The 116,178-nt window shown below is 40.0% G+C and overlaps 1 protein-coding gene and 1 long non-coding RNA gene across 3 annotated transcripts; one reads left to right on the top strand and one right to left on the bottom strand.

Annotated features, from left to right (window-relative positions):
* The first annotated feature begins 15,864 nt into the window (after window positions 1-15,864).
* Window positions 15,865-82,682, top strand: LOC137200364 (protein jagged-2-like). 2 transcript variants are annotated; one of them, XM_067615111.1, is made up of 26 exons: window positions 15,865-16,394; window positions 17,327-17,650; window positions 39,016-39,073; window positions 48,503-48,757; window positions 49,633-49,693; window positions 56,796-56,926; window positions 57,859-57,978; window positions 58,182-58,295; window positions 59,570-59,683; window positions 61,125-61,238; window positions 62,379-62,425; window positions 63,053-63,226; window positions 63,320-63,470; window positions 63,614-63,778; window positions 64,361-64,474; window positions 65,072-65,185; window positions 65,523-65,636; window positions 65,825-65,941; window positions 66,471-66,498; window positions 69,329-69,414; window positions 70,219-70,332; window positions 70,657-70,772; window positions 70,899-71,159; window positions 72,725-72,856; window positions 77,360-77,519; window positions 78,267-82,682. In XM_067615111.1, exons 1-26 carry the CDS (start codon window positions 16,326-16,328, stop codon window positions 78,776-78,778), a joined length of 3,765 nt encoding a protein of 1,254 aa, XP_067471212.1. In that variant the 5' UTR covers window positions 15,865-16,325; the 3' UTR covers window positions 78,779-82,682. The 2 variants fall into 2 exon arrangements, with proteins under 2 accessions (XP_067471212.1, XP_067471213.1); XM_067615112.1 differs by lacking the exon at window positions 61,125-61,238.
* On the bottom strand, window positions 66,509-112,778 carry LOC137200365 (uncharacterized). The gene is made up of 4 exons (XR_010931950.1): window positions 112,636-112,778; window positions 109,743-109,834; window positions 88,258-88,400; window positions 66,509-68,097 (listed from the first exon to the last, which is right to left on the bottom strand). It is a non-coding gene; the product is annotated as an uncharacterized lncRNA (long non-coding RNA).
* Window positions 112,779-116,178: the final 3,400 nt, after the last annotated feature.

Below are 116,178 nucleotides of genomic sequence, written 5' to 3'. Positions count from 1 at the left end.
AAAACAAAAATGAATGCAAAGAATGTTGGCAACAAAATTAACCTGGACTCCTTCTTCTCAGACTTAGAGGTGCTGATTCTCATCCTCGCAGCTTCACACGACTGCAAACTGACCCCCATTTACTTAGATGCCTTTAAGAACACTTAGGGAAAGAGTTTTCTTTTATGACATTTTCAAACCTGCTTTGTTTAGTCCGATTGAATTGGTCTTTGGTTGGTTTTCGTCATTGGTGCAATCAGCAATAATACTCCATATAAAGTGAGAACCAAAACAACCGCCAAACTCTGGAGCGGTTCGTTTGTGGTGGGAACGTGATCTGACCTCCATCTGACCCGACTACGAGGCTGCAACTTTAAGCTAAACAGCTCCTGTAGCCAGGTGTGCTTTGCATGCTGGGATGTGTGAAATCAGCAGTTGCTACCAGTTAGCCAGAGAATGAAAGGAGGTCCGACCTGGACTAACAACAAAGTACATTGCATTTAGCCTGAGGACCTTATTCAGGACCTCCTTCCTGTGTTTATGTTCTTGCTCCCACCCCCAGACACATATGACCAATGAGAGAAGAGAGTGTTCTCACCTGCATGAAAAGAAACCAAACTGAGTTCACCAACTGATCCACTGATTCAGACCAGAGCAAACAGTATAGATTTGACTGTAGACTGTATTACTGAGTTACCAGAACAACTTGTCATCAGTTGTGGAAGAAGTAATCAAATCCTTTACTTTGGTAAAAGTCCTGCATGAAAAATCCTACTAAAAGTACCAATACAACAGTGTTATATGGTATTTTTACACTATTGTATTGGTACTTTTACTTTACAAGTAAAAGTCCTGCATGAAAAATCCTACATATGTAAAGTACATAAGTATTATGAGCTTGATGTAGTTAAAGTATTGCAGTAAAAGTACATAAGTATTATGAGCTTGATGTAGTTAAAGTATTGCAGTAAAAGTACATAAGTATTATGAGCTTGATGTAGTTAAAGTATTGCAGTAAAAGTAGTGGTTTGGTCCCTCTGACTGATATATTATTATAAATGACATCATTAGATTATTAATAGTGAAGCATCAGTGTTAGAGCAGCATGTTACTGTTGTAGCTGCTGGAGGTGGAGCTAGTTTACACTACTTTATATACAGTTAGCTAGTTTAGTCCAGTGGTTCCCAACCTAGGGGTCGGGCCCCTCCAAAGGGTCAGCAGATAAATCTGAGGGGTGGTGAGATGATTAATGGGAGAAGAAAGAAGAAAAAACAAAGTTCTGATACACAAATCTGTTTTCAGTTTTTGGATTTTTTCTCTAATCTTTGATTTTTGCTGAAATATTGGATCATTTGAACATTTATTGAAATGAAAGCATGTGATAAGTTTAGAGGGAAAAATCACTATTTGGTGGAGCTGTTAACAACTCATAGACATGTGAAATGTGACCCCGACTACACACTGCTTTTTATAAGACGTCAAAAGCCAAAAAGGTTGGAAACCACTGGTTTCATCTTTAACAATGTGTTGTATTTTAAAAGCTTGTTATATTATCCATTGTGTCAAATGTTCATCTGAAAAGTAACTAAAGCTGTCAAATAAATGTAGTGGAGTAGAAAGTACAATATTTCCCTTGGAAATGTAGTCAAATATAGCCAGCCTGCATATCATTACATTCAGAAAAAGAGAGAAGGACAGAAAGACAGACAGGTGTGTCAGTCCTCCTCCTTGCTGCTGGTGATAAAGGCAGTAAACCATCATGGCTCCAGTGTTATCAGACACACAGTTAGAGCGGTTGCACCTGCTGCTGCTGCTGCTCGCACACTAACCTCAGCTCAGAGCCAACCACCAAACACCTGCTCACCTGCTCTGTGCACAGCCATCTGTGTTTGTGTGTGTGGGCGTGTGAGTGAAGTTAAGTTTCTTAGGATCCCCATTAGCCATTATACTAGGCAACAGCTACACTTCCCGGAGTCCATATTGAACACAAACTACATACAATACAAATCAAGATAAAATGAAAAGAAAATAACAATGGGCAAGTTTTAAAAGCATAAAGAAAAAAATACAAAATGTGGATAAAATGGTGAAGAAAAGAAAAGAAAAAAAAGCCTTCTCTGATTGGACAATAGAGAGTTTGTGGATGACATCACAGGTGATAGAGGCTAGATAGTCTCTAGTACATTATACAATAATCTTATTATAATAATATTACAATACATAGCACAATACTAATCAATATAATATAGTTTATCCACAGTGAACTGTATTAACAATTATTAAAATGGAACTTCAGCTGTTTTGTAAAATGCATTCTGCACTTAATTTCTGTGTAGATGGGTGTGTGCTGGTGTCAGATTTGTGTATTTGTGTGAAGTTATGTTGGAGGGTGTGTGAACGTGTATTTTTTATGTGTGCTGGACGAGGTACGTGTCTGTGTGCATGTGTGTGTGTGTGTGTGATTGAGTTTGATTTGAGGTTAAATAGTTGTGGTTTTCAGGAGAACTGTTCACTGGAAAAACCACAGATGCATGTTTCACGCCAAACAGAAAAATGCAATCAGTCACACACACCTCTAATCATCTGCCAATTTATACCAGGTCAACCCATCCTACCCTGTTTGTCTAAGATTTCTCGACCCACGCTCCCTTTCCCTTCCCTTCATCCTTCCATCCTCCTACCTCATCCCTTCCTTCCTATTCAATTCGATGCATACCTCTCCCGGAGACGGAAACCCCCACACTGAGTCTCCCTCCGCCCGGTCTTCAATACGTTCTCCCAGACCAGCCTAACAGATGACATCTCCCTCTACCTCGCCCACATCCGTTCATCTATTCTCAACATTCAATAACTTCTGTATTCCATTAAACCTTTAAACGACATGTTGCTGTGATGTGGCTCTTGCTAGTGAATCTTATTTTCATAACAGTTCTGTAGTTTATTTAATTAGTTTTTATATTTCAAAATGTCCTGTTTTTATTGTGTAATGGAATTTTTTCGTCATTCACCTTTGATTTCGTTACATCACATTTTATTTCAGTGTCACATTCTGGACCATGAAACCAAACTAGCAAGCTCAACAACAGCTGTTTAGCCTGACATTGACAGACCGATTCGCAAATGCAAATCAGTCTGGAACCTCTCGGTTCATTTTTGATAGACCTTCAACCAATCAGAGCAATGAAATGTATGATGTATGTAATCAGACTACAGCGTGCAGAGATGAGCTGTGATGGTGTAGCATCGATATCAAGTAAGTGAAGTTATTTGTTCTTCTATTAGAGAAAATATAACGTCCAGTTCGTTTAATACTGCCACAAAATGAGTAATTAAAATAGCAAAAAGCAAGTAAATAAAAAAAATAAAATGAGGAGTATAAAACAACGATTCAATGTTACATCCACTTTGTGTTACCATATTATATTCAAACACTTAAAAATTTAAATACTGGCCAGCAGGTTTCCATTAAAATTGTAGGTCAAGACACTTAAACCATCGATCAGGTCAAAAGTTTAACTTTACTGCTTCAATGTGAGTCCCAGTTAAGTTATTCTGGTCCTGATTCCGATCTGAGTCCTTTAATTATGGGTATCTGCTGATCCTGATCCAGATACTTATATTTACATTGCAGCAGAAGATATGCAATGTTCATTTAATATGTATCTGACACATAGAAGTAACAGGTGTAGCCTTCTAGACTTTGGAACACATTTTACTACTTAATCCAAATACTGAAGGTCTTGATTTAAAAGTATTAAACTTATCAGCTTTATAAAGTTTAACTGGAGAACGTTACTCCTGAAATTGATGTGACGCAAAAATCCTTCAGAGAGAAGATGTCTCACTCCGATGGAGTTGTTTGAACTAACAGAAACACCTCACCTCACAAATTATCTTTGGTTGTGTACAGTCATGCACACTCAAGAGCAGCAAATTAAGTTTGGCCTGCTTCAGTGTTACTCACAGAATGAATGTTAATTAGTGACAGCTGCTTTGATCTTCCACCTGCAGCATTTATCATTTTAATTGGGAAAAGGGAGAGTCAGTGCCGGCTGAAGTGCCAATTGCCAATGAGAAAGACAGTTAGAGTTTTGCCAACCAGGGCATCAGAATTCATACACGCAGAGTTTCATTTGCATATATGCACAAAATGCCGCCACTGTAGGCTGTTGTAAAGGTGAGCAGCGCTGCAACACAGCAGACTGAGGTGGACAAAACTCTTAAACCAGATTCAGTATATATGTCCCTTTTTTTTTACTTGTAATATTGAAATGAGGCAACACTACAAATCCTTATGGCTTCTGATCCTCAGAATCCCTGTTCTGATCCATCTGTACTCCTTGTTTCCTGACAAATGTTATGTTGACTCCAGACAGAAACTACCATGACTTGAAGCCGATGCAGAAATACCTTAAAGTGCCACCAAAGGCCGCTAGATGCTAGTCAATCATTTTTTTCAGCGAGTCATTATGGTCTCAATCTCTAAACTATTGTTGCAATATGTCAGTAAGTTTAATGTTACTTAATAACAATACCTGCCGTGTTAGCATAATTTAGCTAAAGTAGCTAATGTTAGCCCAAGTGTGCAGCGCTCGGTGTTCCCAGTAAGCTAGTGTTAGCTTCGGTCCAAGCTAGCATGAGAGGGTGAAAGGCAACATCCTGCACTCCTTATTTAGAAGGTTCTGGGTCCAAATGGAAAAGATGGTGCCGACTGTAAACTGCAACTTCAGATGTCACACTTTGCTACGTCCATCTTTATATACAATCTATGGTTGAAACTAACGTCACATCACAGCAAATCAGATATAAACCAGATTTAGCACCACAGATGAAAGAGGCCCAAGTCAAGTTTCAAAACGGCAGATTCATTTTGTTTCTGTTCAAACTGTCATTAAGAACAGATTTCTGTCAGAGGTTAACAGAAAGAATTCAGTCTTAATTGACTTTTTCCTGCAGTCTGAACGCAGCCTGATATGAAAGTGGAATCTGTGAATCAGCCCGCAATCAGTGAAAAGAATGACACGTCATTCCACTTTCATGCATGATTAAGAATGTTTCTACACACAGCATTAATACTTAGTAAACTGATACCGTAAACAGAAAATATGTGTGTATTCTGAGGTGAATAATGCTCCCTTAGGAATGCCTGCTCCAACAATTCACTCTTAAAGTAGAGATAAATGTGTGTGTGTGTGTGTGTGTGTGTGTGTACGCAGGCTTGACTTCTCGGCCGGTATGTGTGGAGGCGTAGGGTGCGTTTCCAACCTGTCAGCAGGCTGTCATGTGATTAAATGGTGTTTCCTCTGAAGGTGTGAGCCATTAAAGCTCAGAGGTGAGAAGAAGAGCAGGCAGAGGTCAAACAGGGTTTCTACTTTCTTGACCCCCGTCTACCTAGAGGAGGTCAAATGGTGCCGTGCCGTTGGTCTGATGGCCCGTTATTCTGAGACTCCAATAGTTTGAAAAACTTCCCACTGGACTGAGAGCACATAGTCTGAAGGCCGCACCATTGTCGCACCATAAAACATCATTATTTTTTAACAAGCACATCCAAAAACACTGGCAAGAGATGTAGCCTAATAGGAACATCTCACCATGAATAATGGCAGTGCGTCATTAATGGATGTCAGACACTGATAATGTTTATTATCGTACAAAACAGACTTTTATATATAATTAAGGTCTTCCGCTAAATACGAAAAGGGAGTAATTTTATCGTTCCCAGGAATCAGCACACTCATTCCCAATAAGTGACTCATTCTCCAGTCTTTATGGCCTGTCAGTATGTGATGCCTTTTGAGGTGAGGATGTTGTTCAAATAAGGCTACGGACGGGAGATTTACACGAAATTCTGTTGAAGTTCTGTTGAATATTTGTGTGTTCAAACATGTTTGGCGGATGAAGAAATTAATGTCACAGCCGCACAGATGCTGAAAATTTCATTTTTGAACTTGACATTTTAGTATGTTCTCTACTACACATTGCTATTTTTTTTTATATATTCTTATTTTTAATGCTATTCAACTCTTCAAAATCTGTCTTTTTATGTTGTTGAATACTTAACAAATAGACGTACCTATATATTGTGGTGTCATTTATTAAGATCACATTATTTCACATGTAAGATTGATTTTGTTGTTTTGTAAAAAATCACAAAATGTTCCACACGTCATTTAATCTGAAGGCAGTTGTGTGATAACAGAGTTGACCCAGTGAGGGTTAAAATTACTGTGCATTGACAACATTACACATTATTAAAGTTAAGTTTAATCTTCATGAACGACTGACTTTGGCTGACGTGATGAGTCCACATTTGCTACATTTCAAGTACTTATTATGAAGTCGGATAAATCGGCGCTTTCAGAAAAGTCAGTTGTAATTATGACTTGGAATTTGGTGTGAAGAATCTTGTAATTATATTAACTCCAATATAACGTGAATGCACCATCACTAATGATTATATAGATTATCAATTCGTCTGCTAGTTAATTAGTCAAATATATTGTCTTTAGATACCTTGTTTTGTTTGACCAACAGTCTAAAACCCACACAATTATTCGCTTATTAAAATAATTGCAGATACATTTTTGACTATTCTATTAATTGACAAATGGTTTCATCTCTGTGGTGAATTCACTATTTTCTCTTCACTCATTATGCATCTTTTAAAAGAATGTTCAAGTACAATATTTTCAATATTTTCTGACAACTTTTGTGAGTACTGGTGGAGCTTTGCTTCCAGACGCTGATCCACATCTGAGTATGCTCAGACTCACAATGACTTACCTGACACAACCTGAGGACTCCTGAATTCCTGAACTCCACCTGTCTGACTCTCCAAACAGTTGTCAGCTGCAGTTTAATCCAGACGTTCACCACACCCTGTGATGAGCAATGGTAATTTGTCACAGGGAGCTGCTTTGGGAACCGAGCATCACACGCTCTGAATCCCTGCTGGGAACTTGAGGGAGAATGAGTAACTCTCTCCACTCCCTTAACATCATCAGCTTCACATGCTCTCGATCAAGACACTGAGTGTGTGAATGTGTTAACCTCTATCCCCTCTCCAAGCTGTTCCTGTAAACAAGAATGCATTTTTAATCAAGTTGTTGGTTATATAAGGTTTGTAAAACTGAGACAATCATCCATTCTGAGAGAATGATCCTCCAATGTGCTGTATTATAGTTGAAAGACCACACAGGCAAGCCGCAACAAGACGAAAGACTCTGTCTAAAGTTTACTCTTTTGTCAGATAAGAGCTCTACTCAGTTCTGTTTGCATTCTTCAGGACGGGACTTGTAAACGTTTCTATGGCAGCTCTCTCAGCTCTCGGGCCTGTTTGTGTGCCATTGCGCTCGACATTGTGTGCAGAAGCTGAGGCTGAAGGTGAAGGCGATTATGTGTTTTTTGTGTCATTTCCGTAGCTGAGAACAGGTCAGTCTTTGATTTTCAACAAGATCCTTTTGAGAACAGTAGCTCATGAATCATACAGAGAGAAGAAAGAAGTCAGAAAGAGAAATCAGAGGCTTCCTAAAGACAGGAAGACAAACAAACCGTGAAGACTCTAAAGGCAGATTAGAAAAGAAAGCTGATGCCAGAAGGTGATATAATTTTACTGGTATGAGTGACTCATCAGCAGAACTCTTATTTCAGAGTTTGTTCTGTATGTTTTGGAGGCACGTGCCAGCTGAGGGTTTTGTAATATTTTAGGAAGTGAAACAGATTTATAGCGTGACAAAAAGTCAAGTGCATTCTTCCTTTGTGTTCTAAAGTTCACAAGATCTTAATTTTTCCATCGACACTCAACTGTCAGGGGTGCCCGTTTCTGCCAGTTATGTTTTCATATAATTATGTTAGCTCAACTTCACCTACATATGAGGTCATCTGCAGGCACAGAGAAATAATGTAGGTTAGACATACGAGCACAAGTTATAAACATGGACTCAAGTCTAATGCCTCATTCAACCCATGTGGCTCCAAAGAGTTTTCATGCTTCCCTGTTGAAAAGGGAAGCATATTGGAAAAATACTCTGAACACTTTGGAGCCACATCATAATTTGTGCTTATATGTCTAACCTACATTATTTTCCTGTTCCTACAACAATCATGGCCTGTTGTTTGTCCTGTTTTTGAATTTGTATTGGAGAACGAGATGCTGTGTGTGAACTGGTTGGATCCTCTGTTGACCGGCACCTGGCTATTTAAAGACACATCCGATAGCAATCAAGCACAGAGTGACTCTGACGAAGCAACGTCCGAAACACGTATTTAACACTTTTTGTTTTTTACTGTAATTCCTCAATAAATAGTGTCGATCCCAGTATTCTGGTGTGCAAGGGGTACTTTTTGATACAGTATGTTGTTAACACGGAGGTTTCTTCTTAAAACTGAATGATTTTGTCTGTAATTATAATGAGAAAAATATGAAAGTATAACACGAAAAATATCTTGTCATAATGTGATGGTGGCAAGATGGTTTGACTGAAATTTGTTAAACAGAAAAAAAATGGACTAGATTTTGTTGGTAGTCTAGGATTTCCATAATTACTTAACTGTATCTTAAATTTACTTTTAAAGCACTTTTTCATTGACTTGAATAAACAATGTCTGATATTTGTAGATTTGAAAGTAAATAGTAAGGCTGGTAAATACTGATGCATTTATTTGTATCTAACATGCTCTCAATAGGTGGGTTTCCTTCCACCTTTTGTTATGCGCTTTTTCAGTTTGCTTATAAAGAAACAAGAGTGGAAACACTGGAAATTTAAAAAGAAGTCAAAATATTGCAAAAATATGACAAAGTGCGATGGAAACAGATTTAGCGAACCAGCTGGAGAGACGTTTTTCACTGTGAGCTCTCTTTTTTATCTCCTGTTGTTCAACACGTGTCCATGATGTCTGTATAACTGACACTGAGCTGTTATCACAACGCTTCCAAAAGCAAGAAGCTGTGACGTTAGCTCTTCAAATCTCCATTTCCTCTGTCCATCATGCTCTCCATCAACAGGGTTTGTATCACGTTTTCCATCGCTTCAACTTTGACTGTCGCTCTGTTAATTGCATCATCGCGTTTCGCCATCTTCTTCTTTTTATGTTTTTCTGCTCTCGATAGGAGAATCAGCGCCACCAACTGTTTACTTTGATATGTTCAACTATTCTCGTGTAACAGTAGCGGATGGAAACGCACATTAATTCACATTTTCTTTTATCGATTTTCTGAAATTTTGGGTTAAATTGACGCTACGTTTGGATGGAAACCTGACTACAGATAATGATACTGTAACATGCTGATATCTGGCAGTTATAATGTTTACAATCATAGTTTAGCCTGCTAACATCTGCTAATCAGTAATAAACACAAACTACAGCTGAGGCTGATGGGAATTTGGTCATACATGTATTGGACAAAGTGAAATGTATATTTTTTAACTTGGAGGATTTGACACTGAATGAACTTCAACAACTTTTCTTTATGCTTGTTTTTACTCAGCACATTTGTGAAACCTTTGCAGATACGACCAAAACATATTTTTCCGATTACATCGATAAAAAAACGTAATCCCTGAGGCATTCTGATTCTTTCAAAATCTACCTCCTGTTGCAAATGAGTAAACATAACCTTTTAAGAAGTCATCAGCTCAAATGAATGTGGCAATAAAAAAGTAAAAGGGAGCCAGATATCATGACGACTCCTACGCAGGTAGACACGCGCTGGCCTGCACTCACCTGCAGAGCTGACTCAGGACTTCCTAATCACCAGGTGTGATATATGTTCAGGAATTTCTAAGCTTGTAAAGTGATACAGGACACATGCAAAGTAGGACATGACATGGCATGATACAGTTATATACAGTAGAATATAAAAATCAATACACTAAATACAGTAAACAGTGCATATAACTTTATATAGACAGCCTGCTACGGGTTAATGACAATTTCAAAAGAGAAACCAAAACAAATATAAATGAGAACTCTGTACTGACATGTTTACTGACGTGTTTTTCTTCATAATATATTTACAGTTATAATATTTTAATGGAGAGCGTTTAATTTCCTCTGAGAAACAGTCATATGTGCAGCAGCTGGAGTATTATATGTGGTGGTGCGGTGATCGTAAACAGCGGCATCATATCTGCACTGCAGGACATATCAGATCAGTGTGTGTAGACTTCAGCAGGGCTCTTGTTTAGTCTTTGTTCCGCATTAGAGGCCCCAGCAATGTGAGACGGGAGGTTATCTCCTGCTGAATTTCTTAATCCTTTCTCTCCGACATGAAAACAGTTTTTTTTTAAGTTGTACTCTTCCATCTGCAAACCAGGAATCAACATGTGCAGAAGGTCTATATACTGTACAGTACATGATGTTATTATTCTTCTCTCAAGACAATTTGTACCAGAAGTTAGGAAAGTATCGATCGATTTAATGCTAAAATTCAACTCCCAAGATTTTTTTTTTCGCACTTAAGTGATTTTATTAAAAATTTGGCACTGTGCCATCCGAAAACACAACCCTGTCCCCTAGAAATTGCGTTCATATATGATTGAATTGCGACAACTTACATGTTGAAACGTAATACTGGCTGAATTATTAGGTAACGTATTTAGCAAAATGCAGAAGTGTTGATACTGAACATGCAAGTAAAATATTCTGTGACTACGTATTTCATTTGTTTTCCACCAAAATGTCTCTAGGAAAACGTTTTCACAGTTACGTTTAGATACTGGCAGCACTTGGTTGAGTTTAGGAAAAAATAATGGTCTTGGTTTAATACAGAAAAAACATTTGCACTGACTTGAAGTACAATATGTACTACAATCTGTCATTAACCTTAACAAAACTGCTCCACCTTCCTCTGACTTCAGTGCGATATTTAAATGTAGCGCTTCATTCATTCGAAAAAATGTTGCCGGTGAACATAAACCAGGCATCAATTATATTTGAGAAAACAATTTAGTAGTAGACAGAGTTGTACAGCAGCACTGGTCTAAAAAATTTAATAGTCTAATCAGTTTAAATCTCAAAGACGGGCTGCAAAATTCTGACTTAAAATAGCCACGAACTGTAAAGACCCACTGAACGTGTTATAAGGCAACACAAACAATTCACCTTGCAAGGCATTGTGGGATTCCAGGTGATGCAGGACTGACCAGTGACTCGACAAACTTCGTATTAACTTTATGCAAATTAGGGCTAAATTCACTTGGCAACTCTGTGTTGAGTTTCCCGCAAAATCAACAAAGAAAAAGTGACGTAAGCGTGTGACAGGAAGTTTAGTCTTTACTTGCAGTTGACCAATGTCTGGGCGGGAGAAGAGTGCCGCTCGGCTCAAAGTCCCATAAACAAGCAGGCTAATCGTTAGCTTGCGGGCGTTGACAGGCTCACAGCAACAATTGGCGGAGGTGACGCCATTTGTTTGCTTCTAGTGGGTCTTAATTATGAGCGATTGAACTATCCAGTCCAGTCCAACGGGGAAGTATTTCTTTATTGGACATTTCTGCAGGATATGACTTACATTCATTGACAATGTTTTACAAAAATATACAGCCTTGAGACAGTTAGCCTAATTTAGCATTGAGATGAAAAGCAGAGGGAAACAGATAACGTAGCTCACAATTAAATCAGTTTGTTTCTGGATTAAACAAACACGATGAAACGTGCTAATTTGTGAGCTTTAGTTAGTAGGTGGATTTCTACGGACAAAGCCAGGCTAACTTAGCTGTCTCCCTCTGCTTCCGGTCTTTATGCTAAGCTAAGCTAACTGTTCCCTGGCTGTAGCTTCACATTTAATGTACATATATAAGTGTAGTATCGATCTTCTCATCTAATTCTTGGCATGTTAGAAAATAAACATGATTTACAAAATGTCAGACTATTCCCTTAACTACTAACGTAGCTACCATGCACAGATGTTTCAGGGTTTTGCAAAACCATCTAATATGAATGTTCTGTCTGGAGAATGGTTTGTGTGTTATCATGCTAACTGTAATATGTTTACCTATTGTACTTTGATGTAGCAGAAATAAGGAAAACAGTGTTCTTCCATGTGTAACCTCCTCTGTAAAGACAATTTTGTATTTTAAAATAGCTTATTATGCAATTCAGCTATTTTAACAGACATATTTTTATCTTTACAGTGAAGGGAAGATGGAACAAAAGAGGAAAAGGAGACATAAGAAAGGAAGGATGATATTTTTGATATTTTATGAGCTTGTTTCATTTGTTTCGATACATTCGTCTTAAAAGGAAATATTTGTTCTGCAAAGTAATTATATTAATGTAAAGCCATAGTATTTCCCCCTGAGAAGAAGGAAATTTTAACAAAATGTAAATACTAAGTAAAGCCCTCATACTGTTATAAAGTGTATAGAGGCTGCTCTAACTGCTCTGTGACGGTGTGAAGTAGTCATCAGTCCTATGCTTCAATAAGTCCAGTAAGTTTTAAGCAGCTAATTAACCTCATTACTTCCCCAGTTTATCTGTTGGAGCAGAGTTTCACATACTTCCTTATCACCGCTGATAAGAGCAGTCGTAAAGAGATGAACACAAGACGTTTGTGTCTGTGCGCAGGCATGTGAATGAGTCATATGCACACAACTATGTGCAAATGACTAAATGTGTGTGTGTGTGTGTCTGCACCTGCTTCCCTGGGAGGAAACATCTGCTGCAGGGTGTCAGAGGCCACCTGTCGGACTCGACACAGCAGCCGCGGACTGACCGGCCTGCAGAACTGATCTACTGTCTGCGCGAGCCGAAGCTGCCTGCAGGAAGAGCTGTATGAGGAGAAACAGCTGTTATTAGACCGTCCCATGGCCCGCCATCTGAGACACTTTTGGATTCAACCCCGTTCTCCCAAATGAAAGGCTGTTGTGTCAAATACGGAAGCGAGCATGAAATCTTGGAAGTAACAGATTGGCAGGGTTTTATATGCTGGAAGGTTTGAAATTCTTAAATGCAACTTTTGAAGTCTGAAACTTGGCAAAAGCACAAAACATCCTGAAAAATACAACTTAGTATAAAGAAGAAGGTCGACACTGGACTATTCTGCACAACATTTCTAATTAATAGTATTTTTTAAAACATTCAATTCCATTTTTAGTCATGCTAGCATCATGACTAAAAATGGAAAAGGCTATACTGATGGCAAAGTCGATGAGTCACTCCACTCCTTTGTTTCAAACTGAAATAACTCAACATCTACTGGATGGATTGGCACCAGATTTGATTCAGACATTCATGGTTCCCAGAGGTTGAATCCTACTGACTTTAGTGATCCTCTGACTTTCTCTTACGCCATCATGAGGTTGACATTTGTGGTTTTGAGTGAAATGTCTCAACAACTACAGTTACACAAATTTCCATGACGTTTGCTACATTAATTCATGTCCTCCTTCAAGATGAATTGTAGCAACTTTGGTGATCTTCTGACTTTTTATCTGGTGCCACCATCAGACTAAATACATGCAAAATTGACAAAATTCCCATCAGCCTCAGCTGTACTTAATGTTTATTGATTGTGGACATGGTAAACATTATAAACAAAATGTCATTGTGTTGCATGTTAGCATGGAGACGTTAGCGTTTAGCTCAAAATACCACTGTGCACCTGACCTGCAAGCACGACTGTAGATTCAGAGTCTTGTTAAAATATGATTATTCTCACAAAACGCAGACGCGGCATCCACAAATGAAAACAATTAAAACACCTGTGTGTCATTGTAAGTTTGTAGTTTGTTCTTTCATGGAGGACAGAAGCTGCAATCCTCCTGGATTCATGTTTTGCTATACGAAAAGGTGCCATTTCCCATTCTTAATGTTTGACTTTACTGTTTTAAAAGTCTTTAAACCCTCTTTGGATGAAGTAGATCCTTACTGTACCGCTCAGAAATATGTGCCGTCTCAGGCTATCTTTTTTTTTCTTCCACATAATCAACATGCATATGTTTCGTCAACCTTGTTACCGACATATCAATTACTGTTTGTAAAGGTTTTAAATCCATATTTAGAACAAATCTGATATACTATGAAAGATAAAATCCCCCCTTGTTACACTAAGAGTGTTTGTAAAGTCAGAATATTGAGGAGTTTCCTTGTTTCCATGGATGAATACGCTCATTTACAGTTGTTACTTTCACAGCATCTTCTGTTTTAAGAAAAAGTTATGGAAACCAAATAATAATACCCCAATCCCCGGTCTCTTTTACTTAATATATAAAATGAGTTGATTTTACATTTGTCTTGTCATCTTTATGCCTTTGCGCCAGCGACAGTCGTGGCCACGAAGGAACAAGACATATATTATCAGAAGCACCTTCCACGCCTACAGGTGGTGAGTGATTGATAATGTATGTGGGATTTTGGCTCGAAGTGGTTGAAAAAGTAAACATCAGTTGTTTGTTTTCACCATCCTGACCGACCTGCATTACTACATGACTGAGCATTATATTCCAATTACGTATTGCAGAAGCGTGCAGCTTGAATGTGACTCCATGGAGGACTGCGCCGTAAAACAAAGAAAGATTGTCCTCAGACAATGGCTTGTTCAGTATTGTATGAAGTTTTTTGAGTGTGTTACCACATTAGCCATAAATAAACAAAGGCTCCAGGCCCTGAGGGCAGCTGTGGGTGTGCTGAGCAATTCGCAGGTGTTTTTTAGCATCTTTTTCCGTGTTTCAGTGAATTTCGGGGAATCTGGCAGGAATTGGAATTTCCCGAACAACAAAGAGTTCAGATTACTAGTGTCTTATGTTGACAGAGGTGAACATTTTTGAGAACCTACGAAACATCCTTGTTCTGGACTGTTTGACTGTCAGGCAGGTAAAACTGTTGATGATGCAACCTCGTATCATTAAATCCATGCAGACTTTCATTAGCAGACGTTTCCTTTGTTTTAACATGGAGCTTTTAATTAAAAGATTGTTTCCTAATTTATTTTTATGACTGTTTTGTTGCCTTGATATAAAAAGCACATTACATTTTCCTCTTATCGTTTTTTTTTGGGTTGTTTCTTTGAATGTGTTTTCTGATTTTAAGAGCAAGTGAAAAGTTCTATCAAAATCCTTAACTATGGTGTGCATAATGATTTAAAACATGGACCGGTTTTGGGTCTCATCAGGGCAGAAATGATATGATATACTGTGTGTATTTCTAAGCTAAATGTTGAACAATTTCCATATTCTGCTGTATGTGGTTAAAACATTTTATCCACCAAATGACATAACATTCAGTAAGTAAAAAACTGCAGAAACACAAGTCCTGCATACAGATTAAACTTCAGTAAAAGTATTTGCAGAAAAAAAACGTACTCATGTATCACAAAATCAAAAAGTTACAGTAGTTCAGTTGAGAAAAAAAAGACAAAAAGTAGAATAATTCTCTCTGATTTGAAGTGGAATAAAATGGAAAATGTACCTCAAAAACTACAATATTTGATTAAATGTAGTGTAGTGGGTCTCCACTAATCATTGTCACTTCACTGTGTGTGTGTGTGTGTGTGTGTGTGTGTGTGTGTGTGTGTGTGTGTGTGTGTGTGGTCGGTAGAGGGCGCTAACAGCCGTGTTTCCTCCTCCTCTGCAGCTCAGTGAAGAAGCATCTCAGGTGTCCTTCACTGAACACAATCACAACTCTCTGCATGTTATTGTTGATTGTTTACAGCTCTGATTTGTAGCCTGAACTGTTGTTTTTTTTCTTCATTCTTACTGTTTTAACATTAAGCTTCTGAATTCAACTTCTGCATAAAAGTTGCAACAAAATCATATTTTGACTTTATTGGGGAGAAACTTCTATTTCAATCAAAGAAGCATATTTTTCATTATAACACAGTTTGACGGTGTAAACATCATAAAAAAACACAAATACAAGCTTCTGTGTGAGAAAACTTCAATCATAAATCCATCAGGCGTCCTCCCCATTACACCTCCTCCCGCCCCTCTTCCTGATTGGCTCCCGTCTAACAAACGTTCCACCCATGCTACCTGTGATTGGTCCACTGAGCCGTCCGTCACCTTGGGAGCGCCCGGCTCTGGCTTTGGGCAGAGACGCACCGCTGCTCCCCTTCTATGCTGTTTAGTGCGTCGAGCGGCGGAGGAAAGTGGAGTTTGCGCGTCTTGTTGTGCGTCCGTGGACCAACAGCAGCAGCAGCAGCAGCAGCAGCAGCGGTGCGCTTTTTCCTCCTCCAGACCTGCAGGCATCCCGGGGAGCAGCCACGCCGCGCATGCCTCGGACACCAGGCGGAGGAGGATACTTTGCTTTTTTTTTCTTCTTCTTCTTCTTCTTCTTCATTATTTTTGACTGATTGAGACATACATATCTTTCATTTCCCTAATGGTAACCAACACCGAGCAGCCGGAGACATGTGGAATAATCTGGGGAAACTGCACCGCTTCTCACTAGTGTGCCTTCTCCTGACGCTGTGCGCTGAGGTGAGAACTTTTATTTTTATTCATCTGGAAGGTGGGCGATGATGCTTTTTGATGGTGTTTTTAATCGACTGGAAGTTTAATTTTTTTTTTTTTTTTTTTTTTGTAGAGGGGGTTAAATTCCAGCCTTAATTGAATTGCGTGCTCGACTGTTGAATCATGTGATCTCGGGAATTTCTAAATTTGCTCTTCCTTCAGGGAGATAAATTAGGTTTGCAGTTTACAGGAACATTTTACAACGTTTCCTGTGTCATGAGCTGTGTATTTGTCTTGTAACAGAAATCAGCTGCTTTTTTTACTCATAAAAACATAAAAGTTATGCTCAAAGTTTTGGTAATATTCCCCTAAAGTTCAGTCAGTAACTGAACCTTCATTCTGCTTGGTTATAACAGAGCTGTCTAGTGAAATAGCTTCACATGTCTCCAGTGCTGCTTCACTTGCGTAGAAATATTTCCAGAGACGAGCAACCAAATCTTTAATATTTCATCTCTCGGATCGGAGTTGGTTTTGTTTTTTCTCGTTTTGAAAGAAAGAAAAATCTGATTGTGAAGCAGCAGGTCGTGTTGTCAAGCACTGAAGTTCAACTGAGCCAAAACGTACAGTGTAGTAGTGTTGGCTGCAGAGTGACTGTACTGCAAAAATATGATATGTTGAAGTCGCGCTTTCACCTTAAAACTGCGCACGATGTGAGATGATTCCTCACGTTTCCAAATGAGAAACATCATTTTTACATGAATCAAAGGTTGTTTTTTTCTGGAAAATGCTGTTATTGCTATTTGGCACTTGATCTTGAAACACTTGTAGAGATAAATACACCATCATTGGGCGTAAAATGTCACTTTTTTAAGGAAAAAACAAGGTCAGAATGGACACATTCTGTACGGTTTAACCGCATCACGCAGCTCCCTTCACTCTGTGTCGTCTTCTCTCCTCAGGTGTCTCAGTCCACGGGTTATTTCGAGCTGCAGTTGATTTCGGTGGAAAACCCCAAAGGTCAGCTCCTGAACGGCGACTGCTGCGACGCGGAGAAGAGCGCGGCTGAGGGCCACTGCGGCGCGGACGAGTGCGACACCTACTTCAAAGTGTGTTTAAAGGAATATCAAGCGGAGGTCACGACCGGTGGACAGTGCACGTACGGCTCGGAAACTACTAAGGTTATCGGTGGGAATACTTTTCAGCTCAAAGGCGGCCAGAAAACCGGACAGAACCGAAACAACGATGCGGGGAAGATCATCATTCCCTTCCAGTTCGCGTGGCCGGTAAGTGGATCGTGGATTGTGTCGCTTTGAGGAGGTGTGAAATATGACAGATTTGATCTTTTACGGGGGTTTTTGATGTTTGATGTTTGAGGAAAGATTGTGTAAAAGTTGCTGATTAACCATCTGGATGCATCATCAGACCATCTGACTGATCACTGACTCTCTCAGGCAGTGAAGGTGACCAAAGTTTAGTATTTTATGATACTAAAACGCGGATTCACCTCAGTGCTGATCCATGTTGCGTCCATAAAGTGCAGAATTACAAAAGTTAAGGGTGGTGTGAAGTGGAGTTTTTTTCCTGACGCAGCCTAGAATCAGTCATCAGAGCTCCTACAGAGTGTAATATGGCACATTTTGGCACAGTTGTCTCTCATCGCTGTCTTGAGTCTCTACATGCCTCTCATTCTTCCATCCGCGTGTCCGTTTGGAGACTTTCAGTGTCTCTACATCATCAAACAGCTCCTGAGAGCCACGTATTAATCTCACGGAGACTTTTCGGTGCGGTTTCTGATAAAGTCAAAGCCATCAGCGCGCATGACGCATGACTTTTACGCACAAGCGCGGCGGTGCGGTTGTGTGTCGGTTTGATGAGTTACCAAGCAAGCTGCTGTTTGTGTGGCTTCGGTTACAGTGTGTGGAGGGCAGTGGAGAAGGAGGAAGGGGGGGTGAGGGGTGGGGTGGGGGGGTGTGGTGGCGTGTTTGAAGGGGTTAGAAATAAGGATTTCCAAGCGAGTGTTGATTAAGAAATGGCAGGTAATTTATTATCTAATCTAAACAGAGCAGCAGGAGCCAATCAAAACCTGCTCCGGCTCCTTATTTGGAGAGCCAGCGTGGGAAACAGGAACAGTGTTGGCAATCAGACCTTTATGAAAACTACTGTGAGAATGACCATTTCACAAGTTATTTTTGTCTGTTATTGCATCTTAAAGGGGTTGTTTTCTTGAAACAAGCGACAAAAAAAATCCAAATTTGACAGAGCGGTGACATCATATCAAACTGTTTTCATGAGATTTCTGTTCTAAGGACACTTATATCAACACGTCTTGACACAAAAAATGACATTTCACTGGTTTATTCTCTCACTTATTTTAAGAAAATAAGACTTCTAGGAATCACTAATACACAAAAATGACTTCACACATGGACTCTCAGTTTATCAAGCAAAAATACACTAAAAAAACCTGTTTGGAGCTTCTCCAATGTAAGGATTTGTGCTTTATATCAGTCTAGATAGAGTATCTTTTTTTGCTTTTTAATACTCGCTCAGAAAAAATCAGCAGCTTGAAGACATCAGTCTGGACTCAACCTGTCCCGTCTTATCTTAAAGTTTAGACATTTTACAGACTAACTGATTAATGAATGAAAATGAAACTGAACCAGTCTTGTAAATATTCACACGTTGCAGCTCCTGAAGCAAAACGTGCTCCTGCTTTTAGAAAACAAGGAGGATCAGACGGATTTAAGACGTTTCCACTCTGCTAAAATCATTTAAAATCATCCAACTATCAGGACTCATTACAGCCGTAATCGCTGTGAAAAAAAAGGCAGAAATCTTTTTGCCCCGTACGTTCACGGCAGAACGTACATATCGGCTGCTTTGTGTGTGCTACGTGACCTCTCCATTCATCACTCCCCATGGTCAGCTGTCAGCAGAAGGGAAGATGGAAGTAGTAAGTTGGGGCCCTGCGGGCGGATACGGTTACCACTAAGTTGTGTGTGACACAGGCGGTGGATATCAGTGTCACCAACTACTCAAACAAGTGAAGATCCCCCCGGTCAATCTGGGCCGGGGGATGCCTTTACCTCGCCGCCTCTCAGGTTCACGCTCTGTCCGTTATTGGGTCATTGTCTCACTCGGCGTGTGTGTGGGGTCAGTATTTTCCACTATCCTCCCGGGAGGCGGTGTGGAGGAGTGTGTGTGTGTGAGAGAGGGGAGGGGACAAAGGGAAGGAGGGTATCAGTGTACAGTCTTCTGATGAGGCTGTCAAGGGCGAAGCAGCTTTTTTTAAAAATATCTTTACACATTTTTTTTTTTTGGAGGAGTTTAGTCATCTGGAGCTGTTTGTTTCATGTCGTGTTTGTGCTTTAAACATCACTACGGTGACGAATCCTCACATATGATCCTGACAAAACGCTGTAATCAATGAACTACAGCTGGAGAGATGCAGAAGCTTCTATAGATATCAATATACAAGAGTTTAAAATATCTGATCAGCATGAACATATAGCATAAGATGACATATGTGATAAGGATCAATTCAATTTGTTTTTTTTAAAGGATTGTGACCAAGATGTGACATTTTGTGGTGGGAAAAAAAAACATGTCTTGTTAAGCTTATCTGTTCTGCAATTTCTTGTTATTTATCAGCCGACACATAAACCACTCTGATATATTAACCAGTATCTCAGTTTAGCTCCACAGCCAGCCATTATCTTCCATAATCTTTTCAAACATATTAAAAGTTGTTTAACATATGAAATGTCATAAAATTGTGAAATATGGTTCCTAGAGTGCGGTGGGACGTCTTCACGTTGCTCGAGCTGCAAATCTTCAGATTTGAGAAGCTTGAATGAATGACTGTTTGGCTTTTTATTGCTTGATGAATGACTTCAATTAGTCAGTAGATTAACTGAGCTGAAACAAGTCGTTTTCATGAAGGAGACAGACAGCAGAGTTGTAAATATTCTGACCTGATGGCAGATGAGCTCCAGCTTCTCCGATGTTCAACCGAGGTGTGATTTTGCTTCCGGAGCAGAAGTTAAGTGCAGGTCAGGACTCATCTTCTTACGCTTTGAATCTTTTAATTGAATGTTTTTGTACGTTTATTGTGCCCCATGGTAATAGTGACATGCTAGGAGTTTTTATCTACACGCTCGATCTGTCTGGAACTAGAAGGCTGTTTGCTTAAAAAAAGACAAGACAGTTTTTTAGAAGTTGAAAAACATCCCTAAATGAAAGAGTTCATCTTACAAAAGAAATCAGAGGCTTTGTTAAGTGGTCTGTTATCTCTGTACACAATATGATTCAGATTTTTGACTGCGGACTGATAATTCCACTTGTAGGATGATTAAAAGTGACTAGATTAAAGCAAAAGGAGCTCAAAGCCATTGTGCTTTGATTCATTGTTAGACTTTAGCTTTATTCTCTTGTTTGCGTGATGATGAAAGTATTTAGCCAATGATGATAAAAAATAAAAAACCTTTAATGTACATATTTTCTTTTGAGATGAACAGATCTGTCTCCCTCATCGTCCTTAAGAAGCTCAGATCTTCTCCTCATCGAGCGCCGTCGGTCGCTAAAAGTCTCTTTTTTTTTTTTACGCGGCTGCATCCTTTAGCCTCTGGTGCTGCTATAGTAGCGGACTCCTTCGGTCGGCCGCCGGTATCTGGGCCACTGGTTCCTGACATGAATTAGCGATGGAGGAGGGAAAAAAAAAAAAAAAGACATTGTTCTGGCTCTCTCTCTCCTTTGCTGACCATTTCTCCTTCATGTTAACCCCTCTGGCTGTTTGGGTCTTTAGTGACATCTTTTTTCATGAAAGAAGGGATGAGGGAGAGGAGGAGGGGAGGGGGGGAGGAAGGATTGACCGATGGAGCGAGGGAAGGAGGGATGCAGCCCCTCTTTCAAATTCAAAAAAAAAAAAAAAACCCTCAACTCGCCTTCCTTGTGAGGTTTCTGTCACGAGGGAGGTGTATTTTTAGGATGCAGACACTTAAGATGCTGTTTTTTTTTACAGTAGTGAGAGGAGCAAAAACAAGCATTTACTTCTTCTCTTCCTCATCTGCTCCTCCTTCCTCACCCAAACCTCCCCCCCTCCCCCCTCCGTCTCTCCATCTCCCTCTCTCCCTCTCTCCCTCTCTCCCTCTCTCCCTCTCTCCCTCTCTCCTTATGGGGTATTTTTAGAGCCGCTCTGTCCTCCCCTCACCCCTCTGTGAGTAAATCAAGGATCAAGGGTGCGTACTCCTTCAGTTTCATGGCCTTGTTTTTTCTTGCCTCTGCCCCCCCCCCTCCTTCTCCTCTCCTGCCAGAATCCCCCCCCCCCCCCCCCCCCCCCCTCAGCCTGGCAGAGCTGAGAGGACAGAGGTGGAACAGCTGTTGTTTGGAGACCTCCTCCTCCTCTTCCTCCTCCTCTACCTCTTCCTAGAATAAATGTTTTAGTGAAATAGCATTAGGAAAACAGGCTATGATTACAGTGCCGGGTGTTAGATCACCTCAGAGTAGTATCGGTGAGCAATCACAAAGTGCGATGTTGGACGACAGCGAGTCGTCGTCGTCGTCTTCTTCGGTTGTTTTTGCAGACGGTCGGCTCGGTTTTGGCTCATTTTGCCGAGTGCGTCCTTGGCGAGCTCACCTGCTCTTCCGTCAGGAGCTCTTCTTCTTCTCGGTTTTGGTGATGCTTTTATGGTTGATTAGTTTTGGGGAAAAGGAGGAGGCGGGAGGAGGGTGTGATGCCCACGTGGATGCGAGGTGTACGGTTGGAGTGTGAGTGATGATGCAGCACGTTTCCTGCCGGTGCCGTGTAGAAACTAGAGAGTCTCTGATGATGCTGGAAATACTTCCAGTGATGTTAAACACAAGGAATCCATGTGTCAGAACAACAGATGCATAAATTACCTACAATTAGTGAGGCACTAAATGAGATGTATCTGTTGTTCTGCTCTGTCAAACCAGAACGCACAGACATCACACACACACTGTAAATAACAGCAGAATCTAACCTTTACAAAGACGTCAGCATCAGTAAATCCACTTTAAAATCAGAGAAGATCTTGCCTGGTTCATAAATCATCACATTTCTGACTTTTTCTCCAGTAACATCCATTCCTGTGTCTTCATTTTGAGTGTTGAGAAGCTCTATCGGTACATTTTTTGACATAACTAAAGCTCAGAATGTCCCATCAACATGGATTTTATCTCCCTGAAACCCCGGCAGTCTCCTCTATTCATTCATATATGGATATTTGTGCTGTGTGGTCATGAAAACAAAAAGTTACAGCATTTTTAGAGCATTTATGGTACCATTCACATACAAAATGATGGCATTTCTGAGTAGCAAGGGCTCAAAGGTATAAGGCTGATGTTCATAACTTTCTGCAGGTTGTTGGTGAGAGGTGCTTTGTTGGAACTAGCTAGCTACAGTAGCTAGCTATCGTCAAATGACAACATGTCAACATCCTCGATATTTTGTATGTCCAGAGCAAAGAGGCCGAACAGCAGCACATAGACAGCAGCTCCAGTTGCACTTTTTCTTTTTCTTGCATCCATTTCCACCGTTTTTTATCAACCATGCAACACTCAGGCAGGCCGGATAAACTGAGACATGTTCTTCACTGGAAAAGAACAAATTCAGACCTAAAAAAAATGCTCCTTTGCACCCTCTCTCTCTCTCTCTCTCTCTCTCTCTCTCTCTCTCTCTCTCTCTCTCTCTCTGTCTGTTCTGTGTGTCTTTAATAAGTCTAAAAGCCTGCAGGATGACCACAGCAGGGCTCTGTTACGCGGTGACGAGTCTGCTCATCTTTCCCACGCTGCTGCTGCTGCTGCTGCCACTGCTGCTGCTGGTTCCATGTCAGATGACCTGGTTCTGCTCACAGGCGTGTAAATGTGTGATTAGCTGCTCCGTCTGTCCGGCTGATCGATTGATGACGCTGCTGCCGGACTTGGTTTGATGTGTGTCTGATGCGTCTATAGGAGCTGCTTTGTACACTCGTAGTAATCACGCCGCTGCTCGCGCAGCCGCATTACGAGGTCTCGTGTCTCATGTTTATGAGGACAAAAGGAAGCAAATGTTAAGTTCATACTCGGTTCAGGTAAAGACAGGAGAACATGTAATGCGATGTCCTCGTAAGTCATACTAAACGAGTTTGTGCATGAGCGGATTGATTTGCCAATTAATAGAGAGAATAATGCAACTATTATGATAATTGATTCGTAATTTTCTGTCATTTTTCAAGCAAAAATGCCAAATATTCTCTGCTTCCAGCTTATCCAATGTGAAGATTTGCTGCTTTTCTTTATCTCGTGATATCAAAACTGCATATTGTCGTTTGGTTTTTTGCCTCTTTTATGCCGACTGTTCGGATAAAACGGGAAATTTGAATGTTACAGCTTAAATTTTCACTATTTGCAGATTCCAGCTTCTCCAGGTTGAGGATTTGGTGCTTTTCTCTGTTTTTTATATCAGTTGAAGCAATTTTTTTTTTTTTTTTTGCACTTTTTGTCGGACAAAACAAGACATTTGGGCTCTGAGGAACTCGTTTTTATCATTTTATAGACCAAATATCTAATCATTAGTTGCAGCCCTCGTAACTTTAACTTATTGTTCATCACATTATCGTTGTCAAGCATAATGTGAATTTTGTCAAATGGAGAAACTGTTAACGTTACATATAATCGACAGTTCACAATGAGGTGACCTCATACAAAAAAAAAATAAATAATGGATGCCGAAGCCTTAATGTTTCCTTCATGGAATCCATTATTTTTAATAACAGGATGCCTCAGAGTCCATTATCACGGTAATAATACGGCCTCTTAACCGGTAACGTAGTGTGAAGCGACATTATTGTTGCTATGGTTACCGGGAGTTTAACATACACTGAGCACAGATTTGGATCTGTGGGGTAACTGTTGTTCAATGGATATCTGCCAGCCAATCAGAAACAAGTATTTCTTCTTGTTCTTGTTAACGTATTATCGCTCCGTGTGTACAGTGTTTGTTTTGTGTACTTGAGATACAGTTATTAATGTGTCTGTCACTGTGTTTCTTTGAGTGTTTTTTTATTATCTAGAGCTGCAGCGATCGCTCAATTAATCAAATGACGGGACATAAAATTGATAAGGTTGAGTGATTATTTGTTTGAAGTCAGTTTTTTCTCAGGTGTGAATATTTGCTGGAGTCTTGTTTGGGTTTTGAACTGTTGATCAGACAATTTGAATATGACAACTTGACTTTTGGTGAAATTGTAACAAAGATTTTAAAAATAAGATTTTTGCCTTTGTTTGATAGTTGACAGTCCAGAGTGAGGCAGGAAACATGGGCGGATAGAGGGACAGTCAACAAAGGTCTTCAGTCGGCTACCAGAACGTCCCGCCATGGGAATAAAAAAAAAAAAAAAGTCTGACATTTCACAGACTTACAAAGTAAACAAACAAAAGTTATGTTTACTCTGCGAGTTACTCACCAAAATGCATTTTGTGTATCCTTGCGGTCTAACAAAAGCGTTGAATGCTTTTCCTTCCACATAAAACATCTGCAAAACTCTTTTTTTGTGTGTGTGTGTGTATTTTAAACCCTTCATCATTTTCATACATGTTTACTAGCTTGTAGTCTTCTTCTTCTCTTGCCTTCGCTGGCACGTTGCTGCTGCGGCCGCTTTACAGCCACATGTACATCACTGGAATAGTGTGAAACCATTGGCTCATAAAACTCATAAAAACCGCTCCATAGTGCTTCTAGAGGACAAAAACTCCACAGGGTACCTTTAATTGTGAAAATAATCATTAGATGCTGTCTATCTTTTTTTTATCTTATTATGCATTGTAAGCTTGCTAAGTGGGGGGAAGGTAGAGCAAGTTAATGATCCTATCTGCATATATAAGTGCAGTCCATTTACCATTTAATGTGCATACAGGTTCCTGCACGTCTATGAGTTTATGGTTGTTTCTCTACGGTATGCTTTTTGTGTGTGTGTGTGTGTGTGTGTGTGTGTTTATGTGAGGCAGAGGTAATGAAATGCATGCGGTGTGAGCACTGAGGTGATTAAAGCATGTTATCACACACGAGACACACACACACACACACACACACAGTGCGGCTTAATTTCCCACTTGACTCCCAGTAGTTGTTCACAGGGCTAATGGAGCTCAGCTGGACCTCACCGAGAGACAGAGAGAGAGAGAGAGAGAGAGAGAGAGGTTATGAAATAATGAAAGGCTAGATGGGAAAGAGAGAAAAAGAGAGGTGGAGGTTATAGATGACCAAACCCTCCATTGTTCTTCTATTTGTTTACCTCCTTATATCTCACATCTATCTCGTATTTATCTTGTCCATCTTTCCCTTTTCTCTCTCTCTCTCTCTCTCTCTCTCTCAACATATTTTGTGATGGCTTGGCTCCTGTATTCTAGTTTTGTTAGCTTGTTTTACGAGCTTTCAGGGTGTGATCACACCTACTGTTTGCTTTCCTTGGTCCGAAACAGAGTGGGAAAAGATCTTCTTTTTTTTTTTTTTTTTGTATTTTTGTATTGGGCTCATTCGGGCTCGCACTGTGAGTTTATGAAGTGGAATTTTGGATTCCCATCATGCTCGAGGCTAGAGGATCTGTAAGCAGTGGCCTGATTTTAATGCTAGTTTTAATGCTTACCCTATTGGCAAGTTTCTTTGTCTGAGAGAGGATTTTTTAAGTGTACTTTCAGTTAAGCATGACAGATTTCTTGGTCATTTTTATGCCTCTGCGCCGGCGACAGCCGTGGCCGGAGGCATCGTGTTTTTTCGGGTTGTTCGTTGCGTCCCATTCTTGTGAACGCAATATCTCAGGAACGCCTGGAGGGAATTTCATTACATGTGGTACAAACATCCACTTGGACTCAAGGATGAACTGATTACAGTTTGGTGGCCAAAGGTCACTGTGACATCACAAAACACATTTTTTTGGCCGTAACTGAAGAATTCATAACGATAATTATGACAAAGTTTCACACAAATGTCTAGTAGAATAAAATGATGAAGTGGTGATATTTTACATCCAAAAGGTGAAATGTCAACACTTATTCAACACCATAACTCAGGAACAGAACAGGACAGGTCTTCTGTGCTGCCTGGTTGAAGATGTGTGTGAAGGATGTTTCAGAATTTGTAGTTTCTTTGCAGCAACATCCGTATCTGAAGCATTGTCTGCTGTCATGGCTACGACTTTCTCCTCTATCAGAATCAGCTTTGTTGGCTGAGCATGTGAACACATACAAAGAATAATACCTTTTATAACTCCTTCAAAGTCGTCACTACAAATATTATATGAGTCTGGACAGACTTGGATCTAAACTGTAACTTAGTGTTTATCCCCGTTAAGAGCACATGAAGTAGTAGATGTAAATCAATGACTCCCTAACATGACTGTCATTCTTTTCATGCACAAATAATAAACCGAGCTAAAGGACTCCAGACTTCAAGTAAACCACTGCAAACACGCTCGGTATGAACGCAGCCTGACTTATTGTTCGGCCTTCCAAGTATGCTGAAGATATTAAACAGAGCTAATCTGATGGAAATTTTCTCTGATGAGTATTACTACCACCTTCTTCTTCTTCTTCTTCTTCTTCTTCTGTAAACTGATGCAACAAGGACATCGTGCAGCCAATCCATCTCCAGAGGGATTGAGAGGGATTGGGTGAAGGGTCAGCAGGGTTTCTCAACACATCTGGGGCTACAGTCTCTGTCAGTAACCTCAGTTACCCAACCTCCCCTCCATGGAGAAACTCTCCAAAACACTCACACGCTTCTCAATCAACTACAGATCCATGGCACACTCGTGATTAAGGACAATTCTGGTTTATTACAACCATTTTTCGTATTTTTCATGTGTTGTGAATTCAAATAAATATCGAACAGATTTCTTATAAGCCTTTTGAAAAATCCCTCCTAGTTTACCGACACATGTGCGCCTGAAATTTCTCTCCTGTGTCCCTGTTTGTGCTTTCAGATATCAGCCTTATTTTACTGTTTCCTGATCACTTTCAGCTGTATCTGCACCGTGTTAAGTTACCGCCGATGAAAACATTTCCTGCCGTCGTTGCTTCATATTAAAAGCTTTCAGCTGACAAACCAACGGGAGGCTTTTATTGTGGAGGACGTACAGGAAATGAAACGCGTTTATCGCCGAGTCGGCGGATCTTCGTTAGTGGCGCTATTCTTCAATAAAAACAAGTCGACACAACAAGATCTGGATATAATTGGAGCTCTTTGTTCGGCGGATCAGATAGAAATACTGCAGAGAGGAAGAGTACAAGCAGAAACAGCCACAGTGATGATGATGTTCGATGAAGAGCTGCAGACGACCAGCACACCTCCAACAGGAAGCCTAAACAACTGATATTACCTTGTTTATTATTAATTTTACCTTACACAATAAAATGTTCTAAATAGCAATGAAACTGAGAACTTTGGATTTATTTTTTACAACTGAAATCACATTTTTTTGTCATCACAGACAGAGTAAAGTAGTGAAAGAAGGTATTGTGTACCGGCTGTATCGGTTCAAATGTGAACACTAGTGATAAATTACTTGCTGAGATCAGGGAAACACGGCGGCGTCACAACAACAGTATTTCCTGATAAAATATGAGCAGATGATCAGACAGGAAATGAGAGAGAAAATGAGCTTTAACTTTGACCTACTGTACCTGCAGCACTGTAGTTACGTGCACACAGTTTTCCTGTGCATGAGGTTCATTCAACCATTTATTCTGACTGAAATATTCTGACTTGTAAAAATCTAATTAATTACTTTGTTAACATTGTGAATAAATTTGAAGTTGAAACAGACTTGTCAACTCACTTGTTCCGGAGCTTTCGGCATGATCACATGGGTCTCCTTCAGCAGATGTGGTTTCCTCAGCTGTCATGACCTCGGGCTCTGAGACATTTTTAAGGTTATTTTTCACATTTTTTTCTAATTTTCACACACAAAACGATCAACAGTTGCTTGTTGCAGCCTTATTCTCATCCACGTTGGTTAAAAAGTTGAGGCTTCTTACCGCAGAAGGCCAAGCAATCTGGTCAAAAGGTCTAGAACAAGCAAGGAAGTGGACCTTGAACTTTTTCCTAAAATTCTGACACTTACAAACAAAGCAAACAAACAAAACTTTCCAATAAAGCTTTGTCTCTGTCTCTCTGTCAGACGCGGTGTGTCTGTATCTCTTTATCTTCTGTGTTTACACACTTAAACGAAGCCTACGTGTGCTCGACCGCATGACAACAACCGCACAGCTCGGCGTCCGAACCGCTCTCACGCCACTTGGAAGCGTCTCCTCCCACGGAGGTTAAAACAACAATCGAAGCTCGTGTTGCCGCGCAGTGAAACTCGTCTCTGCTTCCACCTCGTCGTCGCATTAAAGAGTTTTATTCTATTGCAGGTGGGCCGTTTATTCGTCACATCTGTGTGTCTGGTAGGGGGGTGGGTGGGGGGGGGGGATGGAAACACAGAGAGAAACGGAGATAGAGGAGGGCAGCTGCGTTGGGCAAAATGTCAGGAGTGGATTTGAGAGCGTTTACATAAGGCCTCTCTTGTGCTGCTCTCTGGAGTGGGTCTGCTACATGCTGAATCTGGTATTCACGCCTGCCTCAGGTGTTGGCTTCTCGCTTGACACACAACTCTAAAATTTATGGCTGCATCCAGTTGTTAGCGGATGAGGATGAATGACAGAAAATAGTCTTATTTAGGGTCCGTATTTGCTGGTATCTTAGCAGCTGTTTGTCTTCTTGGATCTCTTTATGGACTTTGATTTGTGATGTTTGGCAAGTTTTTCTTGAAACCAGAGCACTCTGATGGGAACCAAGCAAACACGTAACCAGATTCCCAGCAAACTGAAGTGACAGTACCAATGGCGCAATTCAGACTGAAGCAGCAAGAAAGAATTTGTTTAGATATCAATTCATTTAGTGATTATCAGGGCTTGAACCAGCATACCTTCTGAATACTAACCACGATGTGTCTGTAGCGTCAAGTATAGAAAGTGGGTCAGGTTCGTTGTTTGGTTTACTTTAATCCAACATTCCCAGAACTAAATTTAGATTACACTACAAACACTTCCAGTCAAAGGGTTCCCATTCACTTGAAGGAGAAAGTGTGTCCAAAACTTTTTTTGACTGGTCCTGTAGTTGACTGAGCAGTTTAGTATCATTTGTTACCCGAATAAAAAGGGTTAAACTAGCAATAACTTTTCAGCTTTTCAGTTGTGAGGATTTTCTGCAAACATCTTGTCTGAACAAACAATTGAAAAACTAAAAGAGATTCAGTTTACAATGATATTTGGTAGCAAACAGCAAATCTTCATGTAGGAGAAGCGAGAACCTACAAATAAAACAATAAATCACTCAATGTATCGATCAATTTCAAACATACGGATGCATGCTTGTCGGCCTTCAGCTCATGATTTAAATATGATGATCCTGCACGTCGTAAGTTAAACTTTGCTTTGCAGCTTTACACCTGCACCTGCTGCAGCGCCTCCTTGTAGACCTGGTTTCCATCCTGCTGCTCTTTGCGTGTCCTCTTAGCTGTACGTACCTCTACACGGTGCCACCCACTTCCACATTTCTGTATCAGTTCCACTTGTGAAATGTCACAGTTGTTCAGTCTTGAAATCGTTCTCGACCAGGTGGTAAAATCCTGCTGGATTTCCTCCGTGAGTCACTGTGGACTTTTACGGTCATGGTTATTCTGAATTTGGCTCTGAACCTCGATTGCAGTTTATGCACAGTCTTGCTCTCTTTTCCTCGTCTTTTCTTCCCCCCCTTTTCTCTCTGTTTACAGCCTGTTGTTGAATCAGCAAGCTTCAGCCAAGCATTTGAACTGGTTGCAGACACATTCCCAGTATTAAACTATTTAGGCTAGTTTGTAGAAAATCTGTCAGATAAATCACAGTTTGACAAGTGTTGTATAAAACGCCTTGAAGACATTTTTCACAGAGCTTATAGTGATTTCAGAAATGCTAACAGGACTTTCTAGTATCATAATTGCACTGTAGAAGAATTTGTTGTTGTTTTTTTTAGAACTAATGAAGCAGAGATTCTGCTAAATATTTAATTTTTCATGCTTTTATTGTTGAGATTTTGTTAATGCTCTTGAGATCACGTCATCATGTTTTTCTGTTTTCTGTCTATTGTAAAAATTTCCATTTTTGAGCAACAAGGACTTCAAAATTGAGTCTGCAGTCACATGACAACAAGGCCCGAAAGCTCCACAACATTTACTAAATGGACCTTAAGTTGAGAATGTTTTGTCAAGAAGGAACTTTGAACTAGAGCAGCAACAATTAGTCAGTTAATTAGTTGATAATCGATTGACATTTTGCCAACAGTTTGTCTTTTTTAGAATGAATTTCTGCTAAATATGAAGTTTTTCATGCTTTTCATGGTTTTACCTTCATCTATTTCTTTCAATTGTGTGATCCGACAACCTTGCAGCCTTTATGTGCTAACTTTCTGTGTCTGATCACCTTCTCTTAAAACAGAAATAACAGAATCAAATGCATGAAGGCACGTTAACCATTGTACAGTTCATTACCTCCGAGGAGACAATGCGGTACGTAAAACAAAGAGCCTCTTTCTCATCGCCTCTGACTCTCACAAATTGAGAGATGAGTTATGAGCAATTGTGGTTACGCTACAAAGTAAACTAGTAAAAGAGGAGACAACCTCAGCTCTTGTCTTGTGGTTGTGATACACAGTATGGTCTATATGCAGAGTGGCTGTGTGAGTGTAGCAGTGGGAGTGTGAGTTGAGTGCAGCAGCAGCAGCAGCAGCAGCGGCAGCATCTGATTACAGACAATTTGACGAGGAGGAGGTAATGAAAAGCTGAGCACAATGTTTTACTCAGATTTTATCGCTGTGACTTACTGAGATCATTGTGTTTGTTTGAAGTTGAAGTTTGGCCACTTCTCCCTGCATTTCATCCAAAAAAAGAGGAAAACATTAACACAATATCAAGAGAAAGCATGTAACTCTATATTTAGGACTAGAAAGTTATATTTATTTCGAAGGATACAATTAAATTAGAGGCCTAACTAACGGATTTAAAGCTGTATTTTCTCCATATGCTCCCTTTACAGATCATACACGACATCAATTTACTATAAAATTCATAAAATTCCTCTCCGGAGGAGGCGGAGTAACCTGGAGTGACAGAAATAGCTTTTCACGCGTTTGGTGTGGGAAAAGTGAATTGGGTCATTTCAACATTCTCCCGCTCAGTATAAAGACCTGATTAGATTAGCTTTGATTAGCTTTGCTGTCTGAACGAGGCCTCCTCAGGGAGGGTTGGAGCGGTGACGTCTCCTTAGAGAGAGGAGGTGGTGGTGATGGTTGGGGGGCGGGGGGGGGGGCGGTGGGCTTGTTCTGTTAATAACGTGCTAAATTAACCATCCCAGCCTCTCTCTGCCGGGAGCTACATGTTTTATTCATCTCAATAGCCTAACAGGTGTGACATGACAGGTGTTGCTGTTGCTTTTTTTTTTTTCTTCTTCTTCGTCTGATCACAACTCTTGAAAAGTTGTTAATTGGGTCTCAGGTTTTTTTTTTGTTTTGTTTTGTTTTTACCGTCGACAATCCCCCTGCTGCTGTGAGCTCTCAATTAAAGGAACATTTGTCTTGATTTTAGTCGATCCTTCAAATGTAAAACCGAAGTTTAAAGTGACACATAGGAGAAGAATACATTTGTTTTTTACATTCTGTGTAAATGATATTAGGACTTTTTCTCTTATTAACTGTACTGAGTTAGATAATAAGCAGCTGATTGCAGGTGATGCTAATTGTTAGCTTCCCAATTTTTCTTGCGTCTGTTCAGAACAAACAAAAACATGAAAAGAATTCATCGCTCCTTGTGTACCAGAGGATTTTTCCAAGCAAAGAGCAACCGAACAGCCGTGACCGAATCACTGAATTTTAACAATGATAGAGATTTACAAAACTAGCTTCCTATAGTTGACCAAATGATCAATTTCAAGCTCAATTTAGCAGCTGTTCCGGAGCTTTTGATCATATCACAGCGGGTGGAGTTTGTCCGGTCGTCATGGAGCTGGAGATCGGTGTGGATGGAGATGTTAAATTTCCATATTTGAGCACTACGGACTGAGCAACAAGTCTGGAAAGATCCAGAACATCTACTGAATGCACCTTCAGATGAGATTGTTTTGTGAACTTTGACTTAGAGCTGCAACGATTCGTCAATTAATCAATCAGTTGAACACCAGGAAATTAAGCGTTTTGATGATCGTTTATCATCGTAAACTGAATATCTTTGGTTTTTGGACTAATGGTCGGACAAAACAAGACGTTTGATGACATCACTTCTGACATAAGGAAAATGTGATTTGACATTTTTCAATATTTTTGACATTTTATAGACAAAAAGAAAACAATAGTAGGAGTTAAACAGTGTCTGGTAGTGATTAGTGGATTTACAGTCACCTTATTTTAATTTCAAGTAATTTATGATATTTCCTTGTCACTGTATTGTATTTATATCTGGTAGCTTAAACTTTATTTTGTCATTATATCACATACTTTCTGTCATAGCGACTCAGCAGTTTAATATTTTAAGGATAGTTTGATTTATAAATGAGCGTATTTTCATGGTTTTTAGGAAGATTCTACTAAAAAACCAGGGCTGAGATTTGTTTGTCTGGTCGGCTGTCGCAGGTGGAGACAGACAATCGCATCACTAACACACCCACACCCAACGTGGCGGGAAACAACGGCACTAAGCACCTGAGTGACAAGTGGTGTAACGAACCGATTTATTCAGTTTAACTCCAAAAAAGTCAAAAGTCTCATGCGTAGTCTTGACTTTTGATAAGTGACCTGAGAAGAAGAAGAGTGTTGTCGCAGCAGCAGCAACTACTACAGGAAAAAGCTTATTTGCATACATAGCAAATAAATTCATAGCGTGTGTGTGTGTGTGTGTGTGTGTGTGTGGAGCAGCTCCAAACCGTACAGTATATTCTCAGTAGACGTGTGTGTGTGTGTGTGTGTGTGTGTGTGTTGCTTGCGGCTGTTCCTGTCGTGGCGAAGCAGTAATTTATTCATTGAACAGGTGAAGGCGGAGAGGAGTGGGCTGGTTTCTCCTCCGCCTAATGAAAACTCAAATCCCTCTGACTGCTGTAAATTGGTTAGGAGGTGTCAAGTGTCTCCCAACACTCCCCCTCCCCTCCCCACCACCACCACCACCACCCACCACCCTCCCTCCTAACCCCCCTCCCCATCACACACACACACACACACTTAAAGAGCACACACACATACACACTTGACTCATAAGGTCGTCTCACCGCAGACAGCAGGGACGTGACACTCTGATCCTCGAGCTCCTCTCTCCTTCAAGGACACATAAAGCACACAAACACACACTTGAGTCCTGCCACACACACACTCAGATATGTACACACACACACACACACACACACATACACTCAAGTGTGGCTGCTCTGAGGCCGCGGGACAGCCCCATCTGTCTGTGAGCCAGTGGCTGTGACATTTAAAATTGATTACAAAGGGGATGATTGATTATGATAATGTCCACTTATTTTCAGTCATTACAGCGTTATGGCTGCTCACTGGGCCCATAAATCACCGCCGTGTCCTCTTGGAGGCTGATGCTGTCGTTTCTGCTGAGACTTCAACTAAATTTTCCTCAGGCTGAGGTCATGGTTTTTTTGGATTATGAGTGAATGGAGTGAAGATTAGCGGAGTTTGGAGATTATGTTCATGTGCAAATTGATATATATACCTGACACGGACTTGGACCTGTCTGCTAGCGAGGACTGAAGATAGTTGTAACATTTCCCTCCAGGTTCTGAATCGATTGATCCGAAGGCTCCAATGGAAATACTAATAACGACCCCTGTTTGACTTGATGCGTCCAAGAAGCATTCAAGACTCATTCAAATCTAATTCTTCAAACCATCTCTGGAGGATGGCTGAGATGGATTCCAGACAGATGTTTGGATTTTATTTGTTTTAAACATATGCAAAAGATACAAGTTGATGTGCACAGAAATAATAAAAAAAACATGTGATGGAGAGATGCAGAAACCCTCGAAGGGGCTTTATAAGGGCTCTCTCCAATGCAAAAACAACAGACAACAGACAAGACACAAAGTAATTAAAGTAAAATCAAAATGATTGGTTACTAGTGGGCACTTACCAAATATAATCTATAAGGACAACAGCAGAGCAGAGAGAGAAACAAACCATATGTTTCCGTCTCTCCAACAGTCATACAGAATCTTTACTCCTCCCAAGTGTAACTACGTCAGTTTGTGGAAGTTGCTGCTACGACGTCTGTCCACTGTGAAAACGGCAGCTGAAGTCACACAGAAATCATTTGTTGTTCTCCTCGTTGCTTCAGACTCATCGGTCCCGCTGCTGGATGGTGTGAGTGGATAAGAGAGCACTGATGGGTGCAGGAGCGGTTAGAGTGAGAGCTCGTGAAGACGATGACACTTTCATCTTGCTCTTTGTCCGATTCATCTGTGTGTCGGTGTTAGTTTATGGAAAATGTTTTGCTAGTTATGTTTATTCTGCCAGGTGCATGACCACCAGCCTCTGGACTGGAGTAGGACCTGGGAAATATGGGAAAGACGATCTGGCTGATGGAGCTGCATATATGTGTCTGAATGTAAATGAAAGTGTCTGGATATGAGACAAGACCGAGTATGTTGATCATGTGATTAAGAACAGAGAACCTGTTCACACCTGGTTTGAAAGCCACCTAAGAAGATTTACAGTAGTCTCATCTGGAAAATGAGTTTTAATCACTGCCTGATTATACATTATCCTGCTGCTGCTGCTTCATTCTCACAGTCTGCAGAACGAAGCGTCTCCACCAGACGGTTGAATTAAATAGTTTAGCATTTACAGTCTGAAGAGGGAAAAGTTTGAAAACCGCTTTCTCCCCATCTCATCTTATTTTGGTGATGTAACTGCACAGCTTTGGCTTTCTGCTCGCTCTGACAGCCAGGCTGGCTCTGACTCCGTGATGGTGTAACTCGTTCTTACACTCTCCAAGAGAGCAGAGGGTAAAACTGAGATTGTGAAAATCTCATCTGGCTCTCTCGTCTGAATGCAGCTGCGTGACGTAGACTGCTCCAGGCTCACAAAACCTGCATAAAAAACATTGACTGGATGGATTTTCTGCGCCTTTGATGACGATAGTAATTCAGTGTGTGTGTGTACCTGAGATTAGTCCAACTCTGTATTTCACTCCTGCATCAGTAGGTAACTTCTACATAATCCAGGTCTGTCTTATTATTCTGAACAAATCAGTGGATGTCAGAGGTTTCATTTCTAGTCTCTCTGCCTTTAGAAATAATCTCTGCTGCTTTATCGTCTCTTTTAGACGCCCAAATTGAACATTAAAGTCTCTTATATATCTATCATTTTTCTGTATTAATAAATTTCTGTTAATTTAACGTATTAGTAGCATCTCTGCTTACTTTTTTTTTAATCAAATTTCTTTGTTCCCAGCTGAAAAAGTCTCATGGTTTTGGGGATTTAATTGATGTCAATATCACAATGATAATAATAATATTCTCCTTATCAGTATCACAATATGCAAATATTTATTCTTTATCAGTTTGCTTTGAAATAAACTAGATATAAACATATTTTTAATGAAAAATTCCACTGAGAGTCAATATAAGAAAATATAAAACTAGCTGGTTTACACTCTTAAATGAGATGTAACTAGAAGATTAACAGTTAATTGGTTTAAACCACAGTGGAAACATACTTTGTTGCATTTAGGTACACTATACGGCCGCAACTAAAGACTATTTTCATTACAGTTTAATCTTATTTTTTACAATTACTCAGAAAAATGATGAAAGATGTCTGTCACGGTTTCCCAGAGACTTCTTCAAATGTCTTTTTTTTTTGTTTGGTCACCAGTTCAAACCCAAAGACATCCTGTTTACAATGATACAAAACAAAGAAAAGCTTTTATAGACGCTGGAACAAGATCATCTTTAGTTTTTTTTTTATCACAGCTGAATATGAGCAGCTTCTCAAACCCATGAGTGTTAAAGTGATCAGTTGATTAATAGATTAGTCAATCAGAAAGACAGTTAATTGACAAGAAGTTAGAAAATAACATTATAATAACATTTATCATGCAAAAATGGACACATTCTGGTTCAAGCTTTTCTCTGTTTTATAGCGTAAATTCAATATTTGTCTCATGTGATGGGCAGTTTTTATTCATTTCATAGATTAAATGATGATAGCTGCAGCCTGTAAAGACTGAGTCATGCTTTTAAGGACATCTGTCTGTGCGGTTATATTCATCATCAAAGCCGAATGTAAAGACCGCCTAATTTAAATAAACAGCTCCAAACTTGCTCATGAAGCCACCCTAAAGCAACTACCGAGTACCTGTAACAACACAGCCTCGTATCTGACTCATGGGTTTGTCTCTCCTGCAACTTTTCTGTCTCTCTACGCTCTGAAACAGCCCCAAAAAAAACCCTCTTCAGAGTACCATAAAATTACCTTGAAAGTGCCATAAAGCACTTTAGCTCTCTACCTTCTTGTTTCATGTCTCTGTCCTCTCTCTGCCTCTCTAATCTCTCCCAGCGCCACTTTGTAACCTCCCCCTGTAATATTCCCCTGCAGCCCTCAGTCTCTCTGAGTCAGACTTGGGTCATGGGAACTCACAGCTGCTCGTCCGGCCCCATGCGGTTGACGGACAGCGAGCTCCATCTCAGTTTGTTTGCTGATGCCCGTGAAAAAAAGGAAAAAAATAGCCCTTTGCACCTGAAACAATCCAGAGTTTGAGTTTGTTGCTGTGGGATGGCCGAGTCCGTCTCCTCTGGAAAGTAGGGCATAGTGTGCAGGCGTGCTGGGCTTTTACGCATAATATCCACACAACACTGTATCATAGCGGTAAATAGTGTGTAATAATGTAATATAATGTTAGCATTATTCAACACATAAGAGCAAGGTTTCCTCAAGGACATTGTTTACTGCTGGTGTCACCTTTATGTGAATATCTAGCTGCTGTTTATCATCTTTTTAACCTAACTTCAGTCTGGTTTTAGCAGAGATTCAGCAGAGAGTCTGTGTTTGAGTAACAGATCCATGACTTTAAAGGCTTAACAGACACCGAAATGCTGCGTAGCGTAATAATGATACTCACAGACAGGATTTCACAACTTTGGAAAGTTATCACGGCTGCACATATTTCATCTTTCATCGCAACCGTCACGGGGTAAACAGTAGAACAAAGGCGTTCACCTAATAAAGGAATGTGCGCTTGCATGTACGTGATCGGCCAAATGCTGCTACTTAATGGATGATGTTGCCTGATGAAGGTTGTGGCCTGCTTCAACTTTTTTTGCTGGATGACCCTGCGTTGTTTTGCCATGTAATGTTGGGTAAAGGCTGGGTATCAAACTTCAAAGCTTTCTGAGCACATCAACAGCTGGCCGACTCTTAGGCTTGTTTACTTGTTGTTTAATCAGCTATTTCCTGATCTAAATTGCAGCAAACGTTTATAACTTTTTACTGAATGTTGTAACTTTGTCTCGCTTTTATTCTGGAAGTTTTATCAGCATGTGAAAACGATTGTATAATATCCTCTGTGGCTCTGGAGTCTGAGAAAATAACCCTGATGATGTCATAGTGATGTCATTAGGATATTTTAGACTTGGAAATTTATGACAGAAAGCCTGAGTTGGAAACTGGGCGTGTGGACTTGTAAGATGAGAGCATTTATCAGAGAGGGTTTGACAAAAATATGCATCTGAGTTGCATTATGGGAAATGTAGGATTCAAGCAAACAAGGCAGGACATGCATGTTAGCAGTCTTAAGGTTAATGTTAGAGAGTTAAATCATTTCTTCTGGCGTTATCTTAGGCTTAGTCTTTATTTGAAGTGAAGCCCGTCTCTGCTGTAATATACTGCCAGTGTTTCCCTCGCCACTTGACTTGAAAGGCCCAGATCCCTGCAGGGAAGGCAGGAAAAATACATAGGAAATCAATACAAAACCACACAAAAAGCCCTCGAGCGAGTTATCAAATCCCTGCTAGTTCAAGGGGTGCCGAACTCCCCCGTGGAGCCGAGGGGAAGGCGAAACATCCGCCCTCTGGGATCAATACACAGTCACAGAAAAAAAAAGACGATCGAGTGACGTAACTCAGTACCCGTGACCCAGAAAAATTTTGGCTCAGTCAACCAGATTATCATAAAAAATACCGGACTTATGGAAAATGTGTCGGTGGTTCCCAGGTGAATGTTTTGTTCTCCAGCTGAACAGTGGCTGCGGTTGTTAACTAGCCTGAGGCAGATGGAAGCTAATCAGTGACAGCAGTGTGGGAACAAGAGTTATTTTCCCATCGTTATTCAGCGTTTTAAGAAAAAAACGCGCGTGGTCGAAAGTACTCGTGCGTGTCTGTTTATGAGTGACGGCAGCACATATCTGAGTTTCTGTGTAAACTCCACATGGTCAAGTGGACATATCTGAGTTTCAGCAAGAATGTGTGTGTGTTTGTTTCTCTCTCTCTCTCTCTCTCTCTCTGTGTGTGTGTGTGTGCGTGTGCAGTGTTTTTCTATTAGCATGCACTTTGATAACCTCTGCCTCTCTTTCTGTTTCAGCGAGGGTACACTGTGATAGTGGAGGCGTGGGACAGGGACAACGGCACACACAGTAATGGTAAGGTTATTCCTCTAAACTGTTTCCAAAACCGCATTTAAGAAAATAAAAAAAAAAAGTTTTTTTCTCCTTTCCATCCCAAATCACACGCTCCGAGGTTCTCATGAGTATTGTATATTATCTTATTTTTTTTAAGTATCATAGATCTACTTCATGTGATTATGCTCAGTATTTGTTCCATTTATTTGCTTAGCTGGCTGATGACTTTGACTGACCGGTCACACTGCTGGTGATGATGCGTCACAGGCGTGTGACTCTATTTTGATGATTATAATTCAGCTGAGATGCTCATTGTATAGTATACATACATCACAAAGAATAAAAAGTCTAAAGCTTTGAGAGCGCTGGACAGATTGAGCAAACACAGTCCTAGAATATAAGAATATGCAAAGCTTTTTTTTTTCTCATGGGTTACGGTTAGGAAAGGAAAAGTCATCGGGCTATTAGAATAAAATCAAAATCATCCTCTGGGGGGCATGAATGTGCTTGGCAGAGTTTATGGCAGTCTGTCAAGTAGATTATGACGTATCTGGTGTGTTAAATTGATATTTTAGCCCGAGGGTCTTTGCAAGAGGAAAGTTCTCTGACCGAGCATCCAACAAAGAAAGAATTCATTCTCTGAGGAGCATGAATATCTCCAGTAAATGTTAAAGAAGGTTTTAGACGTCTTGTCATGGACTTAAATGTTGGACAAGGAGAGTTTTTGACCTGATGGTGGCGCTAATGTTTGGAGGGTCACTAAAACAGTCAGGAATCCTCCTCTGGGGACCATGAATGTTGAAACCAAATTTCATGTCAGTTTTGCAAGTAGATGCTCGGATATCTTGCTCCGTATCAAAGTGTAGATCTGATGGACCAAAGAGCTATCGTCACCATGAGGCCATTTTCCAAAATTGCTTTTGAGATGTTTGTTCCAGTAGTCTTGGGGAACCGGAAAGCTTTGAATTGATGTAATTGACTTTTCATCCATTCTTCAAATGAAGTTCATCAGTAAAAAGGGAGGTGATAAAAATGTGTTTAGCTTTTCTCAGATGAGCTCCACAATCTGTCTGCTGTCTGTTGGCATAAAAATTATCTTTTTCTCATGAGGACATTTCCTGAAAAGTCACTAATGTTGACTGTGTGAACTGGAGCCAGATCTCCTTTCAAGGCCAATAAGTTTGGTTGTAACCTGCCTGCATTCTCCGGTATACACCTGTATCCTGTTTATACATGCTGCTGTTATCTCTGCGCTGTTATACATATAGATTAATATGTTTTATATTTTTTCTTTATATTATTTGTCCGCACATTTCATCTCTTTCTTGCTAGGAGTTAATTGAAACGACCAACATCAGTTCCATCTCTGTGTGTTCAATACAGAAATATCTCTGGCGGAGTTGTTTAGCTTAGCTTAGCTTAGCTTAGCTTAGCACAAACTGCTAGCAGGGGAGAAATGGTTTATGTTATCTAAGAACTCCAAAGCTGTCTTATTTACTCATTTTAGCGATGTGTGTTTTTAACACGTGTAGAAGTAGAGGACGAGACACTGTCGAGCAGTTGCACAACGACTGTTTCTGTATGTATGCCGCCATGATAGCCTCTGAAACCAACCCAAGACTGATCAGCAAAAGAGACGCAGGAGAGACTCTGACATTTTTCATACAAGAGATGTGGAAATATATGTGAAAATGAATATAAAGAATCACTTAATACATATATAAATATATAAAGTTCATTTTTGTCATTAATTTATTTCCTTTGTCACTTTTGAGCCTCCATATACCATTTGGCTTTGTTTCCAACACTCCGTGGGAGAACGATTATTTGAGGGACGTAATCTTTGTGATAAGACAACACAGGATTTGCTTCATTAGATGCTGACTCACTTTCCAAGCAAGTTGATTTCAGGCCAAGATCCTTCATTGACCTCGCCTTTCTTTCTCATACTCACCTCCCTCTAACTCTCCCTTTTTTTTTTACAAAAATACCTCCAGATTTGCTCAGGTTTTTGGTATTTGGTTGTGACAGGTCCATAGAAACACCTAGCTGATATGATACTTTCATGCTATGTATCAGATCTGATCGGTGTTCAAACAGTCAGTTACTATCTTAGCACAAATCTCTGAGCTGTTATCTTCTATTGTAGGAGTTTCCGTGGGAAATATTGCTGAACAGCTACTGTATGTGGGCTCGATGTTAAATGTCAAGGTGTTGAGCTTGTGTGACACAGATCTAATGTGTTGTAACCAGTTTGAGCAGCAAAAAGCTTCATACAATCTAAATTGAGCCCTAAATCTGTGTTTGTCTTTTACTTCAACACCATGATGAAGGCTTTTAGCCAAAATGCGTCGGTGTCAGCCGCAGGACGATTCCTGGACTCATGTCTGCAGTGAGGTGTGCAGATTAAAACTCAGGGAAAGGAGTGAACTTGTATTGGATTGGTACTCTGAGTTGACCTAACAGAATCGGTATTGGGTGTGTGTGTGTGATGATTGATTGGTGCATCCCTCAAAGCGGCTATCAGAACTCAACCCTAACAGCTGCAGCATATTTGATGATAGCATGAAGGACAATAATAAGAAAGCACTGGAAAGAAAACCAGACCACCAACAGAACTCCTAGATGATATTAGACACATTCAAATGAAAGGAACGGGAGATGGTTACTTATCTTTTGTGATTGTCTCTCTTGTCAAATCATGTCATCTTCATGTCATTAGCCGACTTATGATTGACAGCTAGCTTATTTGTGCTCCTCCACCATCTCTCCTATCTCACCCTCCCGTTTTCTCACCCTCTTCAGGGTCACTGGGACTGTTTTCGGCTCTCCCTCTATATTAAGCCTGCGAAAGCATTGCCTCGTTAAACCATTAATTACATACTGCAGCTCTCTTTTTTTGCCCACTCCCCCCCCGTCCACCCATCTTTCCCTCTGATGTCTGTCTCCTAATTAGCATCTTGCCAGCTGTCCGGCTACCGCACGCCACTTCATTATCCTCAAACAGCGTGACAGGCTGGCATCCAGACTGCCGTTCCTCGGCCTGGACGGCAGCTCTGGTGGAGGGACACGTTTAAGTCTCCGCTTGCTCGACCACCTGTAGATTTTGACGGTGTGATGACTGGACGGATGTTCAGTGACAGGCAGACGGGGCGGGAGGTGCTGAAGTCTGAACCGCCGTGGCCCCCCCCTCTCTTGTAGACTTGGACTGAGTATTTTGATCACAGGTTTGATCCGTGAATCTGTCAGTGAGTCTTTCAGCAGCCAAGTTTCCCGTCAAAGTGAAACCTTACCTGCTTGCTTACTTATAAGTCACACTGGATAAGCTAAAAATATTAATTATATCTTAAGGAACATTCTCCGTTTATCTGCGACGGGTCAGTGTATTCCTGGAGGCATTTTGGGGATTAAGTGTTTGCTTTTTGCTGTATTTACTTTCACTCATCTGTCTCTGCTTGCGTTTGGGATTTCCTACATTTTCGGGAGTTACTTTTGACAAAAAGTCAGAGAGCAGGCATGAACCTGTTGCATCCAGCTGTGGGTGTTACGTGCAGATGGAGAGAGCAATACTGATACTGTTGCATAATTAAAGAATGAGTTGTCATCTGTGTTGGGCCAGGTGTGCACAGGAATAAGAATCTAGGGATGTCCCAATCAGGTTTTTGTTTTGCCCGAGAGCAAAATCTGAGTCCTCTGATTGTCTGCCAACACATGTCCCGGTTAAACTATATTGTATTTTCCTATGTAACACGGCTGTTCAGTGCATGTTTGATCTGAAGTACAGTATATAATTTTAGAAAAGGCAAGTTTGACAGTTGGATAGCTCTGCGTTATAAATAACACAACCTGTTTCACATATTCATTAACTGGTTTCCCATGATACTGAGCGTTATTTCCCACAGTATTTTAATACAATACCCATGGGAAGACATTCCTCACTGAGTATCTGCTGTGGCAGGAAGATTTGGACAGAATTTGGGCAGTCTCTTCATCTCCAGCATGAACAACTTTTTAAAGTTTTTTGATACCAGTGCCAATAAAATATTTGAGCGTAATTTTTCACTTAACAAAAGAAACCAAAGTTCTCAAATGTTAAATGTTGTCAAAACTCAACCAGCCGAAGAGCTGTGCCAAATGAAATAGTCTAAAACTGGCAGAATTTTTTTTATCAGGAATCAGAAATCTTACCAGCTTTCATTTTCTTGATTGTTTTTGATAGTCTGTGCCACAGACACATTTCGGTTAGATATCCAGCTTTAGCCGCAATAATAAAATCATCTTTTCTTTTCATTCTCGGTGGTCGTTTTGTCAGTGAATCAAATAATAAACGTATCTCGAAGCCTGCACCCAAAAAACTCAGCAGTACCTATTTTAGAATAAACAGAAAAAAATCTGAAAAAATATGAAATATTGAATGGTTTTCTGTCTTTATGTGTCAGCACAGACATAGCTAGTTGTGACCCCTCATTACAGGTTATGGCATTAGTGTGAACATCAGCTATAAGCAGTTAAACTAAAAAATTAGGTTTATCTCTGAGGTTCTTTTCATTTAAAGGAACGAATCCATAAAAAACATTTTGTTTCTTTTTTATCCGTTCATTCATTTGGTGATCCCTCAGATATCTGCCTGCCTCTCAGGATAAGTTGGTACAGATGTTATGTGGAAGGATGGATGGAAAAAATAGTTGTTAGAGAACACCTGGAATCAGATGCCAGAGCAGCAGTCTTCCAGTAACAGTGATTCAGCGAAGATAAGCTGGTTGTCAAGGGTGTTACTTTATTTTGAAAGTATCTTTCCTCTAGGTGGTTTAGTGCCGCACCACCAAACATTTACAGCCATTTGTTGCGCTCTCTGTTATCCTAAAGCAAAAATAATAAACCACCAATGTTCGTAAGATTAGATAAAATTGACCAACATCTCCTGTTTTCACTCTGGATTTGTTTTGCTTGGCGCTCCGGTCGGGTCGGGAAGGGTTAAACACATCAGGACACATAAGGTAAAGTCAGGAAAATTATAATGTGCAAGAAATTGCATTTAATCTATGTTGAAATGCTGTCCTATGATTGCCAAAAAGCCTCTATGATGAATCTTTTTATTTCAGCAACTTGGCACACCTCATCCAAAGAAACACTTCCACCTCAGTAAAGATGTAAATTACCTCCTTTTCATTGCTTGACATAAATCTTGATCATTATATATAATTATATAAGCAGGTTACTACTTTACTTTTCTCATACCATATCTCAATTGTTAGCCTTTGGCAACAAGATATAAATTAGCATCTGACGTTAGTTTTTTCAGTGCAGTTTTCGTGCCAATATGATACCTGACTTTCAGTAACAGTGTCAAAACAATACTTTTTCTCATACATTAGGTTTTTTTCACTTAACAAGATATGCTGTAACGAAGACGCCATGAAAAGAGCAAAACCAACAATGTGTTTGTCCGTCTTTCTGACAGAAGCCCTTAACCCGACGGTTCCCGCTGAAGACGTAAATCTTTGCAACAGCTCACAAATAATACTTTTATTTTTAAAACAGGATAAATAATTTCCTGAGGCAGCAGGGCATTGTAGCTGTTAGCAAAAGTTACTCAAACAGGAGGAAACAGTCCATTTGTTTGGGACTATTTTCGGCTGCAGATGGATACACATTTGGCGCTCTAGTGAATGTGACATTGACTTGAAATAAACTACAGTGACCATGTTCACCATAATGAAGGAACATGTCACCCAGTGCAACGGTGTGGCTCATTCATATGTTTTCAATAGTTTGTGGACAATAATGGAGACATAAGACATATCAGGCTTTGCTACACACACGGTACTTGTAAGTAGGATCAGATAATTGTTGTATGCATGTAGAATATCACCTCACTTACACTTTAAAAATGTTTAGAAATGTTACCCTGTATGTTACCCCGCTGTCCGCCCAGTACATACCCAGTATCTGTGGGTCTCTGCCTTCTTCTGAAGTCCCCCCCATTAGCCAACAGTTCACCAGCTCACAGAGTCAACAACAGCCTCTGTGCTCCTTTCTCCTGCCATTTGTGTTTTGTTTTGAAACAGGCGGGGGCTTCCTGAAGCATAAACAGCTTTCACAAAGCCTTCTTTTTCCTGAGGCCTCTTCAACCTGCTGCCCAGACCTGTTCACTCAAGGCTCCAGCAGTACATACTGTAATACAGGGCAGGAAATGCATTTTATGTCCATTTTTGCCTGATAGACAACAATTTACCAGCTGCTTTGAGGAAAAATCCACACCAAAAAAAAAACTCTAGGTTCCTTGTATTTCTTGGAGATTTTGTTGTTTGGTGACAGATTGGCACTTTGAACCAGTGAAGGCATTTTTAAGGGGATAGTTTGACATCTTGGGAAACATGTTTATTGCTAATCTATTAGCTTAGCTAGTTATATGGTTATGAATCATTTCCTAATGAGACCATATTTTGCATTTTTTTTACACTGTCCATGATTTGGATTGAAAACTTGCTGCTATGATGTGAAAATAAATGTGACCTTTCTAGAAAACATAAGCTGTCAGGTGAAGGAAAAAAAAGTTCAAAGATCACCGCTGTTACAAGTGACCAGCAGTAAAGAGGTCAAAGGTCAAAGCCCCTTAACAAAACTCTCCAGTTACATGCAGCTTGTTGCATCTAAGTAAAAAAAAAAAACCCTAAAAACTGTTTGTTAAAACCAGTTGCTCTTTGTTAAAATAAAGTCTTCTTTTTGATTATAGACAATCATATTGCTCTTGACACGATCAGCTGCTCAAATCTGAAGCCCCTTGTTGTTTATGTAAGCCGGTTTTATATGGCCCTCTCTCTCCTGCTCTCCCTAGTAACAACGGTCTCTCTTAGTGTGTCTCCTCCAGAACAGAGGGAGCTCATGATTGGTCTATATTTTTATATCTAATTGCTGGAGATGAGCAGCAGTGAGTGAGTGCCTGGGTGTTTCAGGTGGTGGGTGTGGGACTGAAATCTGTGGCAGTGTGTTAGCGCGCTGTGAGACTCAGTAAATCAGGACAGTGTGAAAATGGATTCTTATCGGATTTTAACTCTTTTTCTGCAGTGTCAAACTTCAGAAGCTACAATGATGATAATAACAGAGGCTACTTGAAGGAATGTGTTTACATTTCACATAGCGGATACGCTGGAGACACAGTAATTCTAATAAAAATAGAAAAAGGTTAAAATTTTATACTAACCCTACACACCTGGAGCAAAATCCAGTACATTTAATCTAGTTTATAGCTGCACCAGGCTCCAGTACAACAGTTCAGTCATTAAGGGAAGAAATCTGATTTAGAAATCAAAGCATTTGTTCATATTTCATTTTCAGAGCTTTAAATTTGAAGCAATTCATCTGTGTAGGTTAAAGTCACATTCTCCTTCTTATAAATGAAATGTTCAATAAGCAATAAAATAATACATTCAAGGGGTTTTGCTGCTATAGCCATACTAAGTAGCTTATTGTGGCTAATGTTAGCTAATGTTAGCTTACTTAATGTTACAGAGTCAGTGTACTGACTTAATTACTGCTCTACTTATGCTATTATTAGGCTAGCCTAATAGTAAAATGTAGCCATTAACCGTTTTCATGCAATTGTCATAGTTGTGGCTTTTGCTGCTATAACCTTACTAGGTCTTGTATGTATAAGTAGCTTATTGTGGCTAATGTTAGCTTGCTTAATGTTACAGAGTCAGTGTACTGACTTAATTACTGCTCTACTTATGCTATTATTAGGCTAGCCTAATAGTAAAAAATGTAGCCATTAACCGTTTTCATGCAATTGTCATAGTTGTGGCTGTTTAGAAATTATGCTAGTTGTCTGAGGCTAATGTGTAGCTAATAAACATAGGTAACTGCTAGTTTAGCCGTTGGGCTAACTGTTGGTGTCATGTATTTTACACTTTTTCTTTTATTCTTGTAAATTTTCTTGAATCATTACTGGGATTTTACTTCTATGAAGACTTAATGTTGTTCTTTATTGGTAATACACTTTCATTATTGCTTCCAGTCCAGTTCTAACACCTGTCTGCAACCCTCCGTTTTGGATGAGACTGGACCAATCCGCAAATTTTTTGGAGCATTTTCATTCATGGGAAGGCAAATTTTATGTCCCAGGGGAAAATTTTATAATCAAACAAATCTGAAATGAAACACACTTACACTTACAACTGTTGAGAATATTACTACTAAAATTTACCACAGTTCATCTACCAAATGTCCTTTGTCTGCCAAATAATCTCACACATCATCTCTGTCCACTGAATCTCCCAAATTTGGTGATTCTTAATAAATACAATAAACTGGGATTAAGTGTGCCCTTATGGGGTTGAGAATTTTAAGACCCTGCGGCGCAGTGCTTTCCTCAACCCAGCGAAGAAAAACAACACTACAAGCACTGAAGATGAATCCTTCCTTCCACCTTCCAGCTCTGTCTCATCCGGGTTGCCCTCAGCTCTGGATGCAGCAGCGACAAAGCCTGCGGGGTCACGGTGCTTCTGTTCCTTGAGAACAAGCTAAAGGGCCTTTCCTATGTCGCCCTTCCTCGTCTGTTCCCCGTCTCTTATTATTTCCGGCCTGGCTCCGATGGAGTCAGGGCTGGATATCCTGAGAGGTGGAGGCAGAGGGGGAGGAGAAGAGAAGAGGAGGAGGAGTGGGGGGGGGGGGTACAGAAAAGCGTTTCACCAAGCAGGAAAAACTGAAAAAGCATTTCGGTTATCAAGTCCTCGCAGACCTCGCTTCTACACCCTCTTGTTTGTGCTTGCTTAATTTTCCTATTCTTTTCCCCCTTTTTTTCCTCTTCTGTTTTTTTCTTCTTGCACTTTCTTGGTGGGACAGAGAGGGATGTTTGACCGGAGGTTACACCTTCCCTCTGATGTGTGTTAACATGAGGCGTAGCTCGGAGCCTCATGGACTGTCTAATCTCACTAAACACCGGGGTTGTCGGGTCAAATCCCATAACCGGAATCAGTCCTGCTCCCTGGAATGTCATTCAGAATTTTTGTTGTTTCCATACTTCACTATCTAACTGACCCAAATACTTGACCTGTTGAATGTTGTTGGGCTTTCTGTAGTGCTGAAAAAGTAGTCAATTAGTCTATTTTTATTCAATTCATTGCATCATTTTGACGTAATTTATCAAGAAAATGCTTCTTACTTTGGTAGAAGACCTTGAGCTTTGGGATTGATTCATAAAACATGATTAAGAGTCTACAGCTGCCCAAGCACAGCAGTCCTCTGAGCTAAATGCCAGTGTTAACATGCTCACAGTGCCTCTAGGGGTGGCTAATAATCCACTGATTAATCATCAAACATAATCTTTAATTGCAGCCTTTTGTTTTCATACAAATGATGGAAGTAATAACTGATTATATTATCCAAAGTGTTCAGAAGAGTTCATGCCCTGTTAAAGTTTCCGTATTGATTTGTTTGTCTTTGATCCAGATGATGAGCTGCTGATTGAACGCAGCATCTACAAAGGGATGATCAACCCCGGCGAGGAGAAGCAGACGGTGGAGTACAAAAGCTTGATCGCCAACCTCGAGTACACCATCCGCGTGCGCTGCGACGAACACTACTACGGCAGCAAGTGCAACAAAGTTTGTCGTCCCCGCGATGACTACTTCGGCCACTACGTGTGCGACCAGTTAGGGAACCGAGGCTGCATGGAGGGCTGGACAGGAGCGGACTGCAAAACAGGTGAACTAGTCTACAATACATGGGGAGAGGTTTTACTGATTTTAGCTGAAAAATACCTAAAACTAAACCACAAAGACTGACAAAAAGCAGTAGAAGGTTATCAGAAGAGTCAAAAATATAACTGAAAACATCAATAAATATAATCTTTACTCAAACAATTAAGAGATAAGCTCTTCTTTTCTTTTCTTGTACCTCAAATTGCTTGATGCAATCAATAAAACTTTAGTAGATTTTACTCTTCTGTTCATCTTTTACGTTTATCACTTTATTCTTTAACTAAAAGTACTATTTATTAAGGTGTTCAGTCATAAAAATATAGAGAAAGTGCAAATGAGCTGCTTCTTAAACAGAAGTCTACTATTTAAGTAGTAGTAGTTTTCTATTACTTACATGATGTATCTCATTTTTACTCGTCTAAAAGTCAAAATAAATGTTTATGGACATTTATTTTGACTTTATACACAGAGGTTTAAAAAACTCAGCCAGCCATAAAAGAGCACTACACATCAACAATGTTAGTGATCACATGGACGCAGCTTTCTCAGTTTGCCTTCGCTTTGCTGCCCTTTTCCCGAGAAGAGGTTCATGGAAGTTCATGTCAAGTAAGCAAGAATTTAAAGAATGTTTGGAAACTATCGTCACTGCTGGAGATATAGAGCCCTTCGACTTTCCATCAGTGACCACGGCAGAGATGCTCTGCCTTCATGAACAAAGAAACACAGGAAATGAGATTTTAATGATTTGATGGTTTTCAAAACAAAGTGCCTGAAACGAATCCAGAAATTGATTGATTTTACAGTTTTAAGTCTGCAGGTGAATCCATGTTTCTCTCGCAGGGGTTAACGAGTTCAATTTCACTTTCTCTTTCCCAAAAGCCATCTGCAAACAAGGATGCAGCCTCCTGCATGGGACGTGCAACGTGCCGGGGGAATGCAAGTGAGTTGCCTCCGCTTTGTTTTTTGTTTGTTTGTTCCACTTTGTTCACCTTTACATCACAGCTGTCAATTGATATAAAATATGATCTTGTTTGGATGGAAACCCTGCATAAGAGCTTGATGAGGATAACAGTAGTGACACAACAGAGTGATGAGGGGTGGAGGTAGGGGGTGGTTGTTGATAACATACCAAGCAGCCTAACCCCCCTACTTCCCCCCCATCAGTTCTGTGAAGTCCCCCCTCCCATCCCTCCACCTCCATCCCTCAGCTCCACTCTGATCCAGAAGCCATTGTTCTGCTTCCTGTTCTAAAGCTGGCCTGCTCCTGCCCGCACACAGAGAGAGAGAGAGAGGCCTGTTTTTTATGCTGTATGTTTCCTCGCTCGTCCTCCTCCAGTAGCAGAGAGGCACTGTGCCCCCCACTCCCTCGCTCCCCTCCCCTCCACCCTCACCCCCCCCTTTCCAATGTCTGTAGCCCACATCACCTCTTCCTATCCTGGGCCTTGTTATGGCTGGCACTCGCCTGGTAGGAAATGTGGATTCCACCCAATGAGTTGGAGACAACAGGCGGGGATGTGGGGGGGTGGTGGTGGGGGGGGGGGACGACGACCTAAAAACACATAATATAGCATTCAAGAACAGAAATATACATCTGTAAATAAATGATATATTCATTGCAATAAGGAAAGTGAAGCTTTTTTATGTCATTCACTTAATGCACAAATGCTTATCAAAGGAATAGTTTGCTATTTTTGGGTAAAAAAATGAGAAAATTGATTGATTTTGCATAATCACGACTCGGCCGCCACTTTATGCAAACGAGGTCCGTCCAGCGCAACGCAGCCGGCTCACGAACCTCAGATCAAACTATCAAACTAAGCAGTGCTGAAACATACTTTATGTACTGTTTAGCTGTAAAATGAGAAGGTCAGTGACATGGCCGCCATGTTGAAACCACCAGCCAGATCGCTCAGTGGTCTGATGCGTCCAGATATGTCATTGCTGGATTCAGTGTGTCTGCACCGTTACACCCTCGATTCGGATAAAGAAAAGCTCCCCCAAAAAAACCTTTAATGCAGAAAACCTAAGGGATCAGAAATGCAATGATGATGATGTACAGAATAGACCAGATAACAAAATTATACACAGTTTAATATATATAAAAGGAATCTGATCAGGCTAATAGCATTAGCTTAGCTTGAAGACTGGACGCAGGGGGGAAAATCTTGCCTGGTTCAGTCCAAGGTTCAGAAATACGTCTAAAGTTCACTGATTGAGCTAAATCTTGTTCCATACACCAACACAGAGGAAACAACGTGTAAAAGTTGTATTTTTATTGGAGAAATCTAGCAGGGAAAACCAGGTTTCCCTAATCCCTTACCCCCCGGATTACAGAAACCAGGTTTCTTGTTACTGCAGAAAGCTGAACGTAACCAGGTTACTGAAGTACGTGTGAACGGCCTGAATGATGAAGAGGTAGAAACAGGATGAAAACAGTGTTTACAACCCTCCATAACATGATGGTGGAGGTAGTTAGTGCTGAAATACAGACTTTTCTATTTCATTCTGATCAATTTTACCAAATCACCCCAAATAATTACATAGATTGTTTAAGAGAGGACTTCTTTCCCGTTCACGATCAGCTGATGGATTTAGTTGTTTATATTATGAATGAATGATAAAATGACATATCCTTATCTAAGTGGACCCACGTTTTCAAGAGCTTTTTTTTGCCCACATCAGAGTTTGATTGACAGTTTTAACAGCAGCCTAAACGAACCAAACAAGCAGATGTACCAAACAGGTTAAATGTGAAAGCACCATAAAACACAAATTCAAACCGTATATAAAAGGAAATTAAAAAAGATGAATGAATAGAAGGGCGTTTGTGACAGTAAAGGGGAAGTGGAAACTGACGAGTGCTAAAGCTTTAGTCAGAGGAAGTGGAGGACATAATTCTGTGGTATATAAATGCTGCTTCTGGGTTTGATAATGAACATTTTCAGGATTATAACTTTGAGAACATTTGGACTGGAAAATGACTGTATTTATAAAGACACACAGTTTTTTTTTTTTTTAATGTTTTCAGTTTTACTCTTTATTCATGAAACACAGAGCTCGGTAGCTGTGTTGAATCGGATGCTCCCTAAACACACAGCAGTGTACAGTAATATGACTGCAGAGGACTATAAGCTTTTTAAAAAAAGGCTGACCAGCAGCAACTATGCGCACAGGAGAGTAAGCAGCAAGGGAAGAGTAGAGAAATTTAGATTTGATTACATGTGGAACCGAACTGTACATTTAGACAAAGTGGAGCACGAGTGCTTTAAAAAGCCAAACTGCTCACACACACACACACACACACACACAGTGCCAAGTGTTTGGAAATGGTAGGAGAGGAGAGGAGCAGGGTTGGCAGAGGGGAGGGGAGGGTGAGGGTTTTTATACTCAGGCAGGTTTGATTTTGTTAAGATCTTGTAAAAAAAAAAAAAAAAATGAAGCTGACATTTCTCATTGGAAGATTGGAAGAAAGAGGAACACCCTGGAATGTGCCTCAACATGTGATTTGGAGCTTCATCACAATCAGGAACACACAACCTAAGAGAGAGAAAGAGGAAGACGGATACAAAGAGAGAAAGAGGGCTTTGTTGTTGTTTACTTGATTATCGATGAGACATAGATCACATTAACCAGTATTGACATTTTAATAACTACAGTGTAAATGTACGGGGATTAGCTCTACTGCTGGTTTGCACTCAAAACTGATAAAAAAATATACAACTAAAAATAACAGAAAAAATACAACACCTACACGATTAAGTAATAATTAGGGGAAAATATCAGGAAGTGTATGACTCAGGTTGGGTTATTTCCAATGTAACATTTCAGGAAGTGTATATTGATGTTTATTTGTTCTCTGGTTGTGATGGTAATCCTCTGCATCCACTGATAGAAACATCCAAGAAACTTGTTTGTAACAAATAAAAGGAAGCAGAAATGTACCTTCCATCCAGGTTCAGGTCTCAGATGTAGCAGTACCAGTAGTGTTCAGTCAGGTCGGGTCTGAAACACTGGAACCAGGTGTTGGCCTCGTTCACACCTCTAAAGGAAACAGTCAGAGGATTAGACAGGTTGTAAACAAACACCCAGATTAGCCAAATCTATTAAGAAGAAACAAAATCTAAAGGTAAAATTATTACCAGAGCTGTCAGTTGTAATCATCCGTCAACTTTAACCTTCTATACTTACCGTAAGAGATTATTACCAACATTTCAGGTGTTCTCGTTTATGCTTTCACCTCCAAATAAGTGGTTTAGATCATCTGGATAAACAGAAACTGCATCCGTGTTTTTATACAACTTAAATTTTTAAAAAGATGAAACAACAGAAGAAAACAAGTGTGTTACAATCAGGTAATATTTCGAGAATACTGTATTTGATGTTGCCATGTTTCCAGATCTCAACAATCATTTTGACGAGCGTGATCATATTAGATAGAAAACTACAAAAGTAAGACCCGAGACCCCGGTTTGGGTCTTGGTTTGGGTCTTCTTTATGAATAAATTAAGGTAAATTTTATATCAGACAAAGTAAAAGAGAGATATGAAGTAGGAAAAAGAGAAGAGGAGAAACAGAGACTGAAGGGTTAAAGACAGAAAAGCACTGAAGAGAAAGAAGGAGAGAGAAACAGGAAAAAAAGTCTCAGCTTGGCAGAGGAAAACTAAAAATGTGTGTTTGGTATCTTGTTTCTTACACACAGCGCATTCACAACCTACGCTCCCTCATGTGACACTACTAAACATGTAGCTAGGCAACAGCAGGCTAAGTCCGTCCGCTGGATTTGGGCGCGAGGCTCGCCTGTAAATAATTCAGCACACACACACACACACACACACACACACACACACACACACAGCCCCCTCTACCTCTGCCCCTGCCCACTGTCCCGTCCTCTGGGTGTGGTTTGTCTGAGGGGGCAGCAGCGGGGCGGGGGTTGTGGGCAGGCGGGATATTTTCGGCTACGGCTGGCCCCCGCGGCCCCTTCCATTGATGGGGACGGCAGCAGCAACCCGCCGACAGGGCTTGTGGGTAATGCCACCCTTGGCCTGCGGCTGCCCGAACCATTTCCCTGCTCTCCCACACTGCAGCCAGACAGACTGTCCACACTGCCACCGCTGCTGCAGGGCAGCGCCGCTGACCGCAGCGCCGGACAACACCACATACTGTAGTAAACAATACACAGCACTGTCACTCTCTCACACACACTCATACACTCAAACACACACACACACACACACACACACACAAACACACATAACTGAGTTTCACTTACCATGCGAGATCAGATTAAAATTGTTGGGGTCGTGCGTGCAGATGAAGGCGCTTCAGCTCAGAAATTGTGCATGAAGCAAAACTTGTCGTGCATGTTTTTGCATAACCATAACTCGGTTCTGCATTTTTATGATGTGAATCTTTGATGATCACTATCTTATAAATTCCAAGCTCACAATATGTGTTTTAAAGGTGCTGAATTCTTCTGCCTCTTATATGTATAAAACCTCTCTTTAAAGGGGAGATTATCCACACTGTCTCTGGGAAGAGATGTTGCTGTAGAAATGTAGGTTTTCAATGATTTAATATTTGACTTATATCGCGTTTGGAGGCAGAAATCTCAGAGACAGATATCTCAAAACCTGGACAAATAAAATCACAACTGACTGTATGACTAGATTTATTTATTTATGAAGTAGAGAACACATAAATTCACATCAATATGCTGTAAATGTAACAGATAAAGCAAATTTTCAATGCTTTGTCAGGTCGATGTTCCATATTAAAAGTAACAAACACTGCTATTTACACTACTACTACTGTACTTTTTATAATCTGGGTGAAGTGACCCTTTAAAAAAATTCAGTTAAACTTATAGCAGTTCCTCATATTCTTCAAAAACATCAAAATTTGTCCAGTGTGTAAGATTTGGTCTTGTTTGAAATGTTTTGATAGTTTTCATATAAAAACCAAAAGTTTTCAATACCTTAATGTAAGAAATAAGGACATATTTCTCCATAAAAAACCTTTTTTCATCTTAGTAAAGAGGTCAAAGTTCACTTTTGCCTAAATAAACTACAGTCTTAGATTAGCAAAACCAGATCTGACTAGACATTGGATGCCAACTTTAGGTTCATGACCATTTTTGATACTCAGAACCAAAAAAGGGGTCAAGGTTTTAACTCCCTGCCGTGCCAGCAAGGTGTCTGTCACTGTCCTCAGCTACTCAGCGTACTACAGCACATTACAGAGCAGTATATCACTGCTAGTAGAAGTGTTTGGTCGGCATCCATTTTGAAGTGTTTGTGAGCCTGAGTGGGGGGGGGGGGGGGTGGCGGTGGTGTTGGTGGTGGTGGCGGTGGAGGGAGGGGGGTGTAGTTGGTTCCTAAAATAGCCCCCCCGACGGAGAAATGACAGGACAGGTGGGGCAAGGTTACCGCTGGCCTTGGAATAACAGAGTGCTGCCATAAACCAACAGATTAGCTAACCCTCCGCTGGCCTCCCCTTCGAGACGACGACTAAACCTGGTTCCACAAACTCCGCTCGCTCATTCCAAGTTTGACCTCGACAGAGCTCACGACACAGGAAGAGAGGGCTGAGAGAAGACATGCAACACACACATATGACACATGTAGAGAAATGCAACAGCACGCAAGAAAACACCTCCTCCTCGAGTCTGTGATTGAGTCCTGAGAGCTCTGAAACATTTAGTTGAGCTACACGGAAGCACAACTGGTATAATTGATTAATCATTTACTCATTGAAGCTTATCAAATGTGAGAATTTGAATTGTAAATTGACTGTCGGTTGGACAAAACAAGCAATTTAAAGATGTCATTTTGAGCTCTGGGAACCTTAATCTCTTACTAAAGGATGTTTCAGCTTAATTTTAATACAAATAAAGTTTTTTCAGGTAAAATCATGTTTAAATTTCATTGATTCAAGCGCAGCATCCTTACAAATTCTCTCTCGTTTCAAGATACAGACGCTCATTTCTAGTAAACTCTTGCACAAGTTGATTTCTATTGAGATATTCATACTACACAGCCAGATTTTTTTCCCCATCTATCTTAAGAAAAAGGTTTTTAGGACAGATACATAAACATAAATGCATGAGTGTGCTGTATAATAGGACACATGAACACACACACACACACACACACAGCTGTGGAATGTCTCCTGGCACTGTGTGTCCGAAGATTATTAGCCGCAACGAATGTGTCATTCACCTTGATAAAGACGTTCTGTCCGGCAAATTTCTGCTGTGACACTGAGCTGCGACTCCGCTGTGTTTTCTAAACCTTTAAACTCAACATGTTGTCCTGGTTGTAGAAAATTCTTCCCTTTCAGATGATTCAGATGAAACAGTTAAAAGTGTTTTCCCTTTTTTTTTTTTTTTTTTTTTTTTTTGGCACCTGCAGCATCCTTCGTTCTTAAGAGAGTGGGGGGGGTGGGGACATATAACTGGCACGTTGCCCGACATCAAGCGCTCCTCAGTGTGTTCACACATTGTAAAAAAGTATTAAAGTACTTGTTTGTTATCACTACGTTAACTATCGCTGTTCTTCATGGCCAACTCCCTCTGCGTTATGAAGTGCATCTGTGTGCCTGATATTCCCTCAGGCTGGAGCTGTAAATAAGAACACATTCTCAGTGTGCTTGTGAAATAAGAGGCATTTATTTTACCGAAAAATCTACTCAGCCACTGTTGCACCCGCTGAACTCTGTTCCGTGTATGCTGTTATTTGATTAGCAGCGCTGGCACGAGCGCTCCGATCTTTTACTGAAGATAAATTAACAATAAAATACTTAAAAAGAAAGTTTATCGAATTAAAAGAAAACAAGTCAAATTCACAGAAAGAGAAGACTACGGTTTACAGTTTTGAGGGTTTAATGTTCTCTGATCATTCTAAGAAAGGAAAGAAAGTTGGAAGAGAAGAAAGGAAGGAAGGAAATAAGAAAAACAGAACACAGAAGGACAAGGCGTACAGTTTGTATTACTGTTACATAACTATAAAAAGTAATAATCTTCCGTGTCGTGTGTTTTGCAGGTGTAACTACGGCTGGCAGGGTCCCTTCTGTGACGAGTGTTTGCCGTATCCCGGCTGTGTCCACGGTACCTGCGACGAGCCCTGGCAGTGCACCTGTGAGAAGAACTGGGGAGGCCTGCTTTGTGACAAAGGTCAGACGCCCGAAATATGTTTTTATCGTTTATTCTGCTGCACTTTATTTTTCCAGAAAACACAACTAAGCACTAAATCAAAAGGCAGCTAGACTTAAAGACATTTCACCTCATCCAAAAGGCTTCTTCAGTTCATTTGAATGATTATAGACGTTAATTTGTGTATATTCAAGTCACCATGCCTGTGTATCGGTAAGTTTAGCTGACTTAACCATTGGTTTCCATTCTTTTCCACGCCGTCTTAATATCCAACGATCTTGCTTGAGTTGTTGTGATTTTAAAAAAACCTGCAAGATGTTATCCTTAAACAATAACCGAGTGAATGTCTGAATGCGGACTCGATGCTCGGTGTGGATTTCACAACTCGAGCGAGTTTTAAAGGGGTCTGCTTTTTGATTTTCATGCTTCATGGAAATTAATGGAAACCAATGGCTGACTGGAAGAAAAGTGCATTAAAAAATGTGAAACACTACAGCAATGATTTACAAAAACCGTCAACAGTTATTGTGAAGTATGTGTGGTTTTTCAGTGAATGGGCTAAAACATGCAAAATCACTGGTATGCCCCTTTGAAGCTCGCCACATAAGTCACATGAGGACACTGTGTGATCGGTCAAGATGCAGCGAACAGAAGAAAGAAATTAGAAATTACATCTGCTGTGAAAATGTTCTTTGATTGTCTTAATATGCTCTTTGTTAACCATTATTAAATACTTTTTGATGTAAAAAAAAAAAAAAAGACAAAATGAAATGAATATGAGCTGCAGAAGCATTTTGTAAATAAAGTTTTTACATAGCAATCGTGCCATCACTTAACCCAGCTGTATCATCTAACCTTAAATGTAACTGTAAGAAGTTCTGTGTCGTTTGTTAAATGTGTGAGTTAATTGACACTCACAGACCAGGTTAAAATCAGTGTCTGTTGCTATGCAGATCTGAACTACTGTGGGACCAACCGGCCCTGTAAGAACGGAGGGACGTGCATGAACACAGAGCCAGACGAATACAACTGCGCCTGTCCAGACGGCTACTCTGGCAAGAATTGCGAAATCGGTGAGTCTGTAAATCAAATGCACCTTAATCCAAAAGTTCAAAATGCAGGTTTTTTGTGCCACGGCACGTTTCAAGTATTGGATAAATGTGATTGATGGTTTATGGAAATTCCTAATTTTTTCTGTCTCACCGTGGCCCACTCTCTCTTCTATCTGCTTTAAATCTAATCTAAATCTAAATTTTTTTTTTGTTTCTGTCTCTAGCTGAACACGCCTGTGTGTCCAACCCCTGTGCCAATGGAGGGACGTGCCATGAAGTCCCGTCAGGTTTCGAGTGTCACTGTCCGGCGGGCTGGTCAGGGCCGACCTGTGCTAAAGGTGTGTGGCTTTTAGTTTGAAGTCCAGATAACTTTTGACACACTTCACAGATGAGACAAAGTGACTAGATCAGCCAAGGTCAGAGACATATGACTGAAAATGTCTATTTTTCTTCTCTCCAGTCACTGGTTGATCAGGTTCTAAATGGCCACTGATGTTATGTATCAGTTCTTGGTCCTGTATTTCAGAAGGTTTTGCTTTGTGTTACAAGTAAACTAGATCTAGGGTTTATGTATATGGTGTAATATGACCAGGCATACAGGGTGATATGTGAAACTTGATAACAATAAGAGGTTTTGCCATATTGTTTCTACCCAGGTATCTGTTCCCTTAATATGTGTTGGAAATCAGTCAACACTCTTGGGCTTTATTTTGAAATCCTGTAAATCACATTGTAATTCCCTTGAAGCACAGCCAAACACAAGTGGCTTTCTTGCAACTGGTTTATTTGTAGCTTTCTCTCCAAATCCACCGTGAAAACTACAGGCACAAACACACACACACACAGTATAAAGACAAAGTTAGTGAAAATAAATAAAAGCCTCTACAGCATGTGGAAAACAGCTCATCAAAGTAAAATAAAGACAAAAACATGAATTACCTCGTTGGCTGCGTTCTGCAAATAAGGGAATTATCCTTGGTCCTTGAAGGGTCCTTAAACATTTCACAACCACTTAAATAGGTTGATATTTAGCATGTATCTTAGCTGGAGCACATGTGCATCTTTACCTGCTCATTTCTCCCTTCTCACGTACGTCAGAACAGCGCAACTGGCTTTCTAAATAAAAGTGGCTGTTTCAAAATAAAAGCTATCTTAAAATAATACAAAACAACAAAGATAACTGAAATATATTCTAAATGACTCAAGTGTAGACAATGCTGACATTACAAATTACAAACAACAGTTACACACATAATTTTTGCATTAATGTGATGAAGTATCTCAATTTTTCAGATATTTACTGGATTAGCCAAAAAGTCATTCCTATCTGTTTTTTTCATAGTATTGAAGAATTTATTTACATCTACCCACTGTTACATTTGAGTTTTGAGCACTATAGGTGACGTAAAGTTGGAAAATTGAACATACTGAAAGGTTAAACATAAGAAGACCTTCAAATAAACGCTGGCTAACTTAACCAAAGAAGCTGTGGAAGTGGATGAACTTAACCCAGTGTTACCAGTTTTCACTGGTAGCACTGGAGCATACAGTGGACTTCACAGAGAGAGTGACTGTGTTAAAGACGTTAACATCAGTCTTGTTTGTGTTTCAGACACAGATGAATGTGCCTCCAGCCCCTGTGGTCAGGGTGGGACCTGCATCGACATGGAGAACGGCTTCGAATGCCTCTGTCCTCCGCAGTGGACGGGCAAAACCTGCCAGATAGGTACATCTCTCAAGTCTAATTAATCCCTGAATAATTTATTCATATTTTGCAAAGAAAGACAATAATATGAGCCTTTTTTAAATTTTGAATAGGCTTACTTGTGTATGTGTAATTTCTCTTTTTTCAAATAAGATTTTGAGCATTTTGCAGGGAAACAAATACAAATTTATTGTTAAAATGTTTGTTGCATGTTGGATGATATTTTGCTGTGATGAAGCTGGTGTGTTGAACCTACAATGAATGCCATGCGTCCAAATTCACTCCGGGAATCCCATTTGCTTGCAGAGTTACAGCATATCTGTCTGTTTGTTTATGTTGCCGTGTCATTTAACCAGCAGTATTACTGTAGGAGGGCCACTAATTTCAAATGTGTGAGTGTGTGTTTGTGTATACGCACGCCCAACAGAGACACTCGTCGAGTATCATCTGCAACTCGAGCCAGGTGACTTGAGTAAAGCTAAAAATAACCTCCCGCCTGGCAACTGCTAGCCTTGGGACCAAATATACTCTACCGGGGGGTTATCTTTGGCTCCAGACTGGGTGTAACAGGGGAGTATGTACGCTACAGTGAGAAGACGCCTCGGCATAGCAGTTTCCTGGCGACTTCAGCCAGGAAACACTGGTTTTGGAAGAACCAAAAGGCTGTGACTTGTGTTACGGATTCTGATAATTCTCAGAGCGCTTCCCCTTTCATGGAGCAGGGTGGTACCTGGGAGAGAGTGGGATGAGGAGGAGGTCGTGGCAGTGTGGAGGGGGGGAGGGGGAGTTTTGGGAAGGGTTTGGGGGTGTTTAGTTTCAGCAGGCTAACAGGTGCCCCTTACCTCCTGGGAGTAGTATTAATGCACTGTGTCGGTTTATAGTGAGCGAGGCGGCACGACGACCGCGGCGACCGCTGCCTCTGAAACTGACTACTTGGTATGCCGCAGGTTGGCCTTCAGGGAATGCAATAGAGAGACATTAACCCTGAAGGGAAGGGGGTGTGTGGGGGGGGTGAGGATAGAGCAGGGGCGGGGGGCGATGGAAAGCAGGGGAAGAAATAAAATCCTTTCAGACATGAACTTCACCCTGTAAATGTTCTGGCAATTTTACATGTTTGAAAAAAAGAGTTGCATGGCGTCGAATATAGGAATTGAATGAAAGCCAAAAATGAACATCTTGTTAATTTTAACAGTGTTTGAGCGCTGTTAATGTGTGTAAAATAAACAGCAGAAATTTACTTCTCATATCTACTACTGAGATTGTTTTTGGAGGATCTACAACAAGAGCGAAACAGGAACAAGCATCCCCCCAGTACAACTGTTCCCCACAGAGGGAAACAGTTTCAAAGTTGTAAATTTCAGTGTGTTGTACAACAACAAGAAGCAACGCTTGGTGACGGGGCTTCTGAGCAGGTTTCTTCGCTCTCTCACACTGTCTCTCTCTCTCGTCTCCATTTTTACAGACGTTAATGAGTGTGCGATGAAGCCTTGCCTCAATGCTTACTCTTGCAAAAACTTGATTGGTGGATATCACTGTGCCTGCTTTCATGGATGGGTGGGCCAGAACTGTGACAGCAGTTAGTATCAAATCAGCAAATTATTAGTCCCCAAACCTCTTTCTGCTTACTTGAAGCACTATCAGAAGCCCTACCCTCTTTCTTAGCTAACTGTTGTTCCATTGGCATCTGTAGTTCAATGCATTTTCTCAAAAAAGATTGAACTTTCTGAAAAGCTGTTTCATGGGGTTGTCTCTGCTACTGTACTGGACAGTACTAAAGAACAATGGCATTTGTTGTTGCTGAATGCTAGCAAAATAATCTTAGGTGTTTCTTGCTTAACAATGGCAATGGTAGTTAAACTTTTACTATCTAGTACAGTAATCAATATTTATTTGGCTTCAAATATGAATAAATTATGATTTACTAAAGTTACCATTAGGCTGTTATAGCATGCTAATGGCTAAAACCCATGGGATATGTTGTTGCTGAATGCTAGCAAAATAATCTTAGGTGTTTCTTGCTTAACAATGGCAAGTAGTTAAACTTTTACTGTCTAGTACAGTAATAAATATTTATGTGGCTTCAAATATGGAAAAATTAAGATTTACTAAAGTTACCATTAGGCTGTTATAGCATGCTAATGGCTAAGACCCATGCGCTATGTTGTTGCTGAATGTTAGCAAAATAAGCTTTTTCTTGCTTAAAATGGCAAGTTGTTTAAATGTTAGCATCCAGCAGAGTAGTAGATACTTATTTATCATTTCAGAAATAGTGTTGAATGAAACCCTCTGTGAGAAAATCCCCTTACACTAAGTTAGAGATGCTAGTGGAACAAAGGCTAGCAAGCAAAGGGAGCGGGACTGTAGCCTTTCATTTACTCTTCTTTCTTGCCTCCCTGATGGCTGTTCCTACCTGCCACACCCTGGCTAACTCTTCAAGGGTCTAAGACTAAAACTAAAAGCTTTTGCTCGACTGTTGAACTTCTGTTTAAAATCTTTCGGAGAAAATCTTGACTAGTAGTTTGTCTTCTGCAGTTTTGGTTCTGTTCTGCATGTTTCCCCACTTCTGAATCTGCATCTGACATTTCCATCTGCATGAATCACTAATTCCTGATAGAAGCTGCATGTTCCAGCACCAGTGCATGTTCCATTTCCCAGTTTATACCCACCCAAACTAAAAACCTGACATTTTCTCTGTGATTCTGTGATTTCTCACCAGATATGAACAGCTGCCATGGACAGTGTCAGAATGGAGGGACCTGCAAGGTGAGATTCAGAAATGTCAAAGATGTAGATCATATTTATAGCTTTCAAAAACACTGAGGTCTTTGTTGAGTTGAGTTTTTTTAAACGTCTTTGATGTAACATGACACAGTAATAGAGTTGGAACAACATTACTGCTGATGATCTAAGTACCTGTCAAGAATATGCTCAAGGGCGTTATAGCTTTGATACATAGGTTACCACCATGAATTTCCTGAAACGTTTTTTTTTTTTTCCTTTCCCAATAATGGTGAACAAACACAAAATGAAATACAGGATACATTTAAAAAAGACTGGTTCCTAGATAAGACAAGCTCTAAAAAGATTTTTGACAAAAATATTACAATTGCTTATCAAGTTGTTAGCCAGTTAGTTTTCTGTTAATTGACTTATCATTTCACTAATAGTTTTGAAACACTACATAGTCCATAAAATGCCTTAAAAACAAAGTGTGTGAGTGAGCAGTTGGAAAATTTAATTTATTGAGTGATTTTTTCCTGTGTTGCTTGAACAAAAACAAAAAAACTGACTTTTTCTTTTCTTATAAAGAATATTCCTAATAACTATAAAGTGGAACCTCTGATCGTTGTATCATCTGCAGTGGAGTAATGATCCTTGTCTTTGTGTTAGGAGGTGGCCAGAGGCTACCAGTGTGTTTGCCAGCCGGGTTTCGTGGGTCGACACTGCGAGATTCAGAGGAACCGCTGTGCTAGCAGCCCGTGCAGGAACGGCGGTCGCTGCCATGCTCTGCTGGATGGATTCATGTGTGAATGCCCGCAGGGCTTCGCTGGCACAACCTGCGAGGTGAGGGCTGTAAAAAACATTTCAGTGCTTTTACTGCAGTCATATTTCACTGTTGGTGAGAACATGTCTTTACCTCATTGTTTCCATGTGTAGGTGCAGAACGACCCATGCAGCCCAAACCCGTGTCACAACAAGGCCCAGTGCCACAGCCTGATGGGAGATTTCTACTGCAGCTGCCCAGACGACTACGAAGGCAAGACCTGTTCAGAGCTTAAGGACCACTGCAAGACCAACCAGTGTCAAGGTAACACAGCACCTGGAGAATCCTTGGATTTAAGATTTCAGGATATTCTTTAAATGAAGCAGCCAGAAGATGGAAACATATACTTTGCACTCCAAATTTCTCACCTGCTGATTGTCTGTTTCTGCCCCTTTTGTGTCCCAAAGTGATAGACAGCTGCACGGTTGCTGTGGCAACGAACGACACCCAAAAAAGGGTGTGGCACATCTCATCCAATGTGTGCGGGCCCCACGGCCACTGCATTAGCTTGCCTGCCGGGAACTTCAGCTGCTCCTGTGAACCAGGATTCACTGGCACCTACTGCCACGAGAGTGAGTCATTATAAGCTACACACACACACACACACACACACACACACACACACACACAGACTATATTTATCATCAGTTACCATCACTGAGAACCACATGATTCTTACAGTAATTCAGAGTCCAGTTACACTAATCATCACTCTCTTAGTTTTGTTTACAGCAGAGGTAAAAACATGAGAAGGAAATCCAAAGGAAAACATGAGCAGGGAAATGTAGCTTAATGTCTGTGCTGATGTTTACATCCGATTACTTCGGGGGGTTTTGTACTTTTCACAGGATGCTTTCCAAATTCTTGCTCTCCAACTCAAACATACATGCTCAGTTTCTCTAATTCTCAAAGGCTGATAAGATCAATACGTCTCGGTAAATGGTAATTTGACATTTTAGCCACAAAGCTAATGCTCCTACAGCAGGTGAGTAGAGTGGAGTATCAAAAACTGAAGAAAAAGTAGCAACATTGGTGAATATATTTGATTATTTGGGTTTTATAGCTTCTGAAAATCAGAAATCTGAGTCCAAAATAAGTAATAAGTGAATAACTTGACATCTGTATACATTTCTTCTTCTTCTCTCTGCCTGCAGACATCAATGACTGTGCATCATCCCCATGTAAGAACGGAGGCACCTGCATCGATGGGATCAACTCCTTCCAGTGTTTCTGTCCAGACGGTTGGGAGGGCAGCCTGTGTGATGTTGGTGAGTGTGTGTGTGTAGGTGTATGCATCTGAGAGAAGCAGCTTTTTTGTGGTCGGTGTGAGCAACAAAGCAGGTATACAGCACGAGTTTTAGGGAAGAGCTTTGCTATGTCATGCGGCCTATGAATCACATATCCTGGGAGAATCCATCACTCGCCTACAGCAGCACCACAGGAATGATCAGCAGCCTGAGAAACTTAGAGAGGACAAAAAACAAAGGATGATTTGTTAGGGAGGCGAAAACAGGAGAAAATGCTGTAAATTCATCAGCTGACCGTCTCTGTAACGTAAGCAGCATGTGCCTAAAGTTACATTCGCCGGTGTGCATGTTTGCAGATGACTACTATTTATATCTATGTTTCTCGGAGGGAGAGCTGCTCCGAAAACAGACATTTCTGAGATAACTGTCAGTGGATAGAGCCAAAAAGCCACCGTTTTTTTTAATAGAAATAACAACAAATGCAAAATCTGATTATTACTGCGACTCCTTTTAATTATTAATTTATGATAAAAGCAAGAACATCAGCAAGAAATCGATATAGAACCAATAAACAAACCCCTTTCATTGTGCTGACCTTTTGTTTGATTTTTGTCCCAGATGTGAACGAGTGCAGCAGGAATCCCTGTCAGAACGGAGGCCAGTGTGTCGATCGGCTCAACGACTTCTACTGCAACTGTGTAGACAACTGGAAAGGAAAGACTTGCCACTCACGTGAGTTCATATCTGGGACGTCTGTGTGAAAAAACGTGATGTAAAAGCAGAGGAAATATGCATACGTGTGCATTTCAGACACATCTCTTTATATGTATTTCTATATTTGTCTCAATACTGGTGTGTTCTGTAAAATGGCAGGTCTTATATATTTAACTGACCTCAGCCTCTTAATCTTCTTTCTGACTCATGATGCCTCCACCGGCTGCTGCACAGGCTTGTTTTCCCCTCCGATGGCGTCTCTAAACTCTTTGCTTCGGAGCTGAATAATTGCTAGTTAACTACTGGCACAGAGTCAAATGTTTAAAATCTTTTTTCCCATGCTGCCTCGGTCCAGGTGAGAGCCAGTGCGACTCCACTACCTGCAGTAATGGAGGGACGTGTTACGACCACGGAGACTCCTTCCTGTGTAGCTGCCCCTCAGGCTGGGGTGGCAGTACCTGCAACACAGGTCAGGCTCTCTCTCTCTCTGCACTCTAATTACATCGCTATGGATCTGGTAATAACGGTGTAATAATACAATGTAATATTACACCATTACAACCTGTCAGAGTCTGTGATCACAGGCCAATAAGCAGCTCTCCCACTGTGGGATGGACAAAAGTTTTAAAAAAAGGGATTATTTTTGGTTTTTTTTAGCCAAGAACAGCACATGTGACTCTGGTCCGTGTGAGAACGGAGGGACGTGTGTCGGAGGAGGAGACGCCTTCACCTGCATCTGTAAGGACGGCTGGGAAGGACCCACCTGTGCACAGAGTACGTCATCGACAACTCAAGATACAGTTATTAGTTATTGGATAATTAGAGTTGATTATAAATACTGTGCATTGACAGTTTAACACTATATCCATTAAGTTGTGGTTTAATCGCCTTCAACAATGGACTTTGGTTGGTGTGAAGCATCTGTATTTGTTTGAATTTTCAGGCACTTGCATATTATAATTGTGGCATTAAATAAAGATAATAATCATTTATTTGACAATTATAAAAGGTAAAGCAGGACAATCAGTCATTCATTTAATCCTGACAGAGTTTAAATCAGCAAGAGTGATAAATTAAAGCTTAATATTTCCCTACATTGTGGTCCTACCTGGGAAAAGGAGTGATTTTATAGTCAGTTTGATGTGTATCAATAAATGCATCTTTATTTGTGGAACTCCTAAATCTAACAGGAGTAACTTTAACCATGAACTGCATTCATCAGTTGATTAAAAGTCATTATTTCTCACCAGCTTCATTTAAATGCTTTTTTAAACTTTTATTTTACTTTTTCTCTCACTTGCAGATGTTGATGACTGCAATCCACATCCCTGGTAAGACCAAGTCAATTCTTTATTATCATATGAAAACATTTTTTTGAATATTTTGTTTTTTTTTACATGACCATGTAGAAAGCCCAGTGCTGGCTTAGTCCAATTCATTTATTTAAGGTTGTATGAACATGTGTTCTGGTGTCAAATGTCTGTGTGTGGATCAGTTGGATGTTAAGAAGAGGTTCAGTAGAGACAACTTGCTGACAGATGTTCATCTCTACAACCATATTTCATTACATTTGGAAAGAAATCAACAAAGTTAATTGCCTGGTTAAGTCTTTAATATGATTTGATTTCCCCTGGTGTTGAACTTTACCAACTACTGATCGCTGCTGGGTGCGGCAGCTTTGATCCTCCTTTAATCCAGAAACATGATAGTTTTAATTTGAGAATATAAAACAGCGTTGGAGCAGCTGAACCTGTTGGCTGGATCTTTGCACCGATCCATCCAAGTTTCCCAGCGACTCTCACACTCCGCTCTTATCCTGCAAATCTGATTTTATGCTCCAGGATTTTCCAGTTAAAGACTGTAGGTGTGTGTGTGTGTATGTGAGTGTGTGATTGTTTGTACATTTCTACTGGAATGTGTATATGTTTGGGATGGTATGTGTGTTTTTTATACCTGTATGTAGGGCTGCAACTAACGGTTATTCCCATTATTGATTGAACAATTAGTCATTTGGTTTATAAAATGGCAGAAAATGGTGAAAAATGTCCATCACTGTTTCCCAAAACCCAAGATGACATCCTCACATGTCTTTTTTGTTTCAACTAATAGTCCACAACCCAAAAATATTCAGTTTACTAGCAAAGAAGACTCAACAAACCAGAAAATATTCACATTTGGGAAGCTGGAAACAGAAAATTTTGACATTTTTTGTTAAAAAATTACTTAAAACAAGTATTTGATTTTCAAAACAGTTTTATTTTCTGTCAAACGTCTAATTGATTAATCAACTAATCATTGCAGCTCTGCTTGTGTGTATGTTGGTGCGTGTGGAAACTTTTGTGTGTACATGTGTGTTACATGTGTGTTTGAGTTTGTGTGTGTAAAAATACCAAGAATTCTCTGGTTTCAGTATGTGTTTCTGATTTATATCATTGTAAACTAAATATCTTCGGGTTTTGAACTGTTGGTCAGACAAAACAAGACATTTAAAGACATCAATATGAGATCTTTTCTTTTTTATTATTATTATTTTATTGACAAAATGAGTACAAAAACACAGAATTGTAGAAAAAAAAACAGGGAGATGTGTCTCCTGACAGCCTCTTTAGATCAGAGAAGCCACCCAGGACAAAAGCCTCCCCCCCCTTCCTCGCTTCCTCCCCCCTTTACCCTCACCCTCACCCTCCTCTACAATGACTGACAGGTGGATTAGTGGTGGTTTTGGTTTTGGGATGAGGGGGCGGCGGGAGAGTGCGAAGAGACGCCCCTTTCACCATTCACCGGCCTCGACCTGGGGGTAGTTGTGAGAAGTGGAGGTGTTGGGGAGGAGGGGGTGGCTCAGTATGTGGTCAGCAGGGATTTACATATGAAGTCTGGACATTGATCAAGGATCAGCTTCAGCTTGCTGCCACTCAGAGTCTCTGGAAACTCTGCGGGAAAAAAAAAAGTGTGTTTGTAGCTCTGCCAGTTACCTGAATGCAACATTACATCTACCTTTGTTTTTGTTGCTTATGTGCACTTATTTATTTACAACATGCTAAAGAATAAGATGAAGCCACAACCCGCAGCAGTCACCACACCCAGCAAGTTTCTGACTCCTTCAGTTTTGCAATGATTTCCTACAAAAGTGTTCATCCAACCGGTCATTTCTCAGGAAGTACAAAAAAAAGTGGGCGCAGTTGATAATAATAACCGTGCCCTATGACATCATGAGACCAGTTACACAGAAAAGTGAAGTTATCTGTGGTTTTGTGACATATTTTTTTTTATAGAAAATTTTGAAGGAACCACTAAGAAATAAGGGAAGCTGGAAACCACAGAATTTACGATACGCGGCTCAGTGAGCAGATCGACATGCAGTCACCTCTCTAATTAGAGGTTTCATTGTCTGCTGGACTGACTCACGTTTTTGGAGGAAAATTATCAATTCTTTCTATCTAATTTGACAGGTGTCATCCACTCATACTGCATGTTGCCCAGACATGAAATTAGACTCCTTTTAGACACAACAAAACAGAAATATTCCTCTAACAAGACTGCACAATCCTCTGCATTTTTTCATCTTGTTTTTTTGTTCTGCACCAACATGCATCGTCCATATGAATCCATGTAGAAAAATAGGGAAAATGGCCAAAAAAATGTCAATGTCATAATGTCTTGTGGTCTTACTTTCTGCCAAATATAACAGCATTCTCACAGGTGTTTTGAAGCGTCTTGCTAAATAACAAAAAGACAAACAAAAAAAGGGGCAGGAAATGTAATCACCTTGATGCAGAAACTGTTAGAACAGGGATTTTGGTTACAACAGAGAGAACATATTAATATATTTCTGCTTTAATCTTCAGCCATCCGTCATGGATTCTTTTGGAAGATGGTGAAAGAGATGTTTTTTTGGGAAATAACTCTTTGACACTTTCCTCGGTGAAGTCAGAGGATTTCAAGGAATTTTACAAATGTGTTACTTGGCAGAGATACAGCTCACCCGAAGTTATTTTCCAACTTGTTTCACGTTTATCACATCACATGGTGGTTTTCAAAAGTCCAATCTGCAGGGAGAATCAAAGATTTATACATCTTCAGTGAAATTTTTGGAATAGACCAGCAAAGAAATCCAGTTTTGCACCAGTATTTTCACCCGTGTGTGTCTCTTTTTCTCTCCAGCTACAACGGCGGCATCTGTGTGGACGGCGTGAACTGGTTTCGCTGCGAATGCGCCCCAGGATTCGCCGGACCGGACTGCCGCATCAGTGAGTCCCTGGGAACCCGGAGGGGGCGTGTGTAGGGGTCGTCGGGTGGGGGCGGGGTCAGAGGTGAAAGGCCGTGGCGGGGGAGCGTGAGCCGATTGTTGCGGGAGCGAAAGATTAGGAAGCCTTTTAGGAAGACGGTCTTAACCTCTCACCCCTCCGCGCTGATCCGAGGTCAGAGCTGAGGTTCGTCAGACGGGTCAGTGCGCTCTCCCGTGGCCTTCTGGGAGAAATCTCTTCAGAAAAAAAAGCCTTTTCAGAACCAGAGTGTTATCCAATTGAAGCATTTCAAACCAAACTGCTATAACCCCATTGTGTAAAAAGTGATTATCTGAATTCCATCACTCATTGAAGATATTTAAATATAACATTCAAATCTCTCAAAAGTTTTTTTCTCAAGTAAAGTTAATCTTCAGCAAGAGACAGACCTGAAGAAGAATTCAATAATGCCAGTAAGACTTGTAGAAATATAGAGGTTAAAAAAACTGAAAAGGCACTCCAGCTGATCCAGATGCCTCTTCTTTTAATATATAGGTTTTAGAGACGATGCAAGAAGTTACCTGCGTTTTCAAAGGTTCTACTTATTACTCTGATATATTTTAAAGGGTTAAACGTATCTTGTATTTACTCCATTCCATCATTACTCCATCAATCAATGTGTATTTAATTACCAAAATCAATAAGAGGTCATAAGGTTAGCCTTGAATTACTTATCCTGTCCTGTGAGTAAATTGGGCCTCATAACCTTTAAAAATTTCCCTGATACGTTTATTTTTTAAATCAAAGCTTTGTGGTTTTCTTCTCCAGACATAGATGAGTGTCAGTCGTCTCCCTGCGCCGAAGGTTCGACCTGCATGGACGAAATCAACGGCTACCGCTGCGTTTGTCCTCCTGGACACGCTGGACCTCGCTGTCAAGAGTGTGAGTACGACAACTCTGGACTGTCAACATGTAGATTTGGATCCTTTATTTGAATGTGTGAGATCGTCTTTGTAACACTTGACGTGGAGTTCATGATAATCTTGGTGTTCAGGGTTTTTTTTTTTTTAAAGTGCATTTTTAAATACTTCAGTGCATGTCATGAACCTGTGATTAGAATTCAGCATTAATATTTTGTCACATGATGGTTTAAATTGCTGTATTTTAGCTCAGTCTTCATGTAAATTGTGTTAAAGGAGATTTGGAAGAACACCAGAAGTTAAATATTTACATTTGACAACTGTTCACCTCTTTTATTCTCTCCAGTCATCGGACTTGGGAAGTCGTGTCGTCACTCCGGCCTGCAGTTTCCTCACGGCAGCCGGTGGGAGGAAGAGTGTAACGCCTGTCAGTGTGTCAACGGATACGTGCGCTGCTCCAAGGTCAGCCTCGCATTGCTCGATTTTAACCAAACATCAGCGCCGTCTGCTGATAACGTCTTATTTGTTTGCACTTCATCTCTAACCTGAAGAGAACAGTAAATCACCGAAGCTGTGTTCTTCTTCCAGGTGAGGTGCGGTCGCCGGCCCTGCCTCCTCCCGAAGGCTCTTCCTCCTGCCGACACGAACCCTCCTTCGTGCCCCGGAGGTCACGAGTGTGTGGAGCACCAGTTCCTCACCTGTTTCTCGCCGCCCTGCCACCAGTGGGGCGTGTGTTCAACGCCGGACCCCCCGACGCCCCTGCACACCCAGTGTGAGCCCAACAGCGGTTACCTAGACAACAGCTGTGCCCGCATCACGCTCATCTTCAAAAAAGACAAAGTGCCAGAGGTACGAGACCTGCTAGTTTTATCATTTACGGTGTTTAGTGCAGAAATTATTAGTTAATTAATTGATTAATCTATAAAAAAGAAAATTAATCCACATTTTTTTTCATTTAAAACATTTATCAAGCAAAAATGACACTTCATTTTTCACAGTTTTTTGATATTTTATAGAGAAAATAATTGATCATTTTATTCAAAAAACAACCAATAGGTTTAATCAATAATGGTTGGTTTTGCCTTTTAGATTATTGAAGTGGGTTTGACCAGCAAAAAGAGGATTAACTACATTTTTCCAAGCTTCAAAAACTACTTCAAACTAAAATGTTAACCTGTTGTTTTACATAGTATTTACATGACAGGCATTAAACCTTTTTAATAACTAATATTTGCTCTCTTTGAGTTAAAAAAGTATATTTAAAAACATAAAATCTGGCTCCAGAAATAAAAAAAAAAAGACGAGTGCCTCACTGTCAGAGTCATAACTAGACAATATTCACCATCTGACATTCAATACATGAAGTTCTCTGGTTTCAATATTTCCCCGTCAAAGCGAGAGTTTTAGCGGAGATGGGTGTAGCGCTGTTGTAAATTAAACGGCAGATGTTTTATCAGCCTCGATAGCATGGCAGCGACTAGAATTTGCGAGCCTTCGGCCGGGAGAAAAGTTTGAAACAAAGCCGAAGAGACAGCGAGCTTCGTTCGCCCAATCATCGAGCCGTCTTTCATCCTTGTTGATGTGTCATGTCATAACAAAACATTTGCAATCGTTTTCCACCCACCCTGCATTGTTAGCATTTGATAATTCCTTTAATTATCAAATGTTAACAATACAGGGTGGGAAGCAAATGATTTCAAATGTATTGTGTCTGAATCTGAAACCACAAACACACACATGGTTCTCAGATGAGGGCCGGGGTTTTTTTTTTTTTTGACTCTGGCAGTTTGACGCTTGACAAATTGTCTCGTGGTTTATGTGTATATCCCCGAATCATCTAACCCCTGCTATGCATCATGTAACTTCACCATGAAGACGTAAACATATAGAGGCTGATCTTGTCTTTGCTCACACAGTAAAACTGAAGCACAAAGAAAAACTTTGTGTGAAGTAGAAAAAAGCTGACAGATGCTGTGACCTTTAACTACGGCAAGAGTTAAAAGTCCATACATGTCTTTACTGACCACATTACTGCTCCTAAACCTATAAAACAGATCCAGTCTTAATCTCCACTCTGTGTGTGTTTCTCTCGTTAGTCCAGATGGTATTTTTGTTGTTTACTACTGTATCATGAAACCTTAACTGGCCCCCCTGCAGCAGCTTTGAATGAAGTTTTATGAATGGAAATGAATCTGTTCCTCTGACAAGATACTGATCTGCGATCTGAGCCACTGTCTCCCCCCCCCCCGCTGGGCTGCACATTCTGATTGGCTGCATGTGAAACAGACTTAGGGGGAATTAGAACCTGATTGTTCCTCGCCAGCAGTGCAGATACTAATCTGTCTTATCTATGTGTGTGTGTGTGTGTGTGTGTGTGTGTGTGTGTGTGTGTGTGTGTGTGTGTGTGATCACAGGGCACCACAGTGGAGAACATCTGCTCTGAGCTGAGGTACCTCCCTGTGACTCAGACGCTGGCGGAAGAGCGAGGGCTGCTCATCCTCTGTGACCTGTCCTACTCCAACAGTGACGCCGTGGAGGTCGCAATGGTGATTATGACACACAAACACGCCTGTCTACACACACACACACACATTGATATATGGTATTGGTCCACATATATTACTGGTTTTCATAGTGGTCCAACAGACAATCTGATACAAAAATGATACCGATATTGTTATTGACATGTTGCCAAATGTGTATTTTTTACTACGGTTCCTGGTAGCTTTGTCTCAGACCTCTGAATTGAAACCCCCGTCTCACAGTTGTTTAGCGAATCAAGTGTTTCTGTCCATTAAAGGATAAGGCTGACCATTTTCTATATCTTTGTTATTGTCAACAAATCTCATGTGCAGAGTCAAACCAACAATGAACTCATCTTACTTACAAGTATTGTGTGTATTCCAAGTATTATGTGTGTATCTTTTTCCTCTGTTGCCCAAAAACTGTTTAGAAAAGGCTCCAAAGACCGATAACAGTGATCACATTTTCAGTCTCAGGAGAGCAGTTCCTTGTACGTCAGACGCCACTGAGCATGTGCAGGAACGTGGTTAGCTTCGCTAGCTTGTTGTGCTACATATCACAACTTGTTGACTTTGTACTACATTGTAAATTTCTCAAAGAACTTCAGTGACGTTATCTCCATTCGTAGCCACCTAGCTACCTAGCTACGTTTATGAAAGAGATGGATGCAGCTGTGCAGATTGTTGTCGTATAAAAATTCTTACTTCTGCACATTTCTTTGATGTTTGTGAAAAGTGTTAAGTGAAAGGAATAGTGTGATATAATAGTTTTTTGAGAAATGCGTGCTAGAGTTACAGTAGGTGTCTGTACTCTAGATGTGAAGCTAGAGCTAACAGGTGATTAGCTTAGCTTAGCATAAAGACTGTAGGCAGGGGGAAACAGCTAGCTTTGTTTACTCTGCACATAAATAGAGAAGTAAAAGCGACAGGTTGAGGTTTTACAGACAGTGGCATCCATCTCAATTTAGTATTTGTAACAACACTGTCTGGGTGCATCTCCTTATAAACAAAACAGTTTTAATAGTAATAGATTACAACCAGGAGTTAGGTACTGTGCTTTGGAAGTAGCAATAACTGCTAACAGCAGCAGAGCGACGGCTCCTCCTCATATTTTAACTTTCATGCAACTCATGTTGTATTGTTAAAGAATAATTCAGATTTATTACAATTATATAATTATTTTCATAGGTTTGGCCATCATTTCTGTTGGTTATAATAACACTGCAGTCACCAGAGTAACTGCTGAGAGCTGGAAACTCGACAATAACGACAACAAAGTCAGACGGGGCAAAAAAAAAACATGAGCAGTGAGACGATCCAACAGGTCGTAAATAAGACAACAGTCTATCCAGACACCTGAATCTTGAATTATGTGTATCTATGATTTTGATGTATAAAATCCTTTTGTTTAACATATATTTGACAAGTAATAGCAGAACAATTAGCGCAGGATAACATGTTCCTGCTGTATATTGTCAGTCATAGCAACACAAACGCACACCTACAGATTTAGAAACTGCCTTCTCACCTTCTCTCCTCCACACTTCTCCTCTGTTATTCTCCCACTTTATTGAATCGCACTTAATCCGTCACTGCAAATCATTTCCAGAGGAGTACAGTAAAAAAAAAATGAACCTTTCTTCTATTTTTTGCTGTTTCGTCCCTCTTTGTTAAAAAAAAAAAAGAAACAAGAAAGAGAAAGGGAAAAGAAAAAAGAGGGAGAGGCGTTTGAAGCTTTTAACAACATCTGGATGAGATTTAGCTTTTCTGCTGGAACACCTTGCTGCCCCGTCTCCTCTTCCTCCCTCCTCTTCTTCTTATTCTTCTGTCCATCTCATCCTTTTTGTCTGTTACCTCTCTTGTTTTTCTTTGCTTTCTTTTCTGTTATCTCTTTCTCTTTTTTCTGATTTTCTATCTTTCTCTCCTCTTTCTTCTCTTCTTCTTTCTCTCCCGGCCACCCAGACTCGAGGGAAATCAGTCACTTCAGGGCTCTAAGCTCTTAATGGAAGGGATTAGTTCTTGTTCCTCTGATGTTTGCAAGCCTGTTTTGAGCGACATACAGGAAAAGGAGCGGCGAGCCCGACATCCACCCAAACCATCCACAACAGGGCTTTGATTAAAAAACTTCACTCCCACTCGCTGCCGACTCGTGTTGCAGCGAAATGTCAGCGCTCATTTCCAAGTGTGGGTGAAATCTTTATAATGTCAGCGAGCTTACGAGTGCAGCCGCTTCTCAGCCCGCCAGAGTTGTGTGTCGATTTATTCATCGTCCAAAGAAGGCTCTGGGTGTGTTTGTAAACCCCTGAACTGATCAGCGGGCCACTCTGCTGCGAAGCCTCTCCAACCTGAGCGAGAAACAAGTGGTTCAATATGTCTCAGTGTGTGTGTGTGTGTGTGTGTGTGGGAAAGAATGAGGAGTGCTCAGGTTTGTCTGCTTTAACTTGACGTGTTGTCGCCGCATCAAGCGTGTTGGAAGGCAAATATTTGGAAGAAGTCTTCAGACAGGCTTAATGGTCGTCAGTGAAGCCAAGTTAGTTTTTTCGGCAAACAGAAAGGCTTTAAAAAGTACAAGAAACTAGTGCAGAAGCTTATAAAATGACCAAATATTTACTGCTTGCTTAATCGCTATTTTGAGATGCAAAAGCATATAAATCTGATATATCTTATTCTATATAAACTATTAAAAACACATCAATGAGCCACATCATTGCTGGGTGACACTTTCCTTCATTAACACTAGTTTATTTTGAAACAATCCCACACGCACACTGTCTTGCTGCCAGAAATACTCACTAGAGTATTATATTATATTATATATAGAGTATTTCTTGTGAATGTGGATTCATCCGCCGCTGAAAGTAGTCCCCGACAAATGCAGTAATTCCTCCTGTTTGAGTAAAGTTTGCTAAAAACTACAGTGCCCAGATGTTTGTGCTTTGCCCAGGTGTAAAGACGACGCACTGTAACAGGGTGTGACATGGTCATGTATTTTTCGCTAGGAGTGGCAATAGGATACAGCAGTTACAGTGCTTTTAAGGTTAGGGTCAGCTTGAGACAAATAGTTTGTGTGTAAGTGTTGTTCAGCCAAATTTAAAGGTGAAAACAAGACATTCATTGATCAGTTGTAACTCAAAAAGTGACGGAAGTAAGCGTGTCAAGAATGAAACACATCTGCACACCGAGCCAGTGGCAGCATAAAGTGGCTGCGATTGTTGGATTGTCAATTCCAGAAAGTTAAAATTCGTCACTCATCCGGTGTTGAAGAGGTTTGGGGTGAGACGGTTTCAGATACTGTTCAACAACTATCAAATAAACACAAGAAATGCCAACAAATAATCTTAAAAAAACAAACAAACAGAAGAAACAAGATGAAGAAGGTTGTCTGGAGGTTGTATCAGCAGCCCTGTGTGGCTGTGATGCGTGCTGTCAATCATCCTGGTGGGCGGGGTTAGAGGTGTGTGTGTGTGTGAATGAGCTGCTGATTTCCTCAAGAGAAGAAAAAAGGAGTGTTTGTCCCCGGCCGAGCAGGGAGAACAGCTGGCCTGTTCTCTATTGCTTGTCCTAATTGAACTGCACAGCACACAGTTAATCCCCCTCTGTCCCCCCCCCACCACCACCACCACCACCACCACCACCTCCCTGCTCTCACCCTCATCACCTTATTAGGCAATTAACTCCACCCTCTGTGGTCTCAGCAGGGGGGAGGTGGAGGGGGAGGGAGGGGGGGAAGGCACAGCCTGCCAGATGTTAGGATGAGAATCTCTTTTATTCTGACGGATGAATGTGTGTGTTTTTTTTTTTCCTCTTTTTTTGTTGTCCTGCGTAGCCTCAAGCTAAACTCTGACCATTTGGCAAATGGGGCCTCATTTTCTTACTCTACTGTACTGATCTGGTGGTTTTACATCTTTTACCCACTGAATACAAATCAGCTTTTCTTCACAGACTTATTTTTTTAAATTTTACCACAAAGTTTTGCTGAGCAGTCGGGTTCCTTGTAATGAAAATGAACTTTCAGATGCTTAAAACAAATAACGCAGTTGAAAACAAAGACTGACACTGACTGAAAGCACCAAACTCAAGTCATTTTTTTCACGTTAGATGTGTTTTTGATCCTGAAAATCAAGTCTTTTCTGCATCAGAATCTTTAGTGTTGTAGCTTCAGAGAGGACGGTTTTCAAGATGGTCATCTGTGGTCATCTCTGGCAGCACGCAGTACCAGACAGTGATTATGTAACTTTAACCAAAAATAGAGCCAATGAAAAGTTTCCTGTGATGAATTATAACTCAATAAATCAACCGGCTTTAAAGTCTACACAAGTCGATGCAGTTTCATGCCATAAATGAAAGGAACTACAAGGAATGTCTGCCGGGAAAGAATGAAATAAAGCTTGAAAAATGGTTGTCAGTTATATAACGGGCAAAATATTGCAAAATCACAAGTCTTGTCTTTTTAAATATGACAAAACAGACTGATTGTTGTCAAATTTCTTCCATAACCTTTCTGTCTTTCTCTCTCCATCTCTGCAGTCCTTCGAGCAGGACGGGCGGTCGAAGGACAGCAACCGCGGACAGATTCAGAAGGCGGCCAACGGCATCATCGGTGCGTTATCCAAACGACAGAACAGCACCATCATGCTGGCTGTAGTGGAGGTCAAAGTGGAGACCGGAGTGGAGCCTCAGTCTGATGGTGAGTCACATGGTCTCGAGTGTTTTTTTCAAATGGTAAACGACAACGTGGAGAATGGGCTAACAAGATAGGCGACTATAAGTTCAGTTCCTCTCTCTCCGAAAGCATTTATAGCAAGATTTTACAGATGACAAGATCATCACTTTAATGCATTTATCATATTTAGTACAGTTAGCTCTGATGTGTTAGCGTAGCTAAACTCAAAGACCAGAAGAAAAGGGAAAACTGTTAGCCTAGCCGAGCAGTTAGCTTATGCTTTGGAGTTATCGACAAGCCAACAACAGCCAGACTCAGTGATGCATGAAGTCATATCTTTGATAAATCTGAATGTGTTTGTAACTAGCTTGCTATCTGACAAAATACAACAAAATAAAATGTGTCCTGCTGCTAACAGTCTTTGTGCGAAGCTAAGCTAGGAGATGAAAGTGGTCAGCTCTTGAAAAGACAGCGAATAAGCAGATACTCTGTTAACATAAAGAGTAACTTAACACTAAATGCACTTTTCTTAGTAACAGCCACTATATAATACTATCATTTTATCCAGGATCATGTCTACAGTGTTCATTGTAGCTGCAGTAATAATAATTCCAGAGAAAGTTGAGTACTTTCTCTGGGAAAAAGGCCTCAAGTACCTCTGACCTATAGACAAAAAAATAAAGGAGTGTCTCTGGATGTGAATGTGTTTTTGGAATGTGTTAGAGGCGTGTTCAACCTAAGAGCATGTTCTCCTCTCTCTTCCTCTCTCAGGTTACCTGGTCCCCGTGCTGTGCGTCGTCTTCAGCGTCCTCTGGATCTTCTGCATCGTCGTTTGCGTCTGGTGGACCCGCAAGAGGAAGAAAGAGCGCGAGAGAGCCACCAGATCCGAGGACACGACGGTCAACAACCAGCTGGAGCCGCTGCGGAGCAACGCCCCCAAAGACAACCGAGACAAATACATTCAGTACGAATGCAAGAAACTGATGGGCCCGTCCGACAGGATGTGCGACGGGGCCGAGGGCGAGGAGGAAGGGGAGCAGGAGGTGGAGCAGGAGGATGATGAGGAGAGGGCGCTGGGCATGGGGGAGAAGTGTCCAACCCAAAAATGCTCCATAGTGGGGGCGCAGGACAGGGGGATGATGGGTAAGGGAGGGGTCATCTGCACGGCGCGCAGCGGTCCGGCCAAGGCGCCGCACCGGACAGCGTACAGCCCCAAAGACAACCGGTGTAAAAACCTGAACGCCGCCAAGCTCAGCGAGGACATTAAAGACCATTATGTATGAACCCATGAGAGGAGGAGGGACCTGCCTGAATCAAAGAAAAAACTGCGATGTCTTCAATGTCTCAGACATTTCAACTTTTAAAAGCACCAAAAGTGAAGATTACAGATGCTTTAATTTTCTATTTTTGTTTGTCACACCTTATTTAACTTCTTCGTCTGCAGCACGGAGGCTTATTTTACCAAAAAAACAACCAAAAAAAATACAGAAAAACTAAAACAAACACACAAAAAAAAAAAAAAGACACGGAAAATAAACATCACAGCTTCTGCATCGCTGGATTTTTCTCATTTTAATCGTCACATTGTTGGAATCAAGAAGAATTTTCTTTTCAGTGCTCCTGATTTTTTTTTTTTTTTTTTCCTGTTTACAAACTGCCTCGTCAGAACTAACACTCACCTTTCTTTTTGACCTTTGAGATCTAACTGAACGTCATTGGCTGGCAGCTGTCGTTTCTACTGTTTGGTGCATTCGGTTCCTGTTTGCCTTAGCCCAAACCCTGCGGGCCTTTTCTACACTGTCTTGATATCCTGTTTTTTTTTTTTTTTAATGTAAAATACTAAAAAAAAAAAAGAGGTTTTATATACATTTAAGTCCTTTGAAAGTTGGCACAGAGAATCCACTGTATGATACCTTTTACTGTATGAGCATTTTTTTTGTTTACATTCATAAGCATCTTTTCCATATTGTGTTAAAGCTTAAAGGTTCTTACGTACAGTATATCCTTTCAAAATAATTGTGTCACTGCTTCCTGCGAGTCTATGTGATGATTTTTCAGTATTTGCTTTGGTAGAAAAGTGCCTTCAGCTCTTTATTTTTTTTTTCTCCTTTTCTCTCCTCCTGTAGAGTTTATGCAGAATTTAAATACATATAAAGGGAAAGATGTCCTAGTAACAACTCTTCATACAACAGTAAAGGTTATTTTCTTTGCAATGTACATATGTAAATATGAAAAAATGGCTGTGTATATTTGAATTTAGTAACTTAAGTGATGCTTTGTATCATAGTTATTCTAAAGAATAAGATTGTTTTGTGGTTGTTGTTTTTTTTTTTTTTTTATGATGTCATTCCGTTTATTAGTGTCTATTGACACTATGACAGGTTTTATACAGAGTTTCGGACTGTGTCCAGGGTCCCACTGAATCATGAGCGTCGGTTTCACACGAAAAACAGTTCATGATCGTCTGTCTTGATGTGTTAATGATTATTTGTTACAGCTGTTTAAGAACACAAATACAGAGTTTGGAGAGCTGTTTTGTTACGCCTGCCAATCATTGTGAGAGGTTGTTAGGATCTGAGCAGCTACGGTTTCATTCAGTAATCAATGCAGGCTGCGCTAATTATACAAACCTCCCTCCCAACGAAAAAATATTCTGTGCAATTTAATGAAGACTTCCCACAGTGTCCCAGAGTGAAATTTGAAATGTCAAGAGATTCTTCTGATCCCCAAAGAAACTCATTTTGTTGAACAGTTTAATTCTTTATAGTGAGTCGAAGTATCTGAGAGTTTAAATTATTTTTTAAAAAGCTCCTCTACACTCACAAGTCACATGGGCTACCCAACTTTATTAATTTCAATTGCTAGCTCCAGTATCTGAGTGTGCAAATATTGTTTCAAGAGCCCCTTCTACACCCACAAGTCCTAAATCATGTGTGGCACCCTTCCAAAAAGCAAATCGAAACATCATTGATTTCAATGTTTTTTTGTTTTTTTTTCAAGTAACCCAGGCTCTAAATCATGTTTTTTCGCTCAGTCCAACTGCAATTCTTGGAGAAATACTGTAGGTCTTAGAGCTTTTTTTCCACATTTCATGCTGGTGTATGTATGTATGTAAATATTTAAACACCCTGCTGTCATCCTGCATAGTGATGGGAATTCTGGCTCTTTTTAGCGAGCCAGGTCATTTGGCTCAGCTCAGCAAATAAGAGTCGACTCTTTCAGCTCCCAAACGGCTCTTCATTTAAATACCATTTCTGGCTTTTATAATTCAGCCAAATTTTAGCAATGTTTTGACCTATGATTGGTATGTGTGCACATATATCTCTTTAAATTATTCAATGTAATTATGCTAAACCTTATCATTTCCAGAATACCATCATTTTACATTATGTTTGGTATAAAAACCTTAAATAATGTAAAAAAACAAACATCAAAACACACGTTTTATTTATATTGAACTATCCAAAACAGTGTCAGGCCAGTGTTAAAAATACTAAATGAAATGTGTAAATCAAAGACAAGACAGGGCAGCTACAGTCCCTCAGAACTGTAGACCGTCAGCCCCCCAAACCCCCCCCCCAACCCCATGCCTGCTTTTAACCTGGTGGTACGATCTCTGTCTGTCATCACACGCATCAACACAACATTCAGTCAGTGCGTGGAGTGCGCGTGGCCGAGCAGCGTGGCCAAAAGATCATCCTATTATTCTGTCTTGTATTAATTTACAAAAAAATAAAAGAAAGAAAGAAATTGGCTCTGAGACGGGAGCCCATCGTTGACTTAGAGTCAGCTCATAGAGCCGACTGATGCATCACTAATCCTGCAGAGTAACACTGGACGACCTGGTAGCCGTCAGCTTGACCTCCTTCAGATGAAAAATTTCGATTTTGCTCAGTAGTATCGTGGAAAATTGCTTAAGCTGTGTCCAAAAATCACTCCCTCATTGACGTATTTAATAGTCCTTACATTTAAAACAGTTACTTAACAGTGAGCTAAATATTGAGATTTATAACACTTGAGTATCATAATTTTTGTGTCACATCAGACAAGTGAAAATTAGAAATCTGTCGTGAAATTAGAGGTCTGTTATATCAGAAGCAAAGGTGAGGTATTGTGCAATTTCTTGGAGAAAAGTTACATAATGTACATGCTTTGGCCACTAAATTTTATTTATTCCATTTTGGGAATTTTTGTATGTCTTTGAGTGTACATTATACTAAAAAACACACTCAAGGATAGAGTTAGGGTTAGGATTATGGTTAGGGTTAGGGCTAGGGTTAGGGGTTAGGGTTAGGGTTAGGGGTTAGGGTTATGGTTAGGGGTTAGGGCTAGGGTTAGGGTTAAAAAAACTTTTAATTTACCATTACTTGCTCTAAATTAGGGACTCCAAATGGAGAGTCGCGTCGTAAACCAGTACTGATGCATCTGATCGCTATTTTCAGTACACATTTACGGGTCACAGGGTCCAAACAAAGCACTGCTGCCGGTCTCTCTTCAGCCATGCTCGTACTTCAAAGTTATAAATTCACCATTTTACAATCTGGTGACAGCAGAGATTCCACACAGGGCAGCGGGGTGTTTAGTGAGTATGAAAACCCTTTCATCATCCACCCTGCTGAGGTGCCCTTTAGCAAGACACTGAATCACCATCACAGACAAATCAAAGAGTGTGTGGTTTGATTGGGAATCTCACGGTGGATGAGTGTGTATCCTAAATTATTTTCCCTGTTTTTAGCCCTGCCTCTCCTCCTCGTGTATCTATTCTGGTCTAATGAAGGGAACAAGTTGTATTGTTGTTCATGTTGTTGACTGTTGTGGTTGTTGTCCAGTGTTTGTAAAGAGTCTGTTTCTGCACTAAGAACACACAGGAAGAGATAAACATTTAGCATTACCTCCACAGCGGTAGTGAGAAAAAAAAAAGAGTCAAATATTGTCACTATTTGTGGATGAACATTATGTTTTCAATATTTTATGTTTTTGTTAATAATGCTGATGCAAATCATGGAAAACTCTAATTCATATTCTGTCAGTAAATTTTACATTGTGTTAGCCCCAGAGGACGGGCTGAATGTGCAGAACATTGTAATTATTTTGTACAAAATTTGGTAAAAGTCTTGGTTTGTTAGTGGAATTTTTTTGTTTGTTCTTAGAACAATCCTATTATTTATTAAAGTATTTTATACCAAAGTTTGTATGTTCTGTCTTTTTTGATATTTTAAGATATTTGAAGAGATGAAGGTTAATTTGTGCTTTAGCCTTAGCGAACGGTCAATTATATTCCCCTTAGTTACTGTTGCTACGCCTGGCAAACTTTCTGTTCCAGCGTCGCAAATATCAGTTTAAAATGAGAACAGTGGCAGATTTACCACTAACAATGAGTTCATAATATTAGACAAAGGGAGCCAGAAGCAGCTTCTTATTTTTAACTGGCAACTGTCAGATTTGTCAGTTGAAATGACAACTATCACTCACAGATTTAATCAGCTGTAGCTAGCTAGCTAATTAGCACTATATGGGTAGATTGAAAACTCTTGCTGAAATTTTAATGTCTCAAGCTGATTTGGATAAAAACTTGAGTCCAAAAAAGTGTCATATATCTTTGTTTTATGATACAATGCTAAGTCAGTACAGTATGATGTAAAATAAGCTTGTGTCCAAGGCAAAACTCAGCAATTGATGATTCAAAGACAGAAATAAAGGAGCAGCATATTCTTGTATTGAGCTAGCTAGCCCTAGTTTTCTAGTAGTGCTATAAGCAAAAATTTAATATCAGAGTATTATTTCCTTAAAACATAACACAGAGGTTTGATTTATGTTTTATTGTAACTATTTTCCAGAGGAAAGGATTTGAGAATGAGAACCGATGAATGAGCAGGACAGTCACTGCTTGAGCCTAAGCTCTGTTAGCTTAGTAGCATCCTGCGTCAATATTACACCACCCACTCAGTGGATGTGTCAGTCCTGAGCGGGGCTTTTTAACGTAAACTATAAAACCACAAAATAATATAGCTAGCTAACTCTGATGTGCTAACTCCTTGGCAGTAATGCTAATGTTATGTTAAGTACTGTAAGTACTTAGCCAAAGCTCTGTTAGCCTAGTAGCATCCTGTACTAATATTACACCACCCACACAGTGGATGTGTCAGTCCTGAACGGGGCTTTTTAGCGTAAACTGTAAAACCACAAAATAATATAGCTAGCTAACTCTGATGTGCTAACTCTTGGCCTTGGCAGTAATGCTAACGTTATGTTAAGTACTGTAAGTAATAAACTGGATGGACAGGTGTGTTATATTAGATGTTAGCCTAAACTCTGATATTGTAGTATCTAATCTTAGCAGAATCAGAACCAGGTTTATTGCCAAGTAGATTTGCACATAACAGGAATTTGCAATTTGTGGAATTTGCCTTCTACACAGTGAATGTGCCAGTTATGAGGTGGGTCTTTTCTAACCATAACCCCACAAATTATTATAATTAGCCAGTGATACGTTAACGCTCTCTTGGCCAGCTATGCCAATGTTACTATGTTAGAGCAAACAAACACTATTTAATACATTAATACACTTAATTGCTCTTGTTTTTTTGTTTTTTTTTAAAGGTGATTAAAAGAAGACATGACCCTCTAAACTCTTCAGATACTGAGTATGAATCCTGACATGCCAAGTTACGGTTGCTAAGCTATGATTAAACAATCTGTTATTGCAAAGGATTGAACATTACAGTTTTTCTTGTAGCATTTCTATTACATTTTAGACATTTCTGAAATCTTACACATTGTTTCATTATGTTATTCATACATGTTGTTCGTATTTTGTAAGACAGATAGTTGACAATTTGAAAACTGTGTCTTTAATATCTTATAGATACACTCTTCATGTAGCCAATCCGCCGACTCTCAGCCTCCCGCTTCATTTAGCGCCAGGCCAATGAGGTGAGTCCTTCGCGTGCCTCTATCTGCCCCTTAATGACATAGTGGGAAATGATTAACATTATCCCGCTCTGCATGAAAGCCTTCCAGCAGCTGTGCTGGATATCCATAATACTTGGCGGGACGTTATGTGCTGTGCTGTGTGTTCATTAACCCGGCAGTTGTTTTGGGAAGAATGGAAAACGTGTCTGGAATCCTGGATGGCGCGGCACTCGGGTCACATGCATGGACAGCGCACGATAGCTGTCGACCTACTTGGAGGGAAGAACAATAAAGGAGAGCGAGAGATGATTGTGTTGTAGAAGGAGGAGGAATGAGTAGCGGCATTAGGATCATGTGTCGTCCGACAATGTAGCATGTAAGCTAATACCAGATTCCAACAGGAGCTGGCTATGGTGAAGGCTATTGATCCACAACACACACATTCATGTTTCCATGCTGCATGTTAGGCATCAACATTGTTCCAGTGCCAGAGAGTGTGTGGAGCTTTAGATCTGAGTAGCACAATGAAAGAGGCCTGCATCAAATAGGCGCAAGTCATTTCAGCAATCGTGGTAAATGTTCATTGTTTACTTTAGAAACAGCAGTTAATAATCTCACTACATGGTCCATTTAGTAGCTGTTCTGGAGCTTTCGATTGGATCACGTGAACTGAGTTTGCTCAGTTGCCATGGAAACGTAGATGTTCCAATTTCCATTTATTCTCTAAGCACTTTGAGGACTTCTTGTCCATGTTGGGGCAACAGCTACAATTCCATCATAACTGGCCATGATAGCTATGATCACAAGCTCCAGAACAGCTACTAAATGGACCTTGTGATGAGCTTATTTTATTAAATGTTGTTTCCACAGTCAAGAATGAATTTTCAAGCTCAACTTTCAAGCCGACAGGAGTTCAGTGACACCGAGTTAATCTCTACTTTTGTCAGAACTCACTGCTACTCAACATGTTTCCAGAACATATGTTGTGCTTTGCTTTTCTGTAATATTTTATTCTCCATATTATATATTTAGTATGTGCTGCAAACGTCACAGTTTTGTCTTTACGTTTTCTTCTTGATGTGATCAGTTCTCTGGTCTTTGTTTCAATGTCATGAAACATAGTTTAATCCTGGTTCACTTTGTTAGGCTCATTTCAAGGCAGGCTTTTTCACAAAAAGTGTTGCTTTATGAAACATAATAGTAAAACCAAGTCCTCCAATTCATTGCTGCGACAGGCTTCCATCTTTGGAACTAGACATCCTTCAGTATGCAATTTAACATTGAACCACAGGGTCTGCTAGAAGTCCAAAAGAGAAGAGAAGATTCTAGGAAGCAATATTTCAGCAAAGAATACCTAAAGGACGGACCTGAGATTTGGAAAAAGCAGAATAACTTCTATGGATTAATTTTTATGAAAATTATTTAGAGTGGTAATTTTCTTGTTGTTAAATGGTTGCCATATTTGCAGGCGACAGTTTTTCATCCAGCACACTTGGCTACGGAGGAGGAGTAGCTACTTGATACAACCTTTTAATGTTTTGAGTAACATATTCCAATCAGCCTTTCTGCCTTTTTCTGCAAAATATCAGCTGAATATTTTCATTCTTGTTTATCACATTTCCAATGACAACCATGCCGGTCCACCAAACCACAACACCTGGAAAACAGCCATATAATGAACAGTAATTTAGTGAAGCTGTTACATATTTAAATATGTTTTAATGGACATTTACATTATTGTGTCCAAACCTTTTGTCTTGTACTGTAATTGTTAAAAGCAGCCGTCTGGGATCATCCTTCTCTGAGAATATGTGGATTTAGTTCCAAAGAAATTCTAAACAGCAACAAGCCTAACAAGTTGCCATGCTTGGACAACACTAACTGAACATCATGGTTTTCGCGCTCCATTTGATGCTTGGATCGTCTTGGATCATTTAAATGATCAACACAAAGCGGTCTCCACAGCAACGCGATGAAGGCTTCGCTTGATGTTTAACCGAAAGTCTCACATTTTCTGCATCCAAAGGGACAACTCATTGTGGCAGATAATCTACTGGCAAGATGAACGGCTGTCATACCACGATCACCAAGCATGCAGTGATGCTAGATCCACCTCGTTTCAGGTGAGTCAGCTAGCTCACTGGAGCAAAGACGCCATAATGGATGAACGGATGGACAGATACAAGCATAGTGGTTGCACTCCACATAACCCTGGTTTAAGATCAACAAAGAAGAGGTAACTATTTTATTTATTGTAATTTTACATTGACTTCTCTCCCAAAACAAGGCAAAAAGAACAGAAGCTCTTACTGGAAAGTGAGCTTGTCACTACGAGGTTTCTGGTTCAAATCATCTCATATTTAAATACTTTTAAGCATAATAAAAAATCTTTACAGAAAAATGTATTTATGCTGTACTTGTTCCCAACCCCATGTCAGCAAAAACTCCAGCAAAGTTAGTATTTTAAAAAAAAGAGAGAAGACTTACACCTGTAGTTCTTTTTTTTAGCCTTGTCCAGCAAATTCCTCCAAAATAGCTTGTGCACTTTAATATTTACATTCTTCAACTTGAACTTGAGACACTGTTGAAATAAAACATGTAAATTGAAAAAAGTTTACTGCTCTCCAAGGCAAATATTTTCTTGTCATGGACCCCCGAACAACATAAAACCTCAGATGGACAAGACTTTGTACGAAAACATACATTTTGACTTTTTGAACTGATTGCAGGGTATGTATGTAAGGAGTCGCACTTACAGTGAAATCTACACGTTTTCTTGTCAAATGAAAGTGAAATTCACCTTTTCACCAGTTTTGCTGTACAATGCACTGAATGCTGACTCTTCTTTGACAATCATTGCTCTAAAGGGACGGAGTTAAAATGAGCAGGGTTGGGGTTCCTTTTTACACTAAGGTCACACACAAAGCCAGATTCGCAAACTACAGGGACAATATGTGGGACACACTGATACGACAGTTGGTTGACAAATGAAGCATGGAAAGATAAAGCCATATCCTGGCAGGACTATTCTGTTTGACTACCTTTAGGGCAACAACAAACAAATGACTTAACTATTTTCCTATTTCTCCACCAGAATCTTGCACGTAACAGTACTGAGAAAGCTTTGCAACAGCAGTTAAATCCTTCATTTTGGGGAAAAAATACAGAAAATATAATCAAACAGTTAACTGCATGAATAAAATATAAAACATCCAAACACTTGATGATCTCAATATTTATAATTTCCTGGTCACGGCTGTGTAGTCTGGTTGAATAAAGGTATTTTTTTTGCTGTGAGTTCAGAAAATTAATGGTCCTTGCAGCTTTCTAGTCAAGTCAAGTCAGTTTTTATTTATATAGCTCAATATCACACATCACAAATTTGCCTGAGGGGTCTTTACAATCTGTAGAGCATATAGCATTCTCAATACTTTGACCCCAGAATCGAATAAGGAAAAACTCCCCCCAAAAACTCTTGCCCCACCATTCTTCCACCATTTTTACATTAGACTGGGGCATTTTCAGCAGCAGTGTGAACATTATAACCTATAATCATAATTGGACCTCAAAATTCATGTTGAAATGGCTCAAGTGGTTGAGGTTTTGGGAATGTTAGTCGGGTATCCCAGCAGTGCCAGCCTGGCCGGGGTATCACGGTACAATCTGAGGTATTCCCTGACCTGCTGCTCTGGCGCCGCTCAGCTTTTAAACACAATGACCCAGATATAATGAAGCCGGAGAGGCTCAATGACTTTCCCCAGCCTCCTCCTGCTTCACACACACACACACTCTGTCTCCACACACACACACACACACACACACATACACTCAGACTTCAGTCTACACACACCTGTTTTCACCAGCGGCGTGCTTTAGTCTCGCACATTCAAGTGATGATGAAATACGGCCACAAACACTTGTGCTGCGCCGCGTCCCTGTGAGTCTCTGTGACAGTATCCAGCTCACGTCCAAAAGCTGCTCAGACCGCATCACCTAATAATAAACACACACACACACACACAGGCTGGTGGTGTTACAGGACGTCTTTGGTTCCCTGTTCAAAAAAACACTTTCTTCCTGCCTTTACTTACATTTGCATCAAAAAGCTGCACAAGTTTTAAGCACATTTCTGAGATTTTGGCAAAATAAAATATGAATTAGTGCTGGATTATATGAATAAAGTCAAGATGAAGATGATAATATTTCATAACATCAAACATCAGTGACTGTAATATATCATTTTACTTTATTATTATGATATGCCTCCCACCGCAGATGCATTTCTGTTATTTTAGCGGATGAATGATACTTTTGATCCACTTTTGGTTTGTTTGTTTGTTTTTTTGGTGGTGGATCTGGAAACCTGAACTGAGGATGTTGCAGGTACAACAACGCTTATTATATTCGTCATTGCACTGAATGGTGAGCTGCAGAAAGACGTGAATGTTTTGTCAACATTAGCAGAAGCAGAAGCAGTTACCACAACAGGGAGGTGCATTTGAAATATGTGTTTTTGCCTGTTTTGTATCTTCTCTTCATTATGTCAACTTTTACATCCTCCGCCTGGCATTAAAACTGTTTCTGCAACATTTATTTGTTTTTTTTTATGGTTCCATATGGATTTTATGCACAAATGAAAACTGGTGGATGGAAAAATATTTGTTTACCAAGCACTTTTTTTATACATTCTAATATGATTTACAGCACATGAACACATTGTTAGCCTCTGCACAAAAGTGCTATCTGTGCAATAATTACAGTCTGTGTCATTGTGTTTTCATAATGGCCCTGCATCATTATCACCGAAACACACCCACTGTCCCAAGACAGAAGTATTCCCTATTCAATGACGCCTAGCACTGGAATAAAACCTTTGATAATTCATGCACATTAAATAGTACATTTGAACCTTGAATTTGTAGATTTCATCCCATAAATTGATGAATTTGCTCCCCTGTGTTAGCTTCAGGGTTTTGTGACAGTTGGAGCTGAAGTTACAGGTTGTTGTAGCTCGTACAGTCAGTTATAGCTGGTTATAGTTTAGTGTAACCCACAAATGTTATCACTTCCATTCACCTTATTCCCTCGGGGAATAGGGTTTTAAGGGCACAAATAGTTTATTACTTATTTGCGTACATTATCATACTATTTACACCCGATACCTGCAAGGCTCCATATTATTCATATCACATCCACTAATTCTTCATCCAAAGTGTCAACTCTGCCTCGATGTAACCTTAAAAAAATCTTAGCAGTTAAGGTTTTGGCGCAGCTTAAGAGTTGGAAGATGATTTCTACACTATGAGCTTCTATGCTGGCAATTAAACATCACAATCAGTCTTCTGAAACCTACTATCTGGATGCTTTTGAAGGCAGAGGCTTTGACAGTATGTTAGGAAGAGGTGAGGGAAGCTTGTACATGGGTAGGGAGAAAGGGAGGGAAGGAGGAATGCTCGGTGGAGCTCCTGAGGACAGCAGGAGAGCCGGATTCCTCCTCAGAGCGACCACGCCTTGGCCTCTGCTGGCAGCGAGCCCTCCGACTCCTCCCAGGGTTAGGGCCGAGTCCACATGTTCAAACGGAGATGAAAGGCCCCCGGTAGGAAGGTTGTCGGTGCCAATACCAACCGCCTGCCAAGTAAGCCCTGCTTAGCGCGCTCTCCCAGATGTTCCCAACACTGAATATTCTGCTCTTCGCCTCTCCCCGGGGACGAGGAGGGAGCCTCCGCTTGACCCCTTCACATCAAAGTGTGGAGGAGGACTCAAAACAATGAGCACTTCCAGAGAGAGAAGGAGATTTTTTGTGTGTGTGTTTGCAGAGAGGGAATCAATGATTTAGGAGGGTAAGAAGTGGGTTGGGCCCCTCATCAGAATAGCTGACGTTGATGCCTATGTCCTGTGGGTATATATTCATACAACAGAGAATAGGCCAACACATACTTTGAGCCCACGCCCTTTTACTGATAATTTCATCCATACAGTACGTGCAGGGGGGAGTTTCGTTCCCTATGGCAACATCTGCTTCACCGCAAGAACTAGTCATAACCTTAAAGAGGCTATAATCAATACTTTGATAATAACAATGCATGAGCTGACAGTGTGTAATGTGTTGGTCGTGGCCCCTAGTGATGAACTTTCAGAGAATTATCAGTGACTCTGCAGCTCCTCTCAGCTTTACGGAGCTTTATAGCGAGTTTCAGCTCGTTGTTTATCTGTCTGGCTGCAACTTTACTGTTTTGGTTCACTCTCAGTTGTCTCATAGCATCGTTTTTGGCTGCAGCAGGCAGCTCTTTTCAGAGAAAAAGCTCTAAAAAGCCACTGTACACTACCTGCTCAGCACCAAACAGCAAACAGACACAGTTAGCTGTAGACTAGCTGGTGAACATAGTGGAGCATTTAGCAGCTAAAGAGCCAGATATTTCCCTCAGGAGTTGATAGAGAGCAAAAACAGAGATAAAAGAGTGAATATTGGACTTATATTCACCAGGTGGACAGAAACACGACTCCAAATGAATGATAATGTTGCTCTGTAACTGCTGGATGTGGAAATAAGCAAATGTTTGCTAACAAGTTTAACATATCAACTTAAAAAGCTAACGATATGTTAATGTTGTGTTCACTACTTGTTTCTGCTGATCACAAGTGGTAATGCTACTTCAGTATGTGAAAACACATGATTACAAGTTGTCAAAGTATTAAATATAAAAAACTCATTATGCAGAATGTTACTTTGTCTTTTATGTATTTTATAAATGAAGCAGAATATGTGGACAGTTTCAATTCATGGTCCACTTACTAACTTTTCCTAATCATATCGCATGGTCTTTATCTCCAGATAGATTTTGCTTGCTTAGTCACAATAAAATCGAAGTTAGAGCATCTCAAGCTTCAGTAATGTGGTGCTTTTCCAAATGAAACAGAATATGTGGGCGTGTAAAGTTATGAGAGTGGTTTAAATCAAATCCTTCAGATTGGATAGGATCGCTCAGAGATGGGTGTTGGTAAGCAAATATGGAGCTGTTAGAGAAATATGGAGCTGTGCTGACTGTTGGCCACCATCCACACCTACCCCCTCTATGTTGAGGAAGATAAGAAAGAAATGTAACAAATTAGACCTCAACCACATTTGTTGGAAATGTAAACAGTTTCTGCCAACTGAGATCCAAAAGCACGCCTCTAAACTATGCTGTGGCTAAGATCCACAAACTAACAGTGAAGAAATGTTTTATATAACGAGGATGGTTGTCTGGTCTCCCAAAATCCCATTTGATCAGTTAAATGAATGTCATCAGAATGATTTTAATGTTTTATAGAAAGATAAAAGAGAGATATTTTGCATATCTTTAATATTTACCAAGAGATAACTGAACAATTAACCTTACACAGACACAGGAACAACTTTTCTGTTGCATTTAACTAAGCCAACATGGACGAGGAGTCCTAAAAGTGCTATGGATGAGATTATAACAGCGACTGAGCTTGCATGTCAACAGATCCATCTCCATGACAACCGAGCAAACTCCATTCGCTGATGAAGATCCTGTTACATGATTAAAAGCTCTGGAATAAAACCAGTAAGTCGACCGTCACTCAGCTTAAACATATTAGTTGTCAGAACAACCAACTTTCATGGTTGACTTTACATATTGTTTGGACTAATTAATCTATAGCAATGCATGATATTTTATTAAAACTGATCATACATTTTGCATAAAAAATCCAAATCTGCAAAGTACCTATTAACTATAGCTGTCAAATAAATATAGTATGAGTAATGAGAACATTTACCTCTGAAATATATTTACGTGGAAGTATAAATCACTGTAACATAAAATGGAAAACTCAAGTAAGGAGGTAATTAAGTTAATTTAGTGCATCACCACATGCTTCCAAAGGGACAATAGAAAAAGGGAAGTATACATACTTAATCAAAATTATGGCCAACAGGAACCATTTTGCAGGATATTACCTTGATAACAATCAAGTGCATTTCATCAAAACATTGAAACAGCAGGCTCGCAACATTTGTCAAAGCACTTAAGAAAATGTGAACTATGATGTTTGCAGATGACACTGTGATCTTTAGTGAGAGCAGGAAGCAGGTTGAGGAGAGCCTGGAGAGGTGGAGGTCCGCACTGGAGAGAAGAGGAATGAAAGTCCGCAGGAGCAAGAGGGAATATATTTGCATGACTCGGAAGGAGGACAGCAGAATGGTGAGGATGCAAAGAGTAGAGGTGGCGAAGGTGGATGAGTTTAAATACTTGGGGTCAACTGTTCAAAGTAACGGGGAGTGCAGAAGAGGGTGCATTCAGGGTGGAGTGGGGGTAGAAGAGTGTCAGGAGTGATCTGCGACAGAAGGGTACCAGCAAGAGTAAAAGGGAAGCTTTACAAGAGGGCAGTGAGACCAGCTATGTTGTATGGTTTAAAGGCGGTGGCACTGATAGAAAGAGAGGAGGTGGAGCTGGAAGTGGCAAAGCTGAAGATGCTAAGATTTCCGTTGGGAGTGACGAGTATGGACAGGAGTAGGAATGAGGATATTAGAGGGACAGCTCAGGTTGGATGGTTATATTGGGAGAAGGATGCTGAAGATGGAACTGCCGGGCAAGAGGAGACAGGAAGGCCAAAGAGGAAGTTTATAGATATGTTGAGTGAAGACATGCAGGTGGTTTGCACGACAGGGGAAGATGCAGAGGACAGGAAGAGATGGAAACGGATGATTCGCTGTGGTGACCGCTAACGGAAGCAGCTGAAAAGAAAGCAGAGGAAGAAGAAGAAGGAGTGTTCAGTTAGAAGACAGTACAATACTTTGAGTTATTTCATTGCTTTTGAAATCTGAGTTTAATGCAGCCTGCCTGGCTTACATGCACACCACCCAAGGCTACACATTTTATAGACAAGCCTCAACTCAGAGAAGAATGCTGCAACTCCCAATATCATCCACCCATTCATCACAACAAATGGACTGATTCTCTTTCATGTTGGGAGTTTTGCTGCACACACATAATGAAAGCCAAGGAGACGCTTTCACAGGAAAGGGAAAGTGGATCTTATCGTGTTACCGTCAAACGCGATATCTTGATATGCTTACATAATTGTGCGTGCTGCACACTGTTAATTTGGGCCGGTATGTTTTATAATGCAACAAAAACAGCCTTAAGGTGAAAGGAAAAGTTCAACTGCGGTTGATGGTTGTAAGTGTGGTTTCTGCATTCGCACGTACAGACAACAATATTTACAGCATGTCTTTCAAATAAAGACTATTATTTAAATAAAGTTATTTAAAACAAATTACATCTATGATTTTACTAAATATGTGTATCTATAACACAATAAAATGTAAAAAACACAAATACAGACATTAATATGAGAAGTATTTTGAGTAACTCCTCAATTATCATTATTATTGTTATTTAAATGGAAGTATTTTAAACAAATGAAATAACCAGTATATGTATGTACCAGTATATTTATAATATAAAATTATACATAATTAATATAAATTAAAGAAGTATTAATGTTAATAATCAACATTGTCGTAGTATAATCAGAATATTAACATTTACAGATTTACACCGAAATGCAGACTTAAATAATATTCAACAGGCACACTTTTAAATAAATGTTTTCAAATATTTTTACAGCTGAGATTTTATAAAATACATGTTTTATACACCAGTATATTAAGAATGCAAAAAGATACAAAAATAATAAAAATATGAAAAATACTGGCAACTACTGATAAATACAATAATTGAAATTACACATGTGTATGATTAATTCTGTATTCAGAATATAAAAATATACAACTCTACTCTACAAATCTACACGCACATACAGACAAATAATGATTGAAATGAAAAATGTGATACTTTCACAGCTTAAATTTATATATTCTACATGCATACTTTATATACCACTGTATTTAAAGCATAAAACTACACTAAACAATTACAAATGAAAGATTATAAATACATTAAAATACATACAAGTACTAATAATGATAATGATAGTATATTTAGAGCATAAAAATATACAAATTTAATTGACAAATGTACATGTACATACAGACATTAATTATTTTTGTGTTTGAATTTAGAGTAAATAATTTTAAAACATATTAAAATTATATAAAATTACATTGTTTAATGAATTACATTGGGTTTTTTATAAAATATATGTATGTATACCCTTTATATTTGAAATACAAAACATTTAAATAATGTAAATTACAGAAAATAAACAGAAGTATTTATAAGGATATTAATGGGGGGAAAAAATCTGTAATTTTGTGTGTATCTGAATCTGACTTTCTTCTAAATACTGCAATGTAAACCAGATCTGGAAACCGATTGGTTGTACAAACTGACTTTCTGACCTTTCACTCCTGTCTCTGTTAGTCTGTCCAATTCACACACACACACACACGCACACACACACACACAGACATGACACGGGGCGAGTCGGACCTTACGTCATGCCATTTGCACGCTGTGAGGTCGAGCCCCAGGGCGGTTGGGTTGAGACAGCGCGATAGACTGTCCACTGTGTCATCAGTTGGCCGGAGGTGCAACAATAAGGCTTAATGCGTGATTAAGTCCCAAATCAGCTCTCATTACGAGTGAGCACGTCAACTGTGAGTGCAGCGTGGCTCCCTTTCAGAAAACTGAACCCTGCATCCAAATCTACCCTAACACCCCCCCCCTGCCCCCCACCCCTCTGCACTGGCACTGTGGCTCCACGAGTTTCTGCTGCTTTTGTCGCTTTGCATCTTTTACTTTGTCATCATTAGCCGGCGTCTGTCTTCTGATACTGTTTTTTTTTTTTTTTAAAGCTGCAAACTTTCGTCATGAGTCAGCACATATGGTTGGTGCCACCCTGTATGTTCTCGCTCCAGCGCTTGTCATTCAACTTGATAAACGGTCTAAAACATTTAGCCCGAGGCCTAAAATCCTTCACAGATACTGAAGATACAGATGATGAATGTGCCAATCTAAAAATGAAAACATCAACCCTGTCGTTGGCTGAGTTTTTTTGGACTGCTTTTCTTAATTTAGCTTCTGTATTTTTCAGCTTTCTGTATTTTTATTGCTTCCCTCAATACGCTAAGTTCATAATCTGTATTTCTGTAAGTCATTTCATCCACATGAAATCAGAATTTTTGTGGTTAATATGTTCTTTGATTTTAGTTTTTCTGTTGCTATTTTTTTTAGAGATGTAGCGAAGTAGCAACCTAGCTATGCCTCCATTCTTAACTACAAAGTTTTGATTGGCCTATTGTTCCCTTAAAGGGGAACGCCACTGATTTTACACATCAAAGTGTGTTTCCAGGTGTTGTGGAGTACTACTGCTTATGCTATGTGAAATCTGATGAATTGCCTCCAGTGATGTCATTTGAGTCAGCATCAGTTGGGGGTGAAAACTACAAGTTTGAAAACGAAAAAAAATCTGAGGGTGTGGAGACCTCTGTGGTGTTCTGCCATATTTGCAGCTTTAAGTGTTGAGGTGAGAGCATTTACCTCAGCCCACAGGTCAGCAGGTACATTTTGTTCCCGTTTGGGGTTTGTGCTAATATATATTTCTCCCTCTGCTCTCTCTGTCTCCTCCTTTCTCCCATCACTTTCACTGGCCTTTGGCAATGAAAGTGCAGTAAATTATCGTGATGACATTGGTGCGAAAAGCATTTTTATAGCTTAGAGAATGTGTTATTTCAGTTTATACAGAGATACACAGTAAAAGAAATATGAGATCAGTCATACAGTGAAAGGAACATTATTGTTGATAGAATATACCAACACTGATACTTAAGATGTAGCTAGTTTATCCTGTTATGCTGTAAAATTTTGATATTTTTTAAGCCCCAAAACTGCTATAAATTTCAAGGAATGTAGTATTTTTTTCTATTGTTGTTTCGTCTATTCTCAGCACTTTAAATGCCTACATTTACAAATAACAACTGGATAGAAAAAAAGGAAATACTACTTAACACATTATGACCTGAGGCGCCCAATAAAAAACGCTCTAAAGCAAAAGGCATTGTTTGTAAAACCTGAGGCTAAGACAGGCTAAGAGTGCTGAAGAAAACAAACAAACAATGTATGACATATATATATCAGACTGTATTCCTGTAAGCCTTTATGATATACCGGGTGATACTGTAAACTGAATCTCTGAGATGAATTACTTGAGTTGTTTGACAAAGACACACATAATAACCTTTAACACAACTTCTCTGCTTGTCTCCTCCTCTTTTCCCCCCATCAAAGCTCTTTCTTCATCTCTGACATTCATCAGATCCAAACTCCCCTGAAGTGAAACCTCACACTGATCTGTGTATTCCTGCACACTCAGCTTCAGGGCACGTTTCCCCCGATTCGTCTAACGTGTTCTGTCCCTCCTCTCCACGTTCTCTCGTCCTGCCTTCCTCGCATTTCAATCAGACTCCAACCTTTTACCTCCCTCCTAAAAAAAAACTGCTAGATTCGGTTTGTGCCAGCATTACATCGGTCTCCTTCTTTCTTTTGTTAAATCCCTTCCTCAGTGAAGGAAAGCATTGTTTTGGACTGTATATCTCTGCACTCGCCTCCCAGGGCACATTTCACTCATACCGCTTTATGCTACCTGTCAATCAACACACCACAGGCACTAGTTGAGGTGCCACAGTACAATATGATCAAAGAATAATGGACCATGGCCGTAGCTAATCGTTAGAAACCTCTTCTGCTACCCTGAGGATTTTGTGCTGAAGAGCTGAATTGACATTTTAAATCAAACATGTTGAGGTTTGCCTGTTTCACTGAAGTGAAAGAGAAAGACCAAAGAGTTTGCATGTCATTGCCGCTGTCAGAAGACACACTGTTAACTGCAATTTTGATTGTTTTTAATGTGCTCTTGCTTGAAGTGAAGTTTTTTGCGACCCTTTGGCTGATGAAATCCTTTGAACGTTGTGTGCTGAATTTCACAGATTCATGCCTATCAATCCCAAAATTTCTGCAGTTCTTACAAAATTCTGATTCTGCAGAGACAGCGGGGGCTTCACTTCACCTTTTTAAACTGCAAGACATGAGATAGCAGATATAGACAAACACCACCAGCAGGATAAAGTTACTCAACAGACGTGGGGTGATTTTTGCCCAGGCCTTGCCTCACCAGCACATGTCTATATGTATATCTATATCTAGGTTTGTTGGACTCCAGCCTTGAGACGGAGTAATGAGAGCCAAATCCATATTCATGCATGTTTGAGACTTTTCTACACACATTCAACACACACACACAAACACTGAGGGTTATGATCAACATGAGGTTTCTGATGATTAACATGTGAGACGCCCGTCTGTATTCCTCTGGTGTCCATCTGTCACAAACACACATAGCAATCTGCCCATGTACAAGTACAACTGTACTTACAGTGTAGTACTACAAAATGTACTATACAGTGCAGTACAGGGTCAGGAAGTTAAAAAGTATGCAGCATAACAACTTTAAAAGTTTATAAAATGCTCATAAAATTAAATTTGAGGAGGTTAAAAATGCAAAGTAAGAGTGCCCTCTATTTGAAATCCACCATATTTATAGTTTTGATATTGTGACAGATTCAGATGTGAATAAAGCAAAAACAATTTCTGCTTTAGTTAGACGTCTCTGTATCTTTTGATCAGGTACAGAGACATTTGAAGCGGGAGAGGAACGTGCAGATGTAAACTAGCAGACCGGAGGCAAGCTAGCATGTGTATCTATGCTGAACTAACATGAAGCCAAGACACATAGGAAAACAAACTGGACCACTGCTGCAATGATTCTTCATGGTCGTGGCACACTTTGACTGTTACATGTTAGCTTGTTCCTGGGTAAAATTTGTCGGCGGCTAATGTAGCATGGAGTTGCTAGCTGCTAGCAGAGATGAGGAGCAGGCTACAGAGGTTTGGTGACCTCGCTTCTTTCTATCTCCACACCTCCTGATTTTTTTCATTTTCAAACTTGTGCTGCTCTTTAGCAGGTAGCTATAATGTTTACCACATTTACCATGGTAGTTTAGCATGTTAGCATGCATTTTCTAATTACCAGTGAACACTGGAACACTACAGCTGAGACTGATGGGAATGTCAGTAGTTTTGCAGGTATTTGGTCACAAACGTCAGCCTCATGGTGGCGCTGGAGGGATTACAAATGTAGGATTCATCTTCTGGGAAGCATAGCAAAATTTCATGAGATATTCAATCTGGACTACTAGAGTCACACCACCAGCATGGCTAAAAAAAAATAATTTTGCATAATGTCCATGTGCACGAAGCAGACTCATGTTTACAGCTGGCTCAGGTTGATTAATACCACAGTTATTAATCATTGATTTAGACTAATCTACAGGATATAAAAATGTGAGGATGATCACTATTGCTGCACCACTTTGTGATTAACCATAAGCCATGGCGAAGTTGTTACGAATCATTACTAGTGATGAAATCTTTAGTGATTTGTTCTTGATGATTCACAGACGCTCTGGTATGAATGTGGTGTCATCTGTGATCAGCCATGAATGCTCTGTGATTTACTCAACTTTGGTATGAACACATCATTTCTGTGGTTGAGTTTGCCAGACTGGCTGTACAATCTTCACCCGAGGAAAGGTACAAGCATTGAGTTTGTTTAATCAAGAGTCGTGTGTAATTGCTGATTCACTGGATTTTTGGTACCAACATGGCATTATTAACAACGAGGTGGGGTTCAGCTATTTGTTGAATTTTACTCTTGGATTGGCTGTGCCATGCTTTCTTCTACAGTGGGTTTGCCAAGCTATTGTATAATCTATAACTCTGACCACAGCAGCTGTCAAAGTAGAGAAAAAGCCGTGTATAAACATGGATCAACCTGACAGGGGAACACGACCAGCATATAAATCTTCTCCTTCCAGGACCTTGGCTTTGATGTCCGACAACAAGAGCGGACCTGTGTTTTTCCTGCGAGTGAAACCAAAGACCTCAGCGGACTTTGAGGAGGTGGTCGAGGACCTTTTCTGCTGACGTCTCCACTTAGAAGAAGCCTTTGAACTGAACACCTCGCAGGGAGGTTTGTTGTCCTCTGCTCGCCGGTCCCGGATGGATGACTGACTTGTCTTGAAAGGGAGGTTAGCTGCCCTTCAGAGACAACAGCAGCAATGCTAAGTGGCTCTTGTTATGAGGCCTACAGACATCCAGACAGAGGTTAATGGGCCACTTCACCTCTGAGTTTCCAGGTCAGATCTCAAGATAGACTTCAGCTCCGTGACACAGACAAACCACAAACCACGTGACCACCCTCAGCTCAGACTGGACAGGGGGGAGAAATGACTGTCTTCTAATGATGATGTGTTAATGTAATAACTTCCTATTAAAGGGGAACTCCGCTGTTTTTGACACATCAAAGGGTACATACTGTAACAATCCCCTTAACTGCATCCACATTTCCCTCACAAGGAGAGATGCAAGGAGAAGAAGAAAGATGAGAGGGAAAGAAGATACATGATTTTAGAGAACAGAGACGTCCTTTCCTCTGAACTGTTGCTGCACATTAATAAAAACCTGCATTCTGTACGTGTACGGATGATGATGATTCCTGCTCAGATGCTGAACGCACATGATGATTTCTACTGGCAGGATCTGGTCATTCTATTTATTTGCGTCTGCATATATTGATATTCTGACTGTAAATGAATTATCTAATAATCTAATAATATGATTAGCATGTCTTGCCAAAAGTTGTAGTGAAAGTGGAAGGGTAGTTTCTAACCAACGCACAGGAGTTTTCGAGTGAAATCATGCTAAATAACGTAAAGCGAACATCCTGCTGCTGCTTCTTCTCCCTAAAAGTGTTAAAATAGCAAAATATGGGGTGTTTTTCATTATGAGACAGCCACAGGAAACGCAATGTGTTTGTCACTACAGTTAGCGCTGAACATGATTAACGCAAAACAAGGCAGAGTTTATCGTCTGCGTTTTATTATCAGCTGACTTTTTTTGTCAAAACAAAGCGGGTATGTTTGGCTGCACTGTAAACAGCTGCTCTTCACTACATGAGTGTTTGCTGGAAGTATTAAGCAGCACTTGCTGTTACCACGGTAACCAGGGGTGTCACCAAAATCAACCATAATTGAAAACTGAAAAGTCAAACTGAAATCACATCCATCCCTCTTTGCAGCCAAAAATATCCCCAAAAGCCCTGGTTTATATCATTTGGATCAACATAATTTGACTAATTTATTAGAAATTTGCAGCACTGAAGTACAGAACTATGACAAGTCCTCCATCATTCATCTTGTGGTTCTGGACTTGAAGAGGGACTCGTGTGTCGAAATCTAGCTTTAATACTTTAATTGTTTCAGTTAATATTAAGCTCATGTGTTGTAAAGTTGTGTTTTATCAAATTACACACATAAAACTGAGGGACAAATAGTATTATTCCATCATAGGGTTAATGTAAGGCTGCAACCAACTGTTATTTTCATTATCAATAGGTCTGACAATGATTTACTGTAATAATCAATTGATTGAAGCCCAAGCTAGCATATTCAAATTACTTGTTTTGTCTGACCAATGGTCAAAAACCCAAAGATGTTGGTAAATGAGGCAAATATTCTCATTTGAGAGGCTGCTACAAGTGATTTTTTCTGGCATTTTTGCATTAAAAATGACACACACGATTAATTATCTGTTAATCAGCTAATTGATTCTGGAGTATTACCATGTATTGTAGGAGTCAACAGGGATCCAATGACAAACTTTTGCCCTGGAGCCTCATAGGAGGTTAATGCAGCCATGTACACGGTATCAAAGATTTCTTTTGATGAACTGTCTGTGTGTGTGTGTGTGTGAAGGCGGGTGGAACATTCAGATTCAGATCTTTCTGTGTATTTACATCTGTGTTTCAACGCGCTTCAGTGCCGCTTCTGCACATAAATAACTCCGATGCATCTTCTAACTGCAGTGGAATTTTAATGCCTCCAGTAAATGGATCCATGTGACATATATCATCAGCTCACTGCTTCAACATGGAAACATGTGGAACCTGAACATCCCAGTTTTCACAGTGCTGAAGAGTTTTAAGTCTGTGTTACAGTACGAGGGCAAAAAGAGAGAGAGAGAGAAAAAAAAAAATGTAAGTGTATGTAAATCAGGAAATATTTTTGTACTTCCTCTGTGATCCCCCACCCCCCCTGCAGCCACCCTACACCTCACCCTGGCCAGTGCAGGCAGGTCGGTACGTTGGCCCGCGCTTCAAAGCTTCGAGTTTGCTTTTAACCAAAGAGAGAGAGAGAGAGAGAGAGGAGAGAGTTTGAGACCCAGATGCTTCTTGAGGGATTCCAGCAGAGTGCCAGGAGATGGATCTGAATAACTGACATGCTGGAAAACAGACAGACAGACAGACAGACAGACAGACAGACAGTGCGTCTCTCACTCCACAGATCCCAGTTATTACTCCGGTGTCTCCAAGCTGCTTCAAACTCTTCTCACCTCAGTGAAACATAACTCTCATTTTAACACCATGATCGACATGTAGAGCTCGTAACATGAGAAGGAAACGCTCACTGCAGAAGTATGCAGATGGGAAATTTGGCCTGAACGTTGCATCTTTTTGTCACCGACTGTTTTCAAAAGCTGAATGTGTTATTTAGTATAACTTTGTTAAGTAACATTAACATTCATTTGTTGCATTAAAAAAATTAAAGCCCCCCCTCCTCCACTTGAAAATGTGTTTTCCTTCTTGTTCGTTCTGTTGGATGTTTGAGCTTCACTCTGCAGAATGATGTAAGTTTGTTTTCACATTCATCTGCTGATGGAGGAAAGTGTCTCTGCACTCACCTTAAATTTCAGCTTAACACGTGATTTGTGACATCACAACTAGTTTAGAGCCAATCGTGGTCCAGTATGCAACTTATACACATGTGATGTGGAAACTTGAAGCCTCCAGTACACAAAAACACTGAAGAAAGCAGAATGGACTTCACAGTGAAGTTGGAGACATCTTGTAATGCAGCAGTTCAACTTATGAAATTAAGAGCCTGGATTTGTCAATAAAGGGGGAGAAAGTAAGATAAGATGAGATGAGATAAGATATATTTGTCTTGGGGTGAAGTGTTGTATACAGCTACATGTAAAACAAGACTAGGTCAAAACATAGTGTATGGCTGGACCATGTATGAAACGCTAAAGGGCTTTTAATTTGAAACGACAGATACAGGAAGTGGCAACATGTTGGCTGAGGTGAGTGATGTATAACTTCATCACTCAGTCAGTCAGTCTGTCATGTTTTACATAATAACGTGGAACATATATGGTACAGGTTCCTGTTAACAGGATACAAAGGATAACAAACAAAGCTTCCTTTTACAGTGCAGTTTCAGCTCACTTACCGAGTAAACTGTAAAAAACGTGTACCCTGACACTAGAGGAAAACTTCCTGCAGAGGTTGTTAACAGGTAAGTATCAGGTAAATCTAAGAAACTCTTTATAAATGGGAGCAATAACTATATAAGAAAGTATTATCTTAATTTCTACCAACATAAACCAACATAAACCAACATAAACCTTGGATAACTACAATTGTAACTTGAACTGATACGTAACAGATGAAATGTTTCTACGAATCGGTTGCCTACTTTCCTGGAATTACATTATTATATCTGAGTTTTTACCAACCTAAACTGGTCACAACTACACTTAGTTGAGTTAATGCGTAACAGTGGAGGTTTTTCATAGTATTTCAGCTGCAGTTTCTCTGTATTTACTTACTTATCACCAGTGGTAATTACCCAATAATACACTATAATTCACCATATATTTACTGGGTAAATAGTAATTAGGGGACCATTAAAGGAAGGGTTACCAAATAATTTCCATTATGTACAGGACAACACAACATTTTTGTGGAAAACCCATCAGACACAAATTATTACTCAAAGCAGAGTATTTTTATATATCTTAAAACACGTCTGGAGGGGATCTTTAAGTTTAGACCAAACAGTCTTGATTTTGTACTGAAGTTCTTTAAAAATTCACAATGTCGTACAAGGTCAAGAGGTGATATGTAGCACAACAAGCTAGCAAAGCTCTGTAAATAGAGCCACGTTCCCGTGCATGCTCAGTGGCATCCACCGCACTAATCTCTCTCCTGAGGGGTTACTATCTAATCACTCTTATTAGTCTTTGGAGCCATTTCAAAACAAACTACGGTAACCACTGTCTTCAGGGATGAAGGAACATTGTCACCCAGTGCAGCGGTGTGACTCATTGATGTGTTTTTAATAGTTTGTGGACAACAATGGAGGTCTACGACACAGAGGAATAAGATATATCAGGCTTTGGACACACACACAATACTTGTTAGTAGATCAGTTCATTGTTGGCTTGGCTCTACACATGAGATTTGCTGATAAAAGGAAAATTATATAAAATAGCAGCCTTAACCTTTAACAGTATAGCTATAATATAAGCTAGCCAGGCCTCTCTGTGCCTTAGTTAGAGTCATGTGCTCAAATTTGCAGTTACTGGAGACACATCCTAATTTTTAACTTTAATAGACCCTCACCAGTTCACCTCCTCTGCAATTCAATTCATATTAAGAGGAATGCCAAAACATAATGTTAAAAAATGAGAACTGAGTGGGTGACAACATGCTTTAAATGCACATATGTTCAAACTTTTGACACACTCTGAAAGGTGCCAGACATGATCACGTTAGGGGTGTGCCCGAATACAAATACATTATTCGGCAAAGCACAAATAGTGGGGTTTTATACGAATATTTGTTTCATACAAATATTTAAAAAATTATTTGTTGGGGGTATTTGCCAGAGGTAAAGCTGAGCTACTGATACAAGCAAAGTGCTCTCATAACCTGTTGTTCACCTTCTCCTTTCCACAAAGTTAGGTTGTAAAAAATAGGCAATAAATGAAAAGTGCAAAGCAATAATTGCCTTTGAAGTTCCTCCCTACACATTACTTGGTGTACTGTCTCTGTGTTATAGGTGTATAAATAGGTTGAGGTCTGTCTGCAATGAGCACAGTCGTCTATGATCTGGGAGACTCCAGTTCGAGACCCGATGTGGGGACCTCCTTTGTAAGGTAGTTTACTCATGAACACTTATTGTAACACTTTAATTTTCTAAAATTAAAAGTGTCATAAAAACAAAAACAGGATTTTTAAGCCTCTTCCACCTTTATTCAAATACAAATACAGATACAAATAATTTTGCTGCCTCAACAAATACAGATACAAATACAAATACTGGGATCTCTGCACATCCCTAGATCACGTCAGTATTGAGGAGGTGTTGCTGAATTTAGTCTTTAACTTGTCTTATTTCACTAAACAAACACAAAGGCAACACTACAGGGCTTTGAAATCAGAGCACGTAACACAGTAAACGCTGTTTAATAAACCAATGTAAGCAGCTGTCTCCACTTGGTCCAAAAGATTGTCGTCAATATTGTGGGTGATTAGCAACTTAATAATGCCCTACATTCAGTGACATCTATGGCAACCAAGAAAACCTGTTGTGCACAATCTGATATGAGCACATTGTTCAGGTACAGCTCAGGTTTCCAGACTGTCACTTTCCAGATTCAGCCGGACAGGAAGTCGTCTGCAGCACCTCTACCAGGTTGCAGACACACGGCAAAAAAAAACCTGCCAACGCACACCTGCTTCTCATTCACGCACACATGCTGTATCAGCAGTGATCACTGGCGGGTCGGCTTGCTCATCCTCTCTGAGAAAAGTCTACAACAGAGAAAGGCTGGATCCACTCACGAGGAGGAAAAATGAAGGCTTTTATTTCAAAGCCTCATCCATTTTCAGGAATTCATCAGTCAAATACTTCAAAGATGCGGATGACCGAATCCTCCAAAAATGTTAGTATTTGGATGGCAAATGGCAAACTCATGACTGTAATGTTTTAAAAGCGGTGTGGTTGTCATGTTGGTGGTGGTGTGCGAGGCTGTAGTGCATACTTGAAACTGCACATTACAGATGAGAATTATCAAACTCTCTTACTAGATAATCACATTATCAGTTCGTTATAATGAGGAGCATTCTGCGTGGGTCATTGGTAACACACCTACTTTTACAGTTTATGCTTCCGGATTCTTCTATAATCTCACATGTATCCAAATGTGTGCCAGAAAATCATAAAAGGGCTCAAAGCTAAAAATGAACAAACCTTAGCATTGCTGTTGGTGTCCTATTACTCGAGTCAGGACAATAATCTATAATAAAAGTCATTACACCCTACAATATTAACGAAACTTCTAAAATATTAACTTCTAAAACCTCATAAATACTCAAAATTTCTCTTATTGTCAACAAGTCCCACGAAAAGACCAAAACCAACAATGTGTTAGTCTGTTTCGTAATACTTTCTGACTTCCATGCCCTGTGTATTGATCTTGACCCCAAGCCCACTGGTTTCTACTGAAATGTAAATCTTTAAAAACAGATAACAAATACTGTACATAATTTCATATTTTTAAGAGTCTGTAACGTCCACATCAGCTGGTCACTGTAGTTTCTAGTAAATGTTACTTAAACAGGAGGAAATATTGCTATTTGTTGGGGACTATTTTCAGTGGCGGATTAATCCACATTTAATGCTCTAGTGAGTATTTCTGGCAGCAGGATGGTGTGTGTGGAACTGAGTCAAAATAAACTACAGTGTGTGTGTTGATAGTGATTTAGGAACGCAGAGGTGTGGCTCATTGACATGTTTTTAAGTAGTTTTTTAGGCAACAACAGTGCTCTTTGGCATCAGATTCATGGATTTCGTGAAAATAAGAAAAATATATAATATTTACATCCTTATCCTTTGTTATGCAACGTTTGTCCTCAGATTGGTGCTGGTGGAAAGGTCACGGAGGTCAGTAAAATCAAAAGGGCTCATCTGCTGGGGAGCATGAATATTCCCTGTAAATTTCTTGGCCTTTTTGTCCATTAAATGTTTATATTTTTATTAGAAAGAAGCACCAAAAATGCCTAAAAGCAGTGTTAGGAGAAAGGTAACAGTCACAAAAAATAATGATTCATCCTCTGGGAATCATGAATTTCTTCACCAAATGTAGAATTTGTCTGGTTAGTAGATTTCATGATAATCTGCTCTGTATTAAATTGTTGGATTAATTGGCAGATGGGCCAATGAGACGTCCTTTAAACCTTATACTGTACATGTGTCAATTTTTTGTCATTTCAAAATGAAAAACCAGGGGCCTGATTTGTGAACAATGTGTTTCACTTAAACATCCATAACAACAGTTATAGACGCTAAAATGTGATAAGATCAACACTCATTCCTGATAAATGTCGGTTTTATCTTGGGTTTGGTTGTAAGTACAAACCTTGTGAGTCCAGCCTGAGCAAGAGAGACAGCTCTGATCTCACTCACACACAGACTCAAACTCATTATTTTATTGTCCCATGTGTGAATCCTGTCAGACAGGAAATAGCTACCAGATCCATGCGGTGAGGAGTGAAAACATTACAAGCCGCGATGGCCGCATACCTCCTCTGATGTCGAGTGCCGTAACAGCTGGACGCGGAGCGTTTACCGTCGAGACTCATCATCTGCCTTTCTCTTTTTACGTCATTTAATGCGTTGCACTTTGACCCCTGAGCTTTCTGGGATGATTTTTCAGCTCCACTTACATCCCCCCCCTACGTTCTTACAGTGGTGAACCTCGGATGCACGGCATTTGTCAGTCGGTTCATGTGTCTGTCAAGTTCTGGTTAAAAAAGGCACATAAATACAAGGTGGGGAGGAGATCAGTTCTCTGATGTTGCTGCAGTTTCTTTTATGTAATGCTTGTTTTACTTAGTGAAGTTAAAGTAGTGTTACCACAACGTAACAGTACCCCATTACAATTAACAGTCCAAAATTGTACTTGAGTAAGAATAATGGTAAGTATCAAACATCCTTATTATGCAGAACAGTGTCATACTTAATTATTGCATAGATATTACAGCAGCAATGTCACATAAATCACAAAAGATAAAGAAATGCAATAAAAAACTAAAAACTCTACTCTCATTATAAACAACAACATAAAATACAAGAACCTCAAAATTGTACTTAAGTAGCAATATTTGAAGTACAGCTACAGTACAAGAGATGGTCAGTTTATCTTGTGTATAGACACTTTTAACATAATATGTGCTTGTCCTGGCTTTCTACGATGCTTTCAAATAAAGCCAGTCAGATGCCAATAGACTTCCAACACACACATTTTCCTCTTCTTCTTCTTCTTCTTCTTCTTCTTCTTACCGTAAGATGATTTTGCTTGTAGGCCTCTCGTTCAGATGAGGTGAATGGATGTTTTAATATGTTACATAAATGTGTATTTATGGCTTGGCCTTACGTCAAGTTCAAATCAAAGTGATAAATGTACGTTAAAGAAAATTATTCATATGAACTCAAAGTATCAAAACAACAAAACGGTAATAAAGATAATCAACAAACTTTCCTTTGTTGCACTTGGTTCAATTAACCTCTCGCTGCACCGCACGTACACTATGTCTTGGCTGATACCACTCTCAGCCAATCTACTACGGCCAAACTATGCTCAAAAAAAAATAAATAAATAAATAAAAACGGCTCCAACAGTGCTTTGTGGTGTTGGATATTGTTGGTTATATTTGTACTTTTAGATTGTCTTTTATGTATGTGGATGATTTCTGTTTGCAAACTTGCTTGCATCAAATTGCCTCCTTGAAGAACAAATAAAGTATTTTGAATTGAATTGAACTGATTCTGCAACACCCTCAATTACTTTTAGTGGTTTTGTTTTTCTTTCACATTCAGTACCGACATTTATCAAAAGTCTCGCTTTCTATAGTACACCTGCACATGGTAGCTGTAGTACAGTATGGCGAAGGTTCCGTCATAAATTGTGTATATTGACACAACCAATGATATGAGTATAGATGAGAAAGATGTAGTGTTGATTCTATCCCTGTTTACCAAGAAAGTGATATTAAAATATTGGACAGAGGAACGTGTCCCCAGCATGAAAGATTGGATCATTAAAGTGGTTTCAACAAGAAAAAGTTGTGTTTAACATAAAGTGGGGTGATGTTGAATATACTTGATATGCTGGCAAACAGCTAACCAAGACATCACCAGAGAGGATATGTTTCTACTTTAATATCATTTTGGAAGAACATTAAATGAATTACACGTAATCAATAGTCTGTGAATTTACCATCTGAAGACCTATGCTGACTTTACTTATTGTCTGTTTGGAAAGTAGCAGATACGGTAGATTCATGATGACTGTTAAGCAATTATCAGTTGTTGGTTGCTCAGAAAGAGATGAATAATAAAAAGGAAAACTTTTGTTTTAAAAGGTTGAGGAAAGATGGTGGTTATGGCAAATAATCTCTGGTAAAGATATGGCTTAGGCGACTAAAACACTTGTTTAGGTTTAGGGAAAGAAGAAGATGCACATTAATTGCACGTCTGTTACTCGCTACACATAGGGACACTCAACTTCCTGCACTGATACTGAACATTGGATGTAGGATGTAGGTTGTGAGGTGTGAAACTGTTCAAAATGAATGTAATTCAAAGTGATTCTGAGCTGAAAATGTTACTTTTCATCAGTGTTTTAGGTGAAACTTTCTTGGCACTTTGTGTGTATGAGAATCTCAAAAATGCAAAGCAGAGAGACCACAACGCTGTGTGTGTCTGTGTGTATTGAAGACATACCATGCCTGATTATTCATGCTGTTAAAGACAGTGGCTGGACATGAGGTCTGCAGCAGCTGTTCTTTGCGTGTGTGTGTGTGTGTGTCTGTCGTAGGCTACTTTTAGAGACAAATTTCAGACTAAAGACTAGTTAATTGGGGACGGCTTTTCCAATTGGGGGACAAAAGCTGTGCCCCTAATTGGGAAAAAGCTGATTTTTGGGTCAGTGTTTAAGGTTAGGGTTAGGCAAGTAGTGATTATGGTTAGGGTTAGGGTTAGGGTTAGGGTAATGTCCCCAAAAGTGACCTAGGAACACGTGTGTGTGGTTAGGCTTAGGGTTAGGGGTGTAGCGTGTGTGTGTGTCTGTCTGTCTGTCATAGGCTACTTTTAGGGACAAATTTCAGACTAAAGACCAGTTAATTGGGGACGGCTTTTCCAATTGGGGGACAAAAGCTGTGTCCCCAATTGGGAAAAGGAAAATTTTGGGTCAGTGTTTAAGGTTAAGGTTAGGGTTAGGGTTAGGGTAATGTCCCCAAAAGTGACCTAGGAAAACATGTGTGTGGTTAGGCTTAGGGTTAGGGGTGTAGTGAGTGTGTGTGTGTGTGTCACTTGGAGAAAAGTAATCATGAACTCACCTTATTTGCTGGACGCCGAACCTGACTCACAAACACCGACTAGACAGAACTCATCAGATCATCACACATGTCTTCCGGAAGGTGAACATAGACTGACACGCAAGCAAAGAAACACAGGATGATATTTAAGAGGAATCTGCTTTAACTTGCCTGCAAAAGTAAATACTTTCTTTTTTTTTTTTTTTTTTTAATCAAAGATAGTCATCACGCAGTTGTCTTGAGAACTCCACATTAGTTCATTCAAGCGTTCTCCAACATCGGTGATCTAAGAGTCAAATGCCAAAAAGCAAAATCAAAACCCAGAAGACAAACAAGCGTTTGTAATGAAAAAGGATGATGTCAGTTTGGTTGTTTCTTGTATGTAAAAGGCTTCTGTCCATTTACTTTACACTTATCAGGAAATGTAAGTTTATCTTTCTTCACAAAAGTGGTCATCGATATGTCAACATGAGTGTAAATCAGCTGTAAAGTGTACTTTAGCCTATGATGTTACCTTGGTGTTGTGACTTCTGTACAACAAACAGTAAACCTCATGTTCAAGACGCCGCATCATTTCTAATCACGTCTCATATCACAGACTTCCCAGAGAGGGGATTAGTCTTAGTTTTGTTTGGATCTGTAACCTTGGAAACATGACAGAGCTGATTTCCACTGACCCTCCAAATCTGTCAATCATCTTTAGAAAGCTGCTAAACTGAGACGTCAACAAATGAATCATCACAGTCACGCTTCCCTTTACCTGTATTATTGCTACTATAAACAGTGTTACTACAGTACTGTAAAAATAATGATTAAAATGTCTGTTTACACAGCACTTTTCAAAGCAGTCCTGAAGTGATTTACAAGCAATCATAGATGAAAAAAAGAAAAATGAATTCAAACAGAGGTTAAATAAGAATAAAATTATTATGTAGAAAGGAAATAATAGGATTTAAAGTGAGTATGTCAAAGCATGTACAAGTGTAAACACCTTTTACCTTTAAAATCACTTATATATTATAAATACATGGTTTTAAAGTTAAACAGAAATTAAAATACATTTTTGGTAAGAAATAATCGTCCTCTTTGTGTGTTTGACTTGTGTACATAGTTAAAATCTGTACATCTGCATAAAGTCTATATTGAATTCTGCCTTAAAGTCTGATATTTATTATTCATTTAATCAGCTTTTATTCATTATTGATTTGATTCATGTCTTTAGATAAATAACTTTATGAATGATACCATTTTATAACCATTTAATAACCAAAATGTTTATTGATTTATTTCTGATTTTATTCTACTTTTACTGTAAAATATGGTGTAAGTATAGTAGAAATGTAATAGTACCTTTTTCAGGCCTCTAACAATTAGTCAAATGAAACGATGCAACAATAGAATGAAAACTAACTCACAAGCCAAAAAAGTTTTAAAAAAGCATTACATATTACTATTTGTATTGCAAAGGTATTACTTATCGTGAGAAATATGTCTTCTTTGTAGGTAATCCAGTCATTGTTCTGACAAGTCCTCATATATTTATCTACTAATTACTCGCCTTTCTTGTCTTAACAAATCTGCATCATAATATATCAAACATCAATGACATAAACCCCGTTTTGCAATCTGCTGCGTGGGAACCAGCTTTCTTTCTCTTTAGATATTCAGACAACAATAATTTGATGTTTGCTGATGTGAAACCATGACAAACTTTCTCAAGGAGTTTACCAAAACAGCATAATCACATTTCTTGATTGTTCAAGCAATTAAAACCCAATTGATGAAGTTTAAACCTTCAGACAAGAGAACAGGAGTTTGATGTCTCCGACTGGCTTTTTACATCCACCAATTATTCTTTCTTCACTAGTGGCCTCAGACCGGAACATCAACAACCTAAATGCACAGAGATGATCCACTGCGTGGGAGATGCATTTTTGTATTTTATTATGGATTCTATCTTGATCTAATGATTATCCTTTCACAGGCTGGTGGACTGCCAACTCAAACCTGAGAGTTTGGTATTTGTCATTGCTGATCCTCTGGAGCAACAAGTAAAAAAAACACCCATTTGTACGACTTTGCCCGCAAGAGGTGGCGCTGCGCTCTGGTCTTTGACTGCTGATCCAAGTTTCCGTCGATCCTCGTCTGGACTTCAGCCTGGACTGAGCTGTCAGCAGCTAATACCCCAATTGGAGGACATTTTTTTGTAGATACTCAACTCTGACAGTGGCCTGGCTTCAGGCCTTCTAACTCATTACACCATGGTTGTCAAGCAGACTATTCCCATTTCTTCAAGGGGTTGTTCAAACTCTTTTGTTCTCTTACAAAATCAGGTTGCACTCAAGTGGCAAGTATTACAGTTTGAGGCTGAAGCCAATGTGGAAGTACTTTGAAATGTAGCGCCACCGATAACTTAACGAACTTCTCTGTAGAAATACAATCAATCTTTTTTTTTTTCAATGAGTCATTATGTTCTCAAGCGCTAAATTCGGGCCTGTACTAAGTGTGCCGGTGGTCATTGTGGAAATTATTGCTCCCCTAATAAGATTTGAAGAGACTTATAGTAGCTTTGTCTGCCGTGTGGGCGTTGATTGACAGCCGTGATTGACAGCTGGCTCAACTGCTGCTCTCCTAGGCTCCGGGACACTGAGTCAGACTACTGTCACCATATTTCATTAAGTTTAATGTTCGTTGATTACAACGCCTGCCCTGTTGGCACAGTTTAGCTAAAGTAGCAAACATCAGCCCAAGCCCAAGTCATTATGTTCTTAATCGCTAAATTCGGGCCTCTACTAAGTGTGCTGGTGGTCATTGTGGAAATTATTGCTCCGTTAATAAGATTTGAGGACTTATAGTAATTTTGATGTCTGCCATGTGGATGATGATTGACAGCTGTGATTGACAGTTTGCTCACCTGCTGCTCTTGTTGAGGTGTGACGTCACCCGTCCGTTTGCACTGGAGCCAATTTGAATCCCGGAGTTGCTGCTTATGGTCGCTGCCATCTTTTCCAATTGGAGCCAGGAAATTCCAAGTCAGGAGCGCAGGGTGCTACCTTTCACGCTCTGGATACACGGCCCGCTACCTTGGACCCAAGCTAACGCTAGCTTACTGGGAACACCGAGCGCTTCACACTTGGGCTAACGTTAGCTACTTTAGCTAAACTGTGCTAACAGGGCAGGTGTTGTAATCAAGGAACATTTAACTTGAGCAGCAGTTGAGCCAACTGTCAATCACAGCTGTCAATCAACCCCCATGCCGTGGACAAAGCTACTATAAGTCTTCAAATCTTATTAAAGGAGCAGTAATCTCTAAAATAACTTAGAGCACCCTTATTACAGCCCTAAACTTAGCGACTGAGAATATAATGACTCATGAAAGAAAATGACTTGAGGAAGAAGTTGAGGCTTTTTGAATGAGAGTCAATTGGAGCACTTAGCGGCTGTCAGTGGCACTTTAAGGGACTTATACATTGGGTTCAGCCTCAAGCTACGGTAGTTGCCACATGTTAAAAACTCCAGAGTCAATGTGAATGTAAAAGTAAGTGGGAGTCAAAGAGAAAGTCTAAGAGAAGAAACAGGGCCATAAAGAAATTTCGAAATCTATCAGTCACATATTTTCTGCCTACATCCATAAACCAGAATGTCAACAACTGACACACGCGTGGGTGATGCAGCATATTTTGATATTTCTATGGAGTCTGTATTCATCTGGTGATTACCCTCATGAAAACTTGCCAACACAAACCTTTGCATCCAATGGACTCCATCCCCGTCTCAAATCGAAAACCACTTTTTTTTTCTCTTGGTCACTGATCCTCAATAAAAGAGAAGGATGACTACGTGTGACAGAGACTTATGAGTGATTAATACTCTGAGGTGTGCTTCTTTGTTCCCCTTTTGAGCATTACTGTCAGCGAGCTAAACCCTCTTCCTTGCCTAAACACGCCACCTTCGCCGAGCCTACCTGAGCTTGTCTGGGCAAACAGCAAGCGAGCACGTTGAGACTGAGAGTGTTTTAGTGATGGGTGAAATACTTTGGCACAGAATAAACATCTTTTACACATAGCCGCAGGGGCCCATGCGCTCCACAAGTGACTCAACAAGAGAACCTGCATGAGTGGGCGATTTGGCTTTTTCTCTATGCCTTTGATGGAAAGGAGAGGCTACCGGTGACACGCCCCTAGGTTTCACTGGCAGCTTCCTGTAAAAGGATCCTGCAAGAATAGAAACACAGCAGAGGAGAAGGAAAGAATACTGCTTTTAAATGCTTTGACCTTTCATTTGCCTTGACATAAGTTTTAGCGGTATAAAAGACATTTGAGGTCACATAATCCGGCAATTCATTCTGAAGATGTTCATCTTTCAAAATGATGAATGGTGTAAAATAATTTTACAAATGTCTGCAGAATTTGAGGATGTTCATATGAAACCAGTGACATTTTTTTCTTTCAACATGTTATTACTGTATTAAAAGAAGATTAAATGATAGTCCTCGTGAGGCACAGAGGATTAGCAGGTCATGTTGAGATCTGCACAAAGGCGACACAAAAGAGAAAGAAGATCTTCTATTGACCGATACTAAGCACCAACCCCCCCTACCCCCCCATAGTTGTGATATTAATATAATAATAATCTTTATTTATACAGCACTTTTCAAAATCCACATTACAAACTGCTTCCAAAAGGCAGCAAAATAAAACAGACAAGTCATAAAATCATCAGGTTTCAAAATGAAAACATATAACACAATTTAGTTCATCTAAACCAGTTCAGTGTAGGAAAAAGCAAGCATTTTTTTAAAAAGAAATGAAAGACAGTCAAAGAAAATTAAAACTCAAGTAAAACCAGGAAAGGCTCTCTGATAAAAGTATGTTTTAAGAAGAACAGATTACTGACTCAGCCTCGAGGTCCTTCGGGTCCCTGACTGTAAATGTCCCCTTTAGTTTTCAGCCAGGCCTCTGGAACAGATGAGAGATCTCTGCCCAAGGGTCTCAAAGTAGAGGTCAGAGGTCACAGATATAGCAGAGAGAGAGAGAGGCCATGAAGAGTAAGATCAGTAAGATCTTAAAATTAATTTCTAAAACATACTGGGAGTCAGTGTAAAGAGGCTAAAACAGGAGTGTGAATGCGATCACGTCTCTTGGTTCTGGTTAAAATCCTGGCAGCTGAGGTCTGGAGTCGATCAATAGATTTTTCTTTCAGGCAAGTAAAAAGCCTGTTGCAATAATCCAGGCATGATGAAATGAAGGCCTGTGAAATGGTTTCTGTGTCTTTAAAAGTTCAAATAGATGGTATTTTTGAAATATCTCTAAGATGATAAAAACATGATTACACAAGCTTTGTGGTGTGAAGCTCAAAACTTTAATTACTACCAAACCAGACGCCAAGATTCCTTGCAACAGGCTTGATATGATCCAATAAGGAAGCAGCAGATGGTAGAATTTGTTTTGCCATGTGCTGAGACCCAATGATAAGGATTTCTGATTTGTTTGAGTTTAGCTGAAGAAACTTTTTTGACATCAAGTTTTTGACATCACACAAAGGCAGTCGTTATGTGAACTCAGCATTCCAGGGTCTGTGGATCTAACGGGTTGTACATCCGCATATCATCACCAACAATGAAAAGAGTCATGTCATGCCCAAGAGGAAGCATGTATAAGGAAATTAAAATTGGTGCTGACATAGTTACTGTTGCTATGTCAGCAAACTTTCATTGAATAACACCGCATCGTCTACACAACGGCAGTGGGAGGGAGGGGCTAGTGGGGGCTTAAGCTCCCCCTTTTATGTAAGTGATGATGACCATTGACCTTTGCTGCTTGTTGTGTGATTTGATTGGTTAGTTGGTTTGTATTATTGCCATAGACTGTATAAAAATATGGACGTAGTTACCGTGACGTCACCCGTTGGTTTCTGAAGAGCGGTTTTGAAGCTCAAAGTGAGCCGCTCCGGCCGTCGCCATCTTGGCAGTGCATGATGCTGCCTAACTCCCAGCCAATCAAAAATGGGCAAAGAGGCGGGCCGAATGGCTGAAACAAGCCACCTAGCGGCTGGCGGACCTGTCACTCAAAGCAGCGATGTCCTTCATTATGCATAACTTTACGGTTTAATAAGATTTAAACGGGTGAGTTATAAAAAAATTCACCCCCCGTACAGTTGTCATAAAAGAGGAAATTAGCTACAGAGACCAAAACCATTTTTTGTACCAGGCTGTAAACATGTGTATTTCTGCTGTAAAGTTGGGGACTTTAACATGGGGGCCTATGGGGATTGACTCGCTTTTGGAGCCTTAAGTGGCCCCAGAGGTTGTCGCTTGATTATTCCACATGTGCATGATAACGTTAAGGTTAGTCTAGCAGTTTCTAGTAGTGTGTTAAAGCTAATTAGTTGATATGGACCACTTTGTTATTGCAAAAAAAAAAAAACGAGGGAGAGTGGATGAGAAGATAACGTGGTG

Source organism: Thunnus thynnus, chromosome 16, assembly GCF_963924715.1.
Source record: "Thunnus thynnus chromosome 16, fThuThy2.1, whole genome shotgun sequence".
Lineage (NCBI taxonomy): Eukaryota > Metazoa > Chordata > Actinopteri > Scombriformes > Scombridae > Thunnus > Thunnus thynnus.
Note: the sequence above shows the minus strand (reverse complement) of the source record. Positions and strands in the feature narration are given on the sequence as shown.

Coding starts and splice junctions, on each gene's coding strand:
- LOC137200364 (XM_067615111.1), top strand. CDS start 16,326: ATGTGGAATAATCTGGGGAAACTGCACCGCTTCTCACTAGTGTGCCTT. Junction 56,927..57,858: donor AGGCCTGCTTTGTGACAAAG/GTCAGACGCCCG, acceptor GTTGCTATGCAG/ATCTGAACTACTGTGGGACC. Junction 65,637..65,824: donor TGGCAGTACCTGCAACACAG/GTCAGGCTCTCT, acceptor GGTTTTTTTTAG/CCAAGAACAGCACATGTGAC.